Below are 144,179 nucleotides of genomic sequence, written 5' to 3'. Positions count from 1 at the left end.
CGTAGCTTAGGTACCGTAGAGGTGCACTAAGAAAGGAATTTCCGGAATTCCCACGGGAACGGGAATTAGCGGGAAAAACGGGATTCACGCGTACGAAGTCGCGGGCGGCCGCTAGTATTAGTATAGAAGTATAGATCGAATGCAACGGTAACTCGTAGTTGTGTATAGTTATTAACTTATTTTCGAGACAAAAATTACTTTACAAATCATTCGGAGATCTTCAAAGGTCCATAAAGTTTTCACTCGACTTTATTCACTCGGTCCTTGATCACAAAACTCGACACAAACTCCTGACTAAACGGTAATGTACGGAACAATTCCGCACAGACGCTGGCGCCGGCAAGTTATTTCTTTATACAGCGTGTCCCATTTTACGACGCAGATAACTCCGCATCCTGTATGCATACACGTCGATGCAGCGAGGGTTTACACGGGACGATGATGACAAAAGTGCAGAGAAATTAGACAATAAAAATCTACTGAGCCGCGCGACGTCCAGCAATAAGTTTTTTGGCAGTGAAATCAGACAAGCTGTAACTATCTGACGTAGTTTGATACTAATCCATAGCCTTGTATTTGAAAAAACTAATTAAAAAACCAATAGGTACTTCACTACTTAACATCACAATAACATTTACAAAAAATGTAGGCGCTGTTTAGGTGAACTAGGAAAATCCTGTATTTCAGGACTACAATGCTCAGCAATTATTTATAATGCTTAGATTACAGAAATTATTACATGTTGACTTATATCATTATTTTTTAATTTCACTGGTTGCGTTTTTATTGGCGATCAAGCTGTGGATCCTATGGCTACACAGGAGTTGCAGCGTCGGGAAAAAAGGGAGGAATAGTCCCGTTATCACTATTTTAAAATATTGTATGTATTGTATGTGTATAATAATAATTAGTAGATCTTACCGTAGTTATCGTCCTCAAGTATCGTAACATGTGCAAGCTCGCGCCGTGTAAACACTCTTAACACTTTCCCAGCATAGGAGATGGGTTTCGGTTTTTTTCTCTTTACTTATTTCTCGCAGAAACACTTGCATTTGCTCAACTTCCTTCGTTGTGACGCAGTCGAGGAAATGAAAATTTTTCGTTTTTTTTTTGGGCTTCGGAAACTGCTTTTTAGTATGTGATGTTATGTAACTTGTGGAAAAATCATTAAGTGGAACTACCTACTTGTACCGCTGTAGATAACCTGATTCTAATCTAATAAAAATATATTTTGTATTTTTGTTTAATTTCAAGTTTTAACAATTACTACCAAGCTTAAGCTAAATCGATCGTATAAATATGCACAGAAAAAAATTCTACGAATACTTAATCCTAACTTATTTTGAATTAAAAAGGTACTAGGAAGGCGCTGGATGCAGGCCGCTACCATCCGTGCGATGTGGAAGTCATTGGGGGAGGCCTATGTTCAGCAGTGGACATCCTGAGGCTAAAATGATGATGATGATGATGAATGATAAATGTTGATAAACGAATAGTTTTAGTGCAATAGGTATCAATAAAACACGATAGACTTACCTACAACAACTCTCACCTATAATAGCGTCGAGGCTTACCTTTAAACAATAAAAAAACAAGCATAATTATGTGGTTCTTATACTTTTCTGATAAAAGCAAAGTAAAGAAGGTTTTATCCTCTTAAGATTATCGTTACACATAAAATAAGTACCTACCTGCACCTCAAATAAAACAAAATGTTTCTTTAATAAAGATAAATAAATAAAATTCAGCCATTATCACTTGATTCAGAGTGGGCATCCAATTAGTCGTACGATGCGAGCTATTAATGACCGGCAATCTAGTGCGCACAGTACCGTGAACTTTAGTACGGGGTTCGATTCTAATTAGGTACCTACTACAAAATCGCATTCAAAATATTATAAATTTAAATACTTGTTATATTCATGCCGAAGAAACGGTAGGTACAATTTCCATAAACTATAAATAAGCACTTACCTTGATCAAAATCGAAGAAATCTGCAAACCGCATGAAATCTGCATACTGCCGCCATGCGACTCCACGATCCGGATGTTTCTCCAAAGAAATCACTCACTTGAAAACGGACACTTACAAACACATGCAATACACCCACAAAAAAAAGCACTGAGCGAGATAACTATTTCTTATAAAAAAGATGAAACAGCAAAATTAACTTTGCACTAAATAAATAACGCAAATCGATAGCAATTTAACAAAAAAAAATATCCGCGAAGCAACTAAAAATACGTGCTATCCGTAAGCACGTCCCGAACGGTCCTGCACGACGCAAATCACTACCCACCTTTTCCGCGCAAATCGTAGGCGCAAAGATTGCAAATTAAAGGCGCGCGCGCACGGGTGACTTTTTGTCACCGTGAAAGCATTTTTCGTATATCTGTTTCTTACCTTTTTAAAGAGAAAAGAGAGACATGCTGTCACGGTGACAAAAGTCATACTTGCTCTTAATTACGATTCAAAATATTATTATTTCTGCTATATTTTAAATGTTATGTTTAAGATAGTCTTTTGACTAAAATAGAAAGACACGGGTCTTAACGCGACATTTAAGACTCAGTTACATTATGTACTCACGACTTGAAATGAAACGCGAAAATTTAAAATCTTATAGTCTTTTGACATTTTTAAAGTACAGTCTTTTAGCACTCATAGTTTCGAAACAGGCTAAGAATCGGTCCCTCTGCAAATCGTGAGTCATCTAGTGAATTCTAGTGCAACGTTCACACTGCCTCTTATCACTCGTGCGCGCTCTCTGCACAAATTAGTGCGTAGCTGAAGCACTGATGCGTTCACTATTTGAAATCAGATATTTTGATGCAATATTCGAGAATTTTAAAATAAAATTATGTAACTTCATGGTTGCCTAGGAAATTGAAATGTATGGAGGATTTAAAAAAGCAAAATTTTCATAATTTTCCTTATTATCATCAGATCTTTTAGCCTCCTCTGCAAGAGCACGATCCTCATTAAATTACCAGAGACAAATGGAGGTTTCTAAAGTCTTAAAAGCATTAACTACTGTTATAAAATAGACATCGTACTGCTAAGAGATCATCATGCATTCCAGCATCTAAAATACTTACTTTTAGAAGTGGAACCAGCTCGAACACTAACATAACATAACGTATAGGCTTGTGTTACGTTCCATCTATCTTCCAGGCACATCCAATTTAGCGTACGGCCCTAGTGCACACGGCTCGAATATCATCGCCCCTTATCGCGCGTCGTCGGCGCATAAATCACGACGGCCGACCGTGTGCACCGAGCCTTACGTATATCTGGGTAATTTAATGAGCGCTTCCGAAGTATAATGTTTATTTGCTACCCACTTGTTGCTTAAGATGTTTTTATAAATACTTCATAGATATTTTATAACTTTATTGGTTTAATCTAGCCAGAATTTATCTCATTTTCTTGGTACTTTCTGTAGAACCATATTGTCATACTTTTAGTCGACTTTCTTTGAATTATCACAAATGACGCTAAGAATAAGTTGGCACAGCGACCACCAATATTTCCTACAGTTCAAAAACGTTGGTACAAAAACAGGTACAGAAACCTCGTAATGAATCATTCTTCTTCCTCGGTCCCTCACTGATGAGGATCGCGACCACAGATAGTGTTCCTCCACAGACTGCGGTCGTAATAATGTGTCATAGAAGTATATTTTTTCAGCTCACTCACACTCACTTATTTAATAATTACTGTTATTATCACATATCCCAGAGATCTTTCTGGGATCTTTAAGTATGTAAATTAGTTTATATAAAATCAAATCAGGAGGAACTAACATAACCAACTCAAGACAAAAAGCGCCAACACTTCTTCACAGATTTACTCTTCTAATTTGGAAGTATCCAAGTGCATTCCCCACGACAGAAGTATCTTTGATCAAATATTAAAAAGCGGCGAGGGTGGTCGAGATACATCAGACTACAATTTCGTTGCAAAATCGCATCTATTACAACTAGATAAGAACCCACAGTGTATCTTGATGTGCTGTAGTTTGTACATTCAAAGTGAATCGCAAATATTCCCGCGACGCTGATTTGGGGAGTCCCGGAATCGCGCATAAAGGCCACTTGGAAGTTGGCAGGACTTGGTTCTAGAAAATGCAATGTGACGTGTAGGAAAGTACATAGGGGTACTGCTTTCCACCACTAGGATAGTTAATTTTTATTCCTTGATAGTTAACTCTGTGATTATGCGAGATTAATGCCGAAGCAAGATCCTTGGTTGTTCAAAAGTCATAAAAATCTGTTATTTTCTGCAATAAGACTTTTGAAAAGGTCTTTTACATGTCCCAGTATTACCTCTTTAACACTGCTTCGGGCTAGTGCACCGCAAGAAACTCAGCCACCATATCAAAAGCTAACTCTTTCAAACAGTTCTTCAGTATGTAAAGTTATAACTAGATCATCAAATGAACAAGTAATCGTAGTTGCTAACAACATTAGTTGCTTTACAAAACAAGTGTATACGAGTATCAAAGTTCATCAGATAACAAGGAGTATCTTGAAGCTCGTTAGTAATGCTGCTCAATAGGCAGGTGAAACTCCGTCGACGAAGTAACAACCGCACCCGGAAGTTTTGTGAAGTGTTCCTCGTAGCTATAAGCATATAGTTTGAAAGATCTTCCACTTTGCGAAGACCAGCTTATAAAGAGCAACACAACATAGTTTAATAAAGCGAGCGGTACCCGATTTTGATTTGCCAAAAAGTTTCATATTAAATAATTTTAGAAACTGAGAAAAAGTTTCGAAGAATGCCTTCTTGCTCTCATGGATCTTTACAAAATCACCTTAGGTACAGCCATTTCACTTTGGTTAAGTGATTTGATATCAGTATTATCTAATAAGCGACACCATTAATATATGGCAGCACAAATCAAAGTAACCCAAAACAAAATCTGAAAACTTTTGCACTGTCAAAATGTAGTAAAACCTTTATTTTGGCTCCCAATGTATCTGTCAATCACTCGATTGAGCAATCGTTTCCCGAAATCTTTAATGTCAGTCCCTCGCTTAGCAAGCACTTGACTCATCAGTCCCATCACGCCGCGAAGCGATTCTTTACTGTGGAAAAATCACTGAATTCTGCGCCTACCCTCTTATTTTTGACTCGCTCGAGAGTATATTGAGTGTGTGGGAGATAGAAAATAAAGACATCGTCTTTACGTGGTCAAGTTATTCAGGTTTTCTCTTTGTAGTTTGAAAAGTTGTGAATATAGCAGACAATACGCACAATCGTCATTAAAAAAAAATCTGAGTGAAGACACATTTTAGGAGCAAGAACTGCATACAAATGCTTTTTCTGCTCTTTCGTATGCGACTTGAAATTCGACTTATTCAAAAATAAGACTCCTAATCACATAGCTTGGTACTTGATACTATTAATCATGTTCGGTAATGTGTGAAACATGCATGCTCAGCCTGTGAATATGTCGTTAAAAGTTGAAGTATGTCTTAGATTAAAAGTTGCAACGTGCGGGTAAACCTTTTCCAAGTTTATACTTGATGGTAAATTAAGCTTAAGTAATTCCTTAGTAAAACGGAGTGTTGAAGAGACGGGGATTTAGGTTGGTAGTAGAGCATAATGGATTCCAGGAATTACAGTTTTTATTTTGATTTTCATTAGCGCGTTTATTTTATTTAGAAATCCTGCCCAAATCCGTTTTTCAACAAGACGATTGAAGTTGTAATTCGAGGTAGGGTAGGTCCATCTACCTGGAAAATAATGATGTCCTTAGTCGTGGTTTACTTACAAGTACAAACGAATATTTAGTTAAATCCTTCGTACATATTATCTTTCCCGGAATTTCCACTTGATCGTAAACCTATTTGCCTCACCAAAAGATTCTTACAAAGATCCATAGATTGCCTAAGGATTTCAATGGAAACCTTTTACGTTGGATATTGGAAAGTAAGCAAATGAAGCCAGATAATGGCTGGTGAGCTCAAATCCGCGGTGAATCATAATCGAGGTACCTAATGATGGACGACGGGCGATCCATCAAAGATTATTTCGCAACTTATTTCGCACCGCCTCGCACCTTAGTCTTTACATATGGCTACTTAGTACCTAACACTTTATTTCCACGTTTACCTACTTACGTGAATGTTACTCAAAAAGGTACGAAGTTCGGCAAAGGTACGAAATTTTTGCTCGTATTTTGTAATGACTTTCGTTACAGGCGCGGATCCACCGTTGTGGGCACTGTGGGCATGCCCACAACCCTAATTTGCTTGTTTTAATTATGATCTATTGATAAGATCGATAGGCATGTATGTATGTCCGGATTGTTCGGGCATGTAGTGATCCAACTCTCACTTTGCTCATTTTTGGTGGCTGTGCCCACAACCTTTTTTGAGGGCTGGATCCGCGTGTACGTTACTCCAGCTGGAAAGTAGCTCCTAGAGTGATATGAGTAGAACGTATAATTAGTTCCCAACATGGTGTAAATGTGCGCCGAATTAGAGATTAGTGCGTGCTGTCGTTTTGGTACAAAACGAAAAAAACGATTCCTGCTGGAGTAACGTTGTTCTAGCAGGAAAATTCTAAACGAATGATCGGAAAGAGAAAAACTGTGTACGAGCAGATAGCTTATATTTGTTCTATTATGTGAGCTGAAAATGTGATTTGTGCGTCTTCAGGTTTTCGAGATATTGCATTTCCTGCCAGGGTAACGTTTTGCAGAATGCTCTATCTCAATAACCATTATATGTGCGCCTATAGAATAAACACACACGAGTAGCTCTTGATTTGTGCGTATATGTGAAAGAAACATGTTTATGAAAATATTTATAGATATCAAGTAATCGAGCTTTCTTCAAAATCCGAAAAAAACGTGTAGCGCCTGAATAACAAAACATACAAGCTTACTGAAAACTGCATTCGATCCTTCTTAATACGTATTATAACCATAAAAAGTTTCTAAAACGCACATTCATGGGTCATTGAATAATATCACTAAAAGTAAATACGACGGTGCTATAATTTTGATGTCAAAATACAAGGAAACAGCTACACCAAGATGAGTGGATGTCAACCGTATAATTAGAGCGTTTATTGGACAAATATAAAATATAATATTCAGCTTGAAATGTATCGCTTAAAAAAAGATATACACAGAAATATCAAATTGTAAATAACGGCTGGTTACCCGACCAAATTCGAATGCATACAAAAAAGCGACGGATTCATACATATCGATGACCTTCTTAACTATACTCACTAACCGGTAGAAATTTGTTGTACCGAAGTACACTGAAGTACAAAATAACAAGTAAAAAATAAATTTTAATGACAAACTTTTTTTCTTATCTTTGGCATGAGTAATGTGTAAGTGCGCCTATATTATAATTTACAATTAAGTCTTGACGTGAAATATGTGTACAAATTATAATACTAGCTTCTGCCCACGGCTTCACCCGCATGAAATTTAGTTTGTCACAACACAAATCACTTTTCTTTCATGTCTTTGAAACATTTTTAGCAATTTATGGCCGCTGAGGCAGGAAAGTTCCACCACAAAGTGGCGACCACGAACCGGAAGACGTGGCGTGGGCAGGCCTCCCACTAGGTGGACCGACGTTCTGGTGAAGGTCGCGGAAGGTAGCTGGATGCGAGTGGCGCAGGACTGGTGTTTGTGGAAATCCTTGAGGGAGGCCTTTGTCCAGTAGTATCTTGTCTTTCGAACGATATTCATCTGTGATTTTACGTCATGATTAACTACTTTTTAAGATAAATTGATAAGAGATTCTTAAGAACAGAAATAATAAGGGTTTTTCATTTGATGCGGTTACAAATTGTATTTATTTTTCATTAACAATCTAAAATACGACTGTTTAAAATAATTGCCAAAACATTTGAACACGACTGTACTAACAGCAGCTTAAGTTTAATACACTCAATGTGGAAGGTCATCGATGTGTATGAATCCATCGCTTTTTTGTATGCATTCAAATTTGGTCGGGTAACCAGCCGTTATTTACAATTTGATATTTTTGTGCATATCTTTTTTTAAGCTATACATTTCAAGCTGAATATTATATTTTATATTTGTTTAATAAACGCTCTAATTATAAGGTTGACATCCGCTCATCTTGGTGTAGCTGATTTCTTGTATTTTGACGTCAAAGTTATAGCACCGTCGTATTTACTTTTAGTGATATTATTCAATGACCCATGAATGTGCGTTTTTGAAACTTTTTATGGTTATAATACGTATTAAGAAGGATCGAATACAGTTTTCAGTGAGCTTGTATGTTTTGTTATTCAGGCGCTACACGATTTTTTCGGATTTTGAAAAAAGCTCGATTACTTGATATTTATAAATATTTTCATAAACATGTTTCTTTCACATATACGCACAAATCAAGAGCTACTCGTGTGTGTTTATTCTATAGGCGCACATATAATGGTTATTGAGATAGAGCATTCTGCAAAACGTTACCCTGGCAGGAAATGCAATATCTCAAAATCCTGAAGACGCACAAATCACATTTTCAGCTCACATAATAGAACAAATATAAGCTATCTGCTCGTACACAGTTTTTCTCTTTCCGATCATTCGTTTAGAATTTTCCTGCTAGAACAACGTTACTCCAGCAGGAATCGTTTTTTTCGTTTTGTACCAAAACGACAGCACGCACTAATCTCTAATTCGGCGCACATTTACACCATGTTGGGAACTAATTATACGTTCTACTCATATCACTCTAGGAGCTACTTTCCAGCTGGAGTAACGTACACTGGATCCGCGCCTGTTTCGTTACTAGATTAAACGTAACACAAGCAAAAACTTTTTTGAATGTAGATCAACGACAATCTACTTAATATATTTTCCAGCCTGAGAAGCAACGCCTTTAATTTTGGTTTTCATCACAATTTTTTTTATGCATAACAAGGCAGTTATTTGACCATAACCGCACCTGATGTTAAGTGGGATGCAGTCTAGGATGGTATATATCTGCCCTGTAAGTGCCTATTCACTCTCGCCTTGAAAATGCCCGGATTATAGTCTTCGGGAAAAACAGCAGCAGGCAGCGAATTCCAGTCCCTAGCTGAATTAAACCCTTCTGGAAATCGAACTCAGTACCTACCTCAGAGGATCAGCTTTCAAACCACGAGACTCCAGACGTCATAAAACCACCTAGACCTATTGCGGCAAAAACTGTCTGTATAAATACCCTCCAACTTCGCGCTTTGTTCATCGCTCGAACAAAGTTCACTAAGAAGATTTCACCCTTAGAGTACAGTTAAGGCAGATGAAATTTAACATTGGGTCTCTAACAGCTTTGTAATAAGTGCTATATTGCAACAAATATGTATACCCTGATGTGCTATCGTCTGTACTCTGAGCTACACTTTGACTTTACAATTATTAATCAGTTAATGAAGGCAAACGAACTTGCCGTGTTTTGTAAACTTGTGTTGCTAGATTCGCTTTGAACTATTTACTCGACGAATTGTTGGGATTTGACGAGGGCAACTAAGTATGTAACTTGGTATAATTGTAATAATTTATATTACAATTATACCAAGTAATATAAATTATTGCGATATTACGTTTTGTAGCTACGAACCTGAAGATCTTTTGAAGATGATGAGATATCGTCGGTGAAATTTATTCATCGTGAAAGTTATCAACAATTACTTTTAATAACATATTTAATAAATTAAAAATAGTAAAGAAATAAATCAATTATGTAACTAATTAAATTGTAGTGAGCTAATTTTAACCCAAATACGAGTATACTTTGAGGTTTTAAAAATCTTCATAAATAACGTGCTCAGAAGCTAACAAATTCTAAACTGAATGTTATACCAAACTTTAAGTCGGTACCTAATCCCAACTTATTATTTATTTAGCTCCTCACACATGCGATATAAATTTTCACTTCACACACATAATATCCTCTGGGAAGCTGAAACTTTCAAATTTATAGTAAGCCGATAGCGACGCGCTGCAAAATCGATACGCTGACGTGATTCCGCGACCAACGAGATTATTTCGACTCGTATTTAGTGGTATTTTCGTGGTAAAATGGCTAAAGGGAAAATTTTGAAGTTGCATAACCCGATAGAGAAGCATTTCAATGTGATAACGCCGTATCATTACTACTTTTTCTTTTTGATATTCTTGAGTAAACTGCCCATTTTCTGGCATGTACTGAACCTGATATTTTTGACGCCTCCGATGAAGTATTCCTGTGAAGGCGGCTGTCCATATTGTCCATATCTTTCCTGGGATAGGAGTGTGTTCTCTGAGACGATGCAGACTAAATTCAATTTGGTGTGCGATAAAACGTGGCTCGTGAGCTTCTCGAATAGCATCTCTTACGTCGGAACGCTCATTGGGTCGTTACTCTTTGGATTTCTGTCAGACAAGTAAGCTATTACATAAACCTATAAATTATATTACTTGGGCAATATCCTACTCGTTCTTTAAGCAAAGACATAAATATTACTCGGATCTGTATTCTAGTAGGTGTAGGTACTTAAAGTAATACCTTTTCCTTATTTCGAAATTCGAAAATAATGGGTGTGTAATGTATGATATAAATACATATCATATAATACTTAGAGGATATAACATCAAATTATATAAAATCGTTTAATATAATAATTATTTACTATAATAAACGAATAATATAATTTTAAAACGAATAATTTTAAGACAAATAACTATTAACTGATATAAAATGGTTTGATATAATGAATGTTTTCTATAAAACTTACAATGTATACTATTTAAAACAAATAACATTCAAATCATATAAAAATAAAATGTCGAACAATCAAATGAGATAAAATTCTTTTCCTATAAAACTTAAATCATATAACAATAATAATTTTATATAAAGTTCATTTGTTATAATAAGCATTGCATGCAGCAAGCAAGCAAGCGACCAAGCAAGCAAGCTAGCAAGCAAGCTAGCATGCAGGCAAGCAAGCAGGCAAGCAAGCTAGCAAGCAGGCAAGCAAGCAGGCAAGCAAGCAAGCAAGCAGGCAAGCAAGCAAGCAAGCAGGCAACCAAGCAAGCAAGCATACATGCAGGCATGCAGCATGCAAATTTGACTAAAAACTTGAGACTTCTGTCACGGCTCCGGCACTGCGGGGCTCTGGCGGTCCCTCGCGTGCTAATCGTCGCAGATGGCTTTCGCTCGACACCGCGTCTTCGGCTTGCTGGCCGGCTTCGCCGGCCAGCCTCAGCCGCGGCGCCTCGCTTCCAGCCACCTGCTCCTCACCCCGCGGGCCGCCTCGCCCCTCCGTGCCTACGCGCTTCTAAATTACACTCTAGGGGTAGGGCAGACAAGACTACGTGGAGTCGGTTTTACGGCGATTCGTTTTTGTCACTAAAGTCATTTATAAGTCAAGCTAAAGAAGAACATACCTACTTAAAGTTATATCTATCAGAAATTATATCAATTAAAGAGTATAACAAATAATATTTATAACAAGTAATGGTTATGTGAAATAATATTTATATTAAACAAAATTACATCAAATGAGTCTTAGATTAAGTAAGGTTTATATCAAATGTCTTTATGCGTTGTGATTGGTATCTGAAATGATATTATTAGAAATGATTTATTATATGAAGTAAACATTATATGTTAAAAAATTATATCAAGTGTTATTATAACATACGTTTATTATACAATATGAACGTTATTGAAATGAATTTATATCATATAAACTTATATAAACTGTCACGCACCCGAAAATAATAGCACAACTAATGAAAAGCTACCACAAAAAGTATTTCAGTACCTACGATGAAATGGGTAGAATTTATTATATCTTTGCCTCAATTATTCAAGTCTTTATGATTAAAGTAGCTCGGGAACTGTAAAGTTAATTTGAATATTTAGTCCTGTCCAACTTGTGTCCAGCTCAACGTCTTGTAAATTAATGAAAGCATTACTAAAATGACTTTTTGATCTCTTTACTGATTATAATGGAATCAATCTTAAATTCTTAGATAAGTACTTAGTAATGACCTTAAAGTCTAATTTTATTAAGTCTCAACTTTACCTATTAATACTTCGCCAATAACATTTATACATATTGAATGTATGATAAAGGGTGATAATCGAATATGTCTCTTAAAGTACTACTTTAAAAAAATTAAAAAAATCTAACGTGAACAAGGAACCATTATTACAATAAAATTAATGTTACCTTTCAGATTCGGGCGCCTAAATTCCTTCACAATCAGCTGCCTTATCTTGGCAATCTCTGGTTGCCTCGTCAGCGTCATGCCCATGGAAGGTCTCTTCATCTTCATGCGGTGCATCGAGGGCATCGGCGTCGGAGGAGCCATCGTGACTGCCTACGTCCTCTGCATCGAATTCTGCGGAGTCAGACACCGGGAGTCCGTCACTGCCTTGTTCCACATTCCGATCAACATCAGCCATATGACCTTAGCTGGGATATCGTACTTGTTGAGGCACTGTGACGACTTCCAACTGGCGTTGTCGGTGCCGGTATTCTTCTTCGTGGCGATGAAGTGGCTGGTGATGGAGTCTCCTAAATGGCTGATGGATAATGATAGAGTGGAGGAGGCGGCGATTGTGATGGAAAAGATATCCAAATTGTAAGTAAATATCTTCTGCTATTGCTTATTAAACTATTTAACTGCTTCAGAATCTTAATAATTTATTTCTAAAGTAGTATAACCTGTCGTATAACTAACAAGCACTGAATAATTCTTTAATTGGTAGAAAAAAATAAAAATTATTCATTTTATAGCATTTCCTTCACAAGAAACCGCAATTAAATGAGTAAAGTACCTACCACATTTCCACTTCACAATAATTATTAAAGGTTTTCCCCGTCAGCTGCATTCATGTCGGTTTTATCGGAACTAATAACTTCACCAATATTTTCTTTTCGCAGTAATAGGCTTTCGAGCGAAACAATTAAAGAAGAAATCGAAGCCTATCACGCAAGCCAGGGCCAGAAGCGGCGGACCAAAGTGAAGTTCTGGCAAATATTCAACCACAAAAAACTTACTTTGAACCTCGGGTGCATGTCAGTCATCTACTTCGTGTGCGGCATGGGCTATTATGGCGTGTCCCAATACATCGGGAGAAGGTGATGTAAGGGTTGTCTCTAAAAGTTTATAGAATAATAGCAATTAAATATAACATTACATTTATTAGAATAATTTTAGTGATCTCACTATACAAGCTAGCATGTATGTATTCATAAGATTTGTGTATTTGATATTAAATGTATGAAACTTATTTGCTTAGTTTAATTTAAAATCTTTAGTTACCTAGTGACCTAACCTTTCAGTTCGCCTAACTCATGCCTTATATTTTTCTGGTATAACCTGGTAAGGGTGGATTCGACCAAACAAGAGTAAATATTAATCTCAGAATAAATATTAATCTCAGAATAAATCGTCAGTTTTGACATATTTCCCATACTGAAACTGTCAATGTGCCAGTTATTATACCAGGAGTTATTCTCGGATAAAAGTTTGGTTGAATCGGGCCTAATTCTGTCAATTAAATATTTAATTATACCCGTGAAAATTGTGGAAAAATAACATAAATCAAAAAGCAATAACTCATGAAAATAAATTTGAAAAAGCTTTCACTCTATTTTATACTGTCCACTAATAACTTAGCTTTACAATATAGCGTGAAAGCTTTTTCAAATTTATTTTCATGAGTTATTGCTTTTTGATTTATGTTATTTTTCCACAATTTTCACGGGTATAATTAAATATTTAATTGACAGAATTAGGCCCGATTCAACCAAACTTTTATCCGAGAATAACTCCTGGTATAATAACTGGCACATTGACAGTTTCAGTATGGGAAATATGTCAAAACTGACGATTTATTCTGAGATTAATATTTATTCTGAGATTAATATTTACTCTTGTTTGGTCGAATCCACCCTTACCAGGTTATACCAGAAAAATATAAGGCATGAGTTAGGCGAACTGAAAGGTTAGGTCACTAGGTAACTAAAGATTTTAAATTAAACTAAGCAAATAAGTTTCATACATTTAATATCAAATACACAAATCTTATGAATACATACATGCTAGCTTGTATAGTGAGATCACTAAAATTATTCTAATAAATGTAATGTTATATTTAATTGCTATTATTCTATAAACTTTTAGAGACAACCCTTACATCACCATGTTTTAGGCCAGTGGTTCTTAACCGGTGGTCCGCGGACCACTGGTGGTCCCTGGAGGCATTCCAAGTGGTCCACGAAGACATCGTAATAAACAAGTGACGTGACGTGATGAGTCGAGTCAACACAATGCAAACGGCGCACAGTAGGCGAGAAATCGACCTCCACTTTCATAGGATTTTGAAAAAAAAAGTGGTCCCTGACAAGACAGAAATTTGGTAAAACGGTCCCTCGTGACTTAAAGGTTAAGAACCACTGTTTTAGGCAAATTAGTTTATTGTATAGGAACAGAACTAGCAGAAAAATATATGAATTACCTAAATTAAATCGTAGGTTAAATTCTAATATGGATTCTTTTAAATCGTGAACAAATTCCTATACCATTTGTGCTTATTATTTATAGCGTTATTAATGTAAAAACAAATGTATTGTATTATTCTTACTGACCCATTTCAACAATCTTCTACATACTTATAGAAAGCCTTTCCTTTATTTGCCAATTGATTATGACTATTATAGTTAAGTCCCGTTTTGATTTCTCTTTAAATGTAGTAATTCCCAAATGCCTAATTTAAAGCTGTTTGAATTTGAATCTTGTTCACATGCAAATTACCTTCATAATTGTCTGTGGCAATGCACCTCACCAAGAACCCTTTAAATTTGAGTCGTATTCCCTTAGATTACCTTCGTAATTGCAATGCAGGGTTGTCTCTACAAGCTACGGCACGGCCGCTAGATGGCGCTAGTCCGCCGTGATGAGCCCGCACTCGCGCACCACCTGCTCCGTCGACACCGGGTTTAGGAACACTGGAAGATGGAATAGGAATTGTAGAAGCAAACCGCATTAAAAAATACTCCTGTAAAAGACTGCTTTTAGAGCGCTTTCACATTTAGGCGATATAGCAGCGCGACAAACGCGCGACAGACGCGCTGTCGAAAATTTCATTATAAAAACGCCGCTGCCGCGCTGCAGTCACGCTACTAACGCCCTAATGTGAAACTTAATGAAGTTCATATTTTAGGTATATTAAGACTTGTTGTAACAACAACATGAAGACGAAGTGTGGGCATGTCCCCCACTAGGTGGACGAACGATCTGGTGAAAGTCGCGGGGAGAACTTGGAAGCGTATGATGATGATGAAGATATGCGGGCAGCGTATGACCGGTCGTTATGGAAATCCTTGTGGTAGGCCTTTGTCCAGCAGTGTACGTCATTTAGCTGAAACACACGAACGAAATCAAAAAGAGTAATCCAAAGGCGTCTTTAATGGCGTCATTGCCCGAGGGATTAGCAAGCTGAAGTGGCAATGGGCAGGGCACATAGTACGCAGAACTGACGGCCGATGGGGCAGCAAGGTTCTGGAGTGGAGGCCGCGTACCGGAAAACGCAATGTGGGACGTCCATCCACAAGGTGGACCGACGACATAATAAAGGTAGCAGGAAGGCGCTGGACGCAGGCCGCTACCAAGCGGGCAACATGGAAAGCATTGGGGGAAGCCTATGTTCAGCAGTGGACGTCCTATGGCTGAGATTATGATGATGATGAAAGGCGTCTTTTGCGCTGCATAAATGACACAAGATAATTAGACTAAAGATAAAGTATCATTAAATTAAGACTTTTGCTTTGAGGTTTACAAAATAATGCAGACTTACTTGTACCTCCTGTGAAGAAGTCTTGGTCGGGGATGATGCTGGCTGCCGCGATGGCCGCCTCGTCTAGCACGATCACCTGAAAACGATAAAATATTCTCAAATATAAAGGTAGCAGGAAGACGCTGGATGCAGGCCTCTACCAACCGGTCAATATAGAAATCATTAGGGAAGACCCATACTCAGCACTAGACGTCCTATGGCTGAAATGATGATAATGATAAAGAAAACCTTGGCTGTCAAAACATCATTCTTAGTCCCCAAAAAACATTTATCATCAGTCTGGTCTGGATGGGTGGTGGAAGTATGATCTAAATTATTGTCTACTGAAAGAGAAGAGACTAAAATGAACTACTAGTAATGTTTTGGATTCTTTTTATTTCTTACAAACGGTTCAAAGAGATGATGGAAAAACGAGTATTCTTTATCTACCTTTGGACATGCGATGATCCTCGCTTCTTGAGCGCCCTCAATCGGCCTCTCCTCCTCGAAGGTGCAGTTCCTCAGAGGCAGGAGGTCTATCGCATTAGCCGCGAGAGACCAGAGGTGGCCGGCCCCCTGGGGGGCACGCGCCCCCTTCCGAAAGTGGGGGTTGATGGACAGGTTGTGCCGGACGGAGTTCTTCCAGCGCTCGTCGTTCGCTTTGTAGTATGGGAAACGATCACTGAAACAAGACGGAGTTTTATTACATAGTTTATTTTTCAATCTTTCCTTTAGGAAACTACTAGCGGCCGCCCGCGACTTCGTACGCGTGGATCCCGTTTTACCCCCTTAGGGGTGGAGTTTCGTAAAATTTGTTCATAGTAAATTTGCACCTACGTTCTAGAGAAGGAACCCCCATGCAAAATTTAAAGAATCCTAGCACTTGTAGTTTCTGAGATTTCGTGATGAGTGAGTAAGTCAATCAGTCAGTGACCTTTCGCTTTTATAAATATAGATTTCAAACACATTATATGTATTCACACGACAGTTAAGTTTTGTGGGATCCTGCATTACTGGATCCTTATTGGATTGCTGTGAGAAGCCCTTAAATTATTTTCTATTCACCTAATATTACTCAGTAAGAGTTCTATCTTATTCGTTATACAGATTTTTCTAAAACATTGTCTCTTTTCATCAAACAGAAATAAGTAGACATTTAATAGAACACTGAAAATGTAGTAGCACAGTTTATTTTTTAAGAATAGGGTTTACATTTTTAATTGTTCAGTAATTACAAAAATAAAGCAGACAGGTAAAGAGGGTCAACTATTTTAAGAACAAAAGGTACAGCTTGTTACCCTTCCACAAAATAAAAGTTTCGAGGTTTCACACCGTTTTCTTTTTCATTTCACGAGAAAACAATAACGCCAACAAACTTATTGAAACACCTCGTGTTTTTAGAAGCTGAAAAAACAGTCACTTTACTTGGCTTCACTTCAACAGAGGGTGTAAAATGACCATAACAGTTCTATTGACGCGTGTCCTCTGGATTTTTTTCTATAAAAGATTGTGGGCATGTGAAAAGGCGTTGAGTTAAAAATAAAAAAATACTTAAATGTTTTAACCTATCCCGCTGACCTTGCCAAAGTAAACTACTGGGTTAGATACATATTTATTTGTATATTTATGTACGTAATCTAAATCCAATACTTTAAAGTGGAGTTGTAGTCCAGTACAGCCAGAACAGGCTGTATCAAACCACCAACCAATATTTTAGACTGAAAAGAGATATAAACATAAAATCCGCTGGCATCTGCCATGACAATGTTTCGGTGTACCAGCCAGACTTCAAAGATATTGAATCCTCAATCTTGTCTTCAGCAACAAAAACTAAGACAAGTGGGGGCTCCCCCAACATCTGCGTACGATGTTGTGGCGTACTGTAGGACTGTAGCAGGCCGCGGGCTCGTCTCCGGCTGGCACGGGGGATCGATGCGCGCCCGACCGCGACGATCACGCGCCAGGGTTATGGTGACAATATTTACATCATAGTTGGAGACAGTCCTAGGTTAGGTTACGGGACTATTCCCACCTCTCGTTCCCACCGCTGCAATTCCTATGTAGCCAGGATCTACAGCTTGACCGCCAATAAAAACCAACCAGTGAAGGCCTTTGCATGATGCATAGCGCATGGCATGCGTCATCATGATTCCTAGGTTAGGTTAGCAGGGCAATCAAAACCGGTCTTGGCTACATAATAGTTGGAGACAGTCGTAGGAGGTTAGCAGGGCAAACCGCACTTGGCTTCTCGATTGGGCCATTAATTTGTACTACAACCAAGCTAGATTGGGCCATTGATTTGTAAACAACCAAGCTAGATCACCCCTAAAAGCGAGCAACTTGTCTAGGCCGCTGTAATTGAAGAATTTGAGCCTGTTGGTATCTCTAGTTTATAATGCGCACCACGATACGTCTTATCGTTGATTTTAGACAAATAAGTAGACGCGTCGTCTAAAATCGATAATTAAATAGGTCGAATGATTAAATCTTGGGGCACATGACTGGTCAAACTCAGTAATTCCTTTTCAACGCATGATAACCTGTTTGTTAAATTTTTCTACCCTAATGTAAAAATTGTGACGTTATTATAATCAGTAATGATACTCAAAAATTGCACTGCTACAAACAACATATTTGCAAGTTTAAAAAAATCGTATTATTATTCGTATATCCCAAAGCATGGCCACCCCAAGCGGAGTAGCAGAGGTATCCTACGTCATTCAATTGGGGCGATTACCCGTTATCACCTGTTCGATGCTTGGGGCGAGCGCCGGTTTGTTATTGCTACTTTTTGTTGTGATTGGTTATCGTTACCTAATTTGGGTATTTATTGGCGTTCCGTTTGTACACGTTCTCGTTCGTTTGTTGTTTGTTTGGTTATTTGGTTCAGTTCAATACCGTATTGATTGGATAATTGTTTACTTAAAGAAGGAAATGTAATTACACTTGTAATTTTCTGTATATTTACAAACAAATTAAAGAGATTTAAATTAGGTTTCATCATTATCAGGTGATTTAATCTCCACTGCAGGAGCACGACTCTCTCTCTATTTTATCAGATGACAGATTTGGTCTACTCTCCCCACCCTGTTTTCCCCGTCATTTATTAAATTGAATTATTGTGTAATTTTTTCACGTCTGCAAGCAGACTAAACACATGATCCTACTATAATATTGTCACCCTTTATTACTGTGTTTTTGGCAAATAAACGCTTGAACTTGAACCTGGTCAGACCGTTTGAGGAGTCCTGACAAAAGTATGACATCACTGACTGCTAACACACTGCCTTGTCAGCTTTCAAGATTTTTTTTTAAATCCAACTCATTTTCTTTCCCCCCTCAAAGTAGTGCTAATCAAACGCGCTAATGCGTGTAATGAACGAGTACCGATAATGAATTAATAACCGGCCGAGTCTCTAATCATAATGAAACTTGCACTCTCAGCACGAACTATACACACACTCAGTTAGGTACCTACTTCTAAATAATGTGTAAACTTAACTATTTAATTTATAAAATAGAAGTTAAAATTAAGACTAAAATTAAAACAAAAATACTTTTAAGTCTGCAATGTCAGCCTGTATGAGGTGGGCGCTAGCAACTGCGACTCAGTCCTTGACTAATGCAGTTGCTAACACAACAATGTTTGTGCATGTAAGTGTTTTTGTTGCCAATAAAGATTTATTTATTTATTTCCCCCCTCAAAGTAGTGCTAATCAAACGCGGTAATGCGTGTAACGAGCACCGATAATGAATTAATAACCGGCCCCTGCGTTCACGCAGCGATAACCAACGCAATCCCGCTGTTGACACTCCGATAACACGTCCTTTGTAAACGAGCCGTTTGAAGAGGTTGGACGATTAGTGCACGGTAGTTCGCTGCCAAGATTCATAAGACAGTCTTTGTACAGTCAGCGTACCCAAAAAGTTCCCAAAGTAACCAAAAAGTTCATAATACAACCTCTTGTGTTGTCAACTTTTTGGCCACTGTGTATCACGAAATTTTTGACGTTTACCGTACTACACTCTGTAACTGGTAACAGCAAACATTATGCAACTGATTGATAACGATGATTCAATACAAATCGTAAATTGAATCTATTGAACCGATTTTAAAAATTCCTTTCACCAATAGAAAGCCACATTATTGCTGAGTGTCATAGGTCATATAAAAAACCGAAAAATTCCACGCGGGCGAAGCCGCGGGCGGAAAGCTAGTTATGTATAAGCAGCTAATGCTCTATAAATTTACAAACAAAGCTCAAACTCGCCCTATAAACAAACATTTTATATTGACTTTCGCTATTGTAGTTCATTGATTGCACATACTTAATTAACTGTTGCAATTTTAAGTCCCTAGGCTGTGGGAAATTTGCACATTAATTCATTATGTGGCACAGTGTTGCCACTATAAACAAGTGCAACGATTACTTACCGTAAATTAGCTCAATCAAATATCTTAATCAAGATATTCAAGGGTAATTTTTTTAAGTTTTAAAAATCCTTGACCCACTTTTGTAATATAGCTAAGTTAGAACTGAAAGCAATTTAATTCAAACTTGTTATTTTACCTTGAACTGATTTTAAGAACTGATGAAAACATTCTAGAATGTCTGAAAAGTTCTATGAAGCAAAAGTGCTTTCTAGTAAGTCGTAGGATATTGAGTTCATTTTGCTAAAAACTCTATTCAGTTGGAATAAAAATAAATAATATTCATACGGGGCGGGGTGGGCGGGGCACATAGCTCGAAGGGCTGATGGCCGCTGGGGCAGGAAAGTTCTTGAGTGGCGACCACGAGCCGGAAGACGTAGCGTGGGCAGGCCTCCCACTAGGTGGACCGACGATCTGGTGAAGGTCGCGGGAGGTGCCTGGATGCGAGCAGCGCAGGACCGGTCTTTGTGGAAATCCTTGGGGGAGGCCTTTGTCCAGCAGTGGACGTCTTTCGGTTGAAACGAACGAACGAACGAATATTCATACAGGCCCTAGAATCACGCTTATGATCAACATAAACAAGATTTTTTACCAATTTCTTTTAAAAACTCTCATTTATCAGACCTTTGCCTATTAGAAAAGTTACAATCTATTGTTTGCACAAAGCACGGTTCTGACCAATAAACCTGCTAACCCTTTCCTCACGCCCTTTAAGCCAATCCCCCAAATTAAGCAATGAAACAAATCGCTTACCCCACAAAAGAGGTTCACATTCTCTAATTACACCACACAAAGCATCCATCGACAAATGACACCGGCACACAATATCCGAATGCTTTGTGGCCATAATTCGATATGGCCACGGAAAATGCTATTGTACGTTCTTTGTACCGTCGGCAAAGAGTTTGCTATTGGAAATATTTTCATTTCGCCTTGACATGTACGGTTAGGTTAATAACTGAGATGTTTCTACGGTTCGCTTTTTAATTTTCTTTCAAAGCGTAGGTTTATCAAGTCAAATGTACCTAATAATTGTATTATCATGAGCCGTAACTATAACGATAACCGATGTTTTTGTATGGAGTTTGACAGATTTTTGACGTGTTTTATAGTTAAAGTAAGGCCAAGAACAGACGGTGAAACGCAACTGCAACGAAACTGCAACTGCTAGTTACTTTTGAGTTGCATCTAAGTTTCTGTCATAGCGTCTGTTGAGAGACCACACATGATGCGACCAGTTTGAAACTTTCAATTTCACTTTCATTCATCAGAATCATCACAAAGTTGCAGTTTCGTTGCAGTTGCGTTTCACCGTCTGTTCTGGGCCTAAGATGGTGCAACCCACCTTTAGTTTAAGATAGATTTTAACATTAGAACTGTATCACTAATCGAGTTTTACGTGTATACGTCACAAACTTCGTAATGTAGCTCGACTGCTCTATTTGCGTTTCGTAGAGAAGATTCTAAATCATGTTTGTCTATCGATTCCACGAACATACACGCACAAGACTTACCCATCTACCAAAACATTATCTTGGTGAGAAACTTTGCCAGAATATAGTGGGCAATAATAAACAGGCAGAATAAAATCACTAATGTAATCGTGTCCTCATAAAAATAGGTAACCCAATACTTAATCGGATAAAACACTTTGATACTACTGGAACTTACTTTGGTGAACTATTAAATAACTCTGAATATGTATCTCAGATAAATATCCTTTACCTGGACATATTTCTAGTTTTTCTTAGTATGAAAGAGCCCGAATAGATCTTATTTACTGCCAAAGCTTCTGAAGGGCACACTGTGGTCTACTTCACTGACCGTACCTTATTGTTATTGTAATGAACGATATTTTCCAGTTTGAGTTGATTGATTGTGGCCCTTTGTTCGCCGATATACCGATCTCTGTAATTAAGCTGAGCGGAGAATACTTCTTTCTATTATAACAATCGTATCGAAAAAGCTATTGTGGTCAGAAAATCTTGAAGAGAATAGGTACAACATAATAAATCCACTTGGGTTCCCATCGGAGTTTAATTATTATTCAATTGTTGGAAACCTTTGATAATGTTTTGGTGGTTCTTAGCTTGGTTTATTACTATGAGCAGCAATGGATTTAATAGGACAGGCTTCATGTTGAAAGGAATTTGTAAAATATAGGTAATATTGTGAATTCATAACGCACGATTTGCCGCATTCTGTACGAGGTAATATTACGCAATTTGAAGCTTTTGCATTCTTTGTCATCATACCGAGTTATTTGTTTTTAATAGGACACAAATAATATTAAAAAGCTATTGTTTTCATGTGTTCATGAAAAATTAGCAACCAACATGATTACTTTATGTTTCATAACCACCTAGATTCCATCAACAAATCTAGATAATTCTTATTCTACTTCCAGTTTACTAATCTACCAAAATCACAATGAACTTGTTTAAAATAAAAACCACAAAACTCACGAGATCCACTGGTAAATGGCTGATACGGTGAGCTCGCCCTTTTCCCTCAGGGCGCGCTCAATCAGCTCAGGGTAGGTGTAGGGCGGCTTCTTCGGGGCGGGCGGGCCGTCGGGCACCATTATCTTCGGCTCCTTCTTCGCTGGCTCATCATCAGGCACCTTCACGTTCACAAACTCGTCCAACCTAAAGTTCAGGAGCCACGCGAGGCTCGCGCAGTCATTATCGTCCTCCGCTGGGGATTTTGAAGACTTTCTTCTCCTCCACTTGGACCTGTCAGGCGCGGACATTTTGACGGGTGCAATGACGTTTTGACAGTCCGCTGTCGATGGTGCACTGGGCGCGTTTGAATCGGGAACGCGCGCCGCGCTTGTCGTGTCAGCCAGTGATATCGCGAACCGCTCTATCTTTTTTATTAAATAGTGCAAAAGAGGTTGATTGTGTGGCATGGGGTAAGGTCGTATTGGCTCCGTGCACGATTACAGCGCCAACTAGCGTCCACAACTTTGTGGGCCCTGTCACATTGACATTTAGGTCGTATATTTGTGAAAAAATATCGAAATGAAAAAATAACAAATATTTTAAACTAATAAATTGTTGTGATACCACGATTTGGGTGGAAAAAAGGTTTTGAAATCATTTTGGTCATTCAAATCAAATGAGGTAAGTCCAAAAAGTGTGTTTAATTTTGATTGTGTCAGGGTTTGTTTACTTCATTTATAGTTGTAGTTTTACAGTAAAACAAAAAGAAAAAGCTACTTTAACGGTTTCATTATATAACAGTAAATATATTTAAATGTTTCTGTATCGCTAGTAATAAATTAAATATCGTTTTCAGATCGAAATGAGTATCGTTTTGAAGACCGGGTTTGTGAGAGTTACAATATCAAATTCCAACCACAAACCGTATTTAAAGGAAAGTTGTTGGTATTGGCTGGACAAGTCCGAGATGTAGAAGAATTAAGAACAAAACAAGGGCAGAGTTCAATAATTCACGCTCTCATCATAAGGCAAACATCTGTGCACAACAACTACTGTGACTCATTTTTGTACTACCACGTTGTATAGTTTAGTTATTTCCAAATTGTAAACGGCTATTAAAACAGCCCTATCGAAATACAGTCCACTCTTTTATTTAAGTTCCCAGTAGGACCCTTTTCATGCGATTAATTAATGATATTAAAATGTATTATGTAGAATCGCTTTGCCATTGACAGATACATCTGATGACAGAGCTAACATTATTTCTACTTTTGACCACCATGAGCGCTGCGATAGATTATGTCCCCCCCACCTAGTACTTCGCACCCAGCGAATAGGTGTTCAACATTTTAAAAATAAAAACACTGGAATTTTATTTTGGAACTTGGATTGAGAAGTAAAAAGGTTTTATGCATGTGAAGTGCCAGTGGTGCAGCAAGGTTACTTTCAAAGAGAATTTTGTAATAGAAGCCAATGCTATGAGCTGAAAGAAAGAGATAATATTATTCCTGATTGTTTAATTTTTGAAATATCGAAATATAACTGCTACTAAATTGTTACTGTGTTATTATTGAAAACATACTTTAAACCAAAACGCATAAATATTATCTTTCGCCGGCAATTAATCACGAAGGAATATCATGGAATGGTTTTTGAATGAAACTTTTGTCATAAAATATTTCTTGCTACAAATCATTTATCGATGCAGATTTACATGAAATTCCCGATACTTTTCAATCTTTCCACAAACACGCACAGTTGAATGTAAAATTCATTTTGTCATGCAACCTCTTCCAAAAGTTTGTTTTAATGTTGATCAAAATATTTCATCAAAATTAAATGATTAAAGATTATTTTTTTATCTTTTTTTATTTTACTCCAAGGAAATGCTATAAGAAATCGACTGTTGTAATCATAGAAGTCATTGTGCTATTTCGAGGTGACTTGATCCGAAAATAAATAAAACCTTTGGTTTCTAAGACTAATACGAGTTCATAATCCAACACAGAATAGGATTGAAACAAATACGGCTTTGTTTAAAGAAATAATACGTGCAAATATTTACAGTGGCAGATACACACGGGAGGGCTTTGTTGTCCTAAAATAATTGTTTTCGCCGATACATGTTTATTTTGAATCGATTTCATATCGGACTTTCAACTCGGGATTTGATCGTCTGTATTTGAATATGGAAAGTAACGAAGGTAGGTAAAGCAAAGGTGCAATGCAACATGGTCGGCCGTTTGGTGTAGTGGTTCAGAACGGCCTACTATGCCGAGAGGTCCCGGGTTCGATTCCCGGCCGAGCAGAAATTGAAATGATGAATTTTAATTTGTGTGACGGGTCTGGGTGTTACTATGTATAATATGTATATATTAAAAAAAAAGTATATAAGTAGTATATCCGTTAAGCTAGCACTCATAACACAAGCATATTAATTGCTTACTTTGGGGCTAGATGGCGCTGTGTGAGATGTATACTATGTATATATACCTATTTGTGATAAGTGCTATAAGTAATAAAAAATTGCTTATTACTAAGTCATTCGATATGATCAAGCCGAGTAAGAATTCTTTTGCTTAAGGTAAGAAACATTTTAAGCAATGTAAAAAAAGGAAGAGTCCACCTAGTAGGAGGCCTGCCCACGCTATGTCTTCCAGCCCGTGGTCGCCACTCGACGATCTGGTAAAGGTCGCGGGAAGAGCCTGGATGCGGGCCGCGCAGGACCGTTCATTATAGAAAACCTTGGGGGAGGCCTTTATCCAGCAGTGGACGTCATTTGGCTGAAATGAACGAACGAATAAAAAGAAAGAGTGTAACAATCTAATTAATGTTTTGTGCCAAAAAACTTCTTGAACTTCATGACAATTAATAATACCTTATTATCAGAAAAATACATTAAAACACTCAATTTTTTCTTCTTCCACAATAAAACGGTGTAACTACTCGTACTCTGCATACGTCATATTCCATAAAAGGGAACTAACAGGCCGAATAACAGGCTTGTAATTTAATTATCGCGATGCATTGGCGTTCCGTTGCACGACGCCGGGAGCGCTCGTATTGCACAGGTGGATTTTTTTTGGAAAAGTTCAAAAATAAGCCCATTTAATTACCCTAGCTGAAATGTAAGCGAAGAACTTAAACTGATGAGTTAGGGTGCTTCTTTACTAGAGTAATAATAAAGTAACAATGCAAGTTTTGTCGAAGAACTGAAAACCAAATCTCGAATTTTTAGTTAAATGCATCCATTGATGTAGAGTCCTAAAAAGAATGTCTAAGGCTGAGTTGCACCAACTTAATTAAACCGTAACTATAACAATAACCGGTGTGTTTGTATGAAGTTTGACAGATTTTTGACGTTAGTTAAAGTTAATTAAAGTAAAGAAAACAGTTCACACCGAAAACTGCTTGGGGGGACCACAATGTGACCGATTGCTTGGTGACTTACCTGCTCTACCTACGGATTACACAGTATTATAGTTTCTGGATGCAGGCCATGATTGTCACTAGCATTTTAAAGGAACACGTTACGTTTTACTTTAAATAAACTGTAAAAAATGCTCTAAGTATTCGTAATACGTTCACGAGGTGATCAACCCTCTCTCGCACTTGGCCGGGTCGTGCGTACGTTTTAAATTCAATTACTTTTTCAATCTGCGAGCTCCGGCGCGGATTCGCGCGTCTCGTTACAAATGCGGATTGATTTGTTATACGTAATACCCACCTTTGGTGTAATGTATAGTGAAATACGTAAATGGGAGTGTGATGTAGACCTTATTGCGAAGACATAGAGTTCTTAATAATGGATACGGAGCGGGTAATGTGAATATGGTTAAGTATAAAATTGGCTTGGACAAACGTAATGTTTGTCTGTATTAATATACTCGTATCATTAAGTACACACAGCTGTGTAAAACTACGTGAAATCTTCGTTTTTTTTTATGTTATAAAAGCCACAAACTCAGTTCCATTAATTTTGTAAATTATTTTCAAAATTACCTATACCTAGTCTGGTCATAAGTTCTGTCACATGATCATAACTTTTGAATTTTGAATGAAGGTCTCAAAAATATTTATTGAATTAGAATTTAGAATATTTAACAAAATTAAAAATGTGCATCGTTTAATTTTATTTGTTTTTAAATATGTAGTGGACGCACAAAGAAGACCGAACAGTAGTTGTCACGCAGCATTGGTGCGGTTACGCGCGAAAGCAGATTTTCGATGAGCTGAAAAAATTGAATTAAATATTAATTTTACGTTTATCGTTTCATCAAACGATATAATGAAGATTTAAGTGTAGAAGACACAAAACAAAAGTAATTGTTCTTGCACGGTTAGGACTCCAGCAGCGTTAAAAGCTGCGAAGGCGCGATCTGAAAAAAATCCCATGCGTTAGCAGACTTTGCCTGCCCTGGAGGTAGGCTTAAGCAGAACCAGGATGAAATTGGTATTGATCAAGACTAAAGGCTTCAAACTATTTGAATAAAAATCAAAAATTACTTGGATACGCGTTTAAAAGACTTGAGATTGAAGAAATCCCACGTTTTGCTTAAGCGGTACGCGGGAAAAAAGTACCTTGAATAAAATTTTTCAAATGTTGTTATTTACCATGGAGGAGAGTTACAAAAAAACAAAATGGTAAGTTGGATGCGTACATCAATGAAGAAGCACCGGCTTAATTTAGGCTGTCCAGCTAGGCCAGCTTTTATCGTCACTCAAGGTTTGGTAACATGTCTCAAATTTGGGCATTTTTGAGATATTTTTTGCATGAAAGGCATAAAAACGAATGCCATTCTGTATCAAAATTCAGTTCTCACAAAGCTTATAGAACCTTTTTCACATATCATGCCCAATAACAGACACTGGGAGTTCCAGCAGGATTCTGAGCCAGCTCATAGAGCGAAAGCGCGCTAAACCCGCTCGTAAGGCGTAAAATTGACCTCAGCCGGCACGAAGTCTGGCCATCATCCAGTCCAGACTCTAATACTTTGGATTACAAAATATGGCAACATTTGGAGAGGAAGGCCTGCTCTATGTCTCATACTGATTTGGAGTCCCTCAAGGCATCCTGTATTAAACCAGCCGCCGATATTGATACGAAACTCGCTCGTGTTTCTAGAGACCACTGACCGCGCAGTTTGAACCCTTGTATTCATAATTGCGAGAAAAATTTTAAATAATTTTTATAAGCATAAAATCTTTGTTTGAATACCTTTCTATTGGTATATAAATGATTACCGTAAAAACAAATTTAGTATCAATTATTTCACTATAAACATGTGACAGAACTTATGACCCGACTAAGTATTTTTCAGGGACAGAACTTAGGATCTAAGAACCTGCCATTAAAACTTATGTTACAAAACCATTTGTAACATAATTTACTAACACCAACCTTCTTCAACCATGAATACAATTTAAATGCAAAGTCCAGAGACGAAACAGCTACATCGATTGCGAACAATTAAAGACAACAGACATAAAACAAAACGAGCGCCAGTAACCGATTTTACCGATTTTAATTCGATCACGAGCATCGGTAGGTATCGCATGGATTCGCAATCGGATCCGTTTCTAAAAGTGTTCGATTTAATTGAAGTCTCGTTCGCTCGTGTATCCGAATGCAATTATTTACCATTTACCGGCCGATGCCCGCGAAATGTAATAAACTGGGGTCCGTTTGGTAAAGCTGGTCTGTGAGCGAGTTGACTTGCCTGCCATACATCATCATCATTTCAGCCACAGAACGTCCACTGCTGACCATAGATCTCCCCAATGAATTCCATAATAACCGGTTGGTGCCATTGATAGGTGCCAAGTCACCTATGTAAAGAGAAGGTACGCATAGAATGCACATTGCACATGTATGATGGCTCTGAAGGTATTCATTATGTGACAAAAAAAAAGAAATAAGTTTTATTTAGGTACAAACGTAATGTAATTTTGTTACAGATATCGATAAAAGGTTATCGATACCTAACTGGAAATGTAAGATACTAGCAAGCCAGGTGCAGACCACGCACTTTTAGCTGGCCGATAGTTGGGCCCGATTTTAATTTGTATAAAGAATCGGCCGATACCAAATCGGTGTAATGTGCGCACTTCATACATCTCCATACTGATTAACAGCCCGAACCAACAATCGGTCAGCTAAAAGTCGGTGGTCTGTGCCTAAGCTTATACCTATTAGAAAGGAGTGCTCACAGAAAAATAATAAACAGAGATGGATGAAATAATATCAAAGAAAAAATATAGGTAGGATAATATAAAACCTACTATAGAAGATACCGTTCAAAACTAACATTGGTTAAGGGTTGGCAAGTCAAGCTAGTGTACTGAAGGCAGCATCAGCCTCTTTAGGACGAGTGGCTTTATATCGCAGGATCCATTATATGCAGGCGGGGAACCGTTCGAGTGCTTCATAACTTAGACCACTTATTAATTGGTACACCATTGAGTTCTTTCTTGCCTTTCAACGAATGGAAACAGAATTCATTTACAAAAAGACATAATCTTAAATCCACTGAAAACTTATTTCCGTTTTTTCTCTCGCTCACATCAAATGGCGATTCTTTGCGATAGAACAAGACGACATGACCGGAAATACATAGGTAGCTGGAAGTGTGGCCCATAGTGCTCTACTATTTTCTCACAGTCACGCATACATCTTAAACACATTTCGCGCCAATATACTAAAACAAACTTGCAAACACTGTCGTAAATCGACAGGCATTTTGCCATAAAGTAACATTGTGCACTCAGTAAGTACCCGAGCACGTTTTATTAGTATGAAAAACAAAACAGTGTTCTGCGGTTTTGAAAAACGCTATAAAAATATTACATTACTAGCTTTTTCCCGCGGCTACACCCGCGTGAAATTTATAGTGTCACAAATCGGCATAAATGATAGCCTATGTTAATCTGGGTTATAAAAAATAATACTGTAAAGTTTCATCAAAGTCCGTTCAGTAGTTTTTGCGTGAAAGAGTAACAAACATCCAGAGATCCATACAAACGTTCGCATTTATAATATTAGTAGGATTACTAAAACCGTAGAGATCTGAGATTTTGAGCAGTTTCAACTATTCGGTGTACATCAGAACATGCACAGAAATCAGTTGCAAGGTAAACGCACTAAGTTTCCCGATGTTAGTTCGCTAGATACACTCTAGTCCATACTCTGATAGTCAATAATGCTAACTATCCCTGACCGACTGATTCGTACGGTTTACTTTAGCTGGAATTAGTTAGTTGTTCCGTTAGTATACTTGCTATGAGCTATTTGGATCTACGAATTCGAAGGCGGCGAGTTTTACAAGAGTAGTGTGTGGTTTTAGTGATGGAAAGACGATACACGGAATGTTGCTCAAAGTTGAAGTTTGTAAAAGCTAGCCACATTGGCATCTTACTTAGTTAGATGTTGTAAGTGCTATTTGGCGAAAAAATATAAATAGTCTGATGTGCTGACTGTAGACAGAAAAGAATCTTAGCTACGTAATTGTGAGCAAGTGATAATTTAATGATTCTGGTCGACTTACACATAACCAAATTTTGTCACAAGCACAAAAAAATCACGTTTAAGCTATCACCTAAACCTAAAGCATAAATAGTTATTAACTATCCACTTTTTCAAAACTGTAATTGCCTTACCAATGTGAGAATCAGCACAAACTATATACGAGTATATTTAAAATGTTCCATACATAGCGGCCCTTCATCTACTTATTTTCGGCATAGAACGGCATAGTAAACAATATTCTTAAATATCTGTGACTTCATGAAAAAATACATAAATGTATACCCAAGCAAAAGCATCACAATCCCAACACAAAATCAGTTTGTGTGACAGTCTGCATCCGACAACAGCTGCGCTTGTTTCAACGTTGCTGGTGCATCATCTGCATCTACCTAGCTGTAGTGTATACAAGACGTACTGTACTGGGACTAAGACGGGCTGTAGTGTGGATTACTGCACCCGTGAATGTTGAACAATCTCGCCAGGTTGGAGCAAGACGTTGCTATTGCAGATGTAAGCTGCTGGATATGCCTTTTTGAATTAACGCATAATTATAATTTACTGACCCTCAAAAGATTTTGAGCGATATTACAGCTAGATAACGATACAAACGTGGTGTAATTTTAACATAAGAAAAAAATCGTATATGTCAAAACGACCGCCTGTCCAAGAGCTATTGAACAGGTCGTTCAAGCGCCCAAGAAGTAGAGAGACTTAGGGATGTGTATGATCAGCAGAAGACATAGAAAATTCAGTAACTTAAAAAATGTACAGTCATCATCATCTTACAACGTCATGGAAGTGTTATCTCTTTGATCAGATGTCAGGAAAGTGTTATCTCTTTTCATGACAAACTCAGTGGAACGTTTTCAACAAATTAAATCGGGAATCAACCTTTTTTAAATATTAATAAGACTCATGCCATATCCAGCTGATGTACTTAGATCCCTGTGGACTTGCTGCATATAATTGAATTTCTGCTTGAGATCGGTCGCCTAGGTATAAGCGGTACACTTAGCGGACCTTTGTGCGGACAGTGGCTCAGCCTGCATAATGTAATCACACTAACTAGATGGACTGCCGACCAGATACAGATGGATTATGGATGTACTCGTATCTACATACTACAGCACGTCAAGGTAATGGGGCCTTATTCAGTTGTAATACAAGCGAATTTGCAAAAAAAGGATAGTATGATGTGCTGTTGTACTTTTCCAGGTGTTTGATAAGAGCTTTTCCTCTAAGAGAGCTCACAGATGAGCGACATTATGTCGGCGACTGCTTGCGATAGTGGTAGGCGACCGTCAGCGACTTTAGTCTCCGACTCGCGCTTTTCGCTGTCATGACATGATTAGGTGTGAATAGGTCGCTGACCGTCGCCTACATAACTACTATGTATCGCCGACATAATTCAATTCAATTTATTCATTTAAAGTTAACAATGATCCACATGGTTAGTAAATGGGTGCCTTATACAACTATGTTAGTAATTTATTTATTATAATTATTATAGGTACCACTAATTATCCAACCCGTTCGCTAAGAAGTAGCCGAAGGAAATGTCGGATAATGGGAGACTCGTACCTCCCCGCGACGGTCTTCAGGATACTGTTGGGGCTCGCCCGTATCCTACTGAGCAACGAGGCAGTCTTCTTGCGTAGGACAGCAAAGAAGCCGTCAGTATGCGACTTAGCAAACATGTCCGAAGCACTGCAGAAGCGAGGCAAGCCCAACAGCACCCTGAAACCGTTGTTATATTGGACCCGAAGGACGCTAAGCGTAGTCGTTAATCATGTCGTTCGTCTATGAGTGAACTCTCTAACTCTGACTGAAGGTAGGTATTATACAAATTTGATAGACGGCTGCGATGCATTCAAAGATACAGATGTCTCTCCAATACATATAAACGTCAAATCATCACTTGTATCTTGCAACTAGTCAGTCAATTCATAAAGTTTTCACGAGGCCATTAGTAACGGAGCTGTGCTCGACGACAAGTGGCCGGAGCGCCGGCATCCATTAGATGCAGATGCTGGCCAGAATTAATCTCCAGTGCCACTCCAGTTGGACTGGATCAGATACAGCTAGTTTAGATATCACAGTTTTGTAAATAAGCGCTTTCATATCGCACGTTAGGAACAAAACTGTAAGATACTAATGATCGCCATCAAAAGCACAAGGACAAAATACTCTAGTATTAGTCTATCTATACTAATATTATAAAGAACGAAATTACTGCACCGATTTGAAAAAATATTTTACCATTAGAATCCAAATTGTTTTCTGAATGAACATAGGCATTTTTGTTTAATTTATATTGTGTTTAATACCAGTCTACTCGTACGAAGCCAGGGCGGGCCGCAAGTAAAAACATTTTAGAAATCAGTACGTGTGTATGCTTTTACCTCACTGATGATGGCAAGATTATTTCGCAGTCTTTTGATAAAACCTTAATACTTGTGTCTAATTAGCCAAATATGTGAATCTTCTCACAAATGTTATGTACATTAGTTATTTAACTTCATTTACTGAGCTGCACAGGTAAAATAGAGACTGATATCGACCGTGTCGAACTACATACGTCACGAGCACACCTCGGAGGGAATCATGCAGCTTATGTCGATCTGACCGGGGGGCCCATCGCCTCCGCGCACTGACACATTCCTGTTGATTAACCCCAGTGTACGGCACATCAAGCTTGACACTGTGGCTTCTAACGTAGCTGCAATAGGGGTGGTTTTGCTACGAAAATGTATATTCTGATTTGATTGTGATTGTACGTGTACGCGTGAACAGTCGACAGAACGTAGGCTGTATAGTAGTTGCATATTCGCTCCTGTTATAACCAAATAAGATCTGAAGGTGTTTAGGTTCACAAGCAGTCATCTGTATTACACATATAGATGTGTGACTGTTAATTTGCTTACCGCCGATCATACTGTGTTCATACAAACAGGACATAGATGAAATCCAAAATGCTGCTGTCGGACTTAATTGAAACCGCTTGGAACAAAATGTGTTTTGGTTCACTGAATTAGTCATACTTTTTTGGGCAGCGCAAAAGTTTGAGCTTGAATTGTTAATTTACAGTTGTGTGGCAGACATTATTAAAAGCTGGGAAATTTTCAGTCAACATGTTGGTTTTAATTAAATATGATGTGAATCAGACTTGTTAATGCAAGATTTTTTTTTGTTAGTCTCTTGTTAACCAATTAGGGTTGAAGAACAACAACGCTTCCATAGTTAAACTCTTTCCATCTGAAGATACTAGATTTAAATAATTCCCTCCCAGGTACACATAACAAGTGATCTAGTCAATAAATCTTTCCTATGCTATAACGTATGACATATAGACCACTATCATTCCGCCCGCGGCTTCGTCGAATTTTGTCTGTCACAGAAAAACTTTATCGCGACTCCCTGTTTCAAAATCCGGGATAAAAACTATCCTATGTCCTTTCCGGAACTCAAACTATCTCTATATCTATCATCAAAATCGGTTCAGTGGTTTAAGCGTGAAAGCAAGACAGACAGACAGAGTTACTTTCGCATTTACAATATTATATTAGTATAGAAGTATAGACTTAGTAGCATAATGTCTAACAAACTAACATTTATAAACACCATGTTCTAAAAGCTGAAAATTACGGCTTGTGTAGGTAAATTACTCATTTATTGCTATCTAGAGGATTAAAGCGTTTTATTACTTAATAAGTAAATATATTGTAAAATAGTTTAGTCCCGGCATGTAAAAAAAGCGACCCCAGGGCATTCCGCCCTCCACGCTAACCCCCGGTAAATTCGTTGTCAAGTGAAAGTTCCACCAAATTCGATTAACCCATGGTTTAATGGTCGGTCAATCTCTGATTAGTAAACACAGTCCTACCTAAAGCAAAATCTAAAATAATTTCATAGACCCCAACTCCAAATAAGGCTGAGTTGCACCCACCTTATTTTAACCGCAGCAATAACCGGTGTTTTTTGTATGGAGTTTGACAGATTTTTGACTTATGTCTTTGTTACAATAAGATGGTGCAACTCAGCCAAAGACTGTCTCAATAGAATCCTATTTAACTTTATTTAACACCTACTTCTTACTTTGTTAACTTTTTTTATGCATAAACAAACATTAGGTATTAATACGTTATAATATTATGCATGCTGTGGTTATCGTTTGTGTGGGAGCAGTTAGCTAGAGACCAAAGCTTAATTGTTTACCTAATTGTGTTTAATACTGTATCTTATGTTGATAGCCCAATAAAATAAATAAATAAAACAAGACGTGTAAACTATTTATTTACTAATTGAGAAAACCCTACAACTTTAAATAAGAGATCATTATAATGCCATTTCATTACTTTTCTTTTTCTTTTTTTCCTTTTTCTATGTTTTATTCTTGTATTGTGCCTTTATCATGTATTGTGCCAAATAAATAATATTCTATTCTATTCTACTTAACTTTTTAAAAAAGAAATTTAAACCACAGTTAATACTTAACGGCTGTTTGTGTAACCCGTCCCATAGTTTTTAGTTGGTCTTCCTTTACCGACAAAGTCCCTGTTTCCGAGTTAACTCGCTTACTATGAATTACCCAAACTCTTCGATGGTCGGACTCGAAAACAGCTTTTAGGTTTATTCAATTTTGGTGTAACTCCCTGAGGCACCTCACTTGGACGCCATACCGTGACACGAAGAACAGAAAAAGATGTTTAGGTAACTTAATCAGATATAATACTTATTACAACAATACAATTTGCTGTCATAGAACGACGGATTTCGTTTAGGTATATGTTTTTTAAAATAATTCAATTTTATTATCTTTTAATTTCACTTGATGAAGTAAACCTTCTTCTTCGTCGCTACACTCTTGACAGAGTGGTCGTGGTCGTTACACCTGGTCTGGTGGCGAACTTCACAATTCGTGACAAAGTAAGCCTACTTGCAACCAAACTCCATTTTCAGTAAGTTTTTACTATGTTTTAGTACATCACACATCACAAACAATACATAAAGATTACCAGAAATTTTAATCCTGAGAGTAACTCAAAAGGAATACAGAAGACTCTGCGTAAGATAGGGCCTTCAACTATTAGGCTGAGTTGCACCACCTAACTTTGACCGTAACTATGACAATAACCGGTGTTTTTAGTATGGAGTTTGAAAGATTTTTAACGTTTGTCAAAGTTAAAGTAAGATGGTGCAACCCAGCCTTACAGTAAGTTAGTGCAATCTAGCCTTAGCATCTCTGAAGAAAAAAATTACCTGGTGGTAGCCTTAGATTAATAAAGCCTAGATGGATAGTCTTCATACAAACGCTTCGTCAAGAGTGAGGCAAAAATCTTATGTCATTAGTGTCAATTTTCTTGGGGAGTGTGGACAATGAAGGCGATTTCCCCGAAAGTAGGGAAATTTTTAATACGTTTTTAATTATTTTATAATTAACAAAAACAAAACGCATCAAGTACTTACTTATTCATTGAATTCAAAGTACCCCTACCTAATTACAATAAGATAAATCGACTTAAAAGTCTCAATTTCATAAAAAAGGAAGTGTATTTGTACGGCTAACAATTGGGAAATACATTTTCTTGTTACTGGTATCATTCCCGTATTTAATTTTTGAAAGCCAAATTCAAGCAAAATACGCGTCTAATCGTAGTACTTACTTAGGAAATGTAACACTGGTCACTTTCTTTCGTTTTTCTGATGTATTTAGACACCGCACACAGCACAAACCGTCATAATTAATTAAAAGTCGTCGGACGTGTTTACCAATTTTTCACTTTGACAGTTCATGTGACGTTTACGAGTGAGCCATTCAGGCTCACTAAAATCTGCCTCACCTTTCGTGCACTGACTATCTATCTAGGCTTTATTAATCTAAGGTGGTAGCTCAATAAGAATAAACAAGACTCTGTGTGAGTCAGGGCCTTAAAATTAGCGTCTAGGGCGGTTTTACCCCGTTTATTAATCGCGACATCTTTGGGGCTTCTATAATTCAGTTATGAAGATTTGTTTTGTAAACTAATGTAAAAGGGTCGGCACGATGCTTGTTTAAGTTAATTGCTCATTAATATTAATAGAGCAGGGATGCTAAGCAGGGAATCGCGTGATAAACAAACGTATCGATCGATGTCGTCTTTAGTTTTAATTGTCGATTGATATTTTTGACCGAAATTTTGGAATAAAGTGTAAACCACTTTCGGATATTGTGAAACTTTTACATTAACGGATATGTCAAACTTCAAAGGATGTTAACTGTAGTAGATATTAAATCCGTATTCTCTATTCATTTACAGAAATTAATCAAATTAATCTTTCAACTTTAAACATTTACCTAATTTAGATAAAGTGGACGCAACCTCAACCTACACGGTATGTCTTTGGGAAAAATAATGTTCATTTGAAGACATTTGAAGTATAATCTGAAATGGATATCCAACTGCTGGAAACACATCAACCGCCTGAACCACATCCTGAGACCGCTTACTGCTCAGAACAACGTGTTCACCGCGAATAATGGGGATATGACCAGGGCTGACACAAGAACCAATTATGTTTGTGTTAGGAGTGGGTTTAACACAATAGTCCAGCAGTAAATGGGGATCTAACTAGACACCCTTGAATTGACAATCTTCCACTGGAACTTTTAAGCTGTTGGTCGCCTCAAATCTAAAATATGATGATAGGCACAATTATTTTCAAAAGTATAATTTGCTTCTGTAAAATTAACCGTTGTGTCCAAGCTTCAATTTATTTAGTACATCCTGTCTACACGGGAATTGCAGTGCTCTACTAACTACATACGGGCCAGTTATTTAAGACATCCCAAAAATTATCTCCGCCCATTTAACCGTGGAGTTTTTTAAAGTAGTAGGTACATTATTTATTTTTATAAGAATTGACAGCCCTAGAGTATCCTTAGTTGCGGACACGCCCCTCCCATGTTCCCTGCGCGACCCCGGGCTGACTGACGGACGGCTCCTTGTAAAGATGACTGGGCGCGATGTTTTTGTCTACCTGACTCGGGAAGCGAACTACCCTCGCTAGTTACTTGTTCTAAATGAACCGGTGGACGCTGTAGAGAACCGTTACATCACTATTTGCCCTAAATGATGTGGTGAATTGTAGGAACAATGGGAGAAAAAAGTCCGATAAAGGTTTCTAGTTTAAGGTAACAGAGTAGTGCATATAGCCTCCAGGCACACAGCAAGCGCGACTACAATGCGTAATGTGAGCATGGCCTTACTTTACAAAATAAAAGATTTCAAATAAGAGGTCTTAGTGACTAGGCGGAGACCACCGATTTTTAGTTGGCCGATAGTTGAGCCCGATTTTAATTTGTATGAAGAATCGGTCAAATCAAATCGGTGTAATGTGCGCACTTCCATACATGCCCCATACTAATCAACTGCCCGACTAAACTATCGGCCGACAAAAATCGGTGGTCTGCCCCTAGGCTAATTGTGTGGACTATCACACCTTTTTTACAGATTGGACAAAAGAACAAGTTACAGAAAAATCACAATCAAAATCCAGCAAAACCATTTCGACTAAAAATCTTGGAGCAAAATTCACAGGTCATCAAAATTTTCATTCCAACGATTTACCATTTTTACGAGTGAATTTGTTTCCCGACAAGCGCGAGTCACGTACGACGTCCGTGCGTGATCCGTGCGTAGTTTGTTACACCGTAGATGCTATGAATTGAAAAACTAAAAGCATTTTTCATGGTTAAAATACAAGTCAGAATGCTGGGGGACATTTATCTTTTTGATTGAAACGTTTCAAACATTCAAAAATAAAACATGCCCGTTTTTCTACTTCTATATTGTCACCAGAGTTCTCGTTACTTATAATGGTTTTGCTTTGACCCTCAAAAGCTTAATACTCAATTGATATCTTGAGCTAAATAAAATGTATTCATGCCAGAATACAAATATAAACATGTGGAGCAGCCTCCAGCCTGGGAAAGCGACGATATGCTTAGTAATATGTTGTTAGCAGAAAAGAATAGTCGAATATAGGGCTCAAGGACGCACACTGAGTGAGCAATCTTCAATATTGGTTGACGCCAAGAATATTTTGTGAAGACAAAAGCGTAAGGCAAGTCTTAAATGGGTGCATAACAGGTCTTCCGAACGTCGGAATAATCCACAACAAAGACTACTAACCCGTTTTTACTCACAACAGAGAAGCTCTTGGCTTGCATCTTATTGCTAATGGAAAGTTATGATCAGGACGAAAGTAGAATGAGGCTTTACCCGGAACCCTCAACCTAGGCTATCTAGCAACCATTCTAGTTACTACTGGTCTTATTACGGCCCTCACCTACGAGCATCGCTACTAACGCGCGTTAGTCGCAATTGCAACGCACTACAGAGATGCCAACGCGCTACTAACGCGCTACTGCAGCGCAACTGCATCGCTACAAAAAGTCGCCGTGGGCGAGGGCCCTTAGAGTTCAATCTCCAATCCATTGTTGGACTTTAAAACCGAACACAGACTTAAAAAACAGTGGCCCAACCCAAAGCTTGTTAGGCAAATCAAAGTCACGCCTAATGCAGTCGTAATTGCGCGCGCTGCAATTTTTCACGGCGGGCACCTGAATTGGCAATTTGCTTCACGTGTCCTACGAGTTACGTTGCGGACTGTAAATGCACTTTATTAACCTGGATTGGTTTGGATTGACTTGCAGGTTTTGTTCTCTTTGATGAAGAATGGAAGGATGAACATCACTTAAGTTTTAATTTGATTAATTAAGTTATTGCATAGATTTCTTTCTTGCAATCACATGAACAATATTTCTGCTCACTTATACATAATTACAAGCAATATTACAAGTAAAAAAATTATAATATCAGATTATTCAGAGATTCTAAAATTAGGGCTTAGGGCTTAACGAGTGTTTACTAGAGCTCTTAGAACTATATCTAGTAGCTTTAGAACAAAGATGATTTAGCTTTCTCGATTACATAGTTACAAACCATCAGTTTTGATGACAGCGGAAAAGGAAGAAATATACCAAAATCAAATCTGCGAAGGGTACCTACTGTTATTGACCCAATAGCCCATACACTACCACATAATCTAGCCCTATCCTATATCCTCAGACACAAGCCCTCAATTAATCAATTAACATTAGAATGAGACGAGACCGATCACTCGCCGTCTCCCGGGCCGGACTGTCCGGCCTGTCCGACTGTCCGGCTGCGAGCCTGTCATAACTTCGGGCATAAGATTAATTTCCGTCGGAAACAAAACCAGGAAGTAAGCTTGTGGTGTAAAGAAAGAGAAAATACGATTACTTATGAGCTTTCAGATTACTCTACAATAACTCTCTATAAAAATCATGTTGGATGCAGGCTGGATGCAGATCGCTTGTAAACTAATTTGCCTATTAAATGTAATGGAGAAATTCATATAATATTTCATAGAAATTCATTTAATATTGTTTATTTCCTAAACTAATAGGTCTCGTAGTATTGAGCGTTACGATTACTACGAAATTCTCGTAGTCAGTCGTAGTATCTACAACACATTCGTAGCATCTCATGTATTAGCATGTATATTCACGGTGTTTTGTAGACCTTTTTATTACAGATCGTTTCATCCACGAAGACGCGCCCCACCATTCTTCCGCTAATGTTTGAGTATTATCGGTACACGCTAAATTATCTATGAGTGCACACGCACACACACTACAATACTGACGCTCGGATTGTTCGGATCAAACTTCCCGCAACCCGCGCTTCTCTCGACCAATATTGGTGGGGCGTGTCTTAATGGATGAAACGATCTACATCGGTATGTGTAGATCCTGCCACTTTAATAGATACAATGTTAGACTATGTCCTTAAATAGAAGAAGTAACATCGCTTTCACCGGATCACCGGGTCTAAAACAAACTAAATCCGACTTATTGTTTCTGCGAAGTTGATCTATCATTCCGAGTTGTTAACAAGACCGGCTGTGGACATTTGATCTCCACTTGTCATTAATTATTTAGCAGGACAACGAGCTCAGTCCCTTTAGGGAGACTAAATATAGAAACGAAATACCGAAATAGCTGGATGACGTTTTGTAAACAGTAGAGTAATTACAATTGAAAGGATGACGTGGAAAAAATGGTATTGAATTATCATTTGGTAACACTGTGATCTAGGGCAGAAAAGTTCTCAGTTCTCGAGTGGCGACCACGGGACGGAAGACGTAGTGTGGGCAGGCCACTAGGTTGACCGACGATCTGGTGAAGGTCGCGGGAAGTACCTGTATGCGGGCAGCGCAGAACCAGGTCATTGTCCAGCAGTGGACGTCATTTGACTGAAACGAACAAACACTGTGATCATTGTACCTTTCTCTAAAAACCAAATAATAACCAGTTTTTTTATGTGACAGTAGGCAAACGAGCAGACAGAAATATTGGTAGCGATTCCATAAATGTATTTTTCTTTTTAATTAGTGTATGAAGTGATTGGGTTTTAGGTTGGGTAAAATTTTAGTTTTGAATTTTTGCCTTACAGAGATGTATCACGTCCAAATTATTACACCCAAAAAATAATTAGGTTAGACCAAAAATTAAATTGTTAAAATAACCAGGAATCCATTGCCTCATTTTAAAATGGAATAAATAATTCCAGAGCACTCCGATGCATTTGACCCTCAGGTACGAGTGGGTAGATTTAATGAACGAATGCTTATCCCGACCGGAGAGCCCTCTGTCGCCCGCTGTCAGAATCAATACGTCCTGCTTCACAATCGGGGTCAATTTCCACGTGGGCAAACAGAACAGTATGTACAGAAGATTGATTTTAAGTTGAAATCTATCTTGGATAGATAGAATTTCATGTGTCAAGCTGAAAAGGAGATGAGACACACATGACCTATTCTCAATGGCTAGCAGTAGCTGGATGAAAAAACCGAAGATCTTTTAGCACTCTAAGGAAAAGACTGAAGTGATGAGAAAGCAATATACCTAAATAATCCTAATAATTGTATACCAATACAGAAAACAAAATAGCTAATGAAGTTGCGCCCTCATTTGTTCCAACCCCCTGAATAAACGAATAAACTAGAGGCGATATAAATACCAGAGTGTAAAGTATACAGCGTGGGACGTCCACCCACAAGGTAGACCGACGACCTGATAAAGGTAGCAAGAAGGCGCTGGATGCAGGCCGCTACCAACCGTGCGATGTGAAAGTCATTGGGGGAGGCCTATGTTCAGCAGTGGACGTCTATGGCTGAAATGAGGTCCAAAACTAATCATCATTCATGGGTTTTAGCATATACAAATAAAGTCGACACCATTTCCTCAAAGCTGTTTTCTCTATTTTAGCTATGTCTATGGGTTATTATTATAATGAATTGAAAATATGGAGATTAGGACACCGAGGGACGTTTGCATTGTAATCATGGGAAGATGACTTTGTTATGGCGAGGCTTGTAAATTTTAATTACGAGGTCTTGATGGGTATGGTGGGCACCTTTCAAGAATGTACGCGTCTACTTTATTATAAAAAATAATAATTTGACATTAAGCAGGTACTACGTATTTTTTTAAATTTTAAAACCTAAGTGCTGTAGTAACGTATTGTTTAGTATAGCGTCTCTATCTATACTAATATTATAAATGCGAAAATAACTCGGTCTGTCTGTCTGTCTCGCTTTCATGCCTAAACCACTGAACCGATTTTGCTGAAATTTGGCATAGATATACTTAGTTTGAGTCCCGGGAAAGGACATAGGATAGTTTTTATCTCGGTTTTTGAAACAGGGACGCCGCGATAAAGCTATTCTGTGAAATTCCACGCGGGCGAAGCCGCGGGCGGAAAGCTAGTTTTTAAATAAAAGATACAGATTTAATGCACTCTGATTAACCTCTTTATTATTGCAGAAGACTATAATATCTGAAATAACTTAATATGCAATAAAAAAATAAGTTATTTGAAAATGAATTATAATTTAACTATAATATTATAAATATAAACATTTGAATGTTTTTGGTCATTAATCTTTCAGTAAATTACTGCCTCTGTGCCTGCCTGTCTTGCCTTGTCTTATATAAAAAAAATGTACTCTCATCGACGTTTGAATGCCTCGAAGCGTGAAAACCACCATTCAAACAATCCTATTTCGGGTAGTTGCGAAATTCTCACCAACGAAATAATATTAAACAACAATACACCATTTACCGCAATAAGCTTTGTATACTTTCAAAATACTCCGTGAGTTTCACAAACTCATTGATGGCAAAGGTTTAAACTTTTAACTAACTATTATTATTGTTTACCTCATCAAATGAAATAAATGAGAATGACAAGGCGGACAAAGCCGCAAAATAGGTAAAGCGAGGAGGCGCGCGTTTGAGCCACAACAAACGGAAAAGTTGACAGGATAACTGTTTGAAACCAAATAATATTTGTGGGATAGCTAGAAATGGTCTAAAATGGGCTCCGTTAGTAAGGGTTAAAGGTTGGTCCGTTAGTAATTTAGTAATAATAATTATGCAAAAATTAAGTCGAAATTCATTTGTTGCACTTTTATTTCTTCTTTTTTATGCCACTGTTAGGCGATTATCACACTGCACCGCGGTACTACAGATTTAATCATTGTATGCAAGTACCTACCTCAGTTTGTATAGAAAACACGCGCGGCACAACACACTGACAACGCATCTGCGCGCGGGATTTTTTTATTTTATGAAATCACGCGGACCGCGGCGGAGCGCGGCGCAGTGTGATAATCGCCTTATTCTTCACGTTCTGTTACTAATAATTTATTTTAAAATTTAAGAAACAAAATACAAGTAGGTGTTACTCTTTGGTTTTGACAGCAAAAAAGTATTGTAACCTTCTTGTTGGTTTCCAACCATAGAATTTCAGTCCTCTCAAATTCTCAGTGGTTTAATAAATCAGTGCCCAAATTCTCAGTGGTTTAATAAACCGTTGTGTTCGTAGTATTAAACTGATTTTCCAGTAACCAAATTGATACCCCCAAAACATAGTTCGTCAAAACAACGCACCAATAACTGGTTGTGTTTATGTGTAGGGCCGCGGTTCGTGGGCCAAATTGGAAATTTATACAGAACCGGGGGCCGGGATGGAAATCAGCCACACAGGTGTTACTATATTGTTTCGAGAATATTGAATTCTGCTCAACTTATTTTACATCTAGAATTAGATCGGCGGTCTATTAGGAACGTGGACGCTATCCACTATTCGACTAGTGTTTTATTCACAAAATACATGCAGAGATATCCTGAGTTAACTCACTGAATACCTAACCACTATTTCTGCTTGACACTATCTGATCATTAAAATCTTAAGGGATTTGTATATGAGATGAAATTACCTATCCTATCTTTGGTCGATGAAGATGTGTCTTGGATTGTGAGACACACGATATAAATGTATGGGATATGGCTTCTCAATGAGCTGAAAGCTGCACAACGTGCTATGTATAGGGCTAAGTTCAGTAATTTTTAAGAGATGGAATCAGAAACTTTCCAACAAGACTTGCTCCTATGGTCACACAACTCAAACAATATTTCAATGAAACTCTAGTTTTAAACATTTTGATTGACGTTATAATTCTGCATAGTCATCAAGAAGCCTCAGCATCAGTGATCCATCACCAAAAGAAGCAAGATGCTACAAGTTCCACGAAGTTCGCTTGCAGTCACTCGCGTCGTTTATCATGAGTCGCGTTCCCCTTACGTAATACGAGCGTGTCTTGCCCAATGCTGCATACATTTTAATAATACGACAGCCGGCCATTGCGACTGAAACTACTGCTGTTCGGTTTCTGGTTATTAATTAGTAAACTGTTTGTTAAATATGAGTTTTAGATACCGAAAATTGTAAGTTATACTTATAACTAATACCTTTTAGAATAAATGAATTTCGAAGTACATGATCAACTTTGAAAACTGACTGCCCATGGGGCAGCAAGGTTCTGGAATGGAATCATGAGGTGGATAGATAACCTCGTAAGGTGCTGCATGCAAGACGCTAGCAACTGGCCAATCTGGAAAAAACTCATGGAACTCATTTATTTGTGCAAATTTATAGGCTTTTAAAAAGCACTTTTACACGTCCCAGTATTAACCCTACCACTGCTTCGGGTCAACAAATGGGCCAGTACTGAGAAGAAGTAGTGCAAGAAACTCAGTCACTATTGGAAATTATTAGGCAGGCCTATGTTCAACAGGAAATGTGTTATGGCTGAAATGATGGTGATGAAGACACAGACAAAGCCACGGCTAGTGGTAACTTTTGTAAACCAATTTAGTTAAAGTTTTGTTCTTTACTTATTGTTATTATTTTCCGTCTCCGCTTTCAGTAATTAACGGTAAAAGAAAAACTCCTTTTTACAGAAGGGTGGGAACTAAAAAAGACATTACCTCGGCTGTCAGTCGAGTTAATTAGGTTCCTTTGGGTAACGACTGCAACTGCCTGACAATGATTTATGTAGTCAGTCGGAAGACGTCTTTATCTTAAAGGGTTTGAGATATTGATACACTAGGTTTATTAAAAGACTTAGGGCTAATTTTTCAATCGTTAGATATCATTTAACTGAAGAAAAACCTTGTCATTTTTACATTGTTTCCCATAAAAGTGTCAAAATGTGCCAAACTTATTCTTCAGTTAAAAGTTATCCGACGATGGTAAAATCAGCCCAAATACGATTATGATTCACCTGACAGAAGATTGTATAAATAGAGTCGGTTATAAACGAAACTATAATTAAAATAAGATGGTGCAATTCAGCCTAAATTACATTACAATATCATGCTAAAATAAACGTAATTAATAATACTAATGAAATAGCAAAAAATACAGATTTGGAATAAAGAAAAACCTATAAAGATAATACTTTAGAAATTATTTTGTATCAATAAAAATTACAAATAAATAGTGATAAAGGTAAGGGAAGTAAAAAGATAATTTCCAAGAAAGAAACATAAACTCGTTCTATCAGTTTAGTGTTAATGTACTCTCAAATTCTACTTCCTTCTTCTTATCTAGTTAGGATTAAGGAAAAACTTAACGTTTCTCTCTCGATAATTACTAAGGTCCGTCTATAGTAAATTAGCAAACGAAAAAACGTAGGTACCATGTTTCTTCGTTAACCTACATCTAGACAAGTTAATCCCAGGAGCCTGGAACTACCTAGATAAGAATCGTGAGAATCTTACGGAAACGAATGGATACAGTTCGCAACGATTAGTTTTAGTTGGGGCACAATATTTCTTCAATACCTAACACATACACAATTTGAATAAGTGTCATTTTTTATTTGCAGGAAATACGAGTAGTTGACCGGTTGAAATGCCTAGCAACATAATAAACACTAAGGCTGAGTTGCACCACCTAATTTTAACGGTAAGTGACGATAACCGGTGCTTTTTGAATGGAATTTGACAGATTTTTGACGTTCGTCAAAGTTAAAGTCAAATGGTGCAACCCAGCCTAACTAGTGTATTTTATAGATGGAAATAAAATAAAAATGAAAATATGCTCGAAAAAGTAACATTTGAGACAATTTTTCAGACTCCTTTTCCCATACTCTGGAGTCTAATAAGTAATCTTATATTTTTACGTAAAATTATTCGAATCAAATTCCCTTTGATGTTAAAGCAACCTGGAATAATATCTGAAGCAAAAATCTAGCTAAAAGTCTTCTTAATTTGAGAGTTACTTAGCTTTCATCTGGAATGAGCGCTTGAATCTTACTTTGTCTCCATATCTTTTAAACTAAAGATAAGTAGAGTTATGAATTGCTTTCAAACAATTTCATGTCGTATATCAAGGTCGTAAGGATGTATCTGAAGGTAGTTTTGCTGTCTGTACACGATGGGCAGCTGCTTTTGATAGCATGTTTCTTTGTCAGCGCTGAAAACGTCTGTTGCTGAAACAACAGCGAGTGTGCTGAATAATAATGTACTGAACATAGAGGCAGAACGTAATTACTAGAGCATTTATTGTGATAGCATGTTTACAGGGGGTGGAAACTGAATAAACATTTTCGTATTATTTCAGTTAGATCCTGCCACTCGCCAATGGCGCCTACTAGTCGTTCATTGTCGTTGTTTCATGAATAATAAATTAATAAAAGCAATTCCACGCCAATATAACCGTAAAGACTTACCAACTTTTAAACATTGCCCATTATCCATTCGTTTCCAATTTAGGGCCTAACATGGAACAGTCTACGGCCTTTATTACGGTCATTCGGAAACTAGAACTTATTATAAAGATCTGAAATAAATTGCACTTCACCAAGAACTCGAGGCTTTGACAAATTGGCTTGTTCCAGAACAGATAGACCCTATTCCGAATATTGAAGCCTATATATTTGTAATATTGTCTCATATTTTTGAGAAAAAAACAGTAGAGTAAGAAAATGTTTTATTACACACTTAATAACAGGCTGAGCTACTCAAATGTAAATATAGGATATTAAACAAGTATTAAAAACATTTTTTGTTCGCGAAAATTATTAAAATTCCCACAAAATCATTCGTTGAGAAATTAAATTTGCTACATGGATTAATTTTTCATTGTTTTAATTGTGCGTTCATTTAATCCTCTATTGGTTTTAATTAAAAGCAATGAAATTGTGTAACGAAATTGGAAATTACTCGTAATATGTCATTAATGAAGCTGGAAGCACAATGGTTGCACATAAAAGTGGTCGTTACACAATCATCATTTGATTGGAATTTATTTAATAACTGGAAAATCTTTTACAGTCAGCTTACATACCTACACCAAGTTCAGAATCTATTAAAACTGTCCTTTAGCTAGGTTGCCTGAAAGACATCGCTTCATAGCGATTAGCACCGCCTAAATTGTGCCGTATCTTTTGCATTTTGTTTTGTGTGATGTGTAAAGTGTCATCTATCTATCCATCTATAACTATAAAAGCGAAAGGTCACTGATTGACTGACTGACTGACTCACTCACTCATCAGGAAATCTCAGAAACCACAAGTGCTAGGAGTCTCGAATTTTGCATGGGGGTTCCTTTTAGAACGTAGGTGCTCACTAAGACGGGATTTAGCTTATTCCACCTCTAAGGGAGTAAAACGGGGTCCCCGCGTACGAAGTCGCGGGTGGCCGCTAGTTAGTTAGTAATAAACTCATTAGATGACATTATGTATTTCAATCAATAAATAAAATAAGTTGATCTGCTACTTACCGCTACAAGAAGAGTCCTCTCTTTTAACATGACTGACAAACAAAACGCCAAATCACTTTCAGAATTCGCCACAAAATCTGACAGGCGCGGGAAGTGGGAAATTGCCGCGATGGCCACTAGGGGCAATCCAATAAGCCGGATTGGAAACAAGCACTTTGTGCAGGTGGGAAATATTACTCCGACATGTTGGCTGACGGCAAGTGGCAAGTGGAGTTACTTTAACATTAGTTTATGCAGAAAAAAAAATTTATTAATTCCACATCGTAGTAGCCGTAGAAATAATCGTAGAAAGTAATCTCTAGGCCTAAACTATTAGTTTATTTTTTCTAGAGATACAAGTTACATAGCAGTACATTACTTAGGTTATTAGGTGAAACGAAAATCAAAAATACAAAATTCAGCACTTTTTTGTACTCGCTCACAAGAAAGGGTTCCCTGACTCTTCAAAATAGTAACACATTGTGCATTTGATAAGTAAATTAGGTACTTTTCATATGCACATCAGTTTTGGATAAGCATTAGGAGAAAGATTTTCATTGTGGAAAACCTTGGGGGAGGCCATTGTCCAGCAGTGGACGTCATTTGGCTGAAACGAACGATTAGGAGAAAGAAAGAAATACATTAATTTGATACCAATTGTATTCCAAACCACGTTCATCTTCAAGAGCTACGCATTAGTATATAATATGCAGATAAAAGACGTATCTTTTTCGCTATCGAATACAGCAGCCGAACAATACTTTAGCATGCAAACATCAGTCTGCGTGCTCGAACGAAACACAATACGGATCTATCGCGGGCTCAGATTGGGACCCAATGAAGCAGGGAGACAAGCCGCTTTCGACTCGCTAGCGACGCGTTAGTGCTTGTTCACGTTGACTCACGGGCGCGGTGGCGGTCGCGGTGACGAAATATCAAACATATGTAGTGATTCCAAGTGTTCACGTACGAAACGCAGGTGCGGTCTAACTAGCGGGCAAGCTAGCGACTGGTGCGCGCGGAGCGCTCGCGGTAATTTCAACGCGTGAAGATGTTTGTGTGTGTTCATGTCAAACTAGCGGCGCGGCGGCGCGCGCGTTTCACTCGCGACGTCAGGTAAGTTCAACCAGTTTGAACTTGTCGCTAGAAACGATAGTACGTCATACTCGCGCGAACGCCTGGTGGTTAATGTGAACACGAGCTCGCAATGTTTCCCGCGCCCGCACCCGCCCCCGCGCCCGCGCGTACCTACGTGAACAAGCACTTAGAGTTTGACGCTAAGAAAAATTGATAGTTGGAAATAAACATTATAGAGATGTACGTATAATACGAGTATACTACAATTTAATGTAACAATGTAATGTAATGTAACTTACGAGTATAGTCGACGTAATATGCTGACTTCTTCAAGAACTGAACTTACTGTTTACCTGATACATAGAAGACCGCCCATCAGACTCTACATTTTTTTTTGCAAAATTGTATGTAATATACAATTAAATAAGATGCCACAGTGTTAAAGTAAATTTGCCATCGTCCATATGGGTTTAATTAACTTAAAAAATACGAAATTCCCCCACTCAGGTTGACCCGTGTAGATACGCTTATTGGCAGACAAAAATTAATATCTTTTCTACCTATTTCACCCTATAGTAACTTAAGTTACCAACAAAGCCTCGTAGCGTTAGCGACTATTATTATAGAATAGAAACGCATCGCCATAATTTCGTCTAAGGTCACAGATATCCGGCGATGCATCTGGGCGCAGCGTGCAGCAGTAATCCATTTATAAATTGAAATTTAAAATGTGGATTCCCGAAAGAGCTGTATCACGATGGTACACTTCTAATAAATATTTTATCCGCCATAAAATATTCTGTATCTGTTGTTTGGCATCTTCAGATCTATTGGACGTACCAATTTTCTAGATAGAAAAGTTCATTTTTATAAAAAAGCGAGAGAGCTTTTGTAAAAGCTCGCATTTTTTATTTTATGTTGATCGTACGTACGATTCCCCACGGCTCATCATGATGATAACTAAGTCTGGTATCTTATTATTTGTAATACCTACTTAGACAGGTGAAATTTGGCAAGTGTTGTATCTAAGAGAGCTTAAAACATAAGACCTAGTTCTCCGTAAACCAAATAAATAATGATATAAGAAGCCCAAAGACAACCATCTCTTTTTAATAATGAATGGCGTTAATTTCTTTTTTCAACCACTTTAATTTTTGCACAGTCAAAGGAAAGTTTAATCACTTTTCAAAAACATAACGAGCACCCAGTATTTGGTTGGGCAGGTGTTTTAAACCCTCGAATCTGAGGGCCGCAGGACTGACTGATAAGGCACGATCCTCCCCGAGAACTGCAGACGCCCCTTCTACACGACATGGATTAACAATAAAAGCATTTGGGTATAAGGTTGGAATTGGGATTGTTTTTCTTTGCAGAAACAAATAAAAGATTATATGTAGCAATTCTACATTAGCACTGTTGACCTTTGAACTCTTAGTACACTACATTTTTCACATAGAAATAAATAATAATGAATGGACTATAAGACCCTATTCAAAACTAACATAGGTTCGAACATGTGATCGCTCGTATAAAGCCCAACACGGCCACGGAACTGGCCTCTCATCATGAAAGAGGCATTTATGCATTCGAATAGGTAAATACCTACCTACTTAGTTTTAGTATAATTAATACCACATCCAAACACTTCGTAGTCAGTCAAGCGTGAGCAACAAATTGAAGAATCTAGCGATCATCGAAAGGTACCAGTCGAGATTGCATTTTTGCGGACGATGCGTCTCGACTACTTCCGGAGTAATGCTTGAGACCCTCTACATAATAAAATTATGTATTACACTATAGGTACGTGTATCATCCTGTTGTTATGAATACAACAATATAAGATTAAAATTAATCATGTTAGGAATAATAGGTACGAAAGTTTATGATAAAACGAATAAATGGTCGCAGTGTAAAAGGATATTTGTTTGACTCGCTCCTAGGTATGCAGAAAACTTTGAATTGTCAGGAGACCAATAGTCTTTATAAACTAAATAATTATACAACTAGCTCAATGATAATACCAAGTAGGTTCTCTGCTATCAAACAAGATGCTTTGTTTGCAGAAGAGTACACTTTATTTGCCAAATTGCTAATTTCCTTGACACGGTTCCTACTTCTTAGCTTTCTCTATGTAAAAACAAAAATACTCGTAGGCTACCGGCAATAGAAGCAAAGTTCGTAGAACTGCGCCCCGATCGGAACTTTTTTCATAACACGGGCGCAACTTGCACTGGCTTGCAATGGCTGTTGCTTTATTTACTGCAGTGATCACACTCCTTGTGTGGGCCTAGAGGTGTTTACACACGACGACTTTTCGAACGAGGTAGGCCTTGTCTGCAGGTCCACTTACGAATAACATCAATCAGCGCGGTTGCTCAACTATATCATATTAGGTTATTTTTAGTCATAACTGCAGGCCAAGCTGCAAGCGACTCTGTAATTTACTAGAGACAAATTGAGGATTTGACCTACACTCTCTACCTACACTAATCAGACAGGTTGGATCAACAATATTTCACATAATTATTCTTTAGATTAATTTCATAATTAGTCTTTTAGTAATTTTGTTTCATTTTCAGGTCAGAAAAATCGCCTCAGTTCTTTCTATGTAAAAGTCTCTAGAATCGACACAACTTTTTGGTTAAAACTAAGAAAGAAAAAGCGTTTTATTTATTTCGCTCTACTTTTTCTAGACTTGCCAGCATGTGGGTAAACGCTGTTAGTAAAACCAGATGCAACCAGCCAAAACTTCTCCTTAGAAAGCCTTAGATGTTATAATTTGAGACAACACCTTGTTAAATACTTTAACTATGTAATAAATAGTGAACCAAAAGCCACGAAAGTTAATCACAACAATGAAATTCATATTTTTCTTCTCGTTACCGATGGAACCAGATGGAACCAAACGGGATCAAACTGTTAAAGTTGGAAAAATCTAATATTATTATGTACAGTCACGGAATAAAAAGGTTCGTCAGTTTTCAAATTGATTCCTTCAACGAATCGCGAGCACATATTACCTTTTGAAACTATGTTACAGAATAATCTCGAGTTAGAGAAAATAATCTTTAACTGTTCGGCAGTAAAGTTCAAAATTATTCAGCTCAAGTTGTTTAACGATTTATCTTGTCAAGAGATTATTGTGATTGATAAACTAAAACCTTCTTGTTGGTTCAACCTGCCATTATTATTTCTATTAAATAAAAAAAAAACTATTGTCAATTGGTCAATGTCATCATTGCATTGCACTGATGGGATAGAAAAATAAACAAGCAAAACCTTATTCGTTAGCAAACGTCATATTTATTTAAATGTTAGCAGCACTGTTTCGTGCACTGTTATGTTGGCAGGTTTGACTCTTACCGTACCTAGTGCAAGCGAAAACCGACACTAAGGTGACGAACCTTTTCATTCCGCGACTGTACATACAATAACTGAATGAAAGTACTTTGTCCGAAACACTTTAATAAGAAACCATACGCTTACGTTCACGAGTATCAAAAGAAAGCCACTTCTTACTAATGCCGTAGTTATATGATAACTGCACTTAAGTTAATGTAAGCAGCACAAGTTCGTTTAAAATTAAAGCCAGCGTTCTGAGGCTCATCTAATTTATATGTTAAGTGCAGTGTCTCCTTTCGCGAAAAAAGCAACACGGAATGTTGACTTGTTATTGTAAATGTGTTCAGACGAGCGGTTGAAACGACCCGACAAAACTATTTAAAGTTTATGTAGTTGGTTTTTCATCATTTTCCTAAGTGGTTGGTTGGTTGGTGGTTGGTAAAAGCTCTCGTGTCAAATTGTATTGGATAGAAGAGCTTTTGAGAACACCTCAATGGGACCAACGACCTTCTACCCTCAGTCAGAACAAAACCATATTTATTTTATAAAATATTGTACAAAGAAATCGGCAGCCACAAAGCGATTTCTTTGATTTCGAGTGAAACGAATCGTGAGTCAAAAAATAATGTAATCCTACCTGTGAAGAGTTTCAAAATAAAAACCTACATTGCGGAAGTCAAGTCAATTTGTAAATCTTTGAGGGAGGCCTATGTTCAGAAGTGGACGTCCTGTAGCTGAAATGATGATGATGAAGATCATTGCCAGCAATAAGTAGGGTTAACATATAAAACTTACCCACGACAGCGTTTCCCCGCCCGTCTGTTGACAACGTCATGCAAACCCGATGCTGCGCCGGCATACCAAACGGCAATGCGGCGCTATGCAACGCTCCAGACAGCTCGCCTTGAAAGCTCTTTCACCAATAAAGTATTCACACAAGTCGCTCCGTTCCCATCATTATATTGCGTTTCTTCAAACACAAGCTTTTTGACGTTTTTGGCGACTATCTAATATGATATTTTAAACTATTATGTAGCATTTTCACTATAAAATCACTGTTACGGGATTTTGCAACAAAACGCTTTTATTAAGGTAAACAGATTTACCCTCCCGACGTTTCAACTCGGTCGCACGAGTCATGGTCGCGGGCAGACTGAAGAGATGCGGCATCGTCTGAATTTTCTTCACCCACCCGCATTTGCACAATATTACCTTTATAAAAGTGTGATAAATTTATCTGATTTTAATACTGTTAAATACCCTCATTATTTTTCTATAAGATTTTGTAACTTTATTACCTGAGGCCTGTAATTTTGTGCGAGTGCAACCATCGACTGAAATTCAATATCACACTCTCGTTGCCAGATCGAAAGCATTTTATTTATTACTAAAAGCTTAAACATGAGCTGTTTTCCTATCGCTGACATGAGATAAAAAGGGTTCCTCTTTAAAATAAATAGGTACCTATCAAATATTTTTACGTAATTTTATATAAGGTATCTCATCTCATCTGTATCTGTGCACCGAAATTAAAAATAGTTTCTGTTAACACGTAAACTTCACCCAAGTGACATCAAAAATAAATTATTGTATTTCATTTTTTACCTACTCGTGGGTGTATACGTGTATAAGAGTGCTTGAAAAAGTAAATACCTAAATTTAAAAAATATACAATGCCTTTTAAATTTGAAATATGTATAATTCCCTGAAAACCTCCTTGTTTCCTATCTGAAAGTGTTATTTTTGAGCTAAATTCTGACAAATGAAGTTTTAAATACTTCTGAGTTTCAATTAGAGACAAGAATAGGGTTAAAAGAATATGTACCCACGCAATTTATGCAAAGTAATTAAGCATTTACTCAGCTACAAAGAACATAAATAAGTCTAACTTAGGCTCTGTGAATAACGCAATTCAAATTACCTTAGAATAATATAAATTCTAAGACAACCTAATTACCCAATTCCATGTAAGTAATCCATAAAGACACCGTTCCTAAAGTAATTTAGTATTTTTCTTATTTGAATTGAAATAACGTTATAATTGCAACACCAATTTATTTATTCTTAATTACAATTCCTTTAGCATTGAAGACGACAGATAAGGCCAAAAGCAGGTAATTTTATGTACACTTACTATAATTGAGCTGAGATTTGCGATCTACAACTACCCGTTTCCTAAAGTCCTATTCTCTACTTCCTACGACTACGGGCTGCAGACAGAGGTAAAATGAGTATACACATAGAAGTTCTAGCTTCAATATGCCTAAAGCTAACTACCTACCTTACCACAGCTATGTCTTTGAAGGCTTAGTTACTTGGCACAGGACACATCTAGATGTCTCCACTGTGCTCTTAAATTCTTACTCTAATGAGTACATGACTAGAAATGAAGTTGTTTAATACATGTAATAAATTCTTAAAGACTAGGTAGTTAAATAGACAATATTTTTTTATTTGATAGCTGAAGCTGTAAATGGAAGACGTGTACTACATTTAAGTTCTTCTGAAATGGTAAAGAAAATATATTTGTAGTAGATCTTTGACCGAATGGAAAGCTAGTTCGAATATTTCTTAATTAAGTTCGAATAATTCGTATATAGTTATGTTAAATTTTCTAAATATGCAGTACAATTTGCAGACTAACATCTAACTAATAAGCTCTCGTAGCGTTGACTGACATAGTTGATGTCAACATAATTTATTAAAAGCTAATCTACCTTAGCCTCTGACATACAGCCAGCGTGACTCTAACATTTTCATACAACTTATCAGCCGTTGCCCGGGCCCTAGTTCTACAATTTACGGCTGTCAATCTGTATGGAAACATGCTGTATATCAGATGCGTTTTAGTCACCTATAGGATTACGAGCATATTGAGTAAAAATATCTAACTTACAGAAGCGTATGTACAATTTGGCTGGCTACTACTACGGATGGATCGGTTAGAGCGCGTTGATTAAATAAGAAATTACTGTTAAACAAGACAATAGTAAAAGGCTTGGATTATGAATAAGCTGGACAGTCAAATAATTAAATAGTAGGGAAGAATTAGCAGTAAGTCATTAGTTCGTTGATGCTGCAGGCCTTTTCACAGCACTCGTTGACGACGCCGGGGAAACGCTTGCCGCGGGAAGGGAACCCGAGACTGCGGGACTTGTGCTGCGACATCCAGGGCCAGTCGGGGTCTACCTCCTGGGTTTTGTAGTAGGGCGACAGGATTGCCTCTGAAAATGTTGAATAATATTGTAGTGACGTATGCTTAAAACTCAGTTGAGAAGAATTACTGGGCTATTATGGGCTGGGTGTCATTTAAGTTGAAATGCGAAAGCTTAAAATCTTATATAATTGGGCTGGTAGGTTAGGCATATGAATTTTTGGCCTTAAACAGTAACTTGATGATTTTAAATCGCTTTAAATCTAATAACTAGGTAAGTATAATCACTCTAGCTTGCAATATGGCATCTTGTTCGTATTGTACTTGACCGCGAAGTACAAATTGTGATTTTAAACTTTAGTTTGCACCTACGTTTTTTATCTAACCATTTTATTTCAAACGACTGTCCAACCAGCTAGGTCTGGGTTTTCTGCAGAGATCCCTTCCTCCTAACAATAAGATTGCTTAAATTGTGACATTTAAATTTTGCATTTCTTTTTAGTACGATTGGGGACCGTAAGATACACTACGTTACTTTATAATAAGATAATCTTACGGTCGTAGGTTATCTGACGGTCCCCTCTCGTACTATTTATTTGTCAGTTGGTTGTGGTGTGTAATAAACAGTATGATCCAACTCACCATACATAGTTCCCGACGACTCCGACCGCTTGCCCATGCTGCCCTCATCGAAGCACAGCACCGCCAGCATCCGAGCCAGGTTCCTGCCGCAGTACATCTTGGGTCCTTCGTTCTGCTGCAGCAGCTGGCCGCCTCCGATGTGACCGGTGCAGTACGAGATGGTCACGGAGAAGGCAAGCACGGCGAAGAGATGCTGGAACTTCATCTGGAAGATGCCATTGATTTATTTAGATTTACTTGTTTAAAGTGCATGGCATGTTTGACTAAATCAACAGGTTTATAATACGTTTTTTAACGCCTTTTACAGTACATTATTATTATTCTGTGCTTTTCATCGTCATCATTTTATGACGTCCACTGCTGAACATAGGCCCCCCCTAAGTAAAATAGTCGAGGCATTAGTCAAGATAGATAGGGGTTTTACTAATCAACATCGAATAGTAGAGAAACGCATAACATCGCTTAGCTTCCTAAACTAAACTAATCGAGGCCTCTTTGCCGTGGAAAACCATAACAAATGTTCAAAAAGACCATAATTTACTGGAAAAAGATTTGTCAAATCAAAGAGAGACGTTTTGATTTTAAATGCATATCAAACTGCAGCGGCAAAGAAAGTTTTAAACTCCTCCACTTAATGTACCTACTTCAGGGAAACTCCTGACTTTGTTGTTCCATTGAAACACAATGGTATAGCAAAGCATACATTATGTATCTACAAACAGTGCCTAGATACACCAGAAATTTTGAAATATAGGTTTACAGATTACAAATAACTATAATCTCTTACCTTTGCTAGTAGTGCGGCTTTCTTGATCTCTCCCAAACTTCGAATGTGTTCCAACCCGTACGATTCCTCATTTTATACCCGCGATCACCAGAGGGTGCCATTAATATTCAACAATATGTCACCTGCCGTGGTTCCTAAGGGGATCCTAATGAATCCTGAACGCTCTCGTGAAGGCTGTGCTGTCAGGTGGAAATGTAGGTGAGTGTACAACAGGTTAGGGGTATAACTCGCTGTATTCGACTACCCCTTTAGGAAAAACAAGTTTTGCTAGAAACGGACAAATCTTGTACGTTCAAGATGATAATCATGGCAATCGTCGCCGGCACATGTTGTGACTATTTTTGTTACAAATGCGAAATACCCATGGCATCTTCCAGCAGACCCAGATAATGCGTGAACTAATTTAAAATAATTAAAATTACATATAACTATAATACGATTGTCTACAGGTATAGGAATCGACTTTGAACTGACTTCAATTCCAAATGTGCTCTGGACGCATTGCAACTTTGCAACTATAATTGTCTATAGACCCATTTACTCTATTGGATACCCTGAGAGCCAGTGTAATATGAAAAAAATGAATAATTTCTTACAATAGTGTTCACCCTTAATCGTGTAACCTTTACGTAGCCAGTGGATCGTGCGACTTGTTCAAGCCGTCGGTTCCGATATCCCGGCCGTAACGGCTTGTCGCCAGAGCCGTCGCCTTGGCGCCACATTACAGGGTAAAGTGGTAAGAAATAATAGGAATTTAATTTATTACATCGGTTTTGATATAAATCAAATTCAAATAATTTTAAGTGTTCTTCGATAGCTGGACGGCCTATTGCAATTTGCAATCGAATAGTTCTATTAGAAGGAATTTTAATAATTGAGTTTATACCTATTACAAAATATTATTATCTGCCAATTCGCTGCTTCGATTAGATCCCAGGTCCCACTTAGAATAAAAATCCGTTTGTTTGTTTGTTAATAAATACTAGAGTACTTATTATTATTCTGTGATACTAGTTAGTAGCAATTTCGTCTCCTTCAAGAATTTATCCGCAAAGTCTCATAAAACTGCCCTATTGCTCGACTGGTTGCGTAGGAGTAGTGTAAGTTCATAAAACAATGAATTATTGATTTTTAATTTTGTTCTAGGTGTTATTCCGTTGTTCAGCGATAAAGGTGATGATACTACTACTACAAAAGCCGTAAGTGCAGATATCAGTGTAACTGGTGTAACGTTCACACCCTGTATTTTAATAATCTTGAATTCATTGGACAATAATTTATTTAAAACTAGCTGACCCGGCGAACTTTGTTCCGCCTTAATGGCAATAAATAAGCAGACTTTTTTTTTTAATTTCGAACGGGATAAAAAGTATCCTATGTCCTTCTCCTGGCTCTAAACTACCTCCCTGTCAATTTTCAGCTAAATCGGTTCAGCCGTTCTTGAGTTATAAGTGGAGTAACTAACACGACTTTCTTTTATATATATAGATTTGTTTACGATGGAAATTTTAAGGTATCTACGAGTGAGCTTAGTGGTTCGCACCCGTCACATCGTGTGTTCCGGCCCGCTGCGCCCCGTCCGACGCCGCCGGAGCCCGACGTCTTGGCGCCGACAATGTTCCTTTAGATTCTGTTAGTTATTTTATACTATAGGATAGGAGAGATGGTGAGAGTAAACAACATACTTGTGTGGTCGTTATAAGTTAAAACGTTATAAAAACTATTCTGCCTGCTAACTTCCATTAGTAATCTATAAGTAGGTGTTTAAGTTGTGGGAAGAGATCACCTTTTGCTACAAGACCTCCTGATTTTACCTGAGTCGTCATTTTAGCATAAAATGTCTCCTTCTCTAAACGTTTTTAAAAACAATAATTTAATAAAAGTCAAGTCCTAAATTAATTAATTGCCATTGCCAGAAAAAAAATAAACAGTCAGCTGATAATGACAGCTGTCACTGTCAGTTGGTCGACTGTGTTGTTGGTTGACAGGTGTGGTGTTTGTATTTCCTCGACGATTCCTCCCACCACAGAAAAGTGGGTCAAATATTGAAAGTTTTAAACTAAACATCGGTCGTCCCGTTACTTAGAATGTCTTAAGACTTGAATTAAGGCTTGCCCAATGCCGGACATTTGTATAGCGGCAAGTGAAGTGAACACACACCACCATGTTAAATATCCTGGACATAGCGTTCTTAGGATTGGCTTCTGCAGTGACTTTTACGGGTTTTCTCATTAATAACTTCGAGAAACATGTGCCGGCGTTCATAATTAAGGGGTTTAGGTACGGTAGTTTCGCCTACAAAGGTTCTGATGCGAATTTCCTACAGTTAATTGAGATACCTAAGTCATGGTACCGACATTTTTATCTATTCGCTACGTGCTTCGGAAGTGTTACTCTAATTTACATATTTGCTGTTTATTACCTGGACTACGGTGTGCACAAATACGTCTCGTTCTTCTTGAGGATATTCCTAGAGCAGGATGAACCTTCAGGTAAATGTTTCAAGTATTTTTCCCCATTGATTAGATTTTAAGTACATAGTTCTGTTTACTAAAAAATTAGTAAGGTAATCTATTGGATATCCAATTATTCCACTAACTACTTAGATAAAATTGTGACAAAAAAGAAGGGAGGAGGAAGGAGAAATTATTGAAAACTAATATGCAAGTACCACAAGTCCTCATTAGTAATTAATGAGTTAAGTTTTATAGGAAAATCCACTTAGGAAATGGATTACTCATTGAAATAATTAATTCATTTCAGTGTCCGCAACGGCAGTGATGATAGTAATGTCTCTGCTCATGGTGCAATGTGTGAGAAGGTTCTACGAGACGTACTTCGTGCAGGTGTTCGCCAAGTCCAGTAGAATGAACTTGAGCCACTACTTGGCGGGAATCATTCATTACTTTGCTTGCTTTGTGGCAGCTGTGGGGCAAGGGCCTCTGTTTTGTGGTAAGAAACGGTCTTCTGTATGAATTATTAAATAGACCTTTTGTTATTATTGTACTGATAATAACTTTGTTTTTTCGGGTGTTGTTAGGAGCTTATTTAGAGATAAAGAAGATAAAGATTTACTTATATTTGATACTATAATAATACCTGCCATAATTCAATTGTGTATTCATCCTTCAACAACCATTTTCCCTCATAGGAATGCTGTCTCATCAAAATTTTTCTGTATAATTCCAGGTTCCCAAAACAGAGAAAATGTAAACTGGAATGACACACCAACCAAAGTCTTGGCTGGTCCATGCATAGCCGTTTTTCTCTGGGCCTGGTACGAACAATACCAAAGCAACTTGATTTTTGCAAACTTGAGAAAAGACAAGAAGTCCGGTGAAGTGGTCACAGAAGACCATGGACTGCCCAAAGGGAGAATGTTTCAATATGTGTCTAGTCCACACAGGATGTGCGAGTTGTTGATGTATACAGTTCTCCTGCTTTTGATCCCAACTAAGACATTTTTCTGCATTTACCTGTGGGTTCTGGCAAATCAGGTATGTTGTGGTAAATTGCAAATAAGATTAAATCAGTTTAATTATGATTGAGCATATGAAAACCAATTATTCATTGGATTTTATAAAGTAACTACTAGTAAAGTTGTTATGATGTATATTTTTATGTCTGGTTTAATAGTTGAGAATTATTTTTATTTCCAGATACAAACAGCTATTCAAGCACATGAGTGGTATAAGAAGACATTCAAGAATTACCCTAAGGAAAGGAATGCTATTTTCCCTCATGTTCTATGACAGGTCTGAGCTGAGAAAATCTCTGATTAATGTCTATTTGTAGTAGGAATAAGTAGTAAAATGATAATTACAAGACTGTTAAATGAGGACTATAAAACTTGAAAATAATGGGGCTCTTAATATTTATTAAAATTTCAATTATGTTTAAGGTAAATTATTTTAATTGGTGAGAAATCTAATGTAAAACATTGATTATATTATAAAGAAAGATTTTGTTATAACAATATTTTTATTTTGTCTCAACATAGCTTAATGGAAATTAAATATTGCATCACACACACACAAAATAAGTGCACACACTGCTATCACCTTACTTTACTTGAACAGGAAACTGAAACAAAGAGAATAAAATAGTGTAAATCTTGTCAAGTATTATGCAATATGCACTAAACAACATTCACTGAATCTTGCATACCTCTATGCAAATGCAATAACAAATCACCAGTGAAGGTTAGTCAAATAATTTTATTTGATGTTTAAATTATTCAGTCAGAGTTGGGTTGTGGTCTTTCATTTAGACTACCCAAAAAGAGACATGACTAAAGGTATAAAAGTATTTTATTTTTTTCTCCAAATAAATGCTTTGATAAAGCACTTTTACTGCTAATTATCATGTAATGTTAGCAAATATTGTGTCAACACAGGCTGGGTGTACCACTTTATTTTAACTGTGACTGTAACATTAACCGGTGTATTTTGTATGGAGTTTGACATATTTTTGACGTTTGTTAAAGTTAAAGTAAAATGGTGCAAGCCAGCCTAAGGCTGAGTTGCACCACCAAACTTTGACCGTAACTATAAGGATAACCGGCGTATTTTGTATGGAGTTTGACAGATTTTTGACGTTTGTAACAGTCAAAGTATGATGGTGCAACCCAGCCTAAGAATATTGAAGCATTACAAACCTGTAAGGATACCCCTGTGTTTTCGCTCTGAACACAGACAGAAGTAGAGAGAAGAACACGCAGACTAGAACTAGCCCGACCACGGACTGGAAGCGGCGCCTCTTGCCTTCAGCCGGAGCGCGCGCCGGTTCGTTCTTGACGCCTCCCGCCGCTTCTATCATTAGGATCATTCCAACTACCACTGCCCCATCTGTGGCGGAAAGCTAAGGAAATAACTGAAGTATGAATTTATGATACAATTTAGACATGAGAGATTTTGCATCCCCATCAGCCCTCTGTCATTTAGCAGTGCTCATAATAGTGATTAGTCCTATGTATTGAAAGTAAGTAATATACTAAAAATATATAGCTTTGTTAGTTTTAAGAGTGAAACCTGTTTAATATTTATGCATTCAGTTATTAATGCAAATTCACTATCAGTAAGTAAATGTTCACCTATTGAGAAACAAATGTGTTATTACTGTTCAAGGGCTTGCTATTTGTAATATTCAGAAGACAGCAAAAATCTCCAAAATTATGTTTCTCTTTCACCCATTTATAAAAAGGATACTTAAAATCGCAACTATGTAACTCTCCAGCACAAACTGTCCATGGGATCCACCATTGATGTAAACTGGCCCGTTTTTAGTCCTGTGGAAGAACGGTGGGCCTCTGATCTGGTTCCACATCTGTCCCGAGACCATCGCAAAGCAGAAGAAGACAGCTGCCACTGCCCACATCTGTTTGTTGTACAGAAACTCGAGGTTGTTGCGACGGAGGTACAAGAATCCAGCGACCAGAATGAAGAGTGTCGCAAAGGCTACTGCTCCTGAGTAGTTGGGTGGACGGAATATTCTGACCTGGAATGTAACAAAGTCTAATTAGAAATTGGAAACACATTTTTTATAATAATATTACTTCTTAGTTCTGGGTTTCATAGAAATAAACTAGTTCCAGAAGTAATAATGTTAGTTAAAATGTTTTCAGTTATGTTAAAAGATATTCTTAGAAGTAATAATGTTAAGCCAAATAAAGATCATAAAGTCTCAATACCAGGGATGTTAAGAAAACCCGCATTATAGAAGAAAAAAAAAAGGTTTATAAACAACTAATAATCCTATTAGTTCTTTCTAATTCATAGATGGTTATAAGTATTTACTATGAACACTCTTGGTAAGTAATAAAAGTTTTATGACAATTTTTATGTGCCCTTACAAGAGTTCAATCAAACTTAATTAAAATCTATGTTTTACAACATAATATGTGTGTGAAGAGATTAAAGAGGATTTGTTGATTTATTTTGAATTAGGCATTCATTTGTATAATAAGATGTATTCATCATAAATTGTCAGAGGTGGAATTGTGTAAAGCAATCGTAATCATTTGACAGTTCATAACGTACGATTATTCTGTCAAACGCTTTGTTTAACTGACTTTATCGTACGTTATGAACTGTCAAATGATTATGATTGCTTTACACAATTCCACCTCAGATACCTAATAAGTTAACTGTTATGGAAATATGGTAATTTTTGTACCTGCACATCAGTTCTGTCTTGTATCCACTTGGCAATAGCTTCAGCATGGATACCAGCACGCTCAAAGTCCATGGAGTCTGCTGGTTTGGGCTTGCCTTTAGCGGGGAAGTGCATGATCACTGGGGCTGTGTTCAGGCGGAGCTGGAAAGGTTTAGTATACTAATTAGTAAAGTACAGTGTAAACTTCGTGGTCACAAATATGGAGGATCAAGGGACAATATAAACCTCTTTTCTTATTAGAATTACTGTATAACCAGATGTTCTTACAAGAACAATAACATTACTGATAATAAATCTGTAGTTAGTTAAGAATTGAGGAACTGATAGGGATTATGGGCACAAAGAGGAATGCTACATACCATTTGGAAAACATCCGAACCTTCATCAAAATCAACCATACCAAAGAATAGCTTGTTGTTGTACGACTGAGAGAACCTGAAGGAGTTAGCCACGATCATGTACTCGTCGTAGACATGTTGGCAGATCGTACAGCGGCGAGCTGGGGCCATGGCCGTGAACATCACAATGAAAGAATAATCCCTCGGAGGCGACTTCACATACTCTTTGAACTTATTGAAATTCAGCGGGATGATCGACCGCTTCGCTGTCATATCAGCCAGCTGCTGCAGCTTCTCCTCAAGCTAAAATTCAAAGTCATATCATTAAATTCCAAAAGACCGGCGCCTGAAGCGAAACGTAACGTTGCACTTGCAAGAATTCAACGCACCCCTTTAGCCCGACTCTGCGCTTCACCTTGGTTATAAGTCAGGATTACTACTAAACATAGTAATGCTTTGAATTTCATTGTGTAAATTTTTGTTTAGACCTATTTTATTCGAGTTTTTTTGGAAAATTTACAAATCTTCTGATTCTGAAAACTTGCCAACGCAAACGTCAAATCAGAGCAATGACGTGTTTCTACATAATCTATGGATTAATATTTACGGGGTTTGTTTTTAGAAATAAATGAGTTACTGAAAATAACTAGTATGAATACTAGCTTTATAGTTAGATGAAAAAATAAAAATACGAAAAAAATAATGTGGGCATCACAGATATGGATTTTAATGGACATCGTCGTTCGTTTCAGCCAAATGACGTCCACAGCTGGACAAGGGCCTCTCCCAAGGATTTCCTTATCTACCGGTCCTGCGCTGCCCGCATACAGACTGTTCCCGCGACCTTCACCCTATGCCTTTACCAGATCGTCGGTCCACTAGTGGGAGGCCTGCCCACCCTACATCTTTCTTTCGGCCCGTGGTCGCCACTCGAGAACTTTTCTGCCCGAACGGCCGCCATCGTCTCTAGCTCTACCCACGCACTGCCACTTGATGTCGTTCACTGATGGTTCTTCTGCGGATCTCATTTCTGATTCGATCACAAGTGTGGGCATGCTTGTTTCTTTTATTCTTTCTTTAGATTAGTGCACGTGGGCAAATGTAGCCTACCTACTCTATTTCATTTTGCTCAAAGATTAACATAACTGGAGGAGAATGCCTTAAGGCACTAAGTTCGCCTTTTATCTAACGTAACATGATTACGTTCGAACGAACGGATTTTGATGAAACTTTACAGTATTATTATTGTTTATAACCCAGAATAACATCCCAACTAATATTATAAATGCGAAAGTAACTCTGTCTGTCTGTCTGTCTGTTACGCTTTCCCGCTTAAACCTCGCAACCGATTTCGATGAAATTTGGCAGGGACATAGTTTGAGTCCCGGGAATGGACATAGGATAGTTTTTATCCCGGTTTTTGAAACAGGGACGCGCGCGATAAAGTTTTTCTGTGACAGACAAAATTCCACGCGGGCGAAGCCGCGGGCAGAAAGCTAGTAGGCTATAATTATGACGATTTGTGACAAACTAAATTTCACGCGGGTGAAACCGCAACCTGCCTAGATATCTCATCTACCCCTCTCAACAGGAATCGAACCCACAACAGGCCCAACAGGCAAAGCTTTGTGTTCGTCCCCCTAGCCTTTCGTTATTTGCTCAGTGTGCTCTCCCTAATACTTGTGTTCTGTTCTCTGATCTCTCTTGTTGTGTGTACCTATTCGAAATGTCTTTTTTCGATTGAAAAATATTTTTCCAACTGGAGAAATAATCAGGAATAGCAAGATGTTACTTCAGAAAGGGTATGTACCTATAAAACCAAAAGTTAAAAAAATATGATTAATGTAAAAAGCAAAACTAAAAAAACTGGATTGAACAGAAACACTGGATTCATAATTTACAGTAGTTGTTTTCAAAATATTTTATTAACACAATTCATTCAATAACACCAAAGATTATAACATTCTCTAACATGAAACCTAAAATAAAATACAATTTTACCTAGATGTATTTACTTACCAATTTATAATCATTCAAACATCATATTTTCGACTATGAGGTATACAGAATAAATATATTTGAAATATTTCACATTATAAGTCGTCAGAAATGTTTTATATAATAATTATTATATTATATAGATAATTTGATTACGACAGTGTCATATTAACGTTGAAAGCACCGCCCTAAGCTGCCTTCCTAAGTTTAATACTCGTTCGTTCATAATGTAGATCGATAGGAAAATAAAACACACAAAACAATAAAGTAGAAACAAAATAATATGGAATGTACAAATCATGTTTATTTACTGATTCCTGGCAATACAATGTTTGTGACTCGCTTTTGAATTTATCTCAGTGGTCACTCGAGAGAGTACAAGTAACATTCACAGGCCCATAACAGTATAATAGGATACATACATCCACTATAACACTGAAAGCTATATAGCAGTAGTTAGACATCGACATCAAGCCAGGTTTGACCTCAACTTCTCAGCAATAGAAATATCGGTACATAGTACCTGGGGGTTTCAACGGTTCATAAATTATTTAAGATAACTCGTTTGGACTTAAATTTCTACTCTAACTGTACATTAGTTTCGCCTTACGCTAAAATAATCTAAAAGTGATATCGTCAGATGGTATTCGCGAGGGATGTGACGCGCAAATTAAGTGATATGTCGACGGACGATTCCTCCTGTCACCGAAACACAAAGATACGTCGGTAATAAATTAATAATTAAAGTAACAGTCATCGCTCGGTAGCGTCGGTACATGATTGGGATTCGAAGATTGTGATTATTATAAAATTGAAATAGAAAAAATATTTATACAGGTAGCGGCGTGGCGCGCGGGGTCGCAGCATCGTGACGGCGCGCGCGGCCGGTCGACGGCCCGCTACCGGCGACGACTTTGCGCGGGCGCGGGACGGCGCGGGAACAGCTTACTGCTTCGTGTACAGGTAGATGGCGACGATGAGCCCGTACAGACCCAACACCTCGGCGAAGATGAGGATCAGGATCATTCCGACGAATAACCTTGGCTGTTGTGCAGTTCCACGGACGCCGGCATCACCCACGATGCCTATGGCGAATCCGGCGGCCAGACCCGAGAAACCTACGGCGAGACCCGCTCCCAAGTGGATGAACCCTCTGGAAAGAAGCAAACGATACTTTGTTAATAAAGACAATACATTAACAAACAAATCTGCAAAGTGAATATTGTTGGTTCAAAACATCCCTTTTTCTCTCCATATCAAGCTTGTAATTGGTATTTGTATGGGTATTGCCTTCTCAAGTGTGTGCATACGTACATCACACTTGTCAGGTATCCGCTTATCTCTAAATGATTGATCAGGCTTTATCTACTTATGGATGAAGCGAACACAGCTAATCCTACTCATGTTCATGCCTAATGTTTCATACATTTTGCTAAAAAAAAAACCACAATTTATGAAAATTATAAACAAGCTACATTCCACTGGCATTATGATGATTCATGTTATACATTATTTATTCAGATGATAATAACTTAAACTTAACCATTTTATTATTCTTTAAGTGTGAATGTCAGTAGTGTTTTAAATAGCAATTAATTAAGTCAGCGTTAATTCATTTTAGAAAGTACATACTCAATATTACAGAAAGTAAGGAATTACTTTAAGTATGTTCGACTTTAAGCTTATTAGGTCATTGCTATTTAAAGATCATTTAAAGAGGAATAAACCCAATACAAACAACAATACTATGCAGTTTTGATATAGACAGTTTTATACACACTTTTCCTGTAACCTTCATGTGCCATATTATTGTTCAATGGACCAAATTGAAGGCCTTATCATCAGGGAAAGTTAATTTGTCAAGCATGACAAACCTGTGTAAACAAAATAATTGTCTTCAAAAAAAATTGCTCATTATGTATTTAAATAAAATCAAACAAAACATCAAAGTATGTTTGGCCTCAAAACTTTTTTTGTTATTGTGAAAAGATTTATTTTTTGGGGAAATTGAACAGCAAGCATCTTTTTATTGAATTAACTACACACAATAACGAGATTTGCTATTGTCTGACTGACCTAGTTATGTTGATGATCCGCTTTTGCATTAGACACCAAAATATTACTAAGATTTATCACTGTATCAAGGCAGATTAGCAGAAGCATGATTATTATAATATTTGGAATATTTTATGATGCATAGGCACATGCAGGATTCTTCATATTTATGGTTTTGACTACCATCTTTGACCAAGCATGGAGTGAACTTCCCAGAAAATGCTTTTACTGCCCTTTGAAGATATACTTAGTTACACTACTTAGTATAATGCTGGTTGCAAACCAAGAGCTAAGCAAGTTAGTTTAGTTTCCTTGTTCTCATAGTGTGTGCATGTTATTCATGCAATACAGTTTACAGTCGATAGATGAGTATGGGAAACTGCATCAGCTATCATCAAACTTAGCTTAACTCTTGGTCTGCAACTGGCTTAACAGAACTTTTTTTTTTTATCCACAACGAGGAAGCTCTTGACCTGTATCTCACCTGATGGTAAGTGATGATCAGGCCGAAGGTGGAAGCGAGCTTCACCCGGAATCCTCAACCACGGAGGAACTGGCTATCTTACCTCTAACTGCCGGAACACAACAATGCTGTTAACATTGTTGTTATGGCGACAGACTTAGGTAAGATGGTGTTAGCTAGCCAGACGGACTTAGAACAAGCCCTACCACCAACCAAACTGAACAGAAAAATCTGCCCCCACTGGGAATCGAACCCGGGACCTCTGCGTCTGAAGCAGGTGGTCTTACCACTAGACCACAGAGGCGGTTAAGACTGATAAGAAAATTGTCATTACCTGTACAGGGGGTAGTTGGCTGGCCCGTCCAGGGAACCAGCGATCAGGACAGCCACGACCAGCCCATAGATGGCGATGATACCCGCCATGACCACAGGAATGATCGACTTCATGATCAGCTCGGGCCGCATGACCGACATCGCCGCGATACCCGTGCCTGACTTGGCGGTACCATATGCGGCTCCCAGCGCTGGAATTGGAGAAATAATACGTTGTAATAACATAATAATAATAATAAAAATTATTTATTTTATCAGACACTCATTATAGTACATTAAAAAAAATTTGGAAGATAACAATTGTTGTTCTGAGTGTGCGATCTGGAGCCTAAACTAGGGTCACCCTGTATTTCAGGCCTCCCAAGTCCCTATAATATACAGATAAACTTTATTGTACACCTGACACTACACAAAACAAGAAGGGAAAGAAAAATACATCTTATCACTATGAAACTGTTTACATTGTGATGTTACATTTTATCTTCCCCACAACATGAAGTTCTAGTCTGTCTGGTTATGATATGAGTTAATGACTAAAGCTTGTTATCATTTATTTTGTGAATTGTTAATCATTTCTGCTGAAGTGGTTGTTAATAAAAATATGTGGGAGAGTGTGGAAAACATATGGTAGGCAGGTTTTGATAACTGCACTAAAGTCCAGTTACAGATATTGGCTTTTGCACTGAATGAAACAGGTTAGCAGGACTCAGGACAGCACAATCATTGTGTGCTTTGGTTTTGACACAAATTGTAAAGCAATACAGTTGAAACAGCAGCATCTGTATTGATATTGCAAACAAGATAAGTGCAGTAGAGCAGAAACTTCAATAATATTGATTTATAAATCTGTTACATAATGGTTAAACAACTGATAGTTGTTGGCTGAAATAACATTGCTCAGCAACTTTGAAATGGAGTGTATAATCTATGAACTTATATGACACTTTTGGTCTGTCTGTACTACTGCCCTTTCTGTGGTTTGCTATACTTACATGAAAAAGCTTAAAGATTTCACTAAAATCCTCCATCTCCATTAGATGTTAGTTTGTAGTGTAGACTCCCTTTTGAGGAAAGGAATGATAGTCAATGTGGAACTTAGTTATTAGTGCATGTAATGATTATCTTACATAATTTATCTAGTTAGTCAGTCTTCTTGACTGAATTACATGTGCTGTGATTGCATATCAAGTTAAATCAATACAGCTGATGTCAGTTATCATTACATAGGTGCTATGTTAGTATGTGTGCAGGTATGTCCTCATGCACTAGCTAAATAAGGCATACTTTCAATGAAAAACTTGTGAAATCAGATTTCAATAGTCATGTGACAAGATAAATTAGTCATAGTTTAGTTTTATCCATGTTTAGTAGTTTTTTTTATGATCTACAGGATCCAGAGCCTACATGGTAATGCTAAAAGAATAAGATAATGACCAGTCATGTGGTCACTTGAATTATCAAAAACTACAGTAAAAACTGGTTTTGATCTTTATGAAAGTTGGTGTTTAGTGATTGGCTGTCCAGTTATCAGGCGTAGAAGCTGATTGTTTCAGGATTTCAGTAGATATTGAACTTGGTACTGATGTACCAGTCTATGGTGATCACATGATGACAGATAACTTATGTCAACTTGATTGGAATTATGACATATGCAGCTGCTTTATTAGTTGGAATAGAGGCTAGATTCCTGTAAGAATTCTTGATGTCCAAGCAAGTAAGAGAGGTTAGGTCAACACATGACTCCCAGCTGACTTGATCACATGATAAACAATCATGTGACAGTTGACTCCTTTTTCTATGGATTTTGACATCATTCATGGCTTCTTGTTTCCCAGGGTTCTTCATCGTCATAAGAAACAGTAGCATAGATGAGTGGTAAATTGTCTGGCATATGAATGGAGATGTATTAGGTGGAATAGAACTTATCCAGACTGTTCATTCATACAAGTTGGGTGTTTTCTGTTGTGTGAGCTACATAGTGTGGAATTGCAGATATTTATATTCATTCATATGTTGGGTTTTTCTGTAGGAACAATGTGTGAAGGTACATAGTACTATGATGAGTCATAGGAGTTGCCTCTATCTGAACTATTATAAACAAAAGGAAAATTGAACAACCAGGGAATGTAATTCCCAGAATCCAATTTCAGTATAATTGATTTAGTTGCAATTCAGGTCCTTTGTCGCGCAGTACTACCAACCTGCACTAACAATTAATCAGTCACATGACCAATAATCTTACATTTCAACCGAAATGCAACGCCCCTCCTCGGGAATCCGGTCTTTCATGCCAATTTCATGCAAATAAGAATGCCTTCCAGCGCATTATCGACTCCCGAAAACTATCCCGTCATATATATTTATGTATGTCAGACAGACACGAACCACAAGGCGCGGCTCCAACTATATTTAGGATGCCTAAAATAACATAACCAGACAGATTTTACGTTACACTAACACATTCCGTACCAAAAATCTAAACAAGATCTCAAATTCTGGATGAATTCACGAGATGAAGGGACTGATTTCGGGAAATCGATAACGAATCAAGACAGCCATTTCAATCAGGACAAGGCACATACCGCTAAAGATGATAGCTGACGCTGCTCCCATAACTCCGAAGAAGGGTCCGTAGATTGGGTTTTCGGCCATTTTGAACTTGAAATGTGGGAGTATTTACAGGTCCCAAAAACTGTGATGACTATCTGCACACACTCACTCCACGGAACTACTTTGGAACAGACAAATATGGCCCAAGCTTTGCAAACTCGATAGAATGGGTCATATGACGATTGATGTTCAAGGCAGTGCTAGATATGACCTAAGTTCTGATTGGTTTTAAGACGTCACTTCCGAAATGCGCGACCAATCGTGAGCTTAGAAATCCGCAGCGGTATGACGTTCATCATTGATGTGGATCGCTGGCCAGCAAATATTCTACGCGCATGCACTGTTTGTCAGTTTCAATACTTATGATTCGTTTCATTAACTAAATTATGAGATTTCATACTATTAAATTACAAAGATATAATCTAATAACAATTATTTTACATTAAAATGCTTATTAATAGAAGTAATTTAGATTCACAACTTATTAAGTTAATGTTATGATTTTGACTGTGTTGCCTAATGAGATAATCAAGAACCAGTTAGTACATTCTAAAATCCTAGTCCACCTTGCAACTTGAATCTTAATAACTTTTATTGATTATAATAGTCATTTTGATAGAGATTGATGTAGACTTAACTTAGTTATTATGTGAAAAAGTAGATAGGTAAGTATGTACTGTATGTGTATAGTAGTTTAGTAACCCGTCGTGAAATTGTGATTCTGTTAGATTCTAATGCGAATAAATTAGTAGCGCATGTTTTGCCCTACGAAATCGCCAAAAACATGTTAAAATTCAACAAAATGCCTGAAAAAATGTTGAGTGTTGACATCATGTTTCTGTTGATTGTGGAGGGCAAAACACGCGCTAGAGATCCGCCTATATAATCTATTAACCTATTTTTAAAAGCAATTTCACATTAAACGAAACGTTTTTATACTGTTCTATAATAATTTTTAATCATAAGACCGAAAAGTACAGAAACTTTAGTAGATTATAGTTTTCAGTTGCTGTACACCCTACATGTGTCATTTTTGTCATCAGAAGGCGGGATTATTCAAAAATTACTTTTGCTTCTTGGCGGGAAATTGAAGCGCAATTTCAAGCAGTTTTGATACTTTTTGTGATTAACCGATTAATTAATTTTAAATAGGTAATTATGGCAAATTAATAAATACCCTTTAAGTGATCGTGAACGTATATGAGCGTTAGTGAAACAAATAGGTTAATGAAACAAATAAGCGGAGGATATAAAATCGACTATTCTTAAATTTTATTTTCAAGATAATTTAAAAATATTATTTATATTCACTCTACAACGGCACAATGCAAACCACACAAATAAATAAATAAATAAATAAATAAATAAATCTTTGGACAATTTCACACAGCGCCAGCTAGCCCCAAAGTAAGCAACTTAATGCTTGTGTTTGGGTGCTAGCTTGACGGATACACTACTTATATACTTTTTTTTTAAATACATACATATTATACATAGTAACACCCAGACCCGTCACAGAAATTAAAATTCATCATTTCAATTTCTGCCCGGCCGGGAATCGAACCCGGGACCTCTCGGCATAGTAGTCCGTTCTGAACCACTACACCAAACGGCCGACAAAACTTTAATAAAAATATATTCTTGAAAAGAAATTATTAAATCCGTACTGTAATTATTTAGTACTAGCTTTTGCCCGCGGCTTCATCTACGTAAAATTTAATTTGTCACAGATCGTCATAAATTATTCTGGATTATGAACAATAATACTGTAAAGTTTCATCAAAATCCGTTCAGTAGTTTTTGCGTGAAAGAGTAACAAACATCCAGACATCCAAACTTTCGCATTTTTAATATTAGTAGGAAGTAGCATAATACAGGGTGTCCCACAAAGTACCTAGTGTCAAGCCGAAGCCCAGAAGAGCATAACTAGGGCTACCCGAATCACCGCGACTTTTGATAGTTTTCGAGTTGTGTTTTTTTTTTACAACATTAACGTTTTTAGTTTACATTCGTGTTATGGATGTAAACGCTTCTGAATCAGCTAGGCCTAGTATTCATCTAATAATAATAAAATATCAGGCTTGACTATTAGCGCCACGGTGACCAAAAAAGTGCCTAAGCACAGAAACAATCATGCTTACCTACATCAAACAATCATAACTCGAAAACTATCAAAAATCGCAGAATATAATGGGGGTGGGGGTGGGTGATTTGGGTAGCTCTCCGTTAAATGCCCTTAATGCTCTACTTCTGGGCTTCGGCTTGACACTACTTTTTGGGACAACCTGTATATGCCATGAGATTCTGGTAGACCTGTAGTACGAGTGTGTTAGAGCCCCAGACCCCCCCCCCCCTTTGCAGTCAGTTATCCATCTGACTGGGTATGATGACAAATAAATAGGTACATTGCGCGTCTAGTCCCAAACTAAGCAAAGCTTGTATTATGGGTACTAGACAAAGGTTTTGTAAAGACAACAAATTAAAAATGGAAAACAGCCGGTCCAATACAAACAAAAATAATATGTTCATGCCATTTTGTACTGTAGGAATCGAACCCGCTACCTTGGCATAGGAGTGCGTTACAACCAACGGATGTTTTTTTTTTTTTTGAAGGGACGCGCGCTGGTAGCTTGAGGAGCTTTTCCAGCTTCACCGGGCAGAGTGGCGAGTACAGAAGGTACTCTAGCCGTTTGGCGATCGTCGGTGCGAGTGCCGACGAGGCCGAGTGTGGGCTTCGCGAAGCGAAGCCCAGGCTCGTCCGCGTCGGTCGCAGACCGACGTTCGTGATCGGGCCGTATCGAGCGCATAAGGCGCCCGATCAGTGGCGAACCCAACTAGAGGGTTGCCCACCGCGGTGTTGGACCAAAGTCCAGCCTACGGCGGGCTCACTCTAGACACTCTAGTGGGCCCGATCGAGGGGAAACGGATAATGGCGTTACGAACCACTACACCAAAGGATCTACAAACAAATGTCTCACTTGTAATTAGTGAATATCCTTGGAAGGGATTATACTAAAGCTCATTTGTAACGAATTTTGTTAAAGTAAAATTAAAAATGCAAAAAAAGTACAACAAAATTATTTACAATATTTCCAAAGCTGTAAAACTTTTGTATGAAGAAAAAAATAGCGTTTGTCATTGTCAGTTTCCAACTGTCATTCAAAGTGTCAATGTCATTTTCACGTGGTGCTTCTTTGCTAAAATGTGGATTTCTCGTCATAATTTTTAAAGATTTTATTAGTTTTCTATAAATATAACATATTCTCATAAGTGTTATAAACAAAATTTAACGAGTATTCAAGATGAAGTTCAACTATAAGGTTCCCTGTTTTTTAAATCTTTTGTTTCTACATTCTATAAGTTTGTTTATTTATATCGTGGTATTATTAGTGTAATAATTATTGTTTAATAATTCGGAAATTTAGTCATAACATTGGATTTCATATGTATCAAAAGGCTAATAAACAAGTAATAATAATTTAATGTAGTAACAGAAAAGAGTAGTGTTTTCTTACTAACATAACCTATTATTTGTTTTAGTTCCACAATTTGCTGGGAACAGTGTACAGAAAAGGTGATATATTATTTACAAATGATGGAAACTGTGTCATTAGCCCAGTTGGTAACAAAATAACTGTGTATAATTTGAAACAGTAAGTATTGTTTGTAATTTGCACAGGCTCTACAATTCCCAGCAGGCTTGCAGGCTTTTAGTAACAATTGAACTGATAAAATAAACCTAATTTATAAAAGTAATTAATGTCAATTGGATTTGTTTCAGAAACAAAAGTAATACCTTATCGGTAGAAAGTAATTTCAACTACACAGCAGTGGATATCTCGCCCAATGGATCTGTTTTATTGGCTATCAATGAAAGTAAGTTATTTCAATTAATATAATTATGTGACCTATCTATGACTTTTGGTTATGTGATTAATTTTTATCTAGTAAACCAAAACTTTATAATTTTTTTATTTCTTCAGAGGGCGAAGCACAGATGATTAGTTTGATCACTTGCACCGTAATACATCGGTACAAATTCAAACAGCAAGTGAATGCTGTTAAATTCAGTCCTGATGGAAAGTACTTTGCAGCTTGCTGTGATTGCACAGGTAAGAGTTTTGAGGGTTTTATATTAAAACAGTAAGTGTACTACATACATACATAATTTTAAACTTAACACTAGGCTCATGAAAGTTTTTTACAAGCTAAATAAGAAAAATGTGTAAAACTAACTCCAAAAAGTAACATTAATTATTTTGTTAAATATAAAACCAAATTGAATACTTTTTCCTGTTTGAAGAAAGTGTTTATAAGTGTAATGAAACTTATTGTTCATTTCAGTATTCATCATGACAGCTCCTAGCACTTTCACCGGCCAGTTCCGTTCGTTCGTCATGAAGCGGGTCTTCCAAAAGTCTCACGACGAGGTCACGTGTCTCGACTGGTCCACATGCTCCAAACTCCTAGCAGTTGGATCTAAAGACACCACGACAAAAATATACACTGTAGATTACTTAGACAACCTCAACATGTATTCACTAAGCGGTCACACGGATAAAATAGTCGGCACATTCTTTGAAAAGAAAAGTTTGGACCTTATCACTGTTAGCAGGAATGGTCAGATTTGCTTGTGGGAAGCGAGTTTAGATTCTGATGATTTGATAGTGTCAGAGGTACAGATATCGCAAAGGAAGAAAAGGCGGATGCAGAAGCAAGAAGAAGAGAGTGACGATGATGTTGATGAAAAGAACGCTATTGAAAAGGACCAAGAAAATGTATGTATGTTTTGTTAATTTTGTTTATTTTTGCTAGGGCTTCTTGATTCTTCTTGTACATAAGTCAGGTTAATAATGTGTGTTTGCCCTGTCAGACCGTAACATATTTTAATTTAAGCTTTCTTTTATTATTACAGGAAAGTGAAGATGAGGCCAAAGTGAAAGTTGAAAACACAATAGCCGAAGAAAAGCGGCTACACTACAAAAAATTAGGACGCCACTACATCGGAGACGCTATCCGGAACGCGCACCACAAAGTTAGGCTGACTGCCGCTCAGTATCATAAGAATACCAAGATGCTAGTCACAGGTATGTTTGCTTTAGTGTACAAGTTGGCCCACTACTGAGCATAGGTTTCTCCCACGACATCTACCATGACATGGCTCAATCGAACCAATATTTTTTAAACCAGAGGAAATGTAATATTTAACGACGAAGTTTGTTGTTGACGAATGAGGAAATCCGTAAACGAACTAAAGTCGCTGAAATAGCCCGACGGATTAGCAAGCTGAAGTGGCAATGGGCAGGGCACATAGTTTGCAGAACTGACGGCCGATGGGGCAGCAAGGTTCTGGAATGGAGGCCGCGTACCGGAAAACGCAGCGTTGGACGTCCACCTACAAGGTGGACCGACGACATCGTAAAGGTAGCAGGGAAACGCTGGACGCAGACCGCTTCCAATCGATCAACGTGGAAAGCATTGGGGGAGGCCAATGTCCAGCAGTGGATGGCATTTGGTTGAATTACAAATATTGGCTGTATAATCGAACTTTATCGACCATCAAATAAGCTTGAAATTATTGTTCGTACATTTCAGGTTTCTCAAACGGCACATTCTTCCTGCACGAGATGCCAGACGTAAACCTGGTCCATACGCTTAGCATATCCGAGCACCGGATCAGTAGTATTGCTATGTCCCCGCAAGGCGACTGGATCGCGTTCGGGTGCCCTAACATCGGACAGCTGCTGGTTTGGGAATGGCAGAGTAAGTTTTTTAGACATTTTATTGGGATTTAACAGATGTTTATGTTCTATGATCAGCGGGATCGTCGCATGCGCATATTTGAAACTTTTTTTGTAAGTCTGAATTTTGCAATATTACCCTACAAGTAGTTATTTTATATTCTTATACTAAGCAGAGCAATGCAGAGTAGAATACACTAGCTTTCCGCCCGCGGCTTCGCCCGCGTGGAATTTTGTCTGTCACAGAAAAACTTTATCGCGCGCGTCCCTGTTTCAAAAACAGGGATAAAAACTATCCTATGTTCTTTCCCGGGACTCAAACTATCTCTATGCCAAATTTCATCAAAATCGGTTGCGGGGTTTAAGCGGGAAAGCGTAACAGACAGACAGACAGACAGAGTTACTTTCGCATTTATAATATTAGTTGGGATTAGTTGGGATTAGTTGGGATTTGTCACCAACCCCTACACTTCCCGCGGGTGTCGTAAGAGGCGACTTAGGGACTACACATCAAACAGAGAACGGGCAGTAGCGCTCTCTGAATAACATCAATCTTTTAAACTGCGATCTCCAACCCGCCTGCCTAGCGTGGGGATTATGGCAAAACCCTCCACTATAGTGGAGAAGGCTCATAGTCCAGCAGTGGACTGTAAAGGGCTGTTGATGATGATGACTCTTTAGCAGTTATTAGTTTAAATGGGACCCCCACTATAATATATTGGTTTCGTTGGCGACAAGACGACGACGCTAGAAAGAAGACGCACGCTCGTGTGAGAGTGCGTGTGTAGAGGACTCCTAACCTAAAGCCACAGAATAATAATAAGTACTACGTACAGAAGTTTTACTTCGCGAAGGTATTTAAAAAAATGTATGCTCAATGTCATTAACAATATGGTGTAATTTAGCCTGTCTCAAGAGTCAAGCACCATTTTGTTGACAAACGTCAGTGATCGGCAAAGCGCCGAAGCTATAGGGCTGACTTCGGTAAAATGATGTGACGTGAGGTGCCAAACTGCGGAAAATGGCGGAGGAAATACATGATTTAGCATGAATTATCATGAATAATATTAACTACTTATTTACCTCGCAGTGTCTTGAGGCAACTTAAAAAAGTACATTCTGTGTTTTTATTATTATGTAGGCAGTTAAATACTGCACAGTATTTAGTACACCATTTTCTTTATTTTCTTCCATCATACACAAGAATACGCGTGCGTGAGTCAATGTTCGCTCGTATGTGAGGCCTTGTCGAATAGTATCCTGTAGGTGGGCCATCGTGCGTGTTTTATTTTCGATGTAAACTCGCGGAGATGAACAGGCCTGCTAAAGCCTACAATACACGTTGGTCGAGCGTCGCCGAGTGAACGCCAATACCAAGGTGTAGTCAGTATATTTGCATTGTCTTGCCGTCGCTCGGTGTTGCTCGCCTAGTTGGCCGAGGTAAGTCAACCGCCAATGTGTATAGAACTCATTTGGCGTAGCTTGTTCATAAGGCCCAGAACAGACTGAAACGCAACTGCAACGAAACTGCAACTGCTAGTTACTTTTGAGTTGCATCTAAGTTTCTGCCATAGCGTCCGTTGAGAGACCACACATGACGCGACCAGTTTGAAACTTTCAGTTTCAGTTTCATTCATCAGAATCATCAGAAAGTTGCAGTTGCGTTTCACCGTCTGTTCTGGGCCTAAGGGTCAACGTCTCAAAATGTAGATGTATATTCTCCAACACCATGTCCTCATTTCCAGGTGAACAGTACGTAATGAAACAGCAAGGCCACTCGCTAGACATGACCTGTCTAGCGTATTCTCCCGACGGCCTTTACATAGTCACGGGAGGGTTCGACGGGAAGGTCAAAGTCTGGAATACGACCTCTGGCTTCTGTTTCGTGACGTTTAATGAACACAAGTCGACGGTCACTAGTGTAGTGTTCAGTGCTAATAAGAAGTTCTTTGTGTCTTCGTCGTTGGATGGGACTGTTCGGTGTTATGATCTTACGAGGTAAGTTTTAATTTTATTATATTATATGAGGTATATAAAATAAGATAATGTCGGAACCAGCAGTATCTACAATAAAGATTTGTATAAAAAAATGCCAAAAAATCCTTGTGCTATATTATGTGATTTTTTCCTGGTAACATTTAATTTTGGCTTTCCATGTTGCCCGGTTGGTAGCGGGCTGCGTCCAGCGCCTTCCTGCTACTTTCATGATGTTACCAACTGGGCAATATTGAAAGCATTGGGGGAGGCGTATATTCAGCAGTGGACATCCTATGGCTGAGATGATGATGAACATTTGGCTGTCATTAGTATAGTCTTTTGCGTCTCTGTCTGACACTCGTGAGAGCCTATAGTCTGGTCTGCGAGCACGTAGAATTTTGTCCAATGACCCCAAGCTACCCATCCTTGTCGCTCGCGCGTAATTATATTGCTGTCGCGACTGTGCGACGGGCGCCCGCAGTGAGTCTGCGAGCGCGACAGCAACATAATTACGCGCGAGCGATAAGGATGGGTAGCTTGGGGTCAATGGACAAAATTATATGTGCTCACAGACCGGGCTTTAGTTGTATGTATAAAGGGCCGCAACTTGCGCCGCGACCGAAGACAAGTGGCTGAAATGGGAGACCGCAACCGCTACTTAACTGTAGAAAATGTGTAATCTGAAGAGCGAAGCGCGAAGAAGCGAAACCGAGATAGGAGACACATATCTAAGGAGTTGCTTATCTTGGTAGCCTGTCTCCAGAGTAAATACAAATGCGCACCGAGCGCGGTTTGTATGTGAGCGCCCCAATATAATTTAGCGGTGATTAGCGGTGAGGTGCGCCGAATTTTGTCAGTGTGTGCGTGCGCGCCGCATACGTGTTGGCGCGCTCACATACAAACCGCGCTCGGTGCGTTTCTATGAAGATGACCTATTCATTTGTATTTACTCTGCTGTCTCTGTCGCGGCGCGAACCGACACAAAACCTTACCTTTCCAGGTACCGCAACTTCCGAACATTGACGTCGCCGACGCTCGTCCAGTTCAGCTGTGTAGCTTTGGATAGCAGCAGCGAACTGTGCGCGGCGGGCGGCCAGGACGTCTTCGACATATACATCTGGTCCGTCAAGTTCGGACGGCTGCTGGACGTGAGTAGACGTATTTAGACATGCCATTACCACTCGACGTGGGGCCCACTGAAAACCAGCGTCGTGGCCTTCCCCACCGTGGGCCACGGCATATGCTGAGTGGAGTCCCATTGCGACGGGCATCGCCTGTTGCAACAGGGTGGCACTGCTCAGTTCACTTTTTATTTCCTTGTTATAATTATGTGCTATTTCTGTCTTTTTTCCGTATACTTTCTTTGTTCTCTGAGTGATGTTCATCGTAATAAATATTTATTTCTTTCTTTCTATTACTGGTTGAAATTCATAATTTTTGCATTCCACCAGCTCGCACTAAGCGTTTCGATGACTCTTATAATGCGAACAGCTAGGGACTGGAATTCACTGCCTGCTGCTGTCTTTCCTGAACACTAATCCGGGGCTTTTCAAGGCGAGAGTACATACAGGGCAGATATGTACCATCCTAGATTACATCTCATATAAAACCAGGGGCTATTGCGGTCAAATACCTGCCTTGTGATGCATAAAAAAGCCTATAGAAATTTTCCCGCAGAAGCAGCAAACAACATAAAGTACGGCCAACGAGAAGCGATACCAAATGTATATGTTACGGCTAAAGATAGGTGCGAACATAAACTTAAGATTAGCCGGCTAAACTTAAGTTTATCTTCGAGAAGCAGCTAAAGTTCGATAACATGTTAGTTTGCGTCGTGATATTCCATCTTTAGCCGGCTAATGTGCACATTAGCCAAAACGAAACGGCTAAAAATGTATTCGAATTAATGCTAATGAAAAGTCAACATCAGGTGGACAAGGCTTTCAAAGATGTCATTGCAAGACAAAATGTGGTACACGCAAATGCCGCTGCCGAATAAATAATTTTCTTTGTAATTCGAAATACCATTCTAGTTCATCATGTTCCAACAAATAGCTCCATATTATTTAACAATTGTGACTAGATATTGTTTTAAGTAATTAACACTGAAGAAGTTTTATTTTGTAATTTTAAATACCTACTGAAGATTCTGTAATGACCAAATGGTTCCTTATTATATTATTTTAATGATTAGGTAGATATTGTTATAAGTAATTAATATTTTGTTATTAATAATTGTAATTTTGAATACCTATAGATAGGTACATAAAAGTATGTGAAATGAAAGTGATTATTTTTTAATAAAGTTTTCGTGTCAAAATAGTAAACATTATTACATTGTTTCCTTTTCCATTTCCTTCTACATTTTTAGCCAAGGGCCTGCGGTTACACTCAAGTTTAGCCGGCTAAAGATAGAAGAAACTAACATTAACACCTCGTCGAAGATAAACTTAAGTTTAGCCGGCTAATCTTAAGTTTATGTTCACACCTACCTTTAGCCGTAACATATACAAACCCAATGTCATTGTCATTTGGAATAGTAGGGGTGGGTGTATGGAATTTGACAGATTTTTGACGTTTGTCAAAGTTAAAGTAAGATGGTGCAACCCAGCCTAAGGGTTTGACTTTGACATATTTTGGCGGGAGAACGAGACATTACGACAAATATACAAGATGGGAAGAGACAGAATAGATTGTCAATTCGAACGTCGAATCGACCTTTTGTATCGCTTCTCGTTGGCTGTACTTTTAGTAAAAATTAAAATATAAGTAGACAGCATAATAAAGAGAGATCAGGAGGTGTTCATAGAAGAAATCGACAGCCCCAGTCAAGTGGTTTTAAACAAGAATTAGCCTTCAATCAAATCCTTATACAGTTCTAAATGTTTCCAGGTACACGGAGGTCACGAAGCGCCGGTGTCTTGCCTGGCCTTTAGCCCTACTCTAGCCAGTTCGAAGCTAGCATCGGCCAGCTGGGACAAAACCGTCCGTGTGTGGAACTGCATAGAGACCAGTTCGGACTGCGAGCCGATACAGCTGACGTCCGACGCATTGCAAGTGGTTTTCAAACCTGATGGGGAGGAGGTGAGTGTTTAAACTTGGCGTTTGATACAAGCCAGCTCCAAGCTAGCGTAAAAATATCAGTCTTCCTGCGGGTAAAAGTGCACTAGTTGGCGCTACTAGCAATATTTATCTCAGGCTTAACTTGGCAATAATGATCTGTCATTTTTACACTACAGTAGCGCCACCCTAGTGCAAATGCGATAGTCCTCCTATCGCTTCAGTGCTCACTAGTTGGCGCCACTGCATTATAGCCACTATAGTCCGGTCGTCGAGCACGTAGAATGTCGTCCAATGACTCCGAGCTACCCATCCTTATCGCTCGCGCGTAATTATATTGCTGTCGCGACTGTGCGACGGGCGCCTGCAGTGAGTGTGCTCGGCGACCGGGCTTTAGTGAGTAGGATTTTATTCTACAGTGGTGCCAATTCGTAAGCTCTCGTAGCTTGGTTTAACGATTTCTTGAACTTATTGAAATAACACCCGAAGACTCAGATTTCAATTCTTTGAGACTTCATATTTTTCTTTTTTATAGTTGGCAAAAAACTGAAGTTAAATAATTCTCTTGCTATACAAAATCACATGAGTTAGGATGTTAGCCAACTCTATAACCATTAAAATCACCAAAACATCGTCCCCAGATCGCAGTCTCCACTCTGGACGGCAACATAACCTTCTTCAACGTGAGCACCGGCGACCAGACTGGCAGTATAGAGGGCAGAAACGACTTAGGAGCCGGCCGCGCTGATAAAGACCTGATCACGCCAGAGAAGATGCTGAAAACCAAGTGAGTGCTCATCATTATCAGTTCAAGTCAGTTCATTGTTGGACATAAATGCTCCGTAAACTATTATTGCTGCAAGTCTGATAGCATTTATGTATGTTGTTACAAGTTGTAGGAGGTAATTAAAACTCGGATTTTAACTGTTCCTCTGTGACGAAATTGCCCTTCACTGATTAAGCTGTTATTGGCGGTTATACTCGTATCCTAAGACAATGAAACAGGGCATACTATCGTCCTTTCTTTCAAGCTCTATCCAATATTTAAAGCCCTATTCTTGAGGAAGTGCTGGTCTGAAGTATTTTTGATGTATAAACAAGTATGACCAAGTGTAGCATGCATTGCCTAAAGTACGGCCAACTAGCAGCGATACAAAAGGTCGATACGACTGTCGAGTTGACAATATATTCTGTCTCTTCCCATCTTGTGTATTTGTCGTAATGTCTCGTTCTCCCGCCAAAATATGTCAAAGTCGGGTTGTACGGGTTCACCCATGACATTGGGTTTGTTTACATTAATTGGTATCGCTTCTCGTTGGCCGTACTTTAGTTTGAGATTACATAAAGCCGTGTGGAATGCCCCAGGATATTTATTTATTTTACTTTTATTCTATCCTTTCAGAGCGTTTACCACTATTTGCTATTCGGCTGACGGATCGAGTATCCTGGGCGGTGGCAATTCTAAGCACGTTTGCCTGTATAGCGTGAAGGAAGCCGTTCTCATCAGGAAGTTTGTGATCACACAGAACCGCTCGCTAGATGCTGTTAACGTGAGTACTTCACTATTAAATTAATGTTGGTGATAGTTTCGTGTTAGAAATGTCAACTCAAATCAATTTATTTGTATAAATGTCGGTAAAAATTAAGATGACAAAGAAAATGGAAAAATCACAAACACAGTTACCATCACTAGCATACAATTTTTCATAGTATTGAATTAATATCAAAATGTCAAATTGTCAAAGAAACAGTTGATAGCTAAAAAAATAATGAAGTAATTGTTTTGTGCCACAAAAAATATGGCTCCATAGTGCGTACCGAGGGAAGCAAGGAGACTATAGTCTGGTTCTGTGAGCACGTAGAATTTTGTCCAATGAACCCAAGCTACCCATCCTTATCGCTCGCGCGTAATTATGTTGCTGTCGCGCTCGCACACTCACTGCTGGTACCAGTCGCACAGTCGCGACAGCAATATAATTACGCGCGAGAGATAAGGATGGGTAGCTAGGGGTCATTGGACAAAATTCTACGTGCTCACGGACCGGGCTTTAGCAGAGCCCTACATACCAGCCTCATTCTTAGTAAGGACCCTACCTATTACCGTACGTAATTGGATTTTATTTCTTCCAGGACTTCATAAACCGGCGGCTACTCACCGAATTCGGCAATATGGCCCTGGTTGAGGAAAGGACGGACTTAGAGGGCGGTGACGTCAGCATCCGCCTGCCTGGAGTCAAGCAGGGTGACATGGCCGATAGGAAAGTTAAGCCGGAGGTAAATATTATTTTCTAATTCATACACTTACTTTTTTGGATTCTGTACAGTCAGCGTGTTCGTGACACCACAGAATAATAATAAGTCTACGTACAGAAGATTTTCTTCGCGAAGGTATTTAAAAAAATGTATGCTCAATGTCGTTAACAATATGGTGTAATTTAGCTTGTCTCAAGAGTCGAGCACCATTTTGTTGACAAACGTCAGTGATCGGCACTGCGCCGAAGCCATAGGGCTGACTTCGGTAAAATGATGTGTGACGTGAGGTGCCAAACTGCGGAAAATGGCGGAGGAAATACATGAATAAGCATGAATTATCATCATCATCATCATCAACAGCCCTTTACAGTCCACTGCTGGACTATGAGCCTCCTCCACTATAGTGGAGGGTTTTGCCATAATCTCCACGCTAGGCAGGCGGGTTGGAGATCGCAGTTTAAAAGATTGATGTTTTTCAGAGAGCGCTGCTGCCCATTCTCTGTTTGATGTGTAGTCCCTAAGTCGCCTCTTACGACACCCGCGGGAAGAGTAGGGGTTGGTGACAAATGTATTCTACTCTGCCGTCACCACACGGCATGAATTATATTTTGTAAAATTCATAAAATTCATTTATTTTTGCAAATAGGCTTTAAAAAGCGCTTTTACACGTCCCAATATTAACCCTACCACTGCTTCGGGACAATAAATGGGCCAGTGCTGAGAAGAAGCAGCGCAAGAAACTCAGTCACTATTGTCAGCCTCCTTTTCAAGGTTTTACAGTCTTTAAAATATACAAATTACTAGCTTTCCGCCCGCGGCTTCGCCCGCGTGGAATTTTGTCTGTCACAGAAAAACTTTATCGCGCGCGTCCCTGTTTCAAAAACCGGGATAAAAACTATCCTATGTTCTTTCCCGGGACTCAAACTATCTCTATGCCAAATTTCATCAAAATCGATTGCGAGGTTTAAGCGGGAAAGCGTAACAGACAGACAGACAGACAGAGTTACTTTCGCATTTATAATATTAGTTGGGATAGTTGGGATAGTCATAAGTATTAATGCGAGCTAGGTAGTTAAACATTCCAAACATTTTTATCCTTTATATAATCATCAACTTTATAGTAGCCCTTTTTCATTAAGGTGCTTTTGATATGTGCTTTAAATTTATGAATGGGCAATTCTACAACAGTTTGTGGTAATTTATTGAAAAGTTTAATACATTTCCCCATAAATGAATTACCAATCTTGTGCAGTCTGAAATTTGGAACGGCAAGTTTATTTTTGTTTCTTGTATTGAACTTGTGTAAATCACTCTTTCTAGTAAATTGCTCTATATTTTTGCGATGCGATTTTGTGTTTCTATTATTATTCAGGCAGTTAAAAAATACTGCACAGTATTAATTACACCACCGTTTTTACATATAGTTTATTGTCTTTACAATGCAAATGGGTGAAGAATACGTGCGTGCGTCAATACTCGCTCGTGATTGTCCTGTCGATTTGGTATCTCAGGAGGGGTAGTCGTGCGTGTTTTGTTTTCGATGCAAACTCGCGGAGATGAACAGGCCTGGTGACACCCAAAGTAGTCAAAGAGTTCGCAACACGCCTTTGTTACAATATTGGAATAAGGTTGTGTTGTCGACTTTTTGGCCACTTTGGGTGTCACGAACTATTTGACTCTGACTCTACACAAGAGGGTGCCGATAAACCGTTGGGATTTTTGTTAAGGGGTAAAATTTAGAACGATTTCTCTGCAGAAGATCTAAGAAATAGAGGTTGAAAAGTGGCTATGGGAGCCATATCTCCCGTACCGAAAAACATTAACTACTGCTTGAAGGGCCGACGATCTTAAGAAGGTGACAGGTGGCTGGGTGAAAGAGAAAAATTCTGGCGATTGTGCTCTTTGGCGTTCCTTTGAGGAAACCGACGTTTTACAATGTACTGCAAATATATGATGTTGATAACTGTATTTTATGTATGAGCGGGCTATGCTCGGAGTTTCCCTGCGTGATCGAATCAGAAATAAGGAGATCCGCAGGAGAACCAAAGTAACCGACATAGCTCGCAGAATTGCTAAAATCAAGTGGCAGTGGGCGGGGCACATAGCTCGTAGAGACGATGGCCGTTGGGGCAGGAAAGTTCTCGAGTGGCGACCACGGGCTGGAAGACGTAGCGTGGGCAGGCCTCCTACTAGGTGGACCGACGATCTGGTAAAGGTCGCGGGAAGAGCCTGGATGCGGGCAGCGCAGGACCGTGCATTGTGGAAAACCTTGGGGGAGGCCTTTGTCCAGCAGTGGACGTCATTTGGCTGAAGCGAACGAACTGTATTTTAGACCTATAATATTTTTTTATTTATAGGTGCGAGTGCATTGCGTGAGGTTCTCTCCGACGGGTGAGAGTTTTGCCGTAGCGGCTACTGAGGGCCTACTAGTGTACAGTCAAAACGCCGGACTGGATGGAACATTCAGGTTTGTGTTGTTTGTTGTAGAGTTAAAACAAACAAGTTTTGTTATTTTAGTGTGCAATTTATTAAAAGTAGGAAATCAGTTCCTTATAAGAAGTAATACAGTTTTACATATCTATAGTATGAATCCAGTATAGAAATCACGACGAAAACTATCCATTCAAATGATAACATCAGTTGTTTTCCAGTCAAACTGTACGTGAACTGTAACTTAACAGAAGTATTTTTGAGACAGACGTGAAGCAAATCTACTACCTTCCGCCCGCTAGTAAAAGCTCTTCTCTAGAAGAGACTTCTTTATTAATTTTTTTTAGCATTTACCGTTTAGTTTTTCGATGTTGTAAAATACAACATCATATTATATCAATATCATATTTTGAACTTTATCAACCTGAAAAAAGATTTAAAACCAATCAAAATAGTCTGTACACAACTTAATCTTCAATTTCCTCTCCCAGGCCATATCGTCTAGAGATGGGCTCCACGCCGTCAGCGGTCCGGGACTTATTACGCGAGAAGAGTTGGGGCCTGGCGTTAGTTGGATCGCTGCAACTCAATGAGCATAGTATTATTACGGAGTGCGTTGAGGCCGTGCCTCCTTCCGATAGTAAGTGTGTTTTGTATTATACAGGGTAGTCTAAAAAGGGACGTCAAAATTTTATTTTATTTTTTACTTATTTATATTAGGGAAACAAACAATTTTGATATACAGACAAATAATCACACAAAAAATAGGACAGAAATCAGCAAAGTTAAAATTAATACAGAGTGCAGACTAAAAATTAATTAAATAGTAATAAATTATACATTAATTTCTAAATTTCAAATACAGTGATACAAATGTTTTTAGATTCCTCACATCTCATCTTTCGCTGGGTGTATCCAAAAATACCCATGATTATGTTATGATGATGATTGATGTTACGATTTTTTTTAAATGCGAATTTTCTGCCAGAGCAAAGCTTAAAAAATCGTTTCTTGATTATTTAATAGCCACTGACAGGTAAATCCTGATCTGATACTCCAGTTAGTGGAAATTGGTGAGCGTATTTGTTTTAAACGTTCGACGAATGACGAATCGGAACGAAAAATAACTTATAGAAATTACTTCTAAAGCCCGGCCTGTGAGCACGAAGAATTTTGTCCAATGACCCCAAGCTACAAGACAAAATTCTACGTGCTCGCAGACCAGACTACATCATCTTATATTACTCAAAATCTAAATCTGCTTTTTCTTTTCAGTCGAACTAACAGTGTCCAGTCTAGACGACGACTACACAGATCGTCTTCTCATCACGATAGCACGACTATTAGAAGACAGCCGACATTTAGAGCACCTTCTACTCTGGGTGCGGTCCCTGGTCACGGTGAAGAAGCGAAAGTTCCCGCCCAGCGTCTTGTTAGGGCTGGAGAAAGTCCTGACTGTGAAATACTCGCAGCTTAGTAAGATGTGAGTATTGTAGTTTTTTATTTATTTATTTCGAAGGCCTTATTACGATAGTTCGGTTGTTGGAAGATAGATCATTTAGAGCACTTACTACTCTGGGTGCGGTCCCTGGTCACGGTGAAGAAGCGAAAGTTCCCGCCCAGTGTCTTATTGGGACTGGAGAAAGTCCTGACTGTCAAATACTCGCAGCTTAGTAAGATGTGAGTATTGTAGTCTTTAGTTATTTATTTCGAAGGCCTTATTGCGATAGTTCGACTGCTAGAAGACATCCGGCATTTAGAACACTAATGCCCATTTTCACCATCAATCCCTAATTTTTAAGTAACCCCTATAGTAACACATTTTCATAGGGGTCACTTAAAACTTAGGGATTGATGGTGAAAATGGGCATTACTCCTCTGGGTGTGGGGTCTGGTCACCCTGGAAAGCCCTGACTGTGAAATACTCGCAGCTTAGTAGGATGTGAGTATTGTAGTTTTTTATTTATTTATTTCGGCTAGTAAGTAGGTACGATAGTTCGATTGTAGGAAGATAGATCATTTAGAGCACTTACTACTCTGGGTGCGGTCTCTGGTCACGGTGAAGAAGCGAAAGTTCCCGCCCAGTGTCTTGTTAGGGCTGGAGAAAGTCCTGACTGTGAAATACTCGCAGCTTAGTAAGATGTGAGTATTCTAAAGCCTGGTCCGTGAGCACGTAGAATTTTGTCCAATGACCCCAAGCTACCCATCCTTATCGCTCGCGCGTAATTATGTTGCTGTCGCACTCGCACACTCACTGCGGGCGCCCGTCGCACAGTCGCGACAGCAATATAATTACGCGCGAGCGATAAGGATGGGTAGCTTGGGGTCATTGGACAAAATTCTACGTGCTCACGGACCAGGCTTAGTCTTTCATTTACTTATATCGAAGGCCTTATTACGATAGTTCGATTGTTGGAAGATAGATCATTTAGAGCACTTACTACTCTGGGTGCGGTCTCTGGTCACGGTGAAGAAGCGAAAGTTCCCGCCCAGTGTCTTGTTAGGGCTGGAGAAAGTCCTGACTGTGAAATACTCGCAGCTTAGTAAGATGTGAGTATTCTAGTCTTTTGTTTATTTATTTCGGCTCCTCATCACGATAGACAGACTCCCACTCGATGGACCGACGATCTGGTGGAAGTCGCGGAAAGTGCTTGAATGTGGAAAGCACTGGTTGTGGAAATCCCAGGAGGACGTTTTGGTTTAGGATTGTACTTGTTTGAAAGAGTATTGTAGTAACAGTAATTCTAATTCAATAAGTTCCAAGTCTTTGCCAATAGCGACAAACACATATTTTCAATGCCCGCGCCATTTTCAGTCGTTCAAGTGTTTCAATTTTCTTGACAAAATTATGTATACCCAAAAGGCACGTTTCTTTGTTCCGGTGTATTGTTTGAGAAATAATGTCCAAGAGATACTGCTTTAAAAGTGGGTCAGTTCTTATTCAATATTTTTACAATTACGATGACTAACGCTACGGGCGTTCACAAACGATGCTTGCTTATGTGAAGTAGCAAATCGAACGCACAGCGTTGAATAGAGCTCTGTGATTGGTTCGTATGTCACCCTGTGCGTTCACGCGCACTGTGAGCAAGCCGTTTCTGTGCGCTTGGATCTTTTAAAATATTGAATGGCTTTGAATGCAGTTTTCAGCTATAGGTAGAGTGATTTAAGAAGGTCTATAATGTACAATACAATCCCGTGCGAAGCCGGGGCGGGTCGCTAGTATACGATAAAATTTCAAATTGTCCGAATGTCTTAGTATTCGTCATTAATCTCTCTCAGTGCATTGGAAATTTTGTCTGATCTTCAACCAGATTACGTAATGCTTTATCAAGATGGATGGCATATTGCGATAGATAGCGTTATCTAGTCGATTCAACAAGGTCAATAGTCATGTGTGCCACTGAACCGTTTCCGAATTGATTTATTGTACAATTTTGAATAGGTATTTTTCTATTGAACTAAAAAATGTATTAAAACAATTTTTATTCGGAGTACATGCTTTCCATTATACAGAAATGAAATTAAATAAATCCCTTCAGTAGCTTACGGACCCATTAGTAAAAGTATATATTATGACTGAGTTTCTTCCGCCACTTCTTCTCTGAACTAGACAATATGTAGTCCCTAAGTGGTGGCAGGGCAAGTTATATGTATTTGGGACGAATATATGCCATACTATAGAATTTGAAACAATGTTGTTCCACAAAATGGTATGTATATTCATACCTTGTTATTTTAATGACCTTGTCAAATCAATATCGATAATACACGAATATTACCGTTACCAAGTCACGGGTGAAAATTATTCACATATGATTTGAGCAAATCGTGGCGTCAATGTTTACTCACGTGCGTATTCCATCGGTTCTAATTTTCATGGAGGCGTGCATTGTGACGTCACGCGTGGTCTGTGTGTGTTACATAAGTGAAAATATTTGCCCATACTTAATTGGGTCAAATTGGGCTAGGGTTTCTGATTTCTCGTCTTATTTTTTTTCTCGAGTTTCGGGAATTCTCGAGGCCAAAGTCTCGAGTTTTCTCGGGTCTCGAGTCTTTTAATTAAAATTGTTAAAATCGGTTGAAATTTGATAAAAACACAGGTTTTTTATAATCTAATATACAAAAAAAACTAAAACCCAACTACGTAAAAATGAACTGAAAAGATAGGAACAAGACAAAGTGTTCACAAATGTAGTCGGAGACATCAATGACTATTTATTTTGTTGGTGATAAGCCGTGTGATGACGGCAGAATAGAATATATTTGTCACCAACCCCTACTCTTCCCGCGGACGAGCCTAATAGTCCAGCAGTGGCCTGTAAAGGGATCATCAACAGATGATGATGATAAGTGTTTGATGCCTCCCAACTGCATTTGTGAACACTTTGTCTTGTTTCTATCTTTTCAGTTCATTTTTATCCAGTTGGGTTTTTTGTTTTCTTTTTCAATAATATTTTTATTTTAATCTTTAGAACATACTCGAATAGGTTTTGAGATATTTTTTTAAATACATATTATGGCGCCAAAAATCGGCCATTTTTATATTTTCCAATTTTGATATACCCAGTGTCACTCTCACAGTTAAAACAAATCTAGCGATACCTCACATGCCATAGTTTGTTGAGTTTTTACTAACTGGGTTGAAGCCATTATTATCTTTGTGTTCAGCTATGTGACTGAATTTCAAGCCATCTTTTTTGTTTCCAGCTGTGACTTCAACAAATACACCATCCGCTGCATCAAGACCGTGGCTGAGATAGCGCCCAAAATGGAAATGGAGGTAGACGAGGCCAGCGACGATTCAAGCGGTCGCGGCACCTTCTCCGATTCAGAATAATAAATGTATTATGTTAGTAGTTTCTGTTCTATTTTTACACACCTACCCCCTTACTATAGGTCAAGCGATTAACATAGTGAGTGCCTGAGGTATGGGAGCGGCACGGGTGGATGTTTTTGAGACGTCAAACGTCAGCGAGACTTCAGATTATGCTTGCTTGTATCACAAAATATAACAGAAGGTAAACTCATGTATGTACCTCGCTTTGCATACCTCGCTCGCTCGCACGCTCGGCCGTCGCGCTAGGGTTGTCTTGTCATGTGTTGCGTTTATTTCGTTATGATAGAAAAATGTAACTCTTAATATTACGGAAGAAAGACAATAACAGATATCCACGTATAATTATGTACTTATGTTTAGTACATTATTATTATAATAGTTTGCAAACAAATACTCGAGAAGGAAGTAGTATGTAGTTGAGTGGTTGACACTATTATCCAATAATTCCTAAAACCTCTTTAAAAACAATTCGATATTCCTAATAATTGAGTTGGCTTTCAATTTGTCAACGTTAAACGAACTATTGAAATACAAATAAATACCTTACTTACCTCCCGGAAGCAACTGGTAGTTTAAAAAACGAAAATTTAGTTTTTAATGTTGAGTGTAAGCAACCGTCTACTTAACAAATGTTATAATACCCCTTTTTTGTTGTTCACTAATTTTCGCACAAACAAAATAATTTTACAAACGCTTGAGCAGCGTTACTCAAGCGAACGCAGTCGCGCCTCGCATTCGTCCAAGACAGTCTTGATAACGCGTACGTGAGCGGTGTCTATGTGTGCGTGTCTCGAGCGCGCTTAGTATGGAGTTTACCTTCTGTTATATTTTGTACTTGTATGCTCTATCACGTCATAATATGTCAACGTCGCCCCTCCCGTGCCGCTCTCATACCTTAAGGACAAACCGAGTTAAGTGCTAGATCTTTAATAAAATTTACGCGCGCATTGAACACTAATTTAAAGTGACGTAAGAAATGTCATTTTATACTTCTGTTCAATGCGTGTGTAACTTTTCATTAGTAAGGGGGTTATTGTCCTTTCCACAAACACCGTTATTGATGATTATCACTGACGTAGCGAGTCCGTCCATGTATCAAAAGGGTCTTTAATGCCCGTTTTCATCATCAATCCCTAATTTTTAAGTGATCCCCATGGTAACACATAACAGGAATTTTCAGGGCCGCCTGGGGTCCCCGTAGCATTGATACAGATGAAACGACGGTAGCCACGTCGGTGATGATTATTAATTTCTATAATCTGATCATATTTTTTGGACGTATTCATGTTTTTATTTTATTTTATTTTATTTTATGAGCATATGAAGACGCTTTGTTTTCGTAAAAAGGATAAACATTTTCACATTGCTAAAGATCAGAACGGGCAGCTGAGCTTATCTCTGAAGATAAAGATATCTCGAAAAGAAAACTGATAACTATCTATGTGCGAATACGTCCTAAGGATATGAATATGCTCGGCCAAAACCAAGATTTATGTTACTACAATAAAAACGCATAGTTTTGTGTTCAACTCGTTAACCCATTTCTCGTTTTTGCGAAGTAATGGGCTAACGAGCTCCGAAAAAATAGAAGCAATTATTGAAAATGCGCAGCACAACATATTATTGTTTGAACCCAAGCAGAAATCTTTTATGAAAATATAAAAATGAATCGCAAATGTGTTGGTAAGCGCCTCAACAACACCTGGACCAATTTTACCTTTTTTTAATGTTCGTTGAAGTCCAAGATGGTTTTTACGGTGAGAAAAATTCGAATAATTTCCGGGATAACACTAAAAATAGTCCTTTTTAACGCGGGCTAAGCCGCAGGCGGAAAGCTAGTATGAAATAAATAGTACGTATTCCCAGACAAAAGAAAGGATAGACAGAAAAGACGAAAATATTTTTGTCCCAAGAAAGACATCATTTCATTAATAACTATTTTCTTTATCCGCGCCCTTTGACTCTATTATATCGTTCCGGTGGTTACTCCAGCACAATGGGATAGTTAGGTTTCAACACGTCGAGTTAGCTTTGTGGGAATTCCGTTGGATGTGATAGTACAATAAGAAACTAGACGTAACCCAATTCCCAAAGCTGCGAAGAAAGGGCGCTTTCAATTTAGACGTTTCGTGTCGGACGTTTGACATGCGTTTGTAGTGCGTTTGCGGGACCACACACTACCTACTATTGGTAATTGTCAATGTTATTCTGACGCAGTTTTCCTGAAAACGCACGACAAACGCACGGCAAACGTCCGACACTAAAAGTCTAAATTGAAAGCGCTCTTAGGAACCACGTAACTTGTTATAAACGACCTTGTAGACGTAGATTCTTACCACTTCTTACCCTTTCGGCGTCTGGCATGAGTTAAAAAATAGTTTCGCCGAGTTATAACAACTTTAGCGCTTATAATGGTATCAAAGGGCGCGAGCAAAGAAAATCGCACTAATGATGTTTTTCTTTACTGTACTATTACGTAGTACACCAATTTATCAAATCAAACGCAAAAAGTTCATAACATGATTTGAAGAAAAGGAATTTGTGTTTTGTTTGTTCTCATTGAGATGTTTTTATAACATTTACCTACCTATTTCGAGATATTGTTTACTTTCTTTTGTCTTCTCTACATAACACGCAACTACCGTGCGTTGTAAGGAAAATAAAAACAAATCGTTTAACTAATGCACTTTATTAACGTCAGAATTAGGGTGTGGACTTAGTATAAAGCTGACAGAGTTGGCGTTCCTAGGCCACACGGGTATCAGCCCTGATCGCGCTACGGCGATAGCGCTAATCGCTGTAGCTACGATAGCGATCGCCAGCAACGCCCAGCGGACGGCTTCCACGTAGCCTAGGAGCGTGTGGGACTGACGGAGCTCTTGGATTATGGAGTCTGGCAGCTCGGCTCCCTGGAAAAATAGTTATAATTTAATAAGAGCCAGACCTTACCAATTGCCACGGCTTTAATGTGAAGAACATAATATTCGACGCAAGAAAAAACATATAATTTTTATAATGAAGATAACTCTGCTGATGTTTGCCTTTACACGCGGTCGTTTCCTAAATTGCCCAAACCAGCAATTAAAGGCTGTCAAAATTTCAATAAAGACTTAGCATGGACTGGTCCATACATACATGGACTAGGCGTTCCGGATACGCGTAAACTGAGTACCTACGCGTATCAGGGCAGATACGCGCAATCCGTACGCACCTTAACGTTAACCTAATTAAAACATTAATCGAGCTCGTGCGGAGTTTATAGATTCTTTTATTTGACCGAATCAACGCTATTCAAGTCAAATACGCAAAACATTTCATTTTTCAATATGTTCGGGGAAATGTAAACACCCGCTCCTTTACACAAAAGATCGTGCCAACTCTGGGTTAATCTTCGTAGACAAGCAAATTGTTTTTGGAGTGAAACCCTCATTTGAATATTATATTCATGCTCGGCATCTCCTTTGGTTCCCGGAAGGGCTTTCATTTGATAAAAGGAATTTTAAATCTGCTTCTGTCACCGCATCCATACTGGCAGTATTTAATTTGTTTACTCAGAGATCTGTGGGCTGAGTGTGAGTTTACATCAAAAGCGCTTGAGCTTGAGCGCGTTTAAAAAATGTATAAAAATTTTAGTTTTTGAACGTTTCCCGCTAGGGGCGCTGTACAATCCGTCATACATTTAATGTAATTTTTTGACGCGCTCACTAGTGAGCGCGTTTGATGTCACACTAGGCCCTCTGATAGCGCCTACTCAAACAAAGAGAGCAAATACATTTTCACGCAAATTAATGTTGTTCCATTTACCTGTATAATTTGAAATGCTTTTAATTAGCGTTTAACATCAGTGCGGAGTATTGGTAATTGAATTATGTGAAATTTCGCTATAATTTCAACGAATAATGGTTCCGGATTAGTTTGAAGTAATAAAGCTATTTATTTTTAGTTATAAATAACATAGTGGTAATGTAAAAAAATGCCGACCGCATTTTATAAAAGTCGCTAAGCGATAGACAATTCGTTGTCCGCGGCAATTTACTACATTTTCGCTCAATTATGTATCTGCACGACAAAGGACATTTAATTGGTGGTTAGTATGCATGGCCATGCGATGTGGTAAACGAAATGGACAGTGGGAAAAGACGAAATAATCTGTCCGTTTGATACGGTACGGTATACGAACGCACAGCGTTGAATAGAGCTCTGTGATTGGTTCGCGTGTCTTCATAGTAATGTTTGTGAATTCGGGCGTATATCACGTTTGAGTCACTGAACGAATTTTAATGAATTTTCATCAACACAAAACATAAAAGGGGTGAAATAGGGGTTTATCCTCTTTAGGAAGGAAGATTTACCTCTTCAATCCAAAGCAAGGGGAAGAGTCCGGTGGGTACTTTTGCCAGTTGAGGCACCATTGGGATGTTCCTCAATTCTATGTTGAACTGCAACCGTCTGAGACCCTTCAAAACGACACCGGTGACCTGTAACAATTGAGTTGTATTATTAAAATCCGTGTTTATTAAGTAAGCATTTTCTATGTAGATGTTGAACTCAACTTTTTACTGAAAATTCATGAACAAACTGAACTGCGTTCATAGTTTATTGGATCATTAGCAATGTCCAAAAATCCATAGATTTTAAACTTTCGCGTTCCACAATTAAAATAGAAAAAAAAGTGTCAATTCAAGGGTAGCTGAAAATTTTCACGCCCGCCCGAATGAACGACGTCCCAAATCACCAGTTTGCTTGTTAACACAGCCAAAACGTCAATATGTAAGTACTAATAAAAAAAAATGTCGCGTTGAGACTCGTGTTTCTCTATCTATTTTAACTCCAAAATCCATTTCACTACTGTGCACGACGGACGGCCCCGAATAGAAATTTAAATAGTTGTAAATAGTTTTCGTTTTGTTTCAATTTTGTATCGTTTTTATTTCGTTTATATAGTTTGACAGTAAATAGTTTAACTTCGTAATACAGTCCACTTTCTCTTTGTTGGTTCTCAATTAGTAATGTGTCGAGTCCTTAATTACTGATTAATAGGCGTATGTGGGACGTTGGAGATGTATAAATCATAGTTTATTTTAGAAAAACATAGAAATGTATAATTTGATAGCCCTTTGTTTTATGTATATCGATTAAACCTATAGTTTCGTCTAGTTATGAATGTCGAGTCATATTTATATTATGTAAATTAGATAGATAATTATGTGTAGATCTTTATAGTTATTTACTTTTAATTGGTGATAATCTTAATTAGCCATAAAGGCAATTAATGTAAAATAGTGTGGCCAAATGAGCCCTAATTTTTGTACAAATGATTTATTTGTAATTAACCCTGTACCTGTGTACCTTTATTTACCTATCGAATAGTAAGAAGTAATTTGTCTGAAAATAAATAACATAGATTCCAAAGAATAGTGGAAGAGCTAATTAGAATCCGATAAGAATTAGGTCAAGGTCATAGTTAAAAAATAGGTCACCGAATAGATAAAAAACAGGCTCTCTATACGGTATTGCCGCCCAGGGGGGGTCTAAATTAGAGAGAGAGGGCAATAGATTTGCTGTTTCATTAGAGCGAGAGGCAGCTAGGTTTTCTCACTCTAATGAAAGTAAATAAATATCGGGGTGCCATCCGGACCCAGTCAGTTCCGCGTTTTCTCCTCAACAAGCTACAACACCAAGCTCTCGCCACTGCTCCGAGGAACCGGTCACAGTCTCAACCACAACAGAGTTATTATTTCTGCGCTCCCCGCCCCCTTCGTCTCGCTCTCCCGCTCGCGCTGCACCCCGCATCGCGCCGTGTCGGCGTACGGTATTCAGGGTCCGCACAGGGTTGCTACCCCATACCGTCCGGCACATTGGTCCATTCGGAGCCGGATTGGACACTTCGGCAGCAAAAGCGAGTGGGAAATTTCATCGGCTTCATAACCGGAAGCAAGGGGAGCGTAGTAAAATGCCGGTGACTCGGAGTAGAGGCAGACCCGCGGAGCCGATCGAGGCACAGGAGCGCCCTGAGGAGAGCGCTCTCGCGACCGCGTCACAGTCAGTGGCGGCCCCGAGGCCGTCAGCGCCGGAACCGGTGCGGCATATCGAGCCGCCCGGCTCCCCGTCGGAGGCGCCACCACCACCGCCAGCACCGTCGTCGCAACAGCAGCACGACGACGCAGCAAGAGCGTCGTCGACGAAATCCGACCGTGCGCGAAGGATCGCGCGCGCCAAACAGAAGATAGCCAGACTCAAGCTGGAGCTGGAAGAGGCCAGGCTTGCCGTCCTGGAAGAGGACAGCCAGGACGGCGAGTCGGTCGCATCGGGTGAATCGCTGGGCCAGGCGCGAGTGGCCGAGTGGCTGAATACAGTGCCGCCGCCACCGCCCGCCGCGCCGCTCAGTGCACCGCAACAGTCTACAGGCGTAGCACCGCCGCCCGGCGTGCCACATGCACCGCCGCCCGGCGTGTCACACGCACCACCGCCGCCACCCGGCGCGCCACACGCGCTGCCGACCGGCGTATCGATCGCACAGCAGCTCGCCGCGCCGCTATCGGGCGTGGCGCCGCCGCACAGCGTACAGTTGAAGCAATCGTCGTCATCGAAGCCGCCGCCAGCAGCAACGGGGTATCATCGGTCCGAGGGACAATTCGACCTTAACGAGCTGGCGGCCGCCATCGCGCAGGCCGCGCGCCCACATGGGGCCACGCCGCGATTCATCGGAGAACTGATGCCCTTCGGGGGCTCGCATCTCGACTGGCTCGCCTTCAGAGCGGGCTATCAAGAAACAGAGAGATACTTCACAGAAATCGAGAATACAGCCCGCCTGCGACGGGCTTTGAAAGGAAAAGCCAAGGAAGCGGTTAGCAGTTTACTCATAGTAAACACTAGCCCGGCGGAAATAATCGGCGAACTCGAGACAAGATTCGGCAGACCGGAGACGATTGCGCTCGCCGAGATCGATCGACTTCGCAACGTACAGAAGCCTACAGATGCGCCACGGGACATAATACAGTTCGCGAGTCGAATAAAAAACAGCGTCGCTACACTCCGCGCACTCCAGCAGCCGCAGTACATGTACAATCCGGAAGTGGTCAAGCAAGTGACAGAGAAGCTGACGCCGTCGCTGCGGTACCGGTGGTTCGACTTCAGCCGGGACCAGCCGCCAGAGGAGCCGGACCTCGTGCGCCTTCACCGCTTCGTGACCAGGGAGGCGGAGGCGTGCGGGAAGTACGCAGACCCCGAGCTCGTCGGCGGCGCCGAGGAGCAGCAGCAGCGCGCGGCGCCACGCAACCGGCCGCAGCGCGCCTACAACAGTCGGAGTGACAGCGAAAAGTGCGACAACAGAAGCGAAAAGTGTCCAGTGTGCAGTTTACCGAACCATAGTGCCGACAAATGTAGAAAATTTGTGCGTGCGAACAACAGTGAACGATGGAGCATAGCGAAAGCGGATCGACTATGTTTCCGTTGCCTGAACCCCAGGAGAGGGGGGCATAAGTGTGAAGACCGTCAGTGTGGAGAGGACGGCTGTGAGAGGACCCACCACCCATTACTGCACTTCAAGAGACCCGAAGTGCCAGCCAACCGGAGTGAAACAGTGGCAGCAGCAAACTCATCTGGAAAGTCAACCGTAAGTTTCCTCAAAATTCTACCAGTGACAGTGGTGGGCCCCAAGGCCAATATAGACACATTCGCACTATTAGACGACGGCTCGACAGTCACACTCATAGACGAAGACCTGGCTAAGCGCGCGGGCGCTACAGGACCCATAGACCCATTGAGCATAGAAGCTATAGCGGGGGCCCGAGTCACGCGTACCGACTCGCGACGAGTGAAACTTGTGCTACGAGGGCAGGATGAAGAGCACTCCCTGCGAGGCCGCACTATCAAGAACTTACGACTGGCGGCCCAGCACATTGACCGAGACTTGTCAAAATATCAACACCTTCAAGATATCGAAACGCGAGTGCGGTATGCGGAGGCGCGGCCCACTATCCTGATCGGGCAGGACAATTGGGAACTCCTACTGGCCAACGAGGTACGACGTGGCGCCGCAACAGAACCGGTGGCGTCCCGCACACCCCTGGGGTGGGTGCTCCACGGCTCAAGCAGCCGGAGCCTGGGGCACACAGTCCACCACGTATACAGGCTCAATGAAGAGAGCGACAATAGAATAGAAGAAATGATCAAGAAGCATTTCGCAATCGAATCGTTGGGCGTGACGCCCAAGAAAACGCGCGCCGACCCCGAAGAGCGGGCGCATCGCATCCTGGAGAGTGAAACCATCAAGCTGCCGACAGCGGGCTACGAAACGGGCCTACTTTGGGCCACCGACCACCCCGAGCTGCCCAACAATTACGACCAGGCCTTGACGCGCCTACACAGCACAGAGCGCAAGCTGGACAAGCAGCCGGAGCTCGGGGCGGCGTACGAGCGGCAGATGACACAGCTGATAGAAAAAGGATACGCAGAGGAAGCCGCCACCGCACCATCGACCACCGGGCGCATCTGGTACCTGCCTCACTTCCCGGTACTCCATCCAGCCAAGCCCGGGAAGGTGAGGCCAGTCTTCGACGCCGCCGCTCGCACGAAGGGTACGTGCCTGAACGACCACCTGCTGTCGGGTCCGGACCTCCTGCAGTCGCTGCCGGGGGTGCTGATGCGCTTTCGCCAGCACGCCGTCGCCGTCGCCGCGGACATACAAGAGATGTTCCTGCGAATACAAGTGCACGAGAAAGATAGAGATGCGCTGCGCTTCTTGTGGCGCTCACACCGGCGGGAGGGACCGCCCACAGAGTACCGGATGAAGTCGGTCATCTTCGGAGCAGCCTGCTCACCGTGCACGGCGTTGTTTGTCAAGAATCACAACGCCGAGCGTCATCGGGCCGACCATCCGGACGCAGCCGAAGCCATCGTGCGTCATCACTACATGGATGATTATCTCCAGAGTTTTGAAACAGTTGAAGAAGCAGTTAGAGTGAGCACCGACGTGCGCACAGTGCACGCGGATGCCAATTTTCATTTGGCCAAGTGGGCCTCGAATCGCTCCGAAGTACTAGAAGTCCATCGGGCGGAAGCTGCCGCCACTCGGGACGTCACACTTGAAGACATCGAAGAGAAGGTCCTGGGCCTCACCTGGAGGCCGACCTGCGACACCTTGGGATTTAATCTGAACTTCGCCCGGGTGCCTGACGTCGACAGCGGGCAAACTCCGACGAAGAGGGAGGCTCTGCGGACAGTGATGTCACTATTCGACCCGCTGGGCCTCGCCTCCCCCATCACCATCGTAGCGAAACAGCTGCTACAAGAGGCGTGGCGCGTAGGCGTCGATTGGGACGTCCGCCTACCACCGCCGCTGTCGACGGGCTGGAGTGAGTGGGTGCGGCAGCTGGCCGCGCTCCGAGACGTCAACCTGCCAAGATGTCACCCTGGCTACAGCCGGGCGACCCGACGCGAGCTGCACACCTTCGTGGACGCCAGCGAGAAGGCCTACGCCGCTGCTGTCTACTGGCGCACTGAAGACGAAGACGGTAGAGTGCACGTGACGCTTGCCGCCGCCAGGGCGCGCGTGGCGCCCCTCAAGCTGACGTCCATCCCAAGGCTCGAGCTGCAGGCCGCCGTGCTGGGCTGCCGCCTGGCCCGCACCGCCGCCGACGAATACCAGCTGAAGGCAGACAGAAGAATCTTTTGGAGCGACTCGAAAACCGTACTCGCGTGGCTGAGGGCGGGACCCCGCTCTTTCAAGCCTTTCGTCGCACACAGAGTGGCAGAAATAGAGGAAGACACACAGGCGAAGGAGTGGCGGTGGGTGCCGACCCAACAGAATGTGGCTGACGACGCCACCAGAGGAGCGCCGGTCAACTTTACGCAGCATCATCGGTGGTTCACGGGACCGAAGTTCCTGTATGAGCCTGCTGACAGCTGGCCGGCCGAGAAAATAGAACAGGCGGCCCCAACCGGAGAAGAGAGGACCCACTCCGTCGCATCAAGCATCGTCGAGCCCAGAGTCTCCGATGCATTACCGTCACCACACAGATTCTCGTCGTGGCTGCGCCTGATACGCGCCACGGCGAGAGTCCTCCAGGCGATACACCGCTTCCGTGCCCCGCTGCGCCGGGCGCGCCCGCAGAGCGCCAACGTCAACAATTACAAGCGGACAACTCGAAACACCGAAGCCGACCCGACGTGGCGCCGTGTCGCCAAGCCGACCGCGCCGCCCACGCCGCGCCGAGCCGTCCTTACAGAAGACGTCATACCGCCGTTGGCCGCCGAGCACATCGTGTGGGCGGAGGAGCTGTGGGTGCGCGCCGTGCAGCAGGAAGCGTTCGGCGCCGAATTAGAAGCTTTAAAGAAGACAGAAGCAGTGTCCAATGACAGCCGGCTGCGCTCACTCGCGCTGGCCTTCGATCCGTGCGAGCCGGTGATTAAGCTGAAATCAAGAATCACGGCCGCAGAAAACATCGCTGAAGAACAGAAGCATCCGATTGTGCTGGATGGAAACCACCAGTACACCAAACTCTACGTGGCATGGACGCACCAGAAATTACACCATGGCGGCGTGGAGACAGTCCTGAACGAGATCCGACAACGCTTCTGGGTGATCCGAGCTCGTCCCATCGTGCGCAGCGTGATCAAAAGTTGTCAGCAGTGCAGAATTCGGCGCGCGGTGGCCGCAGTACCACCGACAGGCGACCACCCGACGGGACGCCTCGCTCACCATCAGCGGCCCTTCACCTACACCGGCCTCGATTATTTCGGGCCGCTCTCAGTCACCGTGGGCCGACAACACCAGAAGCGGTATGTGGCGCTGTTCACATGCCTCACCACCCGGGCCGTGCACCTGGAGGTCGCGGCCTCACTCTCCACCGACTCCGCCGTCCTCGCGCTGCGCCGCATGATGGCGCGCCGAGGGCAACCATCAGAGATCTGGTCGGACAACGGCACCAACCTGCGTGGTGCCGACGTCGAGCTCCAGCGGGCCGCCCTCCAGGCGAGCCGGCAGGAGGCCGCCAACCACCTCATCAGATGGCGCTACATACCGCCGAGCGCACCGTTCATGGGCGGGGCGTGGGAACGCCTCGTCCGGTCCGTCAAGGACGCCCTCAGTACCGTCCTACGCGAGCGTCACCCCCACGAAGAGACGCTCGCCACTCTGCTTTGCGAGGCAGAATACACAGTCAACAGCAGACCACTGACCCACGTGTCAGTGGACCCCGACGACGCCGAAGCCTTGACCCCCAACCACTTCCTACTCGGGGGGTCGGGCCGCATCCAACAGCCGGGGACGTTCACCGAAGCAGACGTCGCCAGCCGCCACCACTGGAGGCGAGCTCAGCGGCTAGCCGACGAGTTCTGGGACCGCTGGGTCCGAGAGTACCTGCCGGAGCTCCAACACCGGCGGGAGCCGCACGGGAGCGGAGCACCGCTCAACATCGGCGACCTCGTGCTCATCGCCGACTCCAACCTGCCACGCAACGTGTGGCCCCGGGGGCGCGTCGTCCAAGTCTACCCTGGGCGCGATGGCATCGTGCGCGCCGCCGACGTCGCCACCCGCACCGGAGTCCTGCGCCGCCCCACCAAGAAGCTCGTCGTGCTGCCCACATCGACCGTCGTGACACCGAGTGAGGTGTAGCGCCGAGTCAACCAGCGCTACACGGCGGGAGAATGTGCACGACGGACGGCCCCGAATAGAAATTTAAATAGTTGTAAATAGTTTTCGTTTTGTTTCAATTTTGTATCGTTTTTATTTCGTTTATATAGTTTGACAGTAAATAGTTTAACTTCGTAATACAGTCCACTTTCTCTTTGTTGGTTCTCAATTAGTAATGTGTCGAGTCCTTAATTACTGATTAATAGGCGTATGTGGGACGTTGGAGATGTATAAATCATAGTTTATTTTAGAAAAACATAGAAATGTATAATTTGATAGCCCTTTGTTTTATGTATATCGATTAAACCTATAGTTTCGTCTAGTTATGAATGTCGAGTCATATTTATATTATGTAAATTAGATAGATAATTATGTGTAGATCTTTATAGTTATTTACTTTTAATTGGTGATAATCTTAATTAGCCATAAAGGCAATTAATGTAAAATAGTGTGGCCAAATGAGCCCTAATTTTTGTACAAATGATTTATTTGTAATTAACCCTGTACCTGTGTACCTTTATTTACCTATCGAATAGTAAGAAGTAATTTGTCTGAAAATAAATAACATAGATTCCAAAGAATAGTGGAAGAGCTAATTAGAATCCGATAAGAATTAGGTCAAGGTCATAGTTAAAAAATAGGTCACCGAATAGATAAAAAACAGGCTCTCTATACGGTATTGCCGCCCAGGGGGGGTCTAAATTAGAGAGAGAGGGCAATAGATTTGCTGTTTCATTAGAGCGAGAGGCAGCTAGGTTTTCTCACTCTAATGAAAGTAAATAAATATCGGGGTGCCATCCGGACCCAGTCAGATTCGCTTCGCATCGCTCGCACGGTACGGACGTGCGCTCCGCCTCGCCCGCCCGCTCGCATGCGCTGCGCTCCGAGTTCCTCGAGCTTATCGCCTTCGCTCTGCGAGTCTTGTTTCTGTGGTGTTTTGTCACAATTACGTGGCTTGCCCGCGGCTGCGCTTGGGATACCTAACGGTGATAACGAACAAGCGTAGTTAAACGCCTTTCTAAAGGCGGTTCGGTTCGATTGGGAGCGACCGACAGTGCTTTTTCAAGGCGCTGAAATTTCCTGCCGCCGCCGGTATATTAGGCTGTGAACCTTGGCCTCCTGGAAGGCACGTTTGAGAGGGTGAGGCGTTCCTCCTCGCCCTTGAGACACTCGGTTTCACAGTCTTTTCACTGCCGGGCGTGACCCCCCCTACCCCTCCCTATTTTCCATCCCTGAAGGAGCGTATCCCTGGTTGTTTTTGCGACCGGGGCCCTCCTGAAGGACTGCTAGGAGTAGGTACTCACCCTACGTCGCGGCGTTGCTACGTTGCGGCGTAGTTACATTGGTTAGGGCACACTTTTCCCATTCACCCCGCACGGTTTACACCGACTGTGCGGGACTTACACACCGCTATAACCACCGAGTTTCTTGCCGGCTCTTCTCGGTGGTTGCGACTTGCGAACCGGCGTAGATTCACGCGTCGCGAATCTCAACTCCATGCCATGGACACGGAGGAACTCCTAAAGTTCCTCCGGGCCACTCACCCGGAGGTCCTCTCCGGGTTTAAAGCCCACATACGGGCAAAGACCCTCGCAAGCTCCATCCATGAGGAGCCTGCTTCCCCATCATGTCCCGAGGACGCCATGTGCGATCCTAACTCGGCCCCGCTACCAATTCCGCTCACTAACGAGCACTCTCTTACCATAGAGCACCAATCCCATGCTCCCAGTAGGGACATGGAATGTGACTATGTCTCAGACGCCGATGACAGTGGCTTCACCACTGTCAGTCGTTCAAAGAGGACCCGCAAATCCGCGGCCTCTCCCCCTCCTTCCCCCCCTGCGAAGGCGCTGAAGGCCAACTCGGGCCTCTCTCAGCCCTCGCAATCCTCCCAACCCTCCGGCTCGCAGTCGAGCACCGGGCGGACTGCCAGAGTCCCCCCAGTCTTTGTCCAGGACAAGGCGTCCTGGAACAAGATTTCCGGCGCGCTCAAGGAGCGCCACATCAACTTCTCGCACGCTAAGTCGTGCAATGTAGGCATTAAGGTGTCTTTGTCCACCTCGGACGAGCACCGAGCCCTAACACGTTTCCTTGATGAAAACCGTATCGGTTATCATACTTTCCCCCGCGAGGAGGAAAGGGAGCTGCGGGTTGTTATCCGTGGCATTCCCAAGGAGCTAGACTCCGCCTCCATCTTGGCCGACCTCAAGGCCCAAAACTTCCCCGTCAAACAGGTTCATCGTCTGTACAGGACTCGTACACGTGAACCTTTTGACCTTGTCCAAGTAGTCTTGGACTACTCCGACGAAGCGAAATCGATTTTCAACTTGAAATCGGTTTGCTTCATCTCCGAGCTCAAAGTTGAGCCACCCCGAAAGCGCGGCGCTCCCGGCCAGTGCCACCGCTGTCAACATTACGGGCACGCTGCCCGTAATTGTCACGCCCGTCCTAGGTGCGTCAAGTGCCTAGGCGATCACGGCACAGCCGACTGTGTCCGTGACAAGGCCACAGCCACCGAACCACCGAGCTGCATACTGTGTGGTACCCAGGGTCATCCTGCGAATTATCGCGGTTGTCCCCGGGCCCCACGCACTCAGCCGCGTGCCCCCATCCCCTCTGCCCCCAGGCAGATCAATGCTACTCGCAACTTTGCGGTAGCAAGTGAGGCTCCTAGCCTCCGTCCCAATAGGCCCAATGCTTGGGCTAGGCCTCTGGCCTACACCCAGGCAGCCAGCCTTACTCCCGCACCTGCTCAAACAGCTGTGGCCCCACCCGCGCCCCAGCAGGCTCCTCAACCCCACCCAGCCCCTAAGGCTACGCCAAAGGCACCTACCCATCAGGCGCCTAACCCTAGTCCCCCTGCCCCTAAGGCACCGGCCCACAAAGTCCCGGCCCCTCAGGCCAAGCCCCAGCCTACACATTCACCTGCGGCTGACATTAAATTGGTCAGAGACTTCTTTGGCCAAATTAATGTCGGCGAGATGTTTGTGATAGCGGCAAAACTGCGCGCGACTAATGGCGAAGGCAACATCATGGATAGGTTATCTATCCTCGCCGAACACGTAGACTTTTGCTACGCTATCTCTTCTTTCCACGCTCCGTAATGGCTAATCCCACCGCTAGGATCAAACCCCGGTCAATCACCTTAGCTTTTTTCAACGCTAACGGTCTTAGACAGCAGAAGGACGAGGTTACTCAGTTCCTTACCGACCACCAGGTCGACATCTTTCTGGTTCAAGAGACCCTCCTAACACCCTCTATTCGCAATCCTAGGATAGCGAACTACAATATCATCAGACACGATAGGCCCACACGTGGCGGCGGCACGCTTATTTACTATAAGCGTTCTCTGCACTGTGCTTTAGTCGATCCCCCTTCTCTCTCTAACCTAGAAGTCTCACTCTGTCGGCTAGCCATGACTGGACACGAGCCCATTCTCATCGGCTCGGTTTACCTCTCCCCGAACAAGACTCCCTTAAGGAGCGACTTTGAGGCCCTGTTTGCTATGAATAGTGCAGTCATTCTTGGCGGCGACTTTAATAGCAAACACACCCATTGGGGTTGCGTAACATCCACTGCCAACGGCATGATGCTAAGCGAACTCTCTGAGGAACTCATTTTTGACATCTTAGTCCCTATGACGCCCACTCACTATCCTTACAATGTCGAGCATCGGCCCGACATTCTTGACATGGCAATTCTAAAGAATATAGGCCTCCGCCTACACTCTATAGAAACCATGCACGCGCTCACTTCTGACCATCGCCCGGTCGTACTCCAACTAGGCTCTCCTGAGTCTACACCCACTATGAAGACAGTTGTGGACTGGGACAAACTCAAGGTAAAACTTGGGAACTGTCAGAGCCCACAACTGTCCTCAATCCCCGACGATATAGTTTCGCCTCACGAAACTATTCACGCGATCGATGCCCTCACTAGTCACATCTCGGTCGCCATCGGCGACTCGTCTAGGCAAGTGCCTGCGATGGCTAACCACCGTCTCAGGTTGCCTGACGACGCGCGAGAGCTATTGAGGGCAAAGAACGCAGCCACTCGCGATTATGACGCTTATCCAACCGAGGAAAACAGAGCCCGCCTACGTTCCTTACAGCGCGCTGTCAAGGCTCGTATCGCGGAACTCCGTAACAATCAGTGGGATGATCTACTTAAAGAAATCTCGCCATCTCACCAAGCCTATTGGAAGTTGACGAGAGCCTTTAAGTCCGACACCGTAGCGTCCACGCCACCGCTTTTACGTCCCGATCAAACGCTTGCGTTTGACGACGACGCCAAAGCCGAATGTCTAGCCGACAGTCTAGAAGCACAGTGCTCCCCCAGTACCCTCCCAGTAGACTCTGCCCACCTTCGCATGGTGGACAGCGAAGTCGAACGTAGAGCCGCCCTCCCTCCGACCACAACCCTAGACCCGACTAACGTCGACGAGGTGCGAACGATAATCAAAGGTTTCCGTCCCAACAAAGCCCCCGGCCCGGACCGTATCTCTAATAGAGTCTTACGCGCCCTGCCCGCCCCCCTAGTATACCTCTTAGTTGCTATTTTCAACGCGGCCATGTCTCACTGCATCTTTCCCGACGCGTGGAAAGAGGCAGAAGTCATTGGCATTCCGAAGCCCGGTAAGAAACTGGCTGACCCCACAAGCTACAGACCCATCAGTCTCTTAAAGACCATGGGTAAGTTATACGAACGTATAATTGTTTCTCGATTAAGAGATTATGTTTATTCTAATAATCTCTTAATAAACGAACAGTTTGGCTTCCGCGCCTCACATTCCTGCGTACAACAGGTGCACCGCTTAACGGAGCATATACTTAGCGGCCTCACTGCTAAGCCACCCGTAGGGACAGGAGTGTTATTCTTCGACGTAGCGAAGGCATTCGATAAAGTCTGGCACAACGGCTTGATTTACAAGCTTTACGAACTCGGTGTGCCGGACAGTCTCGTGCACATCTTACGTGACTTTTTATCGAATCGCACCTTTCGTTACCGAGTAGATGGCTCCCTCTCCTCCCCCCGCCCCATAAGAGCCGGAGTCCCCCAGGGCTCCGTGCTCTCGCCCATCCTCTTTTCATTGTACGTCAATGACATCCCCAAATATCCGAATACGGATTTAGCCCTCTTTGCGGACGACACCGCACTCTACAAGTCCGGACGTAATCGGAATTACGTCATCCTGGCGCTCCAACGCGCAGTCACACAATTAGGCGAATGGTTCAGGAAGTGGCGTATCGAGGTAAATCCCGAAAAAAGTGCAGCAGTGTACTTTTCTAGGGCTTTGTCTGCGAAACGTCCTCCGGTTCGCACTCGTCCTAATGTCCCCACCCATCTCACCTTATTTGACCAAACTATTCCTTGGAAAAGTGAGGCCAAGTACTTAGGTGTCACCCTCGACCAGAGATTATCGTTCGCTCCGCACCTCAGACGCGTCTTGAGCCGTGCGAACCACTACATCCACCGACTCTACCACCTAGTTGGAAGGAAAAGTAAATTGTCACTTAGAAATAAGTTGACAATTTACAAAACCTGCATCCGTCCAGTGTTGACTTACGCCAGTCCGGTGTTTGCTCACACTTCCTGCACAGACCTTAAGAAATTCCAGACCCTCCAAAACAAATTCTTACGCCGAGCCGCGGATGCCCCGTGGTTCGTGCGTAACACGAATCTCCATAGAGATTTCGAGATCCCATCGATTGATCACTTTATGAAAGAAGCCTCTCGCCGCTACTTTGATAAAGCGATCAACCACAAGAACCCTCTTATCGTTAGCGCCGCCACGTATACACCCCAGAAAGATGTCGCTGCCCAATACCGACGACCTAGTCATGTCCTAGACGACCCGGACGATCCTATTACCGAATTTCTTAACACAGACATCACTGCCTTAAGCACGCCAACTACTCCACAACACAGTAGCTCGTTACACCGTACTCGCCGGCGAGTACGAGGCCCTGCTTTCCATTTCGGACGGTACAGACATGTACCGGGCCGGTTCTCCCCTATCCGTCCCCCGGACACGGCCTGAGCCGAGGTCCGAGCCTACCGTGGCGCCCTCAGGCCGCGTCCGTAGTCCCCTCGATCGGGCCCACTAGAGTGAGCCCGCCGTAGGCTGGACTTTGGTCCAACACCGCGGTGGGCAACCCTCTAGTTGGGTTCGCCACTGATCGGGCGCCTTATGCGCTCGATACGGCCCGATCGCGAACGTCGGTCTGCGACCGACGCGGACGAGCCTGGGCTTCGCTACGCGAAGCCCACACTCGGCCTCGTCGGCACGCGCACCGACGATCGCCAAACGGCTAGAGTACCTTCTGTACTCGCCACTCTGCCCGGTGAAGCTGGAAAAGCTCCTCAAGCTACCAGCGCGCGTCCCTTCAAAAAAAAAAAAAAAAAAAAAAAAAAAAAAAAAAAAAAAAAAAAAAAAAAAAAAAAAAAAAAAAAGGACCCAGTCAGTTCCGCGTTTTCTCCTCAACAAGCTACAACACCAAGCTCTCGCCACTGCTCCGAGGAACCGGTCACAGTCTCAACCACAACAGAGTTATTATTTCTGCGCTCCCCGCCCCCTTCGTCTCGCTCTCCCGCTCGCGCTGCACCCCGCATCGCGCCGTGTCGGCGTACGGTATTCAGGGTCCGCACAGGGTTGCTACCCCATACCGTCCGGCACAACTACAAACGAATAATCTGAAATCTTGGTAGAGATCAAAGTCGAAAACCCTTTTATTCTTGCCCCCTCACTAATAAAAATTACATGCTCCTTGAACAGCTTGTTTTAATTAAAGTGACGTTTAGTGTAGAAATGACACTTTAAAACAGTGATCAACAAGCGTGTAACTTTTTAATACTAAGGGCTGATTAATCGTCGGTTAACTTTTACTGAAGAATAAAATTGTCATTTTGACATATTTCCCATACTGTAACTGCCAAAGTGCCAAACTTATTCTTCAGTCAAAAGTTATGCGACAATTGAAAAATCAGCCCAAAGGGGGTTTTAATATTAAACTTGGCTCCCGCCGTCCCATACTTCATGAGTTTAAACTACTCACCGGCTCCAAATAAATGTAGGTATTGTGCTTCTCCTTATCAGGGCTGATGCCTCCATCGAAGTACTCCAGAAGTTCCTCAGAAGCCAAGTAGAAGTGTGGCAGCGAGGCAATGGCTGGCGCGTCCTGGCACGGCATCAAGTTTAGGATGCCCATGATGAGGCAGCCGTCGTGGTTCGCACTCCAGTTCCTGAGGTAAGTGCATGTTGAAGTTTAAAGACGGGTTTTAGGCAAGAGAATTTGAAGAGTGAATGAATGAATTGATTGGTGTCGTTTTGGAGCGAACGAACGGAATCGTCAACAGTTTTTGAAGAATTTTACGTTGAATTACCTATTTATGGTTTTGTAGGGTAGGTATCAAGTGTAAATTAGTTTTGCTCTAATTTTTAGAGCTTTTAAAGATTTTTTATACATTTAACTTATAGATCATTGATTTGAACTCAAAAAATTGGAGGATCATCGGCACGACATCGAATCCAATTTCGTGAATGAAGCATTAAATCTAAGCCCTAATAATTCCTACTGATATATGATGGAAAGCCTTTTTTATACAAATCTCCCAACAATTACGAATAACCTCATAACTAACAACTAGATAATTCGCTTTACCTACATGAACATCGGTCCCTTCTATCATGGAGTCTGTGGATATTATTTTTATTTACTACTCTACCTACACTTCACCTTTACTATAGGTTTGTAACCGTTCTAGTTTCCAGAATTGTGCTTTAATATTAACGATGCTATTATACAGGCAATCCTTAGACGTTATTTTCAGAGCTTATTACTAATTAACCAAATGTAATGTTCTAACGACTGGGTTTGATGGCCGACTTATAAATGACGAATACCGTCATTAGACCCGTCATTTAGATGATAATCTCTCTGATATACTAATCCGAAACAAATTGTGGTCAAAGTGCGATTGGAAAGCATGGCTTAATATGTTTTGCGGGGTAAGACATTTGATGTGGGTAGACAGTAGGTGTACAATATGGAGGTCGGCAATTAATTCATACCTAACTAAGTACTGTATGATTTATTACAGCTAGCTCTTTATCTATTAACGAGTTTCGCTAATAAGAGTATATCCGAACCCCTTTTAATAAAAGATACAGCCTAGTTGAACTCTGGCGTAAGTTGTCGTTTAGTATGGAAATGTCATTTTAATCCAGTGTTTGTCCTTGGTGTAACGTTTTATATAAAGGGGAAAGAGCATACTTCGAACTGCTCCTATGTTCTTCTGATTAATTTCGTTGCGGGTTCAATGACAGCTTAACTTTCCCCGGGTAAAATTGACCGTCACTGGTTGGGTTTTTATTGGCGGTCAAGCTGTAGATCCTGGCTACACAGGAGATGCAGCGGTGGGAACTTGAGGTGGGAATAGTCACGTATACCCAAAGAGTCAAAAATAGTATTTTATAAAAGAAAAAAAAAATTATTCGCCATTCTCTTATGCCAGTGTTATGCATCTCTAGAAAAAATAAACATTCACATCGCTAAATTAAGATTTCAGTTTTTTTTTTCAGTTTCAGGTTCTTTTAAAAGTTTATCAAACAGTTTACGAATATTTCTACCCCTTTTCAAGGTAATCAGTGGTGTATTTGCAGGCTGAGTAGGCTGAAGCCCAGGGCGGCAAATTCTAAGAGGTGGTAGATTTAGTTCATATTCATATTTCTTTTTGTTTCGATTTACAAATTAAAAAGCAAATTTTTCCTCACACAAAATACTAACAGAAATCTAATTTGGCTTTATTCACCTAATTGTTGTCTATTTACAAATTTTGAACCATATTCTAAAGTTGTGGTGGGACCTTTCTCAAAATAACTGGGAATAGAAACCTTAATCTTCAATATCAGCACGAGTCTGTAGACCCACGTGTTTTGTCTTTAGATTTAGAAATAGTTGATGTAACTAAGTTATGAAATTTCACTACACAAATTAATCTAAGCGTTTGTGAAAAAATGAGAACAATCAATAATAGAGCATAAAATTACTTCTCGCACAATTTATTGAGTCGCGAATTAATTTTTTTTAGTGTTTCGCAGTAACAAGAAACCCTTAAAGTTTCCTAAACTATTATTATTTATTAGAAAAGTAGTCAACAGTGAACTAAGTTTTCGCCTTATCGCCATAATATGGCGGTAACGAAACGGCCAAGCCATAATACTTTCCTGCAGTGTTTTCAACCTGTCGGTCGCGACCCCCTGGGGGGTCGCCAAGTCTCTATAGCGGGGGGGGGGTCGCGAGAGGTCGTAAAAACCCAAGATAGTAAAGTTTTGTAACGATAGATTTATCCGAAATCAAATTATAGAAATGCATAAATGTTGTATGGATTTAAATATTCGATTCCTACAACATCTTTGTAGGTAACATTATAAAATGCATGAAAAAAAAAACGAGCGGTCGGGGGGTCGCAAAATAGTTTTTCATACTATGGGGGTCGCGTCATGAAAAAGGTTGAAAAACACTGGACTAAGGTATACGTAGGTAGAGTTTGTGAAACTAGGTCGTGTAGAGTTAGAAACTTGGCTCTACGTAATAAATATCAGGGCAGAGAGATGTGTTTGAAGAAAAGATCTTGCACTTTCCGATATTTTTATTTTACACTCATAATAACACAGTACATTAATTTCACTTCAAACTGGCAGAGCTTAAGCTAGACTAGTGTACACGTTGATGGTTACCGCAAGACTGCCCTAGAATGAGCCGACAACCATTTTTATAAACTCTCCCCACTCAATATCACAACAGTAGTAATCATTTTACTGTTGGTTTCATGACCACCGGAAGTATCTTATAAAATGTTTTAAAAATAGTTTAATAATTACTGTAATAATACTTTTGCATTTATATCTCATATTATGATTTTAAAACATTTTATAATTACATATTTACTCATATTTTATATTAAAATCAATAAAGAAACTGTACAACAATGAATATTATTGAAAATAATTGATTAAACACATTATTGTACTACTATTTAATAATGAAGTCTAACATACGTAAGAAAACTTCTTGAAAGTACCATATGGTTTCGTCTTTGTAATGTTTTGCAAGAAAATGTTTTTAGTGGGACTTTTTTTGGGTCCGTGGCCGAGTCCCCCAGTTTTCGACGCACCCGTGGTCGACGCCCCCGGCCAGTTAAATTCGATTTGAAGCAATTTTTAATCAAATGTACAGTCAGGCACAAAAATGTTTATAAACTAATAAATATTTATTAGGCCAGTAGAATTAAACACAAAAATGAATCTAATGAAATGAAAATAATTCCTACAAAAGTTTTTTGTTTCTTACTACTGCTGGTTTTGGGTTAAAATTTTGCTCCCAGATTGCATAAATAGCGTCAAACATGCATAGTATAGTATAATAATTAGCTTGTGAAACTTTTTTCGTTGACTGTACTTAGTGCAAAAGCCGAAAAAAATGTGATATTAAATTTATTTCAATCGGGGGCGTCCACCACGGGTGCGTCAAATACTGGGGGACTCGGCCACGGACCCCTTTTTTTGGCCTCTTGCCACGTTAATTGGGGATGATTATTATAACTCTATCATAATTGACAAACAAATAAATATAACAGTTTATATTTCTATAACAACAAATCCTATTGGTACCCTACGGAATCCTACACCGCGCGTACCCGCACTTGGCCGTTTTGTTTCTTAGAAAAGTTCCTATTTTATTATACATAGAGCTTTTCCAGAATATTTTAATCTTTCAACTTTTTTGTCGAAGTGCTATTTGCTAAAAGTAAATTGTTATTCGATGTCTGTTATTCACTAGACTGACTCTTGATTGCTGAATTTTTGTTCTTGTTAATAGCTAAGAAATTGTTTATTATACCGGGGTTTTAATACTAGAACTTTCGTATTCCTCATTTATTCCGTTCACCATTATCGTCATGCTTATTTCTGTTAGTATAATTTTGTATCTTTTTGAAAAACTCCACGTAGAAAGCATACATCCCTTGGGCTCCGAGAACGAGGGTTTTCGCGATTGAAAAATCTGCCAGATGGCAATACGTAGACGTGAGGTCCAAATGCTGCATGATTGGTTATTTTTGATATGACATTGACAGATATGTCAAAATCCACCAATCACGCAGCATTTGGACCTCGCGTCTACGTATTGCCATCTGGCGGAATTTTCAATCGCGAAAACCCTCATTGATAACAAATCTAACAAAAACAACACTATAATCCGGGCGTTTTCAAGGCGAGAGTGAATAGGCACTTACAGGGCAGATATGTACCATCCTAGACTGCATCTCACTTAACACCAGGTGCGATTGCGGTCAAATACCTGCCTTGTCTAGCATAAAAAAAAACTTACTTTTTGCAGTAGCACTTGTTCCCAGGATTAGCGCTCTTAGATGCCAACGCGTCGCTCGAGATCTCGTAGTAGTACGCGCTCATGTTGAACATCGAACTCTTTCCCACCAGGCTTGCGTACAGTGATCTGAAAACAAACATTAAGTTAAATACTAAAATTATAGGGAGGATCAGTAAACAAGACATTTAACGGGATCAAATTCAATACTGAGTCCTTTTTAAAAGTTGAATAGTAGGCTGTACTTGATAAGACAGATGTCTCCAATCCAAGTATTAGGGTTTTGCTTGAAACTAAAAGCGTGCCTGGACGACGGACGTGACACTTCTAGTGTTACGCAATTACGAAACCGTGTGATATCTTCCATTTATTCACATCGGACGCCAAGAACGCTGGCAATTCGCTTTTTTTGCCTAACAAGGACTTCTTGGTACTTTGAGCAATCCTTACTACTTGAAAATGTAAATAAACTATCTGGGGGCTTAGTGTGAGTTTACATCAAACGTATTCGATGTCGACTGCATAAAAAAATACATTAAAAGTAGGCGCAAACCGTTGATTTTTCGTCAGCCGATAGTTTAGTCGGGCAGTTGATCAGTATGGGCATGTATGGGAGTGCGCACACTACGCCGATTCGATTTGGTCGATTCTTCATACAATTTAAAATCGGGCACAACTATCGGCCAACTAAAAATCAACGGTGTGCGCCTACTCTAGATGTATGACGGATTGTACAGCGCCCCTAGCGGATACTTTCAAAAGCTAAAACTTCATAGATTATTTTAACGCACTCGATACTGAATACGTCTGAAGTAAAGTCACACTATACCCACTGATCCTAATGAATCTGGTGTTCGAGGCTTCTAACAAACTTATTTTACCTGCAAACCTCCGGCTCAAAGGTGTACAGTTTTTCCGGCACATTCTTCTCATCGATCGGCGGGAAGATGGACGCGTCTGACCCATTCAGCTGACCACAGTACATATCATTTCCCCAATTCTTCATGAAGCTTTTGCCTTTGTATGAGATGATGTGACCAAGCTCCTTAATATTCTCGCGCCCTCGGACCATCTCGTAAGGCCCGGATTCCGTTCTGTTCATCTGAAAAGGTGAAGATTATAAATACGCCATGGTTGGCAAAAATAGTCAAAATGAAAGTCGTAAAGTAAAATAGAACCACCCTCATATAGTAGATGTAAAAGGCGACTAAAGGGTCAATATGCTTCCCTAACCCGTTTGAACACGTGGGGAGTGTGGGCGAAATTTTATATTTGTCTCTGGATATAGAGTCGTGCTCCTGCAGTGAAAACTAAATGACCTGATGATAATGAGGCTGTACTTAGATAAAGACAATTAATAATGTAACTTACTTTCTTGCAATGATTAAGAATAAAAACCAAAAAATATTCTCTCTACCACTGTTTGATTATTTATGCATCTAAAATACAAGAGTTTTGAATTTGAAGAAAATCAGTAACTTCAACTTTTGATTTGTAAACGCAGAACAAGTAACTTTGCATTTTCAGCTTGACTTGATGAAGACTCAGCATTAGAATTACAAATGAGGTAATTTAAAAACTTTAGAGGTTGGAGGTATACTTCATCAGTCAGACAGACACGTTGGAAAATAGCACTTTATCACCAGTACTTAAAAAATCAGTTTAGTAGTTATACTTAATGTGCCTTTTAAATATTTTAGTACATCTGACTGAGGGATCACAACGAGTTTTGGACCTTATTAAATATATGGGAAATTATTTCCCATTTGATTGCGCTGTTATAGGTACTAGCAAAACTGGTACAGGTTCATATCACGTGCTTGTAAGACGCCATATGTCAGATTAGATTAATGTTGTATTATTTACTGTACTGCTTCTAATTACGCACCTGCGATGGTAATCTAGATAATTGAATAATAACGTAGGTATGTGTGAGTTGCAGAAACCAGTAATTTGTAGGTCGTTATTAATAGAACAGTCCTAAGTCCATCCTACATTGAAGCCATGTTGTTAAATCCATAAAACTAAGTGGACTTTGGTTACTGACGACTTTCCTGCTTCGAACGAATTTAGTCAGGTTTTTTAGGATTCCGTGGAAAACAATGAGTGCTTATTTTTTAGTCCGTCTGTCTATTACTTTACAGATTAATTCTGAGCCTCTAGATACTAAAAGGCAGCTTTAATTATTAATTTAATAATTCCAACTACAATGTTTCGAAATGAAATCTGAAAGAGAATTTTAAATATCTCCTTTGTACTTTCAGAGAAGTGATTTTTGTTACTTTAAATTTTGGTAGTTACTCGTTCAGATAAACCTTTGTTTTAGTAAAAACAAATTATTTATTGAAATATCATAAAACTCGACTGCGTAAAAACTGAAAAACTGTTACTTAATAAAATGAACTGAAAAGATAGAAAACAAGACGAGAAGTGTTCACAAATGCATTCAGGTATCACATCATGAACCTAAGTTTTTGGTTATTTTTGGTTATTTAATGCACAACATTAAACTAATGGAATATTTAAACTTGTCCTCATTAATGCCATCAATGTTGCTGATAAAAAGAAGACAAAGAAACATCAATAAGGTTTTCTTGATTTTTTTGCCTGATCAATTCGACTTGTTTAGTCTTTAAAATGATTGTTGTTTTTTGTGGATTGTACTCACATGAGAAAACATCGAGAAGTAAAACCCATTGCCATCTCCAGCAGGGCGCATTGTCTGGGGAGCGTCAGCCTTCAGTTTGCCGCAGACGAGACCTGTGTGTAAAGTAAACTTTTAGGCCCGGTTTCCACCAAAGCAAAGCGGAGAGGAGAGGAGATGTGTTTCCTTTTGTACCCTTTGCACCACCGGCCTGCACCACTGGTGGTGCAAAGGGTATTTTTAAATCCCTCTTGCACCACCAACAAATAGTGCTGTGCTACCATCGACTGTAAAACTAGTAGTAGACTGTAAAATACTTAATAATTTAATTGTTATAAATAAATCAAAACCTTCCTAAAAGTTTTAATTTGTGTGTGTGTAAGTGCCTATAAACATTTCACTTCAGACCCACGATACCCCGGGCCTACCTACATCCTACATACAACGAATAAAGTACCAGGGCAACATAACCATAAAGGAGCTATTTTATGATACATGTTTATTTCTCGGGTCAACCAAGAAGAATTTGATATAGCTCCTTTATGATTATGTTGCCCTGGTACTTTAGGAATATTATTCGTTGTATGTAGGTAAATGGTTGTTATTAATTTTTATGTTATGTTGTCAAATCTGTCCAGTAGTTTCGGAGCCTATTCAGTACAAACAAACAAACAATCAAATCTTTCCTCTTTATAATATTAAAATATTATATGATTATAGATAATCGTTTTACAGTTAATGGTAGGGCGGCACTATTGGTGGTGCAAAAGGGATTAAAAAATACCCTTTGCACCACCAGTGGTGCAGGCCGGTGGTGCAAAGGGTACAAAAGGGATGTGTTTGAATAACCTAAGATTTTTTTTATCCATAACGAGGAAGGTCTTGGCCTGTATCTCACCTGATGGTAAGTGATGATCAGGCCGAAGGTGGAAGCGAGCTTCACCCGGATTCCTCAACCACGGAGGAACTGGCTATCTTACCTCTAACTGCCGGAACACAACAATGCTGTTAACATTGTTGTTATGGCGACAGACTTAGGTAAGATGGTGGTAGCTAGCCAGGCGGACTTAGAACAAGCCCTACCACCAACCGAAGCTGAGCGATAAGGGGATGCAATGAAAATTATGATGATGACTTCTACCATCATCATTATTTTCAGCGATAGGACATCTACTGCTGAACGTAGGCCTCCCCCAATGATTTCCACAATGGCCGGTTGGTGGCGGCCTGCATCCAGGGCCTTCCCGCTACCTTTATGAGGTCGTCGTTCACCTTATGATGTGTGATGTGGAAGTAACGAACCAACAAGTCGTCATCTCTTCTGTTTTCTGCTTTACTGGAAACTAGATCTTATATTGATGATGTCATTAACTTCTCATTTAGGATGGTTTTAGTGTGACGCGGACTGTCAGTGCGGATTGCTCCGCACAGCCGATCTGTATGAACTGCTAGGGAGCGGAGCGGTTCCTCCGGACCGCATTACTCTAAAACGCTCCCTAGAAGTTCATACAGATTGGCCGTGCGGAGCAGGTTCGCACCGGACGGTCCGCGTGACACTAAAACCAGCCTTACTATGATTAGATTGCTCCTGGTACAAATTTCAACAATTTGTTATCCATATCCTATCTGATATAAAGCTAACCCGTTTGGCCAGAGCGTGGGGAGTATAGACCAAATCCTTGGTCCAATCCAAGTTTGGTTAATTTGGTTCAATTATAACACCGTATTATAAAGTTATCAGACCTAAGCAGTTAATTTGATTTTGATGTGTTTAGTATATTAAACTTGAGGATGTTTAATTATAAAAAAACAATTCAAATGTATACGAAAATACATAATTACATTGTTGTAAGACATTTTATAGAACTTTTTCCTCGCGAGACACATAATTCCCACAATATTTTCTGAATTCCTATAGAGAAAAAAGCCATTGAAGTGTGAATTGTGAAGACATTTCCTGGACAAGCTTTTTCATCGGCCTACTTGTTCGTTGGATTGTGAAGAAGAGCAATCCATAAAATGTGAAAAGGACGCGTTGATGAGGCTCGAGGACTCCATTAGACAGATGTCTCAATGTTATGACATCTTGAAAAGATTGCTGAACTTCCTCAACCTGAAAATACTTTCCTCATTCAGATTTAAATTCGATCTTTTCTTTTATTTTACTTTCTTTTGTTTCCCAGAATATATTTGAGACTGGCAACAGGGATTAAACTCGTACATATATTTCGAAAAAATCTTATTGCTAATATTTCTGTGCACTTAGCATGCTCTCTTGGGACTAAAACTTAGGGGTAATAAGCCCCATCCCAAAAGATAAGAAAGAAGAATAAATTTATTTATAACATGAGTTATTTTTATCGTTTCGAATAACTTGATATTCTTTTGGAACTTTCCCTTTTGAAGATTGTTACCTTTTTGTTTGCGTAAAGATTAAAAAGGGATTCTGATAACTTATTTGTAAGTAAACAATATTATTCTAGCTATTAAATGTAAGGACGATGAACCATCCAACTACTTAAACACCAATAAGCACCGTTGCTGTAACGATTTTACAACATAGGTTTTAGGTAGGTAGTTTAATATGCAGGGATTCTTTACCTTTAAAGTTTTTTAAATTCACTTATGAATAAGAAAATTGGCGTAAGTCCCATATAACGTTTATTAAGGCTGGCTTGCACCATCTTACTTTAACTTCGACAAACGTCAAAAATCTGTCAAACTCCATACAAAAAACACCGGTTATCGTTATAGTTACGGTCAAAGTTAGGTGGTGCAAGCCTAAGATAACTTTTTCTGTTGCTAATCTAGTTCTGACTCACTTTTAATTCATTCTGTCGTAATGGGCTTAACGGGAATTGCTCTAAAAAAACTTGAGGCAGATTCCTAGAAATTTAAGCATTTATGGGACCATAAGCGGTCAATGGACTGTTGCTATGCCAGATTATGCTAATTTCATTTCTAATCCTCTTATTGTGGGTCGAGGGACGCGCTGAACTCTGTGGTTAAATGGACCGCAAACTAGGCTTTTTCAATCAAGGACCGAAGGAAACTTCCGAATAATTTCTCCGTAAATAGAAGGAAGTGGAAAGGCAATGACCAGTGTGAAAACTTTTTCTTTACCTTTGAGACACAACTGAGAAGAATACATTTCGGGATATCCTAATACTAAATTACGTATAACTTTTAGGTGCTTCGGAATACCCACAAAGTCCTTTAGTGCTATTACAAAAAAAGTTAAACGTGGGTTGAATGTTTAACGGTTTTAAACCGTTGTTTGTCACCTGTCATCCGCTTTGCAATGGAAAGTCGAACCTTAATTTAGAACTCCTCCTATGTTCTTCTGATTAATTTCGTTGCGGGTCCAATGACAGTTTAACTTTCCCCCGGGACAAACTTGACCTTCATTGGTTGGGCTTTTGTGGCGGTCAAGCTGTAGATCCTGGCTGCACAGGAGTTGCAGTGGTGGGAACGAGAGGTGGGAATAGTCCCGTAAATGTTCAACTCGCGTTTAACTTTATGTTATAAGGCCCGTATTGTTTATTTTAAGAAATGCCGTTGTAGTGTAAATTAATTTCTCTAACAAAGAACGATGGAGAATGAAATAATGGAATGTAACAAAGAAGATACCTTTGTTACATTCCATTATTTTATTGACAGCTTCATTAGAACGTTGAATTTGATACCGGGGTCAAAGTACAAAGGTAAGCTACCTTTGTTTTTTTTATACAGAACAAGGCTTTTGTTTTTATTAGAATTATCCTCACATACATTCCCTTTGATTTTCAATTGTGAGTATTTTATTAACAACACTTCACAACTCTGGCAGAGCGTCGCGAATTATTTTACATATCTTTTTGTTCGTAAAAAATGTTTACTCAATATTGTCTATTGAATAACCAAGTCTTTATAAAATGTTACTGTGAGTACTGTTACGTTTACTTTGTATTTGCATAGCAGTACCACAGAATAAGTAATAGTACAGGTACAGAAGGATTACTCCGCAAGACGATTTAAATAAATGCGAGTCTTGCTACGACGCGATACAGTGGAATTCAGCTCGCACAGCACTACGTACCTACAATTTTATTCACCTACAAGTTTTGTCTCTTTCTATCGCGTGCCTCTGAACTCTTCTTACGCTATTAGGGTTGCTGTCTAGTGAAAAAATAATTAATCTACTTATTTGTAATGACCTACGTATGTAGGTAAGTATGCATTCATTATGGTAAACCTTGGGAGAGGCCTTTGTCCAGCAGTGGACGTCATTTGGCTGAAACGAACGAACGCATTCTGAGCAGTAGTCATAGCAGGTTAGGTTCCTATACTATCCTAAGAATTATTGATTACCTACATGGCCAACATACCTTTCAGCATCTTTGGGAAGCGAAAAAAAAAAGATAAATCCGGTAGATTACTTTTCGAATTTAAACACCCGAACGCCGCACAATATTTCTTTCTCTTTATGTCCATTTTTAAATAATACTTCGATCATAGAATTATAATCATACTACGAGTACAACGCACGCCAGCGTCCTGACGAGCGCGCGCGTGACACTCGACTGATATAATACCCGCCGGCGGGGCGCTTCGCTGTAGGTAATTATTGGATGTACCGCGCGGAGTGAGCCAGGCCTGGCAGTACCTACTGTAGGCGAACGAGTCTATAATACCCGTTTCAAGTATCTAATTAGTTTGACTTGAAAGCGATTTAGCGCTAATAAAACTATACTATTGTGATGTTTTCCTTGTCGGGATGAAACAAACCATTTGCATTCACGTGCTAAGTGCGTCTTTGATTCACAGAGATGAAGACCCTCAACGACTTCTCAAAATAGATATTAAGTTGTGGTTAAGATACCTTATTTATAGACATTTATTTCACATGGGACTTTAGGAAAGTAGTGACATATTTTCTTCTTCTTATTAGTTACGCTCATGGCAGAGCGGTCGTGGTCACGTTGAGGCATTTTTCACATCGGTTGTAGTAGAGGCGGATACAATGCCATCTCTCTCTGTTGGCAAACATCTTTTAGGATTTCTTCTAAATTCATGTAGAAGAAGAAGAAGACGAAATTATGTTTGAAATGGCTACATAGTATTTTATACCTTTTACCGCAAGTTCACACTTTTGATGATTATCAAATAACTTTTCGGTGAACAGTATGTGGTTTTTGATACATAGTATTTTACATCTTTCCGGAAGTTCCCACTTTTGCGGTTTACCGAATAACTTTTCGTATGAGGTTTCCAGAAGTTCGTGCAAACATATTTCACCAAACGTTTCAAATTCCTACAGCCTACAGCTAGCTTACCAATTAATATGTTAAAGAATTTCTTTTTTCGCTTCCACTATAAACTTGATATCTATTTTTTAACAGGTGAAATGTAGTTCAAGAGGCTTCCTCGTTGTGAATTAAAAAAAGGTTCTATGGGTTTGCAACTTATTCTCGGAGTTAATGGAATGCTCCGAGGGCAAGACAGTGTCTATTATGCCAACACTTACCCAAAGCAGAATGGTTTCCAGCACAGTTGACGTAGACGCCATCGAAGAATAGGTCCTTGACCTTGACCCTCAGGAAAGGGTCAGTCAGGTTGGTGAAGAACTGTTCCAAAGCTCCGTTGACCACGCCTGTTATACTGGGCATCATGTCGTTCACTGTCAGGATAGCAGCCTAGAACAATGTAGAGAATATATATGGGTTTCTAGATTCTTTTTAATGGGTACTGCAGAAAAAAAATCCAAGACAACAAGAAAACGAAAAAGATTTCTTTGAGTTAATCTTATATTGACATCATATTAGTCCACCCTTTTGCTAAAATAAGATTATCTTATTGTAAGCTCAAATAACCTAGTTTTGGACACACCACCCTTTTGTTAAAATAAAGCCACCTTAATGCACGCTCAAGTAATATAGTTTTGGCGGAAAATAGGCGATAAGTAAGTTGTTGCACATTAAGGCGGCCTGTACTTAAATTGGATTAAAATCTCAGATGTAGCCTTAAAAACATGACCCTCAATCTCTAGACAGTGATTAGTATGTTGCATGCACAGTGGCGTAGCGTGGCTTTTCGCCGCCCGGGGCCGTCCGGAAATCCGCCGCCCTTTATTTTAATTATAAATATTTTAAAGTTTAAATATTATATTGAATGGACTTCAGGTACACTATTCACCTTATTTGTTGAAAGTCAAAATAAACTACCACGCACTGCTTCAGAAGGAAAATACATTAAAGAGAAGCAATTGCTGGAAACCCACAGGAAGTTTGATTTTCTTAAATAGCTCAGCTTTATTATGTATGTAACACTAGAATTAAAAATAAATCTATGGCGACTCACAGGCTTCAAACTATCGCTCGGCCTTCGGCCTCGCCTTTTTCTACGTTAGCTAAGCCCCCCTGCATACAATTTGTATGGAGAATTTAGTTCCTTTAGGAAAACGGGTGAACGCTTGGCGGCCATCTTGGATTTCCAAAATTTTGCATTTTTTCCTTAATCTGGACCATTTTCACTTTTTTTCTAACTTCACCCAATCCCGAATTCATTTGTTTCAACAATTCCTTAAAACCACCGTTGTCCCAAAACTTTGAGTTCCCCTAACTCCCAGTGTTGCCAGGTGATCGAGATAAAAATAGTCAAATGTCATTAGTTTGACCTATTTGCAGGAGGCGTCATCCAAATTTTTGACCGGAAGTCGTTATTTCCATTTTTTACATTTTTTTACCAAATCTCTCAAAGCATGGCAACACTGGAAATTTTTGTATTTCCAAACGATACTCCTTGAGAAACTACATAATTGCTCCATATAACCGAACTTTCCCAAATGTTGCCAACTGCCCGAAAAATGCATTGGAAAAATCAGAAAACTGAAACTTTTTACAAAATGGCCGCCCGCTCAGCCGCCATCTTAATTTTCTGACATTTCGGATTTTTCCCATAATCTGGGTCGTATAACCGACTAAACCCCATTTTCAGTATTTTTCTGACATAACTCCTTCTATCCGTCCTTAACTTTAAAGACACCCATGTCGAAAAAAATACTTTTCCCCGTAGCTCCCAGTGTTGCCAGATGATCGAGACGAAAATGGTCAAATGTCATTTGCACGACCTCTCTGCAGGAGGCGTCTTCCAAATTTTTGACCGGAAGTCGTTATTTCTACTTTCGACATTTTTGGACCAAATCTCCTAAGGTATGGCAACACTGGAGAAATTTCTTCACCCAAGCGAAACCTCTCGACAGGACACACAACCGCCATACAACTCGACTTTCTAAAGTGTTGCCAACTACTCGAAAAATGAATTCCAAAATTTCGAAATTTTCAACTTTTTACAAAATGGCCGCCCACGCCACCGCCATCTTGATTTTCTGACATTTCGGATTTTTCCCCTAATCTGGGTCGTATATCCGACCAAACCTCATTTTTATTTTTTTTCTGCCACGACTCCTTCTGTCCGTCACTAACTTTAAAGACACCCATGTCGCGAAAATTTGTTTTCCCCGTAACTTTCAGTGTTGCCAGACTTTTTTCATAAAAATGGTGAAATGTCATTCGGGTCCCCAAACGTCACCAAACTGCATACTAAGTTTTTGGAATTTTTGGAAATTTCCATTTTCTACTATCCGGGGCCGTGGTGGAAAATTTTCTACCAAAATGGTAGTTTTTTCCGATTCATGGCAACACTCGAATAACAGACCAAAAATCGCCCGGAACATTGTACTCTACTCCGGTGTCGCCATCTGCCGGAAAATTGCTACCAAAGTTTGGGAATTTTTTGATCGCAACAAAATGGCCGACGGCTCAGCCGCCATCTTGTTTTTTTATAATCTGTGAATGTGGCTCTTAAGAAGACTATACATGTCACAAATATTCAAAAGAAATTTTCAAAAACAATTGCGCATCAAAAAGTTACGACTCCCCAAAAACACCCCGAAATCGCATTTTCAATCCAAGATGGCGGCGCGGCCATTTTGTTTTTCTAATTTTATCTCAATTTTTTGAACACACCTTGGCAACCTCAACCAACGATTAAAAAATAAAAAATTCAGGACCAAAGACAAAAAAGTTGGTGTTTCAAAAATATTAAGGGTTGTACCCTAGCTAACCACCATATTTTTTCTTGATTACTTTTGTTATAGACCGAAATTAAAAAAGTGGTTTGTAAATAGTTATCACGAAAGATTATCTGTGGCGCAAGTTTTAGAGGAACTCCTTAAATATTTTTGTTACTATTACTTAAAAAAATAGATTAAAAATGTACTCTTCGTGCTTTTTTTAAAGCAAAATCTTTTACACAATCGTCGATATCAAATTGTATCTCATTTTCAATTGCCAGTATAGCTAGATTTGTTAGTCTCAACGTAGACATAGTCGACCTTTTTTTTTCTTGTTCATGCAATGTTTTTTTTCTTATCCGCCGCCCCCTTTCATATGCCGCCCGGGGCCATGGCCCCCCCTGCCCCCCCCAAGCTACGCCACTGTGCATGCATTATCATGCCTATTAAAGCGCAGGTCAAATAACTAACTGCTCGATAATGAATGCATTCTGTACCATATAAGAGAAGTGGATGACAGTGACTTCGTCGTCCTCGCTCAGTGAGCCTGACGCCTCCTGGTCGAAGATGAAGGTCTTCTTCAGGGTATAGGATACTGTGTCGTTGTCCCCGTACCCGAGTACTGTTCGCTCGCGGTATTCTCTGGAAAAAAGCGAAAATAAAATGAAGGAATCTAAAATTGGATGAACGGTGCAAAAATAGTATTTCAATTTGCCTCTTTGTTCTTGTTTTTATTTAATATTGTTTAGAGCAGCGTTTCCCAAACTATGGGTCGCGAACTCGCGACCCTGTGGTGGGTCGCGAGCGAACATTGAGTGGGTCCTGCCTGTAGAACGACACACCACCCTACCGATCCAACGGCAGCGGTACTTTAACTTTGTTTGTTATTTGAAAAGTCCTTTATTTAGGTACAAATTGCCCGGTACGGTAAAAAAGGTGGGTCCCGAGTCTTGGAACTTGTATGAGATGAGTCGTAGCCCAGACAACTTTGGTATTATTTAACTTTAAACGTTAATAATATCTGTTTTAAAATAATTTTAAAGTTATCATCATCATTATGTTATTCTTCTCTCCGCTGCAGGAACACGACCCTCTCTAATTTGCAAGAGCCAAACGGGAGATCACACCTTATACACTGCCCACCCTGTACGGCTAGCACGAAAAACTTTCGAGTTCAAATCGTTTACGTACTCGAATCGCCATTAAAAGATTTAGTAAGATAATTAACTTTTAAAAAAAATAAAACCGACTTCAAATGCGTGAACACAAAAAAAAAACTAAAAATTAAAAAATATTGCGTATAAAAAAGTTCATCCCCAATTTCCCACCCTTGGGGGTAAAATATTTTCTTCAAATTCGCATGAAACCACCCTTTTGATAATACCTATTCAACAAAAAAATAATCGTTCAAATTGATTTATAATCGGCGGAGATATTGCGTATAAAAAAGTTCATCCCCAATTTTCCACCCTTGGGGGTTGTTTTTTCTATTATTAAATTTAAATGGGACCACCCTTGAGGTATTACCTATAGGCCGAAAAAAGATTTGTTCAAATCGGTTCATAATTGGCGGAGTTATCGCGTAACAAACATAGAAAAAAAAAAAAAACATACGGGTCGAATTGAGAACCTCCTCCTTTTTTGAAGTCGGTTGAAAACTACAACAGCGCCCTTGTGAACGTTTCGTAAAGTGAACTTAGTATGAGATGTGGTTGCACGAAACTTATTTTGAAAATCAAAATTGTCATGTTATCATTTAATTCGAAGATTGAGTATTCAATTTTATCGAATACGCAAACGATTCGAAGACGAAAGTTGTTCATGCTAGTGGTACTGGTCTTTTAGACTGACTGGACATTTATAAGTACTTTCACGATATCCACGGGAAGAGTAGGAGTGGAGTTTTATTCTGTCAGAACCACATGATTTAATAATAATAACTTAAATTGTAATAACCAAATTATTCTGTTATAAGGCTTACAGAGTTAAAAACTACCAACTTTATTCAAATTGTAGGGTCGAATTAATTTGATTTATAAATCAATTTTCAACCGACTTCAAAAAAAGGAGGAGGTTCTCAATTCGACCTGTATGTTTTTTTTTTTTTTTTTTTTCTATGTTTGTTACGCGATAACTCCGCCAATTATGAACCGATTTGAACAAATCTTTTTTCAGCGTATAGGTAATACCTCAAGGGTGGTCCCATTTAAATTTAATAATAAAAAAAACAACCCCCAAGGGTGGAAAAGGGGATGAACATTTTTATACGCAATATCTCCGCCGATTATAAACCAATTAGAACGATTACTTTTTTGTTGAATAGGTATTATCAAAAGGGTGGTTTCATGCGAATTTGAAGAAAATATTTCACCCCCAAGGGTGGAAAATTGGGGATGAACTTTTTTATAATATACATTAAGAATATGGTCTCAATGTACTGCCTACCTTCAGTGGTAACATCAAGGTAATAATTAGTTAACTAAAAAGCAAGAAATAAGTTAAATTTTATAAAAAAAAATAAAACCGACTCCAAAAAACCTACACTAAAAAGTAGAATAATAATTACTAATTACCTACTTATTTATTAGGACGAATTATTAATATTTATGTAGGTATACAATGATTGATACTTTTGGAGTCGGTGCAGGCAAACTTTACATGTTTCATAATCTTGGCACCGACTCCAGAAGTATCAATCATGGTATACCTACATAAATATTAATAATTCGTCCTAATAAATAAGTAGGTAATTAGTAATTATTATTCTACTTTTTAGTGTAGGTTTTTTGGAGTCGGTTTTATTTTTTTTTATAAAATTTAACTTATCAAAGTTTGTGCGTACGTGATTCAAAGTTTTGGAAATGTTTGCTTTATTTATAGGCTTTCCTAGACTAGACGTAAAAAAGTAATAAACTTCGCTATTAATTCTAGGTATAGTTTGCGTAAAAGTTATTGTCTTTGAAATTGAATGTCACTCAAACATTCCCAGAAATAAATCTCGTTAGCAGTTATTTTTCATTAGCAAAAACGTTTTCAAGGCCTGTAATTAATTAATACAAGTTTTGGAAATATGGCGGTTTTGTAGCCTTTGCTCAGTTGTTCAAAAGGATTAAACCTCGGTACTAATTCTAGGGATTGTTGTGATAAAGTTACGTGCTTGGAAAATTTAATACTAACCTTTATTCATTACGAGTAATGTAAAAATGAATCGGTCACTGGAGAGTTAAGAGATTTTCCTGGATATTAACTAATAACCAACTGATTCTACTAAGCGTTATAAATTGTTCAGATATGACGCTGAATAATGGAAGTGTCTTGTTGACATTTATACATTAGTGATGGGGATTCTGTAAAGGCTATTTAAATGGAAAGCATTGTAGATTTTCTGAATAAATCATAACAGCACTATTTGTTGATTAGTGCACAAACATTGATAGATGACAACAACAAACAAACGTTCACCAAAGAAGGCTTCTTTTACAAAGCTAACAGTTACATTGAAGTGGAAATGAACACGTACACGTGGGCTACCTAATTCGTTTCAGTGGTGTGCGTAAACATGTTAATTGTTTTCTTGCGAAATTTAACTTTCGTGTAATTTTCCGGGTGTTCTGGTTATAATCACAAAACAGACACCGCAGGGCTACGGGGAAACTTATGTCCAAAAACTCACCCTAAGCATATAAATGGAATTGGATTTGACTTTTACACCCTTGGTACACTTCATCAGGGAGTACATTAAGAGTAGGCGCACACCGTTGATTCTTAGTATGCCGATAGTTGTGCCCGATTTTAAATTGTATGAAGAATCGGCCAAATCGAATCGGCGTAGTGTGCGCACTCCTATACATGCCCATACTGATCAATTGTCCGACTAAACTATCGGCCGACGAAAAATCAACGGTGTGCGCCTACTCTAAGGCCAATAGACGCCAAACTCGATTCAAATTCAAGCTTTGGTTCACAAAATGGTTTTTGTCGTTGGGGAATTAGTCGATTTAGGCAAATGGCTATAGGGAAAAAGATCGCAATCTTTTTTACCACCATGAATAGAAATCAGTCGCAATGCTAGCATTTGTATCTCATTATTATCATTTTCATCAAATTGAAATCAACAGAGTATTTCAGTACTTCTAAGTTATTTTTCAACATATGTAGTTTCTTGTGCATATCGTGATAGCTAAAAGCCAAGATAAAAGCCTTCCCCACGGAATTCCACAACGACCGGTCCTATGCTGCCTACATCCAGGTATTTCCTTCACCAGATCGTCGGTTCACCAAGTGGGAGGCCAGCTTACACTACTTTTCCGAAGTATTTGTACTTACCTAGAGCCAAATAAAACTTCGTGTTAAAGTCAAAGTCAAAATTTCTTTATTTGTTTAGACTAATAAATAGTTCTTACAAATCGTCATTTTGCTCTTAAGGAGCCTCTACATGTCTCATAATCTTTTTACCCTACCAGCGCTTCGAGACCAACATTTGGCAAGTGCTGAGAAGAAGCGCCGCAACAAACTCAGTCACCACTGTCTGCCGGTTAAAGGTTACTTACTTGTAAGCGTACGGCCCTATCTGCTGCAGTCGGGGCTTGGCGCCGTTGTTCACGTCTTCCACGTTGGTCACGTTGAACACGTATACGTTGAACGTGAGCGGCATCGGTATCTTCCGCCACTTCTCGAACATCACCGACGAGTTGTCGATCTGGATGTTCTGTCAAAAATTAAATAATATTTTTTTTTTATCCACAACGAGGAAGCTCTTGGCCTGTATCTCACCTGATGGTAAGTGATGATCAGACCGAAGGTGGAAGCGAGCTTCACCCGGAATCCTCAACCACGGAGGAACTGGCTATCTTACCTCTAACTGCCGGAACACAACAATGCTGTTAACATTGTTGTTATGGCGAAAGACTTAGGTAAGATGGTGGTAGCTAGCCAGGCTGACTTAGAACAAGCCCTACCACCAACCAAACCGAACAGAAAAATTGCTCCCACTGGGAATCGAACCCGGGACCTCTGCGTCTGCAGGTGGTCTTACCACTAGACCACAGAGGCGGTTAAATTTAAGTAATTGTTTTAAATAAATTCTAATCCTAAGGGCCAAGTGGGCGCACCACTGATAGATTTCTTTGCTGCATAGATCATAGTTACATTGATCGCTAGAAAATCGTGTAATAGCGCGTTAACGTGTGTTGATGGCACCTGGAATAAAACGCAGTGTGCACAGGTTCTAGCCGTTGTTGGTTGTTGGAGGACCTGTCTCATGGCCATGACCATTTGAGACAACAGGTTGGTCTCATTAAAGTAACAGGGACAAGTTGATAAATAAAATTGATTTGATTATTTATCTACTACTCCTTCTAAATGGGTCATAGTGTGATTCAGTTGCAAATTAAAAAATATGTTGTCTAGACGCTCAGTAAAGATTTTTGTTTGTGATTATTTCTACCGCTATTTTAACTTATGTTCAGCATGTCACAACCGGGTGACAACAGCCACATAAGACAAAGATATGCGTGTAAATGGCAACAATGAAAACAACTTATTGTCTGCGCGGTAATGATTGCGACTTAACTTTTTATTCTTTTCATTTATGAATCATCATTATTATTGCTACGAGTAGTGCCGCCCAAATTCAGCGGTTCCAACTTATGAGTTTCTTAAAATTGTTAGCATTTCGTGAGTTTTTCATTTTTTTTTATCCACAAAGAGGAAGCTCTTGGCCTGTATCTCACCTGATGGTAAGTGACGATCAGGCCGAAGGTGGAAGCGATTTAGTAAGCACTGTATTATTTCTTTATTTATTTTCCACTTCAGAAATGTTATGGTGAAGTACGAGTAGGTATTGGGTTTGTAACAACATTGGTTTGTTCCGGTGTCTTATGAGTAAACAAGTAAAATATTTTGTCAGAGGCCGCGCCGTCCTACAGGAGCTATTGAAGGGCATTCATCATTTGTTTTGTATCTATTTTCATTGATATTCTTAGGTTAATATTTCATATAACTACTAGCTAAAGCAGCAAACGTTGTTTTGCACCTAAGTAGAGGTATGAAAAATAGTGTATGTCCTATTCTCAGACCTACTAAATACACACAAAATTTCGTAACAACCGATCAAGCAGTTTTGTAGGAGTTTTTTTACAAACACTGTGAAACAAGAATTTTAAACAGGGTGGTAGAGCATCACTAGGGCTACCCGAATCACCCCTATGTGTGTTCCGTGATTTTTGACAGTCTTCGAGTCATGTTTTTTTTTATTTCTGTGCTTAGGTACTTTTTTAGTCAAGTATATTCTTATTAATGATGCTGCATGGGCCGTTTTGCCCTTCAAATTGGAATGTTCAGGTATTGATGCTGAGTGGGTCAACGTCCATAGCGAATTTGTTGATAATAACTTCGCGCCAACGTCGAAACTTGTTCTCAACAGTTACATTTGGCTCGTTTGCATGTTAATTTGATTTTGAACCTTATGCATCTCATTTTAGTCCGAAATCAAATAAAACTTCATTGTTTTTTGCACTTGTTGTTGTTCAAAAATGTCAAGCAGCCTGTACTTTTTGGTAATATTATTGTATACTGTATAGCTACATGATCCCTAAGTTTGTATTACATAAGATAAAATCCTAAATTGCAAACCAGTTGTGGGTAAATTAAAAAAGTCTTACTTTTAGTTATACTAGTCTCTTTGGACTCTACATTTAAGAATTCTAAAGAAGTAGTTTTTTTTTTACCAAAGTTTGTAGTTCACTTTTTTATTTATATCTTATACCATCTTGTTAAGTTTATTTTTAAGCCTTGTTTTGTTTATGTTGTTCAAAATAAATATTAATGAGTGGAAATTTTAGCACCGGACTAAATACTTGAGCATTAGTTAAAAAGTTTTATACCGGTTACCAGCACATATTACAAATGAAGTAGGTACGACAAGAAGCAAAAGCTCGTAATGTATTTTTAATGTAAACTAAAGTTGTAATACTTTACGATATTCTAGTGTCCACTTACCTTTTGAATTTGTTTGCTGACAATCTTAGGAAAGCCCCAGGCCGCCAAAATCACAGACACAATCAATGCAACGAGCGACACGCCGAAAAACAACTTCGTGTGTTTCCCGAGCATTTTTAAAAAGTTTTCTCTCAACTTAAAAACTCAAAACACACATTAATCCCAATTTAAAATTTCAACACTGTAAATTAAAAATAATATCACACTTAAAAAGGTTGGAACACTATTCAAAATTTAGAAATTTTAAAACTGAAATTTCGAACGCACAATTTTTGTTTTTATTTTTATTTTTCTAATGTCTGTTCCGGTTCGACTGCCGATTAGTTGGCGCAAGTCCGTCGTCAAAGGATACTTGCAGACGATTATCTGCTTCGTTCGCGTGTAGTTTTCCTCGTATTTTTTTCTGATAATGGTAAATGGGGACTTAATGAATGTAAGCGAGTCTATATCGTATTGACACAGCAGTTAGACGGTTCAATTTATCTTTTACTAGCTTTCCGCCCGCGGCTTCGCCCGCGTGGAATTTTGTCTGTCACAGAAAAACTTTATCGCGCGCGTCCCTGTTTCAAAAACCGGGATAAAAACTATCCTATGTTCTTTCCCGGGACTCAAACTATCTCTATGCCAAATTTCATCAAAATCGGTTGCGAGGTTTAAGCGGGAAAGCGTAACAGACAGACAGACAGACAGAGTTACTTTCGCATTTATAATATTAGTTGGGATTACGGTTGAAACATCATGCGCGATTATAATGTAAATCGAATTATGTAAAATTGATGTTATGACGCCGAACAGGGTTATAAATTATTGTATGGAAAAGTTATATTCATCTTGAGTGAATGATTGATGATTATTTAATTAAAAATGTAAAATAAATTTACCTACACGTAGGTAGAACATGTAATATTAATTAACGTTTCATGTTGTTTTCAGTAGGAAAACCCCTTTATTTAGAATTTGAATTTATTCCCAAGTCGGATATTCTTCTTCCTTTTCTTCTATCATCTGGGTTGCAAAAATTGACGTCATAACCCTGGTCTGGTATACTACGTAAACAAACTTTCCAGTTTTGATAAAACCTGCTTCCAAAATATGATAAAAGTTGTACTTTGGATCAGCAGAGACGTTGTATGGTACCGTTAATCCGTGTGTCCTGAGCGAGCAAAAGCAATAGGAATTTTTATTACTAGATTTTTTTTAACTGTTCACTATAGAAAAATGTGGTTCTTACTTTTAGCTTGCGAAATGGAAGTGTAGTGGTATTATTGATATATTTTTAGCACAATACGTTGTTCCACTCCAGTATCCACTATTTCCCTTTATCGTTTTAGAAGAAATCGCTTTCGGCGATAAGACCAAGTGGTCCTCTCCATGAGTTTTTCATCAGAGAACTTATTACATAAGTATAGACGACGGCGTATCAACTTGATACTATCATGCTGTTGATTTTTGTGGCTATAACTGCTATTTTACGACAAAAATTAAGTCTGGATTAGACTCTAATCTAATAAACTAGCTACAGCACAAACTAGCTCAGCGTGTTTGAGGTATTGAGACTAATAAAATGCAGAGTAATTATCCGCAGAATGGATTACAAGAGGAAAAGGTATCTGGAAAACCAAAAGCGCGCTGCCTTGAGCTTTCAGATTATAGGATCGTGGAAACATTGCTAACACCGACTTATTATACGTAATAATTAAGCCTGTAGGGTATCGAGGTAGATTTTTCATATTCTATGTTATTAGCAACCGCCTGAGGTAATATTTCTAGCTGAAAGATGAAAATAATTTTCTCCTAACGATCAGGTTTACATACTCTTGTTGTTACATGGTTTCTAATAGATGTTTTACATTTTTAAAAGTTCTAAGTATTATACGATCCATATAACGATAATTCGACTCTGATATTATGGAGATTACGTACAGATTAATTTTAATGAGTTTTTGGAATAAAGCTACACGAGCATTACATTTTTTGTCATGCCACAAGCCTCCCATTCTAAGATTAGTTATCTCCTTAAAACTTTGTCTTTGTTAGCTTAGGATTTAATAAAATTTAAAACATTTATTTATATTTCTTAGACACTGTTAAGTCCAGTCACTTGATCATTCCATACTAAATTCCGTATCTGCTGGGAAATCAGTCATCGAATCAGTTTTAACTGAAAAATGCACGATAGAGTCATTTGCTGTAGCAAATTGGCGTAATGCCACCATAATTGGATAAAGATCTGCTGTTACATAATACCTTTTCAGTGACATGACACGTTCTTATAGGCTGCATAAATAAATTTAGGTATTACTTATCTCTCAAATCAGGAATTTTCAGTTTGTATAAACTTCTGTTAAGGCTGCCTCAACACAAGCATAGCTTAGTGCAGCAGCCGCTAGAAAAATATTGTTATAACCTTTTGTTGGCGATAAATGACTTACTTTTTTTTAAATTAACAAAAGTATGAGGATTAGGCTTGAAAAAGACAGCAGATGAAAGGAGTACTTAGTAGTTACTACATCATGTATTTTAACATTATCAAAGGATTGCAGCAACCCTGCAAATTCCTCGTCCCTTTAACTTCAAGTCAACTTTCTGACGCGAAAAAAGATAAATAGCTTTTCCTATTAGCCTGTGTAAAGCCAAAAGGGATTTTGACTTGTTAGCTCAGTGCGTTGTTTGCTTTACTTTTACCATCCGCGTTCCCTTACATAATGGTCGTATCAAGAGATGTCTTCAGCACTTCACCCTTTTTGAAGTAATCTTAATGTCCTTTAGAATGTTCCGTTTTTTTAGGGTTCCGTACCCAAAGGGTAAAAACGGAACCCTATTACAAAGACTACTGTCTGTGTGTCTGTATGGTGACACCATGCTGTATTTCATGAACCATGGTAGCCAGATAGTTGAAACACAGATTTATTTCTATTGCCGCTATAACAATACGTACTAAAACATAATTAAATAGAAACACTTAAATATTTATTTCATATTTAAGTGCGGCTTCCATACATCGTGATTTTTTTGCTGGAAAATTTAATTTTAGGATTAACCTATTTACATGTTTAAATAGAACCCTCGGTGCACGATTTCGCCTCGCACTTGCCCGGTTTTTTCTCTTTATTTCGTCTTTTGTTTTCATAATAAGTTTCGAGAGTTTTAGAACTCGTTTACGTTTACCCGTCAACAAAGTTGCAGGATTTAGATTTGACGTCACGAGAATATTAATAGCTTGCGCTCAAATGTCGCGAGTGATGTGTATTATTAAAAAAGTTTTTGTATAAAGATTAAACCCGTTTGTGATCACGCTTGTGTACTACAAGAGTTTGTGGGGCTCAAAGTACGAAGAAAACAAAAGAAGATAATTTATTCGAGCTGGTGAATCAGTGCCAAAGTAGCATCTAATGTGCCAAAAGATATGAAGAATAGGGATGTTTCCTGGGTAAAAAAGCAAGAGTTTTAATAAGTCCGTCAGTTAGCTTATCAAAAACTACTCGACACGTATTTTTCACTTTTTAAAACTAATGAAAATGTAAAGAGATAAAGCGTGCCAAAGTTCTAAAGAAAAGGCCCGTGACGTCAGTGAGTGAGTAAAAGTGCAGCACTTTGTGACGTCGCGCAGAACTTCAACACACTATAACTTTGTAATTATTTGTTTGATTGACAATTAAAAATATACGTGTTCAATTTTTTTTTTATTAAAATGGACTAAAAAATTTTTTTTAGGAAACTAGCCTATTGGGTTACATTACCCTTATTCAGGATTGTACTCATTCACATTACGTTAAATAGCGATATTATTATTTTCGGAGAGACTGCGTGTTAGCAATCAGAAGTGCGTCTCAAGCTTGACAAAAGTAAGGAAAATAAGTACTCAAGCCATTGGCTACCAGTTTTAATGCCAGGTACTAGAGTGGTTTTCGCAGTGTCTATCTATAACAAGTATTAAGTACGTATGCACCATACAACACGGATAAAGTAAAAAAATAAAGAATATCGAATTATAATTAGACTTAAGATAAATAAATAAGAAATATTCATATCAATAAGAACCTAAATTCCGCACGAATACTCGTTTAACAAAGAAACAGCGTGTCCACAGAACCACATTATTAATTTCTCTCTCCCTTATGACTTTTCCGCTCATGCTCTACCCTACGCTTCGCGCTCCGCTCATATGCATGTACGCTGACTTATCACCGGCGCTATTTTCCAGGCAGTTTGCAAAATGGCCGGTAACGATCTTGCCAACTGCTATGACGTACTTGACAATTGTACGTGACATCTCGTCACGCTTGACTGGAGTCATAAGTGCAGGTCAGACCCCGTAATAGCTGCTTCTAAGTCGACCTTGGGTGGGTGTACTTGTTGTTAATAGAGATGTGATTGTTGTATTCCGTATCCGAAGGATTTTTACAAAATATACCTCTATAGTGTTGGCATTGATAATTTTTATACAAAATCTTTTTTCGACAGTATCTTGCGCTTCTTCTCAGCACTACTGGCATTTATTGTCCCAAAGCAGTGATAGGGTTATTACTGGGACGTGTAAAAGTGCTTTTCAAAAGCCTACTTTCAATAATAATTAAATTAGTTTTTATGAGTTTTATTTTTCCTTAAGGAAACATTTTCAGACAATTTTTTACAGTTGCATATTGCTAATTAAGGATTCTATATGCAAACGTGACCCAAGTTGATTTGTCCACGATCGAAATCCGTGCAATTTGGTGCACATCTAGTTTTTTTAAGATGGCATTTGAAACTAGTTCTGATAAAAAAAAAATATGTTCACCTTGATTTATATCTAGGATGTATGAATTTACTCGTAGTTAATTTCTATGCATCTTTAAATGTGATTTTCGAATACTTATCAAAACTCTACATGTATATTTCTGTATACATATCTCCGTATCCGAAGTCCGAACACGTGACAAGCATCTCTACAACAACAAAGTAACTAAACATTTATGGTACTTGAAAACAGGAAACGTCTCATATTATTCGGATAAAAAGCATGTAACTTGACGTAATGATCTTGCCTTTTTTCTAACTGCTGCGAAAAATTACTGTGATTTTTCCACAACACATCGGACGGACATTTTTATTGCAACTTGACACTTATTACAGCTGCATAGATGCCACAGTGTTAAGTTTTATGTGCCGTCACTGCCGTACTTTGTACTCATGAAAAAATGCAACGTAAGTCACCCAGGAAGTTTTACAAGGGACAATTAAGAAACATTACATTCATTTTTCAAGGCAGATTTGCTAATAAAGTTGGGGTAGGCAGGGGGTATAATGAACGAACATTTTAGCTAGGTAATAAATTAGACTTCGTTATACGAGAAAAAATGAAAGCAAAAAGTTAGTTAAAAATCAAAACCCAACAGCGTAAGCAGCTAAAAAACAGCTAGTCTTAACACTAAAACAGCTCTAAGCTCTCGCTAAGCTCAAAATATTGAAACAAGATGAGTGAAGATAATAGTGAAGATGAACTTAGATGAAATATAAATTATAAAATGTACCTACATTTTTCAATTGCGAATATAAATTTTCGAATTTCCAAAGAAAATTTATTAGAGGTGAAATGAACGGAGAAATTAAAAACTACTTATCGAATACCTACTAGCGGATGGTTTAAACAGAAACATAAATAAAACGTACAGCTAGATACTTTTTCATACACCATTGCAAAACATTGTTCTCTTATCTACAGTTGGGAGTTACTAAGACAAGAAGACAAAGCTGCAATTACTGGAAATCACATGACACTTCACACGTCATTTCAACCATGTACAGGATTAAACTGACAGTATAGTTAAGACTAGCGTTGTTCGCATACGTTTCTTAAGTATTAAATCTTAGCTGGAACCTTTTTTATAATACTTAGGGTATTCAATATTTTTTCTAATAATAAAGACAGAATATTACGTGCTCATAAAGACGATGGACGACCTCATAAAGGTAGCAGGAAAGCGCTGGAAGCAGGCCGCTACCAACCGGGCGATGTGGAAATAATTCGGGGAGGCCTATGTTCAGCAGTGGATGTCCTGTGGCTAAAATGATGATGATGATGATAAAGATTACGTGCTCATTCATGAGATTAAAAATAGTGTTTATTATATTATACGGAAACTCTAGATTGCCTTTTTCAATGTAGTAAAAACTGGAGTGTCTCTACATAGCCTACTAACTTAAATTCCCACACAATAAGAACAAAACACTTGGACAAACAGACTCGCATAGACAATCGACACCGGACTTGCTTCACCTAACAAGTCAAACGAGAACAGCACACACAAACGATAGTTGGCTGAAGACTAAACTGAACGTACGTGGATATGTCACGCCAATGCCGCACATAATTGTCGGTAACCCGCCACTTATCTGTCGTGATGATCGAATGAACATGGCGTTGTGTGATTGTAAATTATTTTAACGATTAATATTTATTTTAGGTACCATGGATTTGTGGACAATAGATGTTTTGTAACTTATTTAAGCACGATGAAGCGAATGATCCTGAAACGACATCGAGAGTGATTTATCAAGGGTTATCGGTTCTATGCCAAATGCATCTTCAGCCTAGGTGCTAACGCTTATGGTTTGTTAGTTAATTTCCCATCTTGAAAAATGGGGGTAGCTGCCTAAACAACCTTTGTTTTGTCACCTGTCATCTGCAAGGTAGATGGATGCATCTGGAGGGAAATCGAACCTTAACTTCGAACTCCTCCTATGTTCTTCTGATTAATTTCGTTGCGGGTCCAATGACAGTTTAACTTTTCCTTGGGACAAACTTAATCTTCACTGGTTGTGTTTTTATAGGCGGTCAAGCTGTAGATCCTGGCTACGCAGGAGTTGCAGCGGTAGGAATAGTCTCGTGCCAGTCTGGTAACCATTATGATGTCACCACAACTTACACGATTAAGAAATCGATTTTATTTCACAGTATTTTCATCTCCTGAAACATTATTTATTATTAACTTCCGGTCTCCATGCTGATGTCCTTATGACTCTTTTGTACACTCATGGTAAGCGTGCAAGTAGCCTTCCCAAACAATACATACATTATTCGCAAGGTTTTTTCTTACAAGAAAACGTTCGTTTCTTTTGTATTCTTTCTTACATATTGTATTTTATGTAATACCTCTTCAGTTTACCATTTATTTTATTTGAAATAACAATAATAAATCAATAGTCAATGTCATTATTGCTTCCTGTCAGGACAAAGACATTTTACATAATATAAAGTACTGGGTCTGTTTGTTCGTTTCAGCCAAATGAAGTCCATTGCTGGAAAAGGCATCCCCCAAGGGTTTCTACAACGACAGGTCCTGCGCCTCTCGCATCCATCCGTACTGGGCCCGTATTATGATGGAATATTCTCGAGTGGCAACCACGAACTGAAAGATGCGTTGCAGGGTGGTTAGATTTCTCACTTGGTCCGAGAACGAACGAACATTGTACAAAACCTGTATTTTTTAAAGTGCTGGTTGTCTTTGACAGATTCATCTTTTCACTCTTTCCGTCCAACTTCACTTTATCCGTTCTATCATTCATTCATTCTTCCACTTGCGCAACCACTAATCCCTATCGTCCGCCATAATGTGGCGGTAACAAATTGTAAATGGGATTTATTGCAAGTAAACGCAAGTTATTGATGTTACTTCGACGTGCCGAATTCATGGTTTCCATGAAGTACAAATGAAACGTTTATAATTATAAGCAATGGTAATCTGTGGTTTCAGGTAGATACTCGTACCTACCTAGGTACATATTTATAATCGCTTGAAATGGGAAATGGCGTCACAAGCTAATAACAAAAAAACCATTATCTAGAGGGTCATTTGATGCTATTATGTCATTTAGACCACTGAAAATTTAATAACCTTAATTTTATATTATTACTGTTTCATTTAACCTTTAATTGTTGGTCATCACATTTAAGTATGTTTTAAAATACCTATTCGTAAAAAACATGTAGTTCTAAAGACATAACACTCGTTATATTACAGTTATAATGGGACAAGAATAGATAGAAATTAATAAAAGTATAAAATTGCCGATTTTTTATTCAATATTCAATGATTATATTTTTATTTCAAACTTTATTTCAAGAACTTTTATTTGCGTATAACAAACAGTGTATGCTTATTTTTAAAATTTTCACTAGAAATAAATCTTCAAAAACAGCTCGTCTTAAATTGTGTCCGTTTCCGTTATAAAAATATGAATATATTTTTAAATGTCTCAATCTACTCACAAAATTTCATAAAACTAAGTTTTACGGCTTCTTTAAAAATTCCTTTCAGTATAAATGCTAATAAGTATCTTACACTTTTGTATGGAAACTCTTAGGGTCTTTCTTTGATGGATCGAAATAAATTCAAACTCGACTAAGTCAAATTGCAAGGATGTAGGGAATTAAACGCGTATCTACATAAGTATAGGTACCTATTTATACCTCTTAAATATGACGTAGTAAAGTTAATTGGTATGTTGACTGTGACTTATAGTAACTGATCTTTACTATAACTACAGGGGTGTAATTTCGGACGGCTCTGGCGGCTCAAAGTCTGACCCTAGGGTTGTGTACTGGAAGAAAACGTGCTTCGTTGCGACCCAGTTAGCCTGGAAAATGGCATGAGAAAGGCAAGTGATGTATTGCAAGCGAACAATGCAATCGGTGTACAATGCCCTCAGAACGTGTCGGCCGTTTGGTGTAGTGGTTCAGAACGGACTACTATGCCGAGAGGTCCCGGGTTTGATTCCCGTCCGGGCAGAAATTGAAATGATGAATTTTGATTTCTGTGACGGGTCTGGGTGTTTTCTATGTATAATATGTATTAAGTATGTTTATATCCGTTGTCTAGTACCCATAGTACAAGCTACGCTTAGTTTGGGACTAGAAGGCGCAGTGTAAAATGTCGAAGGATATTAATTATTTATTAAGTTCAGGGCATTGTTCTGTATATAGGAAGCCTACCCATATATTGTGCTCTACATTTCGTCGCCTACGCTGCAAAGGGGCGAACATTATACAAACGGTAAAAAAATTTAGTTGTATACGGAAATGATCCATTCTTCAGGCACTATCGTTTTTCTCTCTCCTGTAGGTATAATTTTATGCGGTTTACAAAGCACCGCAGTCTGTGGAGGAACACTAATGTATGTGGTCGCGATCCTCATCAGTGAGGCACCGAGGAAGAAGAAGAAGTATAATTTTATGAAAAAGGTTCGTCTTTTTTGGCGACGCATAATATTGTGCTCTACAATTTATAGGAGGCTTCAAACCGAAAGGTTATGTAGCAATTAAACTCGTATTAATATTAAACAGGTTTCTATTTCGGGTAGCAAAAACTGAAGAGATCATAAAGAGTCTAAAAATGTACGAGTGTACAATCAGCGATGGTCACGTGTATGCAGACCTGCGCTGACCTTCGACTTTACTTGCGTGTAGGGCTGTCGCTGTGCAAACAAACAGCCAATTAGTATGTAGATTAGTTACTGGTACCTCCGTAATAGCAGTATTTATCAAGATATATAGAAATAAATGGGTGTGTTTGTTTGTAAATCCTAAACCTATTGTTTGAGGTGACTTTCTCGATGTGGCTTAATAGAAATAAATAATTTGAAATTTATGTGTGATAGTATTTCTTCTCAATAGTATTTCGAAAAACCTATTAGGCGGTGTGCGACATTGTAAATAACTATGTATAATATTCTTCCTAATATGACAAAGTCAGACTCAAAGCTTTTGAACTTGATACAAATTAGTAAAGATAAAAGAACTTTGGTTTTCATGACTATTATAAAGGTGACAACCCTCCCCACGACCACTGACGGATGCCCAAACATGTCATTATCCGTAGGCCTTGTGTGGGATCAATGACAACACTTCCTTGTTCATTGTTTTCATGTTAATATGTTTTCAGAGGTCGCAGTGCTTTGTAAGGTTTTCTTTTTTCTTTTGAGGTATGAAACCCCGAAAGAAAGGATTATTTTGACCCTTGGCAGCCTTTTTCTTTTAATTCTCATAAATATTTTTTTTCTTGTTCTCCTTTTTATATCAGAAAAATCCATATTGTCAAACTGTGACTATGCAGTTACTATATTCAAAACTGAAGACTTTTAATGACGTTAGGCATTCAGCACGACAAAGTTTAAAACAAAGTAGCTTTCAGCTGTCTGTCCTTATATTGTATGCTTAGATCTTTAGAATAACGCAACGGATTTTGATGCGGTTTTTTCAAATGTAGAGTGACTCAAGAGGGAGGTTTATAAGTGTAAAACATGCATATTATAGAAGAGAAAAGCCGGGAAATTCCATTGCAATTGCAACCGAGCAAAGCCGGGGTGGGCCGTTAGTATTTCTATATTTTAAACAAACTAACCCCTAGGCGATGTCTGTAGACAAGTATTATTTCCTTATACTTCGGAGCTTTCTTGCTTAGTAGCAACGACTTCGCTCCGCTGTCGCCCGAATGTTATCGTGATGTGTGTGGCCCAGGCGTAAATAAATAAACTGTATTTTGACAGCTCATAAAAAGTCTTATCTTCCAGTTTCAAGCATGTACTGTACTGTTTCATGTTGTGTTACAGCAGCCGTAAAACCTTTATACGATACCGAATAGCTTGATACTCCATCATCCGTATAGGTAACCTTAAAATGTAAGGGAGAGTCCGCTAATTTGGACCAGTTTTTTTCAATCCCATTTTACACATAGTTTTCTTTTGTTTTTACTAATGTCCATGGTATATAATAAAAGATACATTATTCAACTTACTATTTCATAAGTATTAATTAACATGATTGTTGTATATTTAGCACAAATCAACAAAGTACGAGTTCAGAGCTTCGGTCCAATTTAGCCAACCGGTTCGATAATTTGTACCACAGGGTAACTAAATTAGATTTCAATAAATTTCAAGTCTTTAAAAAAACTATGGCAAAATATTATACGATACATTCTTAACAAATTAGGAAACGAAGAGGAACAGTAGTTAAAAACATAGACAATCGATATTGTTTTACAAGTTATCACGATTTTGAGTACACGTTTTGTAATTCCAATTATCGTAACGCACACTTGTACCTAATCTACTTTGCCAGTCTTTTGCTTTCATTTATTGTTAGTCAAACATAACTACGCTATTATAACTTCAAAATATGACTTACCAAAAAAAAATTTCAAAATCCTTTGGTAAAGTTCCATACAACTTGATGTGGTACAATTTAGCCGACTAGGTGATAGTGCTTTCAAAAAATCGGTAAAAAATATAGCTTATTAATACCGAAAAATGTTTCAAATAATTGTAATCCACACTAATTTACGCTTCTAAATAATATATTAGAAACACCCTGTGATTAAATTTAACAAAATTACAATCTAAACAATAATTGTCAAAAGTTACTTGAAAACAATGAAAAAATACTTTTCAAAATAAAACACACGTGTTTGTTTTCACGGCAAAAACCACATGGCCGATATTAATTGATTTTAGTTGTGTATCGCTGAGTGTTGCAATTTCCAGCATTCAATAAATACTTTACGAAATATGAGGGTGGTACAATTTACCCGGCGGTACAATATACCGAACTCTCCCCTATAATTTACTAGCGGCCACCCGCGACTTCGTACGCGTGGATCCCGTTTTACCCCCTTCATCTATCTTACGCGGTTCAGATTTTTCATACAAATGTTTATTCCCGCTAACTCCCGTTCCTGTGGGAATTTAGCTATATCCTGTTGTAACTAAGCTTTAAGTTTACTAAGGTACCTGCATGCCAAATTTCAAGCGTTTAACTTAAGCGGTTTAGATTTTTCATACAAAAGTATTTTGCTGCTAATTCCCGTTTCCGTGGGAATTTCGGATATTTCTTTCTTAGTGCACCTCTACGGTACCTAAGCTACGTCCCTTCCAAATTTCATGTGCCTACGTTTAGCCGTTTAGGCTGTGCGTTGATATGTCACTAAGTCAGTCAGTTTCTCCTTTTATACATATATTTAGATATAGATTTACCATATTTATTAGATTACCTTAAAATGTATAAGTTACCAAGTCGTTATAAAGTCAGAAAAAAAACTAGCTTTTTCAATAAGGAAATATCATCTGTATAAGTATTGCAATTTGTTTGATGATTGTTATAATTTACTGTCGTTAAGATAAAGTAATAACTTGAACAGTTATTATGCGAGAGATTATTATATTTATTTAAATTGTGTCGTGTTTGTATTTAAATAACTTTATTAGGTTCGCGACGCGTTCGACGACTACACGCGTTCTTTTTTATACATTACGGTGATTCTTTTAACCAAAATATTTTTTGGGTAAAATATTTTGTTACCTTAGGCGATATTTAATAAGGCGGAGTTGCATCAGCCTACTTTAAACGTAACTTTAACAAAAACTGGTGCTTTTTGTATGGAATTTAACAGATTTTTACATTTGTTAAAGTTAAGGTAAGATGGTGCAACTCAGCCTAAGAAACACTTTACGGACAAATGACATGGTGACATAATTCGTGTGGACCATGATTTGTAGAGCAAAATCGCTTTACATCTCAAAAATATGTACAATTTTAGCAGGCGCGTGCTCTGTTGTTGTAGCTCTTGAGATGATAAATCATAGTTACTTTCTAATAAAATATATGACAGTTTATCTCTTTTAATAGGCTTAGCGTACAGTGTAGAAAGATCACTAAAATGATTCACTACAACTACACCGCAGTAGTCACTTACAGGCAGAACAAAAGATCCGCAGGAGAACCAAAGTGACTGACATAGCCCGCAGAATC

The 144,179-nt window shown here is 39.4% G+C and overlaps 8 protein-coding genes and 1 long non-coding RNA gene across 9 annotated transcripts; 4 read left to right on the top strand and 5 right to left on the bottom strand.

The window, feature by feature from the left end:
• Positions 1–10,052: 10,052 nt before the first annotated feature.
• Positions 10,053–13,124, top strand: LOC135073451 (solute carrier family 22 member 1-like). The gene is made up of 3 exons (XM_063967633.1): positions 10,053–10,408; positions 12,213–12,620; positions 12,923–13,124. The coding sequence occupies exons 1-3, from the start codon at positions 10,065–10,067 to the stop codon at positions 13,122–13,124; spliced, it is 954 nt and encodes a 317-aa protein (XP_063823703.1). The 5' UTR covers positions 10,053–10,064.
• A 910-nt stretch (positions 13,125–14,034) lies between these two features.
• On the bottom strand, positions 14,035–23,092 carry LOC135073659 (fork head domain transcription factor slp1-like). The gene is made up of 4 exons (XM_063967814.1): positions 22,717–23,092; positions 16,270–16,501; positions 15,841–15,916; positions 14,035–14,992 (listed from the first exon to the last, which is right to left on the bottom strand). Exons 1-4 carry the CDS (start codon positions 23,001–23,003, stop codon positions 14,928–14,930), a joined length of 660 nt encoding a protein of 219 aa, XP_063823884.1. The 5' UTR covers positions 23,004–23,092; the 3' UTR covers positions 14,035–14,927.
• Positions 23,093–23,267: 175 nt separating this feature from the next.
• Positions 23,268–23,834, top strand: LOC135073658 (uncharacterized). Its single transcript, XR_010257676.1, has 2 exons — positions 23,268–23,376; positions 23,552–23,834. It is a non-coding gene; the product is annotated as an uncharacterized LOC135073658 (long non-coding RNA).
• Positions 23,835–53,854: 30,020 nt separating this feature from the next.
• On the bottom strand, positions 53,855–56,430 carry LOC135073657 (insulin-related peptide 1-like). The gene is made up of 3 exons (XM_063967813.1): positions 56,403–56,430; positions 55,616–55,820; positions 53,855–55,043 (listed from the first exon to the last, which is right to left on the bottom strand). Exons 2-3 carry the CDS (start codon positions 55,818–55,820, stop codon positions 54,868–54,870), a joined length of 381 nt encoding a protein of 126 aa, XP_063823883.1. The 5' UTR covers positions 56,403–56,430; the 3' UTR covers positions 53,855–54,867.
• A 1,957-nt stretch (positions 56,431–58,387) lies between these two features.
• On the top strand, positions 58,388–60,322 carry LOC135073411 (polyprenol reductase). The gene is made up of 4 exons (XM_063967592.1): positions 58,388–58,894; positions 59,166–59,354; positions 59,592–59,899; positions 60,062–60,322. Exons 1-4 carry the CDS (start codon positions 58,567–58,569, stop codon positions 60,152–60,154), a joined length of 918 nt encoding a protein of 305 aa, XP_063823662.1. The 5' UTR covers positions 58,388–58,566; the 3' UTR covers positions 60,155–60,322.
• A 42-nt stretch (positions 60,323–60,364) lies between these two features.
• LOC135073410 (tumor suppressor candidate 3) lies at positions 60,365–63,493 on the bottom strand. Its single transcript, XM_063967591.1, has 6 exons — positions 63,304–63,493; positions 62,936–63,217; positions 62,577–62,717; positions 61,610–61,898; positions 61,060–61,249; positions 60,365–60,485 (listed from the first exon to the last, which is right to left on the bottom strand). The coding sequence occupies exons 1-6, from the start codon at positions 63,379–63,381 to the stop codon at positions 60,470–60,472; spliced, it is 996 nt and encodes a 331-aa protein (XP_063823661.1). The 5' UTR covers positions 63,382–63,493; the 3' UTR covers positions 60,365–60,469.
• A 1,701-nt stretch (positions 63,494–65,194) lies between these two features.
• Positions 65,195–70,565, bottom strand: LOC135073409 (V-type proton ATPase 16 kDa proteolipid subunit c). The gene is made up of 3 exons (XM_063967589.1): positions 70,346–70,565; positions 67,765–67,954; positions 65,195–66,065 (listed from the first exon to the last, which is right to left on the bottom strand). Exons 1-3 carry the CDS (start codon positions 70,413–70,415, stop codon positions 65,858–65,860), a joined length of 468 nt encoding a protein of 155 aa, XP_063823659.1. The 5' UTR covers positions 70,416–70,565; the 3' UTR covers positions 65,195–65,857.
• Positions 70,566–73,545: 2,980 nt separating this feature from the next.
• LOC135073408 (periodic tryptophan protein 2 homolog) lies at positions 73,546–90,693 on the top strand. Its single transcript, XM_063967588.1, has 17 exons — positions 73,546–73,693; positions 73,914–74,026; positions 74,155–74,249; positions 74,357–74,485; positions 74,718–75,151; positions 75,289–75,460; positions 75,969–76,136; positions 77,860–78,112; positions 79,092–79,239; positions 80,984–81,175; positions 81,793–81,938; positions 82,554–82,701; positions 83,282–83,425; positions 85,762–85,871; positions 86,326–86,474; positions 87,110–87,317; positions 90,545–90,693. The coding sequence occupies exons 1-17, from the start codon at positions 73,676–73,678 to the stop codon at positions 90,672–90,674; spliced, it is 2,757 nt and encodes a 918-aa protein (XP_063823658.1). The 5' UTR covers positions 73,546–73,675; the 3' UTR covers positions 90,675–90,693.
• Positions 90,694–93,347: 2,654 nt separating this feature from the next.
• On the bottom strand, positions 93,348–131,559 carry LOC135073407 (sensory neuron membrane protein 2). Its single transcript, XM_063967587.1, has 10 exons — positions 131,393–131,559; positions 128,944–129,101; positions 124,891–125,035; positions 121,847–122,015; positions 116,365–116,456; positions 114,578–114,798; positions 113,700–113,825; positions 109,365–109,551; positions 95,027–95,152; positions 93,348–93,583 (listed from the first exon to the last, which is right to left on the bottom strand). The coding sequence occupies exons 1-10, from the start codon at positions 131,504–131,506 to the stop codon at positions 93,353–93,355; spliced, it is 1,569 nt and encodes a 522-aa protein (XP_063823657.1). The 5' UTR covers positions 131,507–131,559; the 3' UTR covers positions 93,348–93,352.
• Positions 131,560–144,179: the final 12,620 nt, after the last annotated feature.

The sequence above is a fragment of the Ostrinia nubilalis genome, chromosome 7 (genome assembly GCF_963855985.1).
Source record: "Ostrinia nubilalis chromosome 7, ilOstNubi1.1, whole genome shotgun sequence".
NCBI classification, from domain to species: Eukaryota; Metazoa; Arthropoda; class Insecta; order Lepidoptera; family Crambidae; genus Ostrinia; species Ostrinia nubilalis.
The sequence above is the reverse complement of the archived record's forward strand: the minus strand, read 5'-3'. Positions and strand labels throughout refer to the sequence as shown.

What these genes read in the sequence shown, in the direction of transcription:
- LOC135073410 (XM_063967591.1), bottom strand. Translation starts at nt 63,381, where the DNA reads ATGAAATTCAAAGCATTACTATGTTTAGTAGTAATCCTGACTTATAAC. An exon ending in GTTCGGATGTTTTCCAAATG is followed by an intron (nt 62,718 to 62,935) that starts GTATGTAGCATT and finishes AAACCTTTCCAG; the next exon opens with CTCCGCCTGAACACAGCCCC. An exon ending in AAGACAGAACTGATGTGCAG is followed by an intron (nt 61,899 to 62,576) that starts GTACAAAAATTA and finishes GTTACATTCCAG; the next exon opens with GTCAGAATATTCCGTCCACC.
- LOC135073407 (XM_063967587.1), bottom strand. Translation starts at nt 131,506, where the DNA reads ATGCTCGGGAAACACACGAAGTTGTTTTTCGGCGTGTCGCTCGTTGCA. An exon ending in TCATCCACTTCTCTTATATG is followed by an intron (nt 122,016 to 124,890) that starts GTACAGAATGCA and finishes ACATTGTTCTAG; the next exon opens with GCTGCTATCCTGACAGTGAA. An exon ending in CCTTGCTTTGGATTGAAGAG is followed by an intron (nt 93,584 to 95,026) that starts GTAAATCTTCCT and finishes CTATTTTTCCAG; the next exon opens with GGAGCCGAGCTGCCAGACTC.
- LOC135073451 (XM_063967633.1), top strand. Translation starts at nt 10,065, where the DNA reads ATGGCTAAAGGGAAAATTTTGAAGTTGCATAACCCGATAGAGAAGCAT. An exon ending in TTTGGATTTCTGTCAGACAA is followed by an intron (nt 10,409 to 12,212) that starts GTAAGCTATTAC and finishes GTTACCTTTCAG; the next exon opens with ATTCGGGCGCCTAAATTCCT. An exon ending in ATGGAAAAGATATCCAAATT is followed by an intron (nt 12,621 to 12,922) that starts GTAAGTAAATAT and finishes TTCTTTTCGCAG; the next exon opens with TAATAGGCTTTCGAGCGAAA.
- LOC135073659 (XM_063967814.1), bottom strand. Translation starts at nt 23,003, where the DNA reads ATGTCCGCGCCTGACAGGTCCAAGTGGAGGAGAAGAAAGTCTTCAAAA. An exon ending in GCCATTTACCAGTGGATCTC is followed by an intron (nt 16,502 to 22,716) that starts GTGAGTTTTGTG and finishes GTCTTGTTTCAG; the next exon opens with TGATCGTTTCCCATACTACA. An exon ending in GGATCATCGCATGTCCAAAG is followed by an intron (nt 15,917 to 16,269) that starts GTAGATAAAGAA and finishes TATCGTTTTCAG; the next exon opens with GTGATCGTGCTAGACGAGGC.
- LOC135073411 (XM_063967592.1), top strand. Translation starts at nt 58,567, where the DNA reads ATGTTAAATATCCTGGACATAGCGTTCTTAGGATTGGCTTCTGCAGTG. An exon ending in AGAGCAGGATGAACCTTCAG is followed by an intron (nt 58,895 to 59,165) that starts GTAAATGTTTCA and finishes AATTCATTTCAG; the next exon opens with TGTCCGCAACGGCAGTGATG. An exon ending in GCAAGGGCCTCTGTTTTGTG is followed by an intron (nt 59,355 to 59,591) that starts GTAAGAAACGGT and finishes GTATAATTCCAG; the next exon opens with GTTCCCAAAACAGAGAAAAT.
- LOC135073408 (XM_063967588.1), top strand. An exon ending in AGCTTGCTGTGATTGCACAG is followed by an intron (nt 74,486 to 74,717) that starts GTAAGAGTTTTG and finishes TGTTCATTTCAG; the next exon opens with TATTCATCATGACAGCTCCT. An exon ending in ATAGGAAAGTTAAGCCGGAG is followed by an intron (nt 83,426 to 85,761) that starts GTAAATATTATT and finishes TTTTATTTATAG; the next exon opens with GTGCGAGTGCATTGCGTGAG.
- LOC135073657 (XM_063967813.1), bottom strand. Translation starts at nt 55,820, where the DNA reads ATGAAGTTCCAGCATCTCTTCGCCGTGCTTGCCTTCTCCGTGACCATC. An exon ending in GTCGTCGGGAACTATGTATG is followed by an intron (nt 55,044 to 55,615) that starts GTGAGTTGGATC and finishes CAACATTTTCAG; the next exon opens with AGGCAATCCTGTCGCCCTAC.
- LOC135073409 (XM_063967589.1), bottom strand. Translation starts at nt 70,415, where the DNA reads ATGGCCGAAAACCCAATCTACGGACCCTTCTTCGGAGTTATGGGAGCA. An exon ending in GTCAGCTATCATCTTTAGCG is followed by an intron (nt 67,955 to 70,345) that starts GTATGTGCCTTG and finishes CTCCAATTCCAG; the next exon opens with CGCTGGGAGCCGCATATGGT. An exon ending in GCCAACTACCCCCTGTACAG is followed by an intron (nt 66,066 to 67,764) that starts GTAATGACAATT and finishes GCTTCTTTCCAG; the next exon opens with AGGGTTCATCCACTTGGGAG.